The sequence below is a fragment of the Mesoplodon mirus genome (genome assembly GCF_964341445.2).
Source record: "Mesoplodon mirus genome assembly, chromosome: 2".
Classification (NCBI taxonomy): Eukaryota; Metazoa; Chordata; class Mammalia; order Artiodactyla; family Ziphiidae; genus Mesoplodon; species Mesoplodon mirus.
The window spans coordinates 214,114,028-214,216,055 of NC_138977.1; the positions used below are offsets into that span (position 1 = coordinate 214,114,028).

The following is a 102,028-nucleotide window of genomic DNA, read 5'->3' on the forward strand; positions in this document are numbered from 1 at the left end:
GAAACCAGCTCAATATGGAGTCGGGGATTTTTCTGGGGTGAAGAGGAAGACTCATGCTCTACTCATGTGAGTTTGGAAAGGAAGCAGAAAACGATGATATGGGCCAAGGCTGGAGAAACACAGGAAATACAATTAGAAGAGAATATCATTTGGGTCTAAAGGGTCAGTGCAATTATTATAGAGGGAAAGTTCAAAATTGTTTCTTCCCTTTCACATATCTACGATTTTATTTGTTGGTACAGTGATAATCCAGACTCGGAGAAATACATTTGGAGTTCCCATGCCAGTCTACACTATAGAACTGAAAAAAGAAAGTTTTCCTTCAAACTGTCTTTCTACCTGAGCCAGCAATGAATTCCTGTGTGCAACACATTTTAACAATTGCATGATATAATTTATGGTAGAACCTTCTTGTGGATGAAAAATTCGTTATTTTTCTAGGCAACCTGATCCTGGTTCTGCCACTAGAAAGCTTGTGATGTTGGCAACCTCTCTGAGCCTCAGATTCTTTATCTCTATGAGCAGAGGGATTGGTTGTTAAGGCTCCTCCACATCTAACACTGTTTCATCATATTTCAGGAATAACTTGCAAAAACAATTTTATAAATCAGATAAAGAGTAATTTATTTGCCTTACTAATAGGATTTTTCATTTCTCCCGTGATTCACAATTGAATTCCTTCAAAAAGTAAATTACCTTTGTGTCTAAAATAATTTAGTTTGCCTGATATTTTGCAAATATGGGTATTTTTTAAGTGTAAATTTATTATTTTTAAAATTTACTTATTTATTTATCTACGGCTGCATTGAGTCTTTGTTGTGGTGCACGGGCATCTCATTGCAGTGGCTTCTCTTGTTGCAGAGCACGGGCTCTAGGCACAAAGGCTTCAGTAGGGCTTAGTTGCTCCGTGGCATGTGGGATCTTCCTGGACCAGGGCTCGAACCCCTGTCCCCTGCATTGGCAGGCAGATTCTTAACCACTGCACTACCAGGGAAGTCCCGCAAATATGGGTATTAAAGATAGTGCAGCCTGTCTTAGTCTGTTTTGGCTGCTATGACAAAATACCACAGACTGAGTAGCTTATAAACAACAGAAATCTATTCTTCACAGTTCTGGAGGCTAGAAGGCCAAGATCAGGGTGCCAGCATGCCTGGGTTCTAGTCAAAGCCCTCTTTGGGTTGCAGTCTGCAATTTCTCTCTGTGGTGGAAAAGGCCAGGGAGCTGTCTTGCCTCCTTCACAAAGACACTAATCCCATTCACCAGGGCTCCACCCTCAAGATTTAAGCACCTCCCAAAGGCCTTACCTCCTAATGCCCTCACTTTAGGGATTAAGTTTCAACATATGAATTGGGAGGTGGGAATGGCACAAAAGGTCAGCCTATAGGGCAGCCATAGTGGAAATAGTGTAACTGCCTGTTTAAAATATTCAGGAATTCAGTATTCTAGCAGAAGTTAATAAATTATAATTACTCCCTTACCCTTGCCTGGGACCAGTTTTTCTTAAACCAAGAAAGTGTCCTTACCTGGTGAGATTTTACAGACAATATTGAAGTCTCAGTCCCAGAGAAGAGCAAATAAAAGACAAGATGTGGTTCTTGCCCGATGTCACACCACGAAGGTTCACTCCTTTCACTCAAGGCGTTGAGAGTTTCACAGTCAACATCTCTGGTGTGAAAACTGTAATTTCTCCTCAGCTATTTACACCTCAGTGCGGCTGTGTTCATTAGCTGGTCCCCTGAGGAGTCTCAGAGAGCAAGGCCTTGGAGGTCTCAGTTGGAGGCCGAAGGTTGAAAACGGGCAAATGTGGGAGGGTGCGTGGGTGTTGCGGGTGTGGGAGACGCCGGGGTGAAGTGGTGTTGGGGGGACTACACTGACTCTCCCATATTAGACCAAGTCACGGCCACGTACCCAGTGGCTGACACATGGGGGCGCTCAATAAATAGTCCATGAATGATTCTGGCGCTACATCCAGGCCAGCAGGCGGTGTTAGGCACTGGGGACGCGCTCTGCAGAAAACGGAGTTAGCGTCCTGCTGCCCAAGGGTGAGAAAGGCGCGCCAGGGACTGGAAGCAAGTTCTGGGAGGCAGGAGAACACGGCGGCTCCCAGCGCGGGCCCCTGGGCGACGGTAGCTCTTGCAGATGTGGGCGCCCAGTCCCCCGAGGGGCGCAACCCGCGCATACTGGGGTCAGGGTCTGGCGGGGGAGGCGCCTTCGGGCCTTGGGAACTGGATCCCGGAGCTGGTGTGGAGGCCGAAGTCCAGGTGTAGACGAGGGCAGGAGCGGGGGGCTCCGACGAGCGCCCCATCGTCCAGAGCCGCGAAGTCGGCAGGGCGCGCTCTTCAGTTCGCCTGGATGGGGAGGCCGCGTGCGGCGGGTTTGCGGAGCGCGCTCTCCGGGTCACTCGGAGAGCGGTCTTAGAGCTCTGCAAACTTTGCCCAGCACGCTCTCCGGTGCCTGCGGCCAGCTTTGACGAGGGCGCCCTGCGGCGATGGCGCGCGCTACGGTTGGCCGGCTGGGCTGGGCGCGCTCTCCCCGAAGGGGCGCGCGGTGGCCTGGTGGTCCTGCGCGCGGCCGACTTCGCGGAGCGCGGGGTCGCGAGCCGGAGGCGGCTTCCGCAGCCCCGCCTGCCCGGTCCGTTTCCAGCCCCGGGCGACTCCTCCCCTCGCCGCACAGGGGCTTTTACTTTCGCTTTCCTTCGAGCGGCCGCAGACTCTCTCCGCGGAGGGACGGAGACGGCCGCCAGCTCTGGCCTCCCGATCGTCGGGGGAACGGTAACTTTGACCCCCGCCGCCGCCTTCCTGCCCTGCCTTCCCCCGCCTCCTTCCTCCCTTCCCACCGAGCACGGTCGGTGGGGGCCTGGTCCCTTCGAGCTAAGCGGCCCCGACGGCCGGCGCTCAACTTCGGGGGAAAAGGCTCTCCGCCACCCCCAGCATCGCCTGCTTTGCTCAGCTTGTCCTCCTTTCCCTTCTGGTCCCCGGGCTTGGGACACCCGGTACTATTCGGGATTTGGAAAAGAAGGAGGGGTGGATTTAGGAGGGCGGGAGGGGTTCCTTCTCTCGCCTGGCTAACTGCGGGGGCTCCCGTGTTGACAGCCCAGGGTTCCGGTCCCAGCGTCCTTGCCCGTCAGCTGTGGGGCCTTGGCCCTCTCTGTGCGGCCTTGGCCCTCTCTGTGCTTGTCTGTGAAATGGGGAGAGCGGTGGGCCCGGGCTGACGGTTGCTGCGACGATGGAATGAGGTGATTGTGGTGCATAGCAGTGCATCTGTCAGGGCTTAGCAGACTACACGTAAGCCGCTGTCATCTTTGTTCAGGTACCCTTGTGCACAGCTCTTGAAGGTTCCTTCAGGAAGAGGAAGCAGGCAGGACTCAGGCTGCAGCCGTTCACCGTTGTATTCAACTTCGCTTTTTGGGGGGCAGTAAAATTACATGTGAGTGATTCTGAGTCATTCCCAGCCTTTTCCCTCGAACTCCTGGGCTGGCCAAGGACGTGGCCCTAACCACGACATCTTTGACTGGTTCCTGACCTTCATCCCAGGTAGCCAGTCACCACCTAGGTTCATAATCCGCTTCTGCTTCCTCTTAGCTCTGTGGCTTTGGGCAGGTTACTTAACCTCTCTGAGAAAACTGAAGTTTCTTCTGCAATACAGCCTCCTAGCAGCGCTGTGAGCATCAGGTGACAGTGGAGTACTTCAGTGCCCAGCAGAGCCCCCTCCCCCTCCAGGTGCTGGAGGTGAGCAGTGGAGGTCCCCTGGGCTGCTTCTCTTTGAGCCTTTTAGGAAGATTGTCTTCACTGGGGCAGGAGTGAGGCACAAGCTGTATTATGTCACTTTTCAGGGGAAGCAGCTGCAGTGAAATTCAGACAGTAGCTGGGAACTGATTTCCTACCGGATCTGTACCAGTCGCCTATTAAGCATGTATAGAAATAATCACTAGAGGAACTTTTTTTTCAGTCTCCACAAAAGCTGTTTAAAATATTAATGTGGGGCTTCCCTGGTGGCGCAGCGGTTGAGAGTCCTCCTGCCGATGCAGGGGACACGGGTTCGTGCCCCGGTCCAGGAAGATCCCACATGCCGCGGAGCGGCTGGGCCCGTGAGCCATGGCCGCTGAGCCTGCGCGTCCGGAGCCTGTGCTCCGCAACGGGAGAGGCCGCAACAGTGAGAGGCCCGCGTGCCGCAAAAAAAAAAAAATTAATGTGATTTTAAGATACCAGCGAGTGTTGACAGTTGAATGTTGTCCTAGTCTTGAGTTCTGTGGACAGTGGTGATAACAGGGAATACTTATTGAACATTTAGACACCATGCTTAGCATTTTACATGCATTGTTCCATTCATCCTCATAGCCATGTGTGACTTAGGCATCACCACTTTCCCATTTTACAGATGAGGAAACTCGGGCTTGGAGAGGTTGAGTACTTTGTTCAAGGTCCCATGGCTAATAGGTGGAGGCACTGATTTAAACCCCTGGTCTGTGGTTCACCATAACTGGGTTCTCAGCCACCCTCCTAGGTCCCTTTGGTTCTGTGGTCTGTCCCATATCAACAATTTATTTGGGGCCCTGAAGGATTAAAAATTTTGAAGTACATTTCAGTTGTGACATTTATAAAGAAATTTTGAGTGCCTGCCATGTACCTGGCACTTTTCTATAACTGGAATTATAAAAGAATGATTAAGATAATCTACAAATAAGAGTCCTAGTGGGTAATAGTAAGAGTAATAATAATAATTAGCAGAGTGCTTACAGAGAGTGCCTGACACTGTTAATGCTTCACGTGTATTATATATTCATTTATTTAAAGAGAAGATAGATGTTTTTAGCAACTGAAACAATTGAATAAGCAATATTCCCTTGAATGGCTGACTGCTCTTTGCAGCCTGAGCGTTACAGAGGGGACGAATGCAAGAAAATAACGCCAGGCAAGCCCTCTCCAAGTATAGCAGACTGAGATAGGCCTGGATTGTCTTGGGCTGTGAAGATAAGCAGAAATAAAAGGTCAACACCAAGTCTTGGCTTGACTGATATGATGTGACCAAGATCAGGTTCCCCACTCAGTCACCACTCTCGTTCTGGGTGAACTTAATTTCACCCAGAAATTAAGCCCAGTCTCATAGGAATAAGAAGGTCTGAATGTTTAGCCTTACAGATTTAAGAGTAAAGCCCTAGCATTGCCTCGTTTTAGACGCACACTCAGGCAACTTGTTAGAAGGGACTCTTGCTGCCCTCCTAGATGGTAAACAGCACCAACCCAGAAAGATGCTATAGGTTTCACACAGAAGACCCTTCTGGCCTAGTGTTTGCAGAGAAAGTTCTGGAGATCCTCCCACCACTGAGCCATAGAAATCAGCCTGTCGCTCAATCCAAAGCTCCCTCCAAAAATCTGGGAGGGATGCAGGATTCAAACTGAGCCCCTCCGTCAATGGAGCATGTCAGGTGTTTAATGGGTGTGCAGTTCCCTGTGCCTCCCTCACTTCCACCCTCTCTCCTTCCCCTTCTCAGACCTCAGGTCAAACATTTCCTCCCCTGAGAACCCTCCCTAATTCCTCTGGGGCTAGGTCAGGTCCCCTACTGTGGCCACAAGTTGTTCATCCTCATGGCACTGATCACGGTTGTCCGTCAACATTTGTGCTGTTTATCAGTGCCTGTCTCTCAACAAGGCAGGACCAGGTCAGGTGTATCCCCAGCTCCTAGCACAGACCTGGTGCCTTGGACTTCCAGGAAATTATATCTATATATAATGGTCACATTGTTATATCATCATACTTCCTAGATTCAGTCTTTAAGATTAGCCTTAGCAAAAGACTCAAGGCTTCAACACCACATGTCGAATTTAGTGTCTTTTTCTGGTGGATTTTGTATAACATTAACTTGTTAATTTTGAAAATACGTCTGTGCTTTGCTAATAACAATCCACATTGAAAAGTAACTAAGTCTGTATAAAGGAAATGGAATAAAAATGACTGAGTGTTTTCTGCATGCCTGGACTTACGCTCCTCTCCTCTGGGGGTGGCTTATCTCTGTTTTCAAGAAACATTTTGGGTCCTAATCAGAAAAATCTTACCGCCTCACAACTGGAAACAGGTTGGTGGCTATGATGGGGGCTTCACGATGAGTTGAGGAACAAGATAGCCATCGGACTTCTCATTGTCTTTGTAAAGATCCGACTACAGGATTCGCCCTTCCTCTCACTTCTCACTGCCCAGCTCACCCCTAAATAAGCTGCAAGGTGACATGATAATGCCTCTCGGAGCTCAAGGACACAAGGTTGGCGTTTTGCCATCTTGGATACCTCCCTGCAGTTGGATTCCTTCTGCCCACTTCCAAAAGTCATTGCTTGTGCTCTGGGGCACGGGTGTTCTGTGAGATAGATGCCATCTTGTTTTCCAGCGGCGTGAAAACATCCCTGGGTGAGCCTGACAGGAACACAGACCTGCAGCTGCCAACCTGGCCCACTGTGCAATTGCTCAGAGATTGAGATCGGCAGGAATTAGAGTCTGGAGAGGTTTCGCTTTGTTACTGAAGGCCAATCCCTTTACGGGAAAGGACACAGGACTTGGTTTAGGAGAAATGACTCAAGGCTCTGCTTCTGAGCAGCTGTGTCACTTAACTAATTCTTTTCCCTCAGGGCATTTGTTTCTTCCAGCTTCCACTCAATATTTATCTGGCAGATACTTTTTTTTTAATAAATTTATTTTATTTATTTTTACTTTTGGCTGTGTTGGGTCTTCGTTGCTGCGCACGGGCTTTTCTCTAGTTGCGGTGAGTGGGGACTGCTCTTCCTTGCGGTACGCGGGCTCGTCATTGCGGTGGCTTCTCTTGCTGCAGAGCACAGGCTCTAGGCGCGCGGGCTTCAGTAGATGTGGCACGCGGGCTCAGTAGTTGTGGCTCACGGGCTCTAGAGCGCAGGCTCAGTAGTTGTGGTGCACGGGCATAGTTGCTCCATGGCATGTGGGATCTTCCCGGACCAGGGCTCGAACCCCTGTCCCCTGCATTGGCAGGCAGATTCTTAACCACTGCGCCACCAGGGAAGCCGGATCTAGCAAATACTTTTTGTGTGCCAGAGGCCTATGCCATGATGAACTTGCATTGTCGTGTTTGAACCAAGCAATAAGTAGAGTGCAAGTAAACAAGATAAATAGAAGGGCTGTAGAGGGACTGGGGGAAGGGAGGGAGTTGGTGAGGTAGGTGTAATCCAGGAGGACCTCCTGCAAAGGTGCCATTAAACTGAATTCTGAAGATTGAGAAGTAGCCAGCTGGGCAAAGATGGCCTGTCAGCAAACATTTGGGTGGTGACTACCAGAAAGGGAGAACCAGAAGCCCTGATGGACCCTGAAATGAGCATAGTGGGCCCAAGGATGCTGGGAGGCTGGGAGGCTGAATGGTGTGGTGGTGAGTGGGTTCTGAGTGCTTGTTTGCCGGCTTCTGATCCAAGTCTAGTTTACTAGTTACTTAGCCTGGGACTAGTTACTAACCATTTCTAACTGTAGCTTTCTCATCTGTCAAAAGGCAGTGGTCATAGGGCTGATCTAACAGCATTTGGGAGAGTGTTAAATAAGATAATGCTTATGAAACAATTAGCACAGCAAATAATAAGTGTGAGTTTCTATTCTTATTATTGCTATTTTTACTACTTAAAGTAAGGGAAGTAGAAGGTGAGTAGGGGATCCTACTGGCTGGCAGTTGTCCTAGATCAGGGGTTGGCAAACGTTTTTTGTAAAAGGCCAGGTAGTAAATATTTTGGACTTTTTAGGCCACATGATCTCTGTCACAATTACTCAACTCTGGTTGTGGTGGGAAAGTAGCCACAGACAACATGTAAATGAATGGGCGTGGCTATGTTCCAACTTTATTTACAAAAACAGGTGGTGAGTACTTAGAGTGAAATTTTTAGCACTGAACACCTGTATGTAGGAAAGAAGTAAGATCACAAATCAGTGAATTCAGCTTCAACCTTATAAAATTAGAAAAAGGAAGAACAAATAAAACTCAAAGAAAAACCAAACAAATAAAAAAACAGGTGGTGGGCCATAGTTTGTCATCGACTCCAGTACTAGATAATGAAGACCCTTAAGATCCAAGGAGTTCAGTTTAAGATTTGAACTTTTAGACTGTAGGGATCTCGTGAAGATTCTTGAGCAGGAAATTAATTTGATGGAAATCTACTCTGGTAGAACCATGTAAAACCATCTGAAACAGGAAGAGAACTTTATACTCCAGGTCGCTGCTGTTTTTTAACTGGGTTTGAGTGATGTCAGGGAAAGGATGAGCATCTTATAACCTGTCAGGAATTTAGGGGGAGTTTCTTGTTGTTACAGACTTTGACGAACCTTCCACAGCTTCTCATAAGCAGGTGAACATTTAACAAAATCGTGAATGCTGGATCAGGAGCTCCCAGAGGGGCAAGGACTTCGCTTTCTTTGCCACGGTGTATCCAGTCTCTGGTATGAGGCCTGAAATGGAGCTGACACTCGAGCATTTGAATGAGTTGTTGGTGCAGCAGCCCTGGAGCCCAAATATGCAGTACTGGTCATCTCCATGCTTAAATAAAAGCTATGTCACTGAATGAGTGTTATTTAAAAATATCATGAGGCCACTGGGTACCAATTTTCTGGTTGGTTTTTTTCCTTCCAGATGGCAGACAGTCAAGGCCATATTGTGGAGCAGGGGGCTGGGGACTCAGCAAGCGATGACACAGTTGATGCGAAGCCAGACCGGTCCTCTTTTGTCCCATCGCTCTTCAGGTAAGTTTCCTTCCTTGCTGAGTTAAAGAGGGACCGTGGGCCACTTCAGCCTACCACGCCTCTGCCCTCGCCACGCACCCACATGGAAGCGGACCTTCAGGGAAGGAGGTCTATGCTGTGCGTGGGAGATTTGCACAGAATCCTGCCAGCTGTGTGTGACAGCATTGGGGTCCCCCTGTGCACTCCCCTGTCCCCAGGGCAAGCCCAGGTATGGGGGAGCCAGGCTCTGGGGGTCTCCTGCCTGGCGGCTGCGTGTCTGAGTGGCAGCTGCCCAGGAGTGAGGGGCTGTCCCTGTCACAGGTGATTTGTCGCTAGCCTCCTTCAGGGCAGAGCATGGGCTGCTGCTGCCAGTGGGACCAGGCTTGGCTGAAAGGCAGAACTGAGGGCCATGGGATGGGAAGTTGTAGGGTGGCACTCTGCTGATTCCTACCTTTTCCTTTTTGGAGTTCACTTTTGAAGTTCTAAACTTTGCATTTCATAATAACAGTGGCAACTTCATTTGTTAAGCTTCTGTGTGCCAGCTCAGTGTTGCATGTCGTCCTCACAGTCAATCCCAGGAGATGGTTCTGCTCTTACCATCGTTTAACAGGTAGCTAAACTGAGGCATTACGAGGGTTAGTAGCCTGCCTTTCTGGTGACAGTTAATACATGGCAGAGCTGAGATTAGAACCCAAACGGTACCAGCGCCACTCCCTTCACAGCTCTGCCGTGCTTTCTGTTTAGAAGTAGGGCTGCAGGGATGTGGGAGGAGCCCCTTCCCTCCCCTCCTTAACCTTGGTCATGTGAGTGGTATTCCCTGGCAAGAGGCAGGAGCGGTCTGTGCGTCAGAGCATCACACTTCTCCATAACGCCTACACCAAGCCCCACGGTGGAGGGACAGCGAGGGGGATGGAGGGTGAGGTTAGGGAGTGCTCCCAAGCAGTGTTCGGGGGGAGGGGGAGAGCTGGTGATGAGCGGCATCATGGCTCCCTACAACATCCCGCAGAGATCCTTCGGTCATATCATCCCAGACATGACTCGGAGAAGTGGGAAGGCCTCAGCATCCTGGATCCGAATTCCACTGGCGGTGGTCGCCATTGAGGGTCAAAGATATCTGACGAGATGACCAGAAAATACGGCTCCAACTACTGAAAACTTTTCAAAGCCATGAGTTCAAGTGGTCCAGGCTAAACCACTCCCCAGTGCAAACCCTTTAGAGCAGTGGCCTTCAAATGTTTTTGCTCACATACCCCCCAAATAATGTAAAACTACACACCCCCTCAGAATAGTTGCAAAGGATGTAGTAATATTTCAGTTTTCCCATCTCTCTGAGTATTCAGGTTAAGCAGGTTGCCTCTAAGTGAAAGAGAAACGGGAATCATATAATAGCCATTTCATAAGTCTTAGCTAGATGATGTGGCAGTTTCTATGTCATCTAAGATTTCAGGGTGGGTGAGAAGTCCACCCTTCTCCTCTCTAGTGGGAGATGGGAAACTGGGAAAGGGGAGGTGGTATCATATTCAGGCAGACCAGTTTTAGGAAAAATACAAATGGAAATTGAGGATCTGGTAATTCATTCAGTTAAAATTGTCTTGTCTGCACCCCTTGGAAAATCTCTGAGTACCCTAGTTGGAGACCACTGCCTTAAAGACCCATCATTTTGCAAAAATAGGTGGTCTGTGATGTGGGTTTTTTTTACTCCCTTAACTTATTTGGAAAGGTAAATAAGCCTGGGTAATCTTCTGTATCCACTATACCTTTTTTTATAGTGTGGCTGATATTGATGTCAAGCTACACATTATCAAAATAAACAGTGAATATTTAAATACTTGCAAAATATTTACATTAAATTCCATTTTATGAACTGCTTATTTTAGTTGTATGAATTGCAAGACATGATTGTTGAATAATTAAATGTATTTGAACTACAATAAATGTCAATGTCTTATAGGTTGTGAAATGTTAGTTGTTTATTTTCTTTGCCTTCTCTAGGCATCTGACTCATACCCACCTGTTAGATGGTACACAGGCTGTCTACCAAATAGGCAATCCATGCAAATAAAATTCAATCAGGATTTGCGACATACCCGTAAAATTTAGATTTTTCCTTCCTTTCTTTCTTTTTTTAACTTCAGCAGGATAGAAGGTCCTTTCATCTAGTAAAGTATCAGTGGCTTTAAAATTAATCACTTGAGATGCCATTTTTGGTCACATCCATTATTTCATTTATTCATTAAATACTTGTGGCGTGACAGAGAGAGCTTAAGTCCCTTGCACCAAATCCCATGGTTGATTAGTGGCAGAACCAGGATTTGAACCTGTATTCACCTGCCTCTCAAAACCAAGCTCTCAACCACCAGTCTCTGTTGCCACCTTTATGTACCTGGTTCTGTGTTTGGCCCTGGCGCTGCAACCAGGGGCAAGAGCAGCGAGGTCGATGTGGCCCTTGCCTCACTCACATTCTGGTGGGGAAGGCAGACATGGAACCAGTAACTGCGGAGTGATGACCCCCCGGAGGGAACAGAGCAGAGACAAGGGGAGGTGGGCTGAACCAGGTTTTAGCAGGACTTGTCTGCAGGTCATGTAAAGGATTTGGAATCAATCCTAAGGACGGCGAAGTCACTAAAGGGTTTAAGCTGTAGAGTGACTTGATCGATTACACCTACGGAAACCCACAAGACCACTGGAGCTGCAGCATGGAGGGGAGTGCACTGAGGAAGGGTTCGTGGTGAGGGGACGTGAGTTAGGAGGCCATTGCTGCTCCCCAGGCCAGAGTGGATGGTGTAGATGGAGTGGGACCGGGGCTTCCAGAGGTACCTGGGAGGTAGAAGCCACCAGACTTTGACCAAGTGGAAGGAGAGGGCCGAAGAAGGGAAGGACGAAGAGGCAAGTGGCACCTGCACCCCTGGGAATAGTTGAAGGCGGCTCGCGCCCACTGAGCCCCCTTGCTCAGCAAAGAGGTAAAGCCGTGTATATTTCTAGTGTCACAGTGACAGAACTGCACCAGCATTTGCTGCCTCTCAGTGTTCCCCTGACCGTGCCCGCTGCCTCAGCTTTGCTGACTGAGACCTCGTGAGAAACTTGGCTGGCGTCAGGGACCTTGTATATGATGGGGTGAGACTCTGAGTGTGATTAAAACAGGGTGATCTGAAGCTAAGAGGGAGTGGTCCTTATCACACCTGACCCATGGACGCCCCACACTTACCCTCTGTGCCTTAAGGATTCTAACTGGCATTGTTATCTGTGACTCACTGGGGTGACCTGAACACAGCACTAGATGCTGGTTGTTTCCTGCAAATCTGGCAGGTGTGCAGTAGCCCCTCCCATGGCCCCCGCTGTGGCGCGTGGGGAACTTTGCATCCCACGCTTGAGAGGTGTGGGTGCAGCCTGTGGGAACATCGCTGGCTGCTCCCTGCCGCTGACGGCAGGCACCTTCCCCCTCCCGTCCCATCCCGAGTTCCCTTCTCTAAGTGTCAGAATTGCAGGGAGGTAAGGCAGTGGAGGGGGCAGAAGCACCCCCATCCGTCTCTGATCGAGGACCCTCGCCCCCCTCTGGAAACCTCAAGGATTCTGGGAAACGAAAAGATGCCCCTTTTTCCCCCAAAAGCCTGGGCTGGACTCAGGTGGTCCCAAACCCTCACACTTGTCTTGGCTTTTTTGTGTCAGTGCCACTAGATGGCATGACAGCATCGTTTTATTTCCATTTCACTGGGCCCCGAATAAACCAGGCAGTTCCTTAATTCACTTTTCTTAAAAAAAAGAAAAAATTGATTGAAGTATCTTCTACTTATCTGATTATTGGAGAACATTTGGAAAACACAGAAAACCACAAAGGAAAAATATTTAGAATGTAAATTGTACATTAGTAAAGTGCTTGGACTTAAAAAAAAAATGACTTAGAAGAAATAAGTACTGTCTGCCCTCTGACCCGCATCTGTGGATCTAACCAACTGTGGATCAAAAATATTGGGAGTGGAAATTCCAGAAAGTTCCAAAAAGCAAAACTTGAATTTGCTGAGTGCCAGCAACTATTTACGTAGTATTTACATTGTTTTAGGGATTATAAGTAATCTAGAGATAATTTAAGGTATAAGGGAGGATGTTGCATAGGTTATATGCAAATACTATTCCATTTGAAATACGGGACTTGAGCATCTGAGGATTTTGGTATCCTCAGGGGTCCTGGAACCAATCTCCTCGGATACGAAGGGCCAACTGTGTGTGCACAGTCTATGTTCATTATGAGCCATAGTTGATGAATAAGGTGTCCTGTCATCTGCGAACTTGAAGAGGGATCCCTCTTGGTGTAAAGGTAACCCTAGATCCTAGACAGGGTTACCGGTCATGCAAGTCAACGACGTGGTCCCTGCCCTGGATATAGACTCAAGTCCTTAGTGAATATCTAGGCACGGGTATAGAAAATAGCTAATAACAGGTAGTAACTGATTGCAGAATTGTAGAGTATTGGGAGCTGTGGGAGGCTGGGAGAGGAAGGATGAGGGTGGGCCTGGAGGAGTTGGGACTTGTCAGAGAAAAGGCAGTGGGGTTATCAGGGGACTAGAAGAGCCTGCCTGCCGGGGCCAGAGCCACGGTGGCAATGATGGCCAGGCCCCACGGCACAGGTCTGGGAAAGTGGGTAGAGCCCATGGACGGGCTGAGTTTGATCCTGGTGGCACCACTGAGAGCCATTGCACATATAAGACCAAGCCCTGCCCAGTAGCCTGGAAGATGTCCCCCTCCCAGGAACACTTCAGCTGTGAAATCAGAGGCTCCTTTCTGAGTTCTGCTCAAGGTCACTGTTAAAGGAAATAAAAAACAAAGTAGCAAACAGATTGCACAGGCTCTCAAATTTCCCCAGGGCCTTGGTGGAGCCTTGAGGGGTGTATTTATCCTTCCAGTTCCCCGTTGAAGAGGGCAGGAGAAAAGGCTTGTTTTCAAAGCTTGATAAGCTCCCTACTTTTGAAGCACTGGCTCAGATCCCATGAGCTTTCTCCTGTGTGTCATCTTTGTGTTCTGACCTTTGTCCTCCTGGAGTGTGTTTCATAAATGCCACTTGGTTGTAATTCTTCTTTCTCCTGGGCTGCAACTTGAGTTGCTCCGCCAATTGTGTTATATGTAAACAGGTCCCTATTTAAAAAAAAAAAAAAAGTGTTATTGTGTAATTATAAGAAAGACCCAGGTGGCCTGCCTGTTCATTTGGAGGCGGGTAGGGGAAGTGTTTCAGAAGAAGCAATGCTTTGGAATTGGAGAAAAGAACAAAGAAAGCAGACCTTAACTCATCCCAAGGACTATGTCGTTAATTAAGCAAAAGCCATTCAGTCACACTGGTTTGATTGAAAGAGGCCAGGTCTGAGCCCCCTAAAAAGAAAAAGAACATTAAAACATACCCTGAAGCTGTGACAAAGCGAGAGAGAGTCATGGACATATATACACTACCAAACGTAAGGTAGATAGCTAGTGGGAAGCAGCCGCATAGCACAGGGAGATCAGCTCAGTGCTTTGTGACCACCTAGAGGGGTGGGATAGGGAGGGTGGGAGGGAGGGAGACGCAAGAGGGAAGAGATATGGGAACATGTGTATATGTATAACTGATTCACTTTGTTATAAAGCAGAAACTAACACACCATTGTAAAGCAATTATACTCCAATAAAGATGTGTAAAAAAAAAAAAAAAAAAATACCCAGGCAGTTTACTTTTCAATAAAGGAAGCCTTCAGATTCAGACTCCAGAATACTGGATGCCTGTCTCCCAACTTTTTATATAAAGAGTAATAAAGATTTAATGCTATATTTGAAGTAGTTATGATACCACTTAAAATGACAGCCGTGCTGGTACGGAGTTGGACAACCTAGGTTCAGATCCTGGCCCTGAGTCCCACTCTTTAGTTGAACAACTAGAGCAGGTGTTTTGGCCTTTTTGAGCCTCAGTTCCCTCATTTGCATGATAGGGATATGAATTCCTATCCACTGGGTTGTTTGTGAGAATTAAATTACCTGATAAGGGAGAAATCATAGAATCATAATTTCAAACCGGAAGACTCCTTGAAAGGTAATTTATCCAGTTCCCCTTCTGTGTAACGATCAAAGAAAGTGAAGGCCAGAGAGGTAAAGTCCTCTATCCATAGTCACCCAACAGGACCAAGACCCAGGTCTAATTTGGGGTCCATTGCTCCCCCGCCCCTTACGTCAAGTGCCACCCACAAGTGCAGTGGCATCTAGCTATTCAGCCATATTAATCCACCAGCGGGGTGTTTTTTTTCTTCCACCCAAGTGGGTCAGCAAATTTAATTCTTCATTGAAACTGCTCCCTTTCTGCTTCACTTCAGCTGAGAGATGGCATACAGACAGCATTTCAACAGGGCTAGCGATGGGGTTTCTGATAAAGAGGGCCACGTGCCCATTTCCGGAGCAGCGAGCCACACCTCTGAACCATGGTCACAGGGTCTAAATCTTTGAAGCCATGACTTCTACGTGTATAGAATACCTCTAGTTATTTTAGATTATTGCTTTTCTAGAGGGGAAAAAATAAGCTCTAAAGTTAACAGAAAAGTGAGGAAGGGAGGTAAATGTCAGGTTTCCATAGTGATAGAACTTTTAAAACACCGTTAGTGTAGAATTAAGTCCAGTAATAGAAGAGTACTATGAAAATAAGCCCCGTTGCTTCTCAAGGGAGCTCATAATCACAAATAAGAAATGTGCATTATGACCTTGCATATTCAAACCCCAAGCTTGCTGGTGCTTAGGGCTTTCTGTCTGGCCTGCATCTGGTAGGGTGAGTTTGTATACTGCCCAGCTGAAAGTGAAAAAGATAGATGAAGTGGTTGTGTAAGAATCAAGACTGAAGTGTGTGAGCTGTTCTCAGTTCTGGAGCTTGCAGCCACAGTACAGACACCATTGTGTCTCCCACTTCATTCTAGGCTATTTAAAGAGAATTCGGTCCTTTATTTCCCCTGAATGATTTTTTTCTTTGAGTCATTTGTCAATTTTTATTGCCAGAGTTCTCTGTTCTTTTTTTAAGGGGGAAGTTGGAAACATGGAGGCCGATAATTCTTCTCCTAAGCCTATTTTAAACTGACTTTGTTTCCCAGTGTAAGTGTACTTCTGCAAACTGAGTTTCAGAGAAGAATGTATGGAGCCAGTTTCTTCTCCTTCACAAACCTGAGGATGGCAAGTGATTAGGAGGTTTCCCAGGAGTGCAGGTGTTATAACTCCCCTTCATCAGCTTCTCACCTTTCACTGACTGTGACCTTGAACCAGGAAATTGAGAAAAGCATTGCTTAATAATTTTGGTTTTTATGCATCCACCTCTTCCTCATTGCACTTGGAGGGGTGAAATGGGAAAGTGTGGTAACTCCTGAGTCATTCGCTTTATCCAAGAACCTTGAAAAATGTTTATACGCTTCATTTGAAAATTAAACTATTTGGTATGCCTCTATGGTCTTTTATTCTTGTATTACTACCTTGAGGACCTTTAAAAGGAAAAAAATAACCTCATGAATTTGAACTCTCTGATTCAGCACAAACTCACTTCCTATTTTTGTTCACTCACATACAACTTTACATATTTTGCACTAACTGTGTGTGCTGTTTTGCCACCTTTTGTAGATTTGGCACTTCGGTGGGTTGCCCACATCTGCATGCTCATCACTTTAAATAGCTGTGGAGTATTTTATTCTCCTGATATCTGTCCCCTGCTTAGCCGTTTCCCCGTTGTTTCCAGTTTTTCACTCTCAGAGATGGTGCTACTGGCTGCATCTTTGTGGAAATGTGGGGTTTTTTCCATGGGACCCCAAGTTCCTAGAAAGTCGCTTTTTCTCTAGGGAGCTGTCCTGGAGTGGGGAGGATGCAGCCATGTGGAGCCTGGGCATTTCTGCCGGTCAGCAGAGAATGGGGGAGGCCAGTGTGACTTTCCCAGCCCCAGTGTGAATGGTCCTATGGAAAACTCCAGCGTGCAGTTCACTGCTGATTCAGTCACGGGCCTTCAGGGCCGGACGGACTGTGCCAATCTTCTGCCCCTGCTGTGCTCCGAGCATGTTGAGTTTTTATTATTTCAGAGAAGAAGGAAACTCGCTGCCGGTCATCGCAGGGCGAAGCCTAGTTCTGATGCAGAGGGGGTTGCTTTCAGATGGAGACATGAGGTACCACCTTCACTCTCTCCCTTCCTCTCGGTCTTGTTCTGTGCCTTGGTATGTCAGGACTGCTGGCAATGCCCTCTACTGAAATCCTGAAACCATGAATGAATCATCCCAAAAATATTTAGACAAAGCAGCTATGAAAACCAGAGCTCTAGTTCCGAATGAAGCAGCCCTGGGGAAATGTGTGCCTGGTGGTGTGTTTACTTTCATGCTGATGAATGTCTGCAAACAGACAGAGCTACTGGGAATCCTATTCACGGAGACACTTTAGAAAATAAATAGGAGGGGGTTTGCCTGCTTATAGTCCCTTCCAAATATAGAAAGGTGTAATTCACCTTTCGAGTAGCCTGGGGGATCTGTAAGAAGATAAAACCCGTATTTATTCACTCTGGTGATGGGGAAAATTATACTTGTACCCAGAGTGGATTGTAAAAATTTTTCGTGCACTTTCTGAGGCTTTTCACTTCTTTGTATAGTAGGTACAGTATTTTTATCCTATAATGTTTTCTGATATGTGTTACCGTAGACTCTTCAAGGAAGTCTTTCTATATAAATAACTATCAGAGCTCGGTGGTAATTCTTTGCCTCTTGATTTTGCTGAAATGACTGTGAAATCTGAGGTTCCAAAAAATGGCTCTCGACCTGAGAAGTTAGGATAATCTAGGTCCTTCCTGATAATCAATGCTGGCATTATCTGTGTCCCTAGCAGAGATCTGAGCTTACCAAAACCCATCTGGGAAATGAAGACAGTGGTGCTTGCACATGTGAGTGAGGAAATAGAACACCAGCAAACATGAAGGATGGTTAGGAAGCACCACAGTCAGCCAACCTGCTTGTGTAAATTAACTGCTCACTGTATTTGAGTGCACACTTGAATGCACTTCCTAAGTCAGTCTTTCTACCAGGCTTTTGTAGTTGTTGGGACCTTGCCTGTCCAGCCCTAACCAAGCACAGTGATTTCGTGGCCAGATTTGTTGTTTTAAAATCTGCAGCCAATTGTATATAACACATGAGCTTTTAAGAGGATTTGGACCTTTTAATTCACTGGTCTGGTTTATCATAGCCTTGCACTTAACAGCAGTTTCCAAAACCAGAATCCTGTGTTTCTCCTCAGTGTAGTAATCTTGGCCAATGTGTTCAGAATGTAAAAAGGTCGAGTTAAAGACTAAGTTTATCAGCACAAATTTAGCAAAGGGAGGGAACAAAATGGGGCCTGGCAAGGGTACAATGGGAAGTGATAGAATCTGGCTTTAAAAATACCCTGGCCAGCCTTTATTTGTTACATCTTTCCATACCTCTCGTTTGTACTTTGCAGAACAAATGGTGTAATGATTATTAACATACTTTGTAAAGCATAAAACCCTATTAAAAATATTAATGAAGGCTTCCCTGGTGGTGCAGTGGTTGAGAGTCCGCCTGCCGATGCAAGAGACACGGGTTCGTGCCCCGGTCCGGGAAGATCCCACATGCCGCAGAGCGGCTAGGCCCGTGAGCCATGGCCACTGAGCCTGAGCGTCCGGAGCCTGTTCTCCGCAACGGGAGAGGCTGCAACAGTGAGAGGCCCGCGTACCACAAAAAAAAAAAAAAAAAAAAAAAAAAAATATTAATGAAACAACAAGGTCCTACTATGTAGCACAGGGAACTATATTCAATATCCTTTGATGAAACCATAATGGAAAAGAATATGAAAAAGAATGTGTGTATATATATATATATATATGTGTGTGTGTGTGTGTGTGTGTGTGTGTGTAATTGAATCACTTTGCTGTACAGCAGAAATTAACACAACATTGTAAATCAACTATACTTCAATAAAATAAAATTTAAACATATATCCGTGCTACTTGTTCCTGGTGACTTAGGGACGATCTTAAGTGGTTCCTCCACCATTTGTACCGTTTGTCAGCTTCAGGAGAAAGGCTGGTTTCCATTGATCTGGACTTGAAAAAAGTGCGGGTGCCCCCCCGTTGGGGTCTGTGTATCGGCAGTTCTCACGTGTGCTAGCATCTTCTGCAGAAGAGGCCAAATGAACCCAGGATGACAAGAACAGCCACTTTTAGAAACTCTTGTCTTTGGGGGAGGATCGCCAGCTGAAGAAGTTTCTAATCTGGATCCTTGAAAGCTTCTTATCACCCTGTTCATTCCCACCCTGGTGCCCACCCCTGGAGAACCGGCAGTGCTGAGCTGTGGACCAGACCACTGCCATGTCTCTGCAGTTGGCTGATTAATGAGCACCATCTCTTTGGAGCCCTTGAGGGCCTTGCTTCCGTCCCACAGCAGTTGTTTATCTGACGATCTGCTTGGCTCTGACCATTGATCTCCAAACAAACAGTAACTGTTTATGAGCTGCTCCCCTGACTGTGCTGATAGTGAGTTACAGGGCCACCAAGGCTGTGCTGGGGACTCACCCAAACACTGTGCAAACAAGGGAGAATAAGGATGGCATTGCTTGCAAAGTGGCATTTCCTGGAAGCGTTTTGGTTGTGCTGTTAATTTCGGTTTAATGTTCAGCTCGGCTGTCACCTCTGGGAGACCTTGCAGGTTTCGTGGAGAGCCATAAATCCCACACATGAACCTAAATATAACCACACTGCTGCCCAGGGCCGCCTTCCACAGGCCGTGCTCCCCGAGGCATATCTCATGTGACTTTCTAGCCAAGAGCTAAGGGGCCCAAAGGCTGCAGCCATGCGGAGAGTGGTGGTTTTTTTTTTTTTATAGTGTTTTTATTTTTACTTGTTGACAGTTTGCTTTATTTATTTATTTATTTTTTTGGCTGTGCTGGGTCTTCGTTTCTGCGCGAGGGCTTTCTCTAGTTGTGGCGAGCGGGGGCCACTCTTCATCGCGATGCGCGGGCCTCTCACCATCGCGGCCTCTCTTGTTGCGGAGAACAGGCTCCAGACGCGCAGGCTCAGTAATTTTGGCTCACGGGCCCAGTTGCTCCGCGGCATGTGGGATCGTCCCAGACCGGGGCACGAACCCGTGTCCCCTGCATCGGCAGGCAGACTCTCAACCACTGCGCCACCAGGGAAGCCCGAGAGTGGTGTTTGATAGGGTGGGATGACCTGGTACTCTCTACCCTGCCCGGGAGGAAGAAGGACTAGCCCGCAGAGACCTCTGCTTCCATGGGCTCTGGAAGTAACGAAGGGGCTTGAAACAAGAGTGGAGACTGCAGTGAAAGGTGAGGGCCAAGCGGGCCCAGGCAGTGGGCACACAGGCTAGTGCTGAGGCCCTCAGGCTTCAGAGGATATGAGCGTCTCCAGGAAAATACCCAGGCCTGGCTCTGATCCCCTGGGTCTAGGGATCTAGGCCTGGGAATCTGAATTTTAACAGAGAAACCCTGGATTAAGGGACTTGGTGTCAGACCTCAGAATAAACCTGGACACTACCCCTGCCTAGCTTTGTCATCTTGGACAACCTAATGTAATCTTTTTCTCTGAGATATGGAGTTAATGTCTCACAGAGTTGTTGTAAAGATTACATGAGATAATATATGTAAAGCAGTAAGTGTTCAAAAAGTAGTACTTATTAGAACTTTATTTATTATTGTTGTTACTATTGACACGTAGAGGAAGAAGGCTAGGGAGAGGGGTAAAATCACACTGGAAAACAGAGAAATGGGGTGTCCAGGGATGCCTTTCAACAATTCACACAAAAAAGTATGAATCCAAAAAATCCAAAAAGTAATTTTCAAAACAGGTCTTGAAATCCATTTGCAGCAAGTGATTTTTAACTATTAAATAATAATTTTTATTTTAATCTTTTGAGTAGTTGACTTATCCATAGATAGAAAAAGAGATATACAGTCAAAATTCTTTCTCCTTGCTGCCGTCCTGCTCTCGGCTCCAGAACACAGGTAACCACATTTGATGCTATTTAATAAATAACATGAGTAATAATAATGATGTTTATTTATTCAGTACAACTTACTACATGCTGCACACTGTTCTGAGTGCTTTGTGAATATTAACTTGTTTACCAGGTCTGAGGCAGATGCTATAATTTTGTCCTTCTTACAAATGAGGAAACTGAAGCCCAGAGAGGTTAATACGTAACTTGCCCACGATCACTCAGCTATGTGGTGGAGCAGAAATCATCCCACATCAGGATAGGGAGAGCTTCCTCATTATTTTAACAATACTGTGTGGTTTAGATTCAAGACCCTGCCTTTTACAGTCCAGCCAGGAAGTAGAGGCCGAATTAGATCTTGATACTTGCCCTGCTGGTTATTATGGGAGTGAGTGGCTAACTGAATAAACTTAGGTCTGCCAACCAGGTCTTTTTTTTTTTTTTTTTTTTGCGGTACGAGGGCCTCTCATTGTTGCAGCCTCTCGCATTGCGGAGCACAGGCTCCGGACGCGCAGGCTCAGCGGCCATGGCTCACGGGCCCAGCCGCTCCGTGGCATGTGGCATCTTCCCGGACCGGGGCACGAACCCGTGTCCCCTGCATCAGCAGGCGGACTCTCAACCACTGCGCCACCAGGGAAGCCCCAACCAGGTCTTTTAATTGAGGCCTGCTATTAAGGTTCAAAACTGGACATGGGAACCCCAGGGGGGAAAAATGGAAGAGAACTTGTCAGTCCAAAAGTGTTTGCACATAGTATTAGGTGTCACACACAAAAGAAAGACTCAAGCAAAGTGATTGCCCTGTGTTCCTGCAGAATCAGCTACTGGGGCTCCCTAATGTAAGCCCCTCTCAGGAGTCAGCCCCCTTCCTATATGTGAGGCTGTACTTAATTCATGTCTCTGCAGCAGCCTGGCAACAGCAGCTGGCAAAGTGGAAGAGATGGCACTGCTCCCACAAGAGGGAAAATGGGGTGAAAGGGAGATAGATAATCCCCAGGAGAAGGGACCCCAAAACCTCACAACTAGTAGCTGGTAGACTCTAGTCTCTTGGACTCTTTTACTTGTGGAATCTATCCATAGGCAATAGATTTTAGTCCACCTGGTTTCTTCCTGGCTCCTTTCCCCTGGTGACTTCTCGACAATCATTTCTTCCTCTTATTTGTCTCTCGTTACATGCCTTAAACTAATCATCAGGGTTTGCTTCCCCAGACTTAAGCTACAGATGGAGTTTTTCCAAAGCCAGTGCCTCTTAGGAAGATGAGCTCAATGGGATCAAGTTGATAATCACTCTCTGATACACATCTTCGGTGTGGGAAGACCTGGGTTTAACAAAAAGCTATTTGAGTTAGAAGGAAAAATTAATATGGACTGACTCAAATCCAGAAAGAAGCAGCAGATATTAAGTTCATTTTGAAAAATGAGAATTCAGTTTAGGGGAAGGATAAGAAAGGGAAATTGTCCTTATCTCCCTTGAGATATTTACTGGGGATAAGAATCACATTTCATATTCATTTTTAAGGTACTTTTTATAACCATGGAAAGTGTTTTATTTAAAGTGTGTATATCTTTATATACACACTTTTGTGTTCCTTTTTTTTAAGCAGTTAGTTTTCCAAATTCTATTCTGATAGAAACAGAGTTCTTTTCTTTTTCATGTAACTTATATCTGAGCCTGTTTTTCTTATTAAAAATGCTCACTTGTGTAGTTTGGCTTATGGCAGCCTAAAAAAATCACAGCTTATTTATAATTTGGATATCGTTGTACAGTTTGTTTTAAAATAATCTGTATTGCAGAAGAGAGAAGTGAAATTTTCTCTCATAAAGGGCATAAACTTGACCTCCAGCCTGCCAGACGTAATGCTCCTCTTGTTAGGGTCTTCGAGTGGGCTTAAATTGGCTAAAGTCCTCTCAGGAGCCAATGAGAAAATGCAGGTGAGAATTTTGTCAAGATCCCAGCCCATAATAAGCCCTGACAAACGCTAATTGTTGTTATTATTACCTATAAAACGGGTGTGATTATGCCCCCTCCACCTACCTCAGAGATGTCAGTTGAAGACCAACATCTTTCTTACTTCACTCTGTATGACAGAGTGTTTTTCTCTTTTTGACTTACTTCACTCTGTATGACAGACTCTAGGTCCATCCACCTCACTACAAATAACTCAATATCGTTTCTTTTTATGGCTGAGTAATATTCCATTGTATATATATGCCACATCTTCTTTATCCATTCATCTGTCGATGGACACTTAGGTTGCTTCCATGTCCTGGCTATTGTAAATAGAGCTGCCATGAACATTGTGGTACATGACGTTTTTTGAATTATGGTTTTCTTAGGGTATATGCCCAGTAGTGGGATTGCTGGGTGGTAGGGTAGTTCTATTTTTAGTTTTTTAAGGAACTTCCATACTGTTCTCTATAGTGGCTGTATCAATTTACATTCCCACCAACAGTGCAAGAGGGTTCCCTTTTCTCCACACCCTCTCCAGCATTTATTTTTTCTAGATTTTTTGATGATGGCCATTCTGATTGGTGTGAGGTGATACCTCGTCGTAGTTTTGATTTGCATTTCTCTAATGATTAATGATGTTGAGCATTCTTTCATGTGTTTGTTGGCAATCTGTATATCTTCTTTGGAAAAATGTCTATTTAGGTCTTCTGCCCATTTTTGGATTGGGTTGTTTGTTTTTTTGACATTGAGCTGCATGAGCTGCTTGTAAATTTTGAGGTTAATCCTTTGTCAGTTGCTTCAGTTGCAAATATTTTCTCCCATTCTGAGGGTTGTCTTCTCATCTTGTTTATGGTTTCCTTTGCTGTGCAAAAGCTTTGAAGTTTCATTAGGTCCCATTTGTTTATTTTTGCTTTTATTTCCATTTCTCTAGGAGGTGGGTCAAAAAGGATCTTGCTGTGATTTATGTCATAGAGTGTTCCGCCTATGTTTTGAGAGGGGAGACTTTAGAAGGTAGGAGACCAGACTGAGGGCATTTCTCTGTTAGAAATAAAATGATACGACGGAAGAAATTTGGCCTTATAAAAGTGGAGGATAAAGTCATGTTGAGGTTGAAAACAACAATATGGAATCTGAAGTTTCGACTTAATATAGCTAACCTGTAATCTGGACCAAAGTAGGAGGAGAAAGGGGAAAGGCCACATCCTTTCAGAGATTCTGGGAAACTCAGATTAACATTCAATGAAAACTCAAAGTGAAATACCCTTGGACCCACATTCATCAGGGAACAAGCTCAGTTTTCACTTTCACTTTACTTCTTCCAACTTTTGATGGAGCTTTGGGAGGATGGCGGACAAATCATTCTAACAGATACTCAAGAGCGTAAGGCTCTGGAACACTGACATGAAGGAGGAGGCCTGGGTGGTGGTCCCACCTTGCTGATCACTAGCTGGGTGACCTTGGACAACCCCCTGCCTCTCTGTGGACCTCAGTTTCCATGTCTGCAAAATGAGCCAATAAAACCTGATTCGTTCATTCATATGACAGTTTTTAACTTCATTGCCCGACTAAAACCTCTCTCATACAGTATTTAGTAGAAGTGGCAAGAGTGGACATCTTTGACTGGTTCCTGATCTTAGGGCAGGAAGCATTCAGCCTTTCATCATTAAGTATGTCGATAAAAATTCAATTAACTATCAAGTCAAGAAGAAAACGGGAATGTTATTGGAGTCAAACCGAGGGTTATAACCCGGGAAGCGTATTCTCAGAAAGCTCTGAGAACTGTTCCACCTGTTAGAAGTCAAAGGCACAGTCATGTTTATTTTCGAGACATAGGATCGTCCATCAAAATGACATACTGATATTTCACATAAAGTTCACCAAAGTTACATAGTCCAGATAAGCACATACAAAGCCAGCAGCAAGTCACCATGACCCCCTACAGAACTGGGAAAGAATGCTATTTTAAGAAGTTACATTGCTAGCATCCGAAGAAAGAAGAAATATCGATCTTTACAGCTGAGCGGGCACTCCTGTCTTTGAGGAGTTCTGGTTAACACGTAGTGCAGAGGTAAACTGCACATGAGGGATGGAGGGAGGAGGCCCAAACAAACACAGAGAATTTTATGTTTCATTTTTTCTTGTCCCACCTTAAAATATAAATTTTATTTCATCAAGTATGATATTAGCAGTGGGTTTTTCGTAGATGCCCTTTGCAGGCTGAGTTAGTTCCATTGTAATCCTAGTTTAGTGAGTATTTTTATCATAGCTGGGTGTTGGATTTTGTCAAATGCTTTTTTGCACCAATTGAGTTGATCATGTGGTTTTTGTCCTTTATTCTATTCATACAATGGATTACATGGGTTGATTTTTGGATGTTAAACCAACCTTGTGTTCCTGGGATCAATCACACTTGGTCATGGTGTATTGCCCTATTTATAGATTGCTGGATTGGCTTGCTGATATTTCATCAAGGATTTTTGCATCTGTATTTATTAGGGCTATTGGTCGGTCGTTTATAACAAATATTTATTGACCAACTCATATGCCAGGCGTTGTTCTAGGTGTTGGGCATTCTGCAATTTTTCAAAAGAGATAAAAAATCTCTTCTCTCATGGAGCTTACATTCAGACGGTCGACTAGCAGTACAGCTCCCCACTGACATTTGACCTTTTTTTCCTCTACCCTGTCAACAGTGCCCCAGATTCCAATCTCAGTGCCTGTGTGTCTGACTCTTAGAAAACTGGACGGTCAGTGTCTGGAGACCGGAAGGGGCCTACTTTCTTGTTTAAGTTGCTGTTGCTTTTTTCCCCTTTTGATGTAAATGTTAATTAAATTATAACATCTACATAGAGAAGTGCACACACTTATGTACCCTTTTGTGTATGGGTTCCTTCACTCAGCGTTACGTGTCTAAGATGCATCCATGTGGCTCTGTGTTGTCATGGTTTCTTCACCCTCATTATTGTAGGCATATATTTTATTGCACTCACTTCACTGTGCATCACAGATAATGTGGGTTTTTTTACAAATTGAAGGCTTGTGGCAACCTTGTGTTGTCAGATGATGGTTAGCATTTTTTAGCAATAAAGTGTTTTTTAATAAAGATATACCTACATTGTTTTCTTAGACCTATTACACACTTCATAGACTACAGTATGGTTTAAACATAACTTTTATATGCACTGGGAAACCAAAAAGATCATCTGACTTGCTTTATTGGGATATTTGCTTGTTGCAGTGGTCTGGACCGAACCCACTGTATCTCTGAGGTCTGCCTGTCTATAGTATTGCATCGCATGAATATTCCACAATTTATCCATTCTACTGTAAATGGACATTTGGATTATTTCCTGTTTGGGGCTGTTTAAATAGTACTGCTGTGCACATGTGTAGCTCTGTCGTTAGGTAAACGTCTGCTCTCCTTTGAGCTATAGACCCAGGAGTGGAATAGCTCTGTCACAGGATATGTTTAAGTTCAGTTTTAGTAGGTTCTGCCAGTTTTCCACAGAGGGATGTACAAAGGGGGCTCCCCCAGTAACGTATTCCAGGTGCTGGACGTGGTCACCAAGACAATGAAGCCATTCTGAGGAATGTACTGGTATCGCATTAGGATTTCAGTTTGTATTTCTGTGGCATCCAGTGAAATTAAGCAGGAGATCCTGTTCATTTTAAACATGACAATTAAACAGAACCAACTGTCCACCCCAGCTCTTTTTCTTTTTCACAGACATTGCAGCATTCTTGGGCACCCCTTTTATGCTAGTAGTAAAAACAAGAGGTCATTCCTGTCCAGACGTCTTCCACTGCCCCTGACTGGCTTTGTATTTCCCCAGTAAGAAGAAGAAAAATGACTCAGAGAAATCGGCCAAGAACCCCCGGGCCCGAGTGCCTACGTATCAGTATAACATGAATTTTGAGAAGGTGGGCAAATGCATCATCATAAACAACAAGAACTTCGACAGAGTGACAGGTGGGTGCTGTGGGCATGGGCCAACCTCTCCTGTTCCCTTCCAGTTTCTTCAGCTTGCATTCAGACTTGTATCAGATGTTCATCAGGGAGACACTGTGCCCACCTCCTGTGGCAGACAGCCCCTCCACAGGTGGTACTCGAGTGTCCAGGAGAGAGGGATGCGGGGAAGCTGGGAACTTTGTCTGAGAGTCCCATCACGTGCATTAGCGGATGTAATATTTGGACCACAGGTGGGATTTGGCTGAGGATCAAGGCAGGCTGTTTGGGCTGACTGGGCCTTAGAGTCACCATGATGAGGCTCACCTTTTGTGGGTGGGCTGACTTACCCTGTCCTTTGAGTTTGCTTCTTATTTCAGTCGCTCATCTAAATTGTGACCTTGGCAGCATTTACACCGGAGCACCTGGCCTGATGGTGCCAGCACGTGGCACTCATCGTGGACTCGGTGCTTGATTCCCACAGGAATGGGTGTCCGCAACGGAACAGACAAAGATGCTGAGGCTCTTTTCAAGTGCTTCCGAAGCCTGGGTTTTGATGTGACCGTCTATAATGACTGCTCTTGTGCCAGGATGCAAGATCTGCTGAAAAAAGGTGCACTTCTGCCCTTCCTCCTTCAGTCTTCTTCCTTCTCCCCACCTGGTCCGGGGAAGACACCTGCACATGCAAGAGGGAAATGTCTCAGCGTGGGAAGCCTTTCCTTCCTCTGGGTGACTCCATACCTGTCTCTGGGGCACCTGTCTCTCTGGAAACTTAGATCTCCCCCTAAAAAGGTGAAAGCAGCTTACATCACAGCAAGAGAAATAGGTTCTGCATCTACAGAATGGTCTCAATTTCAAAACGCCAATTCCTAGGGAAGTAACAAATCTACCTTTCTGTCCAGAACAGAGTTTAAGTATAAACTTTTCCCTGGTGGCAGAGAGAGAATTATAACCCCAGACACTACACCTTATTTTTTATATGACATGTTCACAAAATTGTTTCTTTAGATCTTTAACACAACCCCTGCGTGTTGGCCAACAATATTATCATGCCCGTTTCATGAATATAGGGACGGAGCTTTAGAGAGGATAAAGGCCATACCAAAGGCATAGTTCGTAGGGGCAGAACCAAACCTCAAGCCTTGGTCTTCTGATTCCAGAACCATTACGTTTTCTATTACCCCACACCATCTAGTGGAAGCCACCTAGGATATTCTCGCATTTAGGGCAAATGATTGAAAGTCATGCCTTCCCAACTCCTTAGCTGGTGACCCATGGGCAGAGGGTAGGCACACAATTCCAATCAGTGCTGCTTTTCTTCGCTGTGCAGCTAAACAACAAAAAAAGACACCCCCCCCCCATAACACTCTCTCTTAAGTACCCTCTCTTATATTTTTAAAAACTAGGCATCTTTTCCTTATTTCTTCCAACAGGAATCTTAAGAGCCCACCTTCTGTACCCTAGTAGGCCACATGGTAGAGCAGACTGGAAGTCAAGAGTACAAATCTGGGGTCTAGTCCAAGTTCTAGCAGCTGGGCGAGCTAGGCGAGGCATCTGTGCCTTCTTGGTGTTTTACTTTCCTGAAATGCGGATCATGATACCATCTCCTCCTGCTCCTTGGGGCTGCAGTCAGCATCAGCTGAGGGAAAGTTTGTGAATGTGATTTGAGAAGGGTAATGGCCTCTACAGATGTAAGGGCTTGTCCCAATTGTAGTTTCTGTCCTTACGAAAAGTGGGTTATTCCACCCGTGTCCGGGGCATGTCAGGATCACAGAATTCTCATTTGTTGTCCTGTCACAATAGCAAAGTGGTGATTTTTCTTGACGCGACAAAGTTCTAGGACCTCTCCGAGATTCCATTTTTTTCTTATCAGTGAAATAAAGATAAACGAGGCCTACTTCAAGTGGCTCTTGTAGGGATTAAATAAGGTAACTCCAGCAAAGTACCTAGATCACTGTCTGCCCGCAGTAGGTGCTCAAGAAATTCTTTACTACTTTTTTTTTTTTTTGGCCACACCGCACAGCTTGTGGGATTTTAACTCCCCAACCAGGGATCGAACCCGGGCCCTCGGCAGTGAGAGCGTGGAGTCGTAACCACTGGGCCACCAGGGAATTAAGAAATTCTAAATCTTCTTCTTCCCTCATCCCTCATCATTGATGAAGAGAAGAGAAGAGGAAAGGATAGGTTATAGTAATTAGTTAGCTAGCTAGTTAGTTAGAACCACAGAACCTTAGATGAAATCAAACTGAGCCAACCCATGACATAATTTATGGTTCCTCTCCTCGGTGTCCTAAATTGACAGCCAACCTAGCATTTTCTTTCTTTCTTTCTTTTTTTTTTTTTTGTAATCTTATCTTTTACTTTTTAAATTGTGGTAAACGGGCTTCCCTGGTGGCGCAGTGGTTGAGAGTCCTCCTGCCGATGCAGGGGACGCAGGTTCGTGCCCCGGTCCGGGAAGATCCCACATGCCGCAGAGCGGCTGGGCCCGTGAGCCATGGCCGCTGAGCCTGCGCGTCTGGAGCCTGTGCTCCATGACGGGAGAGGCCACAACAGTGAGAGGCCCGTGTACCGCCAAAAAAAAAAAAAAAAAAAATTGTGGTAACATAACATAAAAGTTACCATCTTAACGACTTGTAAGTGTACAGTCCAGTGGCAGTGAGTACATTCACATTGCTTGGCAGCCATCACTGCCCATCTCCAGAAGAACTCTTTTCATCTTGCATAACTGAAACTCTGTCCCCATTACACACTAATGCCGCATTTCCCCATCCCTGCAACCCCTGGCAACCACCCTTCTGTTTTCTGCCTCTGTGAACCTGATTACTCTAGGCGCCTCCTATACATGAAATCGTAGAGTATTTTTCCTTTAGTAAGTGGCTTGTTTCACTTAGTATGTTTTATTTTCTTTAACAAATACTTGCCCGATACTCTTCTGCTTTACAAATATCAGCTCATTTAATGGGTACTGTTGTCTCCACTTTACAGACAAGGAAACCAAGGCACAACATGGTTAAGTGACTCACCCAGTGTCACAGATCTAACAAAGGCCACACCCTTCCGCAACCCCATATACTGTCTCCCAGCTGCTGCCTGAAACCCTCCTACCCTTGGGCTTCTCTTCCTCATGAGGCAGCCCCGTTCTGGTTTCGGACTGAGTGAGAATTCTAGAATTCTCCCTCTCTCTAACTTCTCTCCAGTGTCGTCCCAGGGTGCTTCTCCACCATCTGCCCGGCCCTCTCTGTCAGCAACAGCTGCCAGGCTGGAGGGGAATACTACCTCTGAGGTCCCACAGGACATATGTTTTAACTTTTCAATGTTTAAATCACTTGCAGCTTCTGAAGAGGACCACAGAAATTCAGCCTGCTTTGCCTGCATCTTATTAAGCCACGGAGAAGAAAATTTAATTTATGGAACAGATGGCAAGACAGCAATAAAGGACTTGACAGCCCATTTTAGGGGGGATCGATGCAAAACCCTGTTAGAGAAACCCAAACTCTTCTTCATTCAGGTAATCCCTTTCCAAAGTCCATAGAAATGGGAAAAGATTACACAGTGACTTGGATTGTATCATTTTTTACAAATCTACATGCTGTTTCTATTGGGGTATGCAAATTTGGGTTGTATATTTCTACCTCTAAATGCTTGCCATCTGCATTTAGATTGCACTGGATCACAAATTATGAGAGTTTAAGACATTACAATATTTTTATTTGCTCTGCTTACTGATGTGACACATTATCAAATTATCTTGAAGATTGTTGCGTTGCTAGTACATGCCAAGCGTAGACAACACTGGGACACAGCAGTGAACAGCACACGTGTTCCTGTTCCCAACTTCATGGAATGATCTCTGCTTTGATATTTAGGCTTGCCGGGGGACAGAGCTTGATGATGGGATCCAGGCCGACTCGGGGCCTATCAATGACACAGATGCTAATCCCCGATATAAGATCCCAGTTGAAGCCGACTTCCTCTTCGCCTATTCCACAGTTCCAGGTATCACGTCCATTGTCTGCTAACCAGACCATGCCATCCATCCCACCATCGAAATGAAGGCTTGCAGCTATGTCAGTTTCTTACTGCTGTAGTAATAAATTGCCACAAAGATAGTGGCTTAACACACACAAATGTATTACCTTACAGTTCGAGAGGACGGAATTCCAAAATGGGTTGGCAGGGCTACAGTTCCTTCTGGAGACTGTAGAGGGGAAAATCCACGTCCTTGCTTTCCCGGCATGTTAGAACCACCTGCATTCCTTGGCCCGTGGCCTCCTTCCTCCAGCTTCAAAACCAGCAACCTCCCATCTCTGACCCTCCCTCCACCCTTACACCGCTCTTTCTGACCACAGCTGGGAAGGGTTCCCCTCTTTTAAGGACTCCTGTGATTAGATTAGTCCCATCTGGATAATCCAGAATAATTTCCCCATCTTGTTTCCTTGACCTCAGTCACATCTGTGAAGCTCTTTTTTGCCGTGTCTGGTAACATATTCACAGGCCCTGGAGTTAGGGCATGCACATCTCTGGGGGCCATTATTCTGCCTACCACAGGGACATAGTCACTTTTCTCTCCAAAGAAGGCTGAATTCTCTCCTTTATGATTATTATTATCATTGTTGGGAATTATAAGAACAAACATTTCTATGGCACTTTACAATTTACCGAGTGTTGTTCATGTCTTTTACCTCAATCATCCCTGAAACAATTGTGTAGGTAGTTAGGAAAGGTGTTACATCTGTCCTAATTTTACCGATAGAAGAAAAAATTGAGCTTGGGTGAGTTTAGGTGACCTGCCCTAGGTTATATAGAGATTTTGGTACCTAATAGTGCTCAGAACAGGATTCTTTTATACGGCAGCCTGTTAAGAGACACCAGAAATGCCTGTAGCAAGCAAGCCACCTTATGATTAACCGAGCTCCGGGTCTGCCTGAGTGAGTTCAGTGAAGTTCCTTTGTTTGGGGTGAAAACCACCACTAAGTTAGAATTCTCCCAACTGTAGTAGTAGTTTGTCAAGTGCCTGATACAGAGGTTCTGGTTACAGTAAATAGGCCATTGTGTTTGGAAAACCAGTTCTGGCAGCATCTACAGATGGGGTTTTGTGAGAATGGTAACGTCACAAGTTTTAAGGATTGTGCGTGGAAGAAAGAAATCTGATCTCCTGCCCATGAGAGGGAGACGGAGTCACAGCAGCATGTGTCTGGGTGAACCAACCTGTTACTCAAGTTGGAGGTGCTCTGAGCCAGGTCTGGCAGAACTAAAGGAAGAAGGGTGAACTCTAGGGAGGCAGGTGAGAGAGGCCTCCGGAAAAAAGAGCTGCTGTAACTGGGTCTTGAAAACCCAAACAGCAGGAGAGAGGGCTCACCAGACAGAGTGCCCAGGGGCAGGTGGCCCAGTGCGTTGGTAAAACTCAAAACGCTGGACCACAGGGGCTGTCAGTCTGCTCCGGCTGCGCTAATATAAGACCACAGACTGGGGGGCAGAAATTCATTTCTCACAGTTCTGGAGGTTGAGATCAAGGTGCCGGGCATTGTGGCTTCTGATGAGAGCTCTCACCCTGGCTCTCACTCCCATGGCACAGAGAGGAGCAAGAGGCCATAGCACAGGGTGTGACCGGGCATTAGCAAGGGTCAAACCCGGACAGGTAGCCAGGGGACCACGTTGTCGTGGGCCCTGTGGGCTGTGCTAAGCAGCCTGAACTTCACCCTAATATAGGGGTGCGAGGGAACTGTTTTAGGTAGGAGAGGGACAGGATGAGATTTGTGTTTTATAGTGGTTACCTGTAGGACATATACCCTGCACGGATAGGCGGGGAGGACGGTCCCTTCAGAAAAGCACATGCAAAGGCCCCAAACACCGACAGCTCCTACTGGGTGGTGAGCGGAGCAGTGGCCAGGTCAGCTGATTTCCTCTCCTTTCTCTCCCGCTGAAGGCTATTACTCATGGAGGAGCCCAGGGCGTGGCTCCTGGTTTGTGCAGGCCCTCTGCTCCATGCTGAACGAGCACGGGAAAAGCCTGGAGATCTTGCAGATTCTCACCAGGGTGAATGACAGGGTGGCCAGGCACTTTGAATCTCAGTCTGATGACCCATGCTTCCATGAGAAGAAGCAGATCCCATGTGTGGTCTCCATGCTCACCAAGGAACTCTACTTCTGAAGATAACCATTCCAGGGGCGCACTCTAGCTGAGAAGCTACGGATCATTTGTTGATGAATCAGAATTTTTTTTTTTTGATGCTCTTGAAAGATCCAGAAATTCTAAAAGATTTTAACTTCAGGAAAATTGATTCAACAGGAAACTTCCTGGTGCTGTCTTATCGTCTCCGAAGTTTCAGAGACATTTTTTTTTTAACATTGTTATCCATTTGGCAACTTTCTCTTAAGATTAACTTTCTGTTTGTCTTTCTTTTTCCTTGTTGTCACACTTAGTACACACAACAAAAATGACCTCTGCAGATGAGTTTTGGCTGTGTCCACCGTAATTGGTGGTGACTTTGGTAGACCATCAGAGTCATATTTGTACCTGGCAAAGAGAATGCTTGACAAAAAACAGCCAAAGGGATATTCATTTGCCTGTATTGCAGAAAGTGGGTATTGAATGCGGTTTGAGTGATTATTTTCATTGGCTTACAGCGGATTCTCGTGCAGAAATTCCCAGATATGTTAGAGGGGGAAAAAATGTAATGATTCTAATATGTAGTAGTCAGGATCCAGTCAGGAAAACAGAAACCATTCTAAGTATTTCAGTAGAGGGAATTTAATAGAGGAAATTGACATACATAGATGATCAAAGAGAAGATAAATGAAAAGAAGCTGTTACCACCTAGGGCTATGAGGAGGTGTGGTTCCCTGAGTCCAGAAGCTGGGGTCATACACAGGAGCTGGAAACATGGTTGGGGGCTGGCTGGTAGGAGCTGGAACCACCTAGGAGTTGTGGGAAATGGAGCCGTGGCAGGAACAAAGCCATTGCCCGAGATGGGGCAACACCAGATGAGTCAGACATGGCAACATACCCGGGCTTCACTTCTCCTTCTGCCCTCTAGTCTTCCTCTAACACCTTACCCTTCCAGCCTTACCTGGAAGCAATCTGGCAAGGGCCCTGGGAAGTGTGATTTCCTGCAATACAGAGCATAACAAGGGATAGTGAGGCAAGGGAGGAACAGAAATAGATATGGGCCTGGATCACAATGTGAATAGAAGGAATCCTATTCCCTATGTTCAGTGAGTCATCCATTCAATCATTTATTCATTGAGTTGTCAGATAATCTTTGTATTACCTGTTATGTGCAAAATCATCTATTTAAGCTTTAAAATCTGCCTGGAATTTTTTAGGTTATTCCAAGCCTTATTCTGGGTAAATTTTTTGTTACCTCTAATTCTCTAAATGGGGGAAGGTTTATGGCGAAGATATTTGCACTGTGTTTTCAAGGTGGTGTCCTCTTTTGAATCCTTGATAATTACTATTTTACTCTGCCCGATAACTTGTTAACAAACAAATGTTTATATTTATTGATTAAAATGTGGTTGTTTAATTCCTAATCTGCTCAGTTTGTTTTCCTTTTGAAGTTTTTTTTATTTCAGTGGGAAAATGAGAAAACAGGATAAGAATTGACCCTACTGACTTGACCTCAACACAAAATGTAATTCATGTTTTCTTTTGAAGCTAGAACACTAATAAAACAACAAGTAAATAATCACTTAGGAAGCTGAAACTCTTCACATAAAGGGTTAATGAACTTGTAAAGCTGTTTGTGATGGGCTGGCCCTTTTTAATTTGGCAACAAAATCAGATGGTGTAAAAGTATCTTCTTTCAATAAGAAAACTAATTTAGGGCCAGTTTATTAGACTTGTCCCTGTTTCCTGCCATCTAAAATATACCAAATGTTCAAAATTTAAGTGGTGATCATGAATCAAGAGAATCAACAAGCACCTACCCCACTTTTCTCAGAATTCACAGGCTGTTCTTTGGGAAATAGACTACCCTGTTAAAGGTTCCTATCTTAGAAATAAATATGCCCAAGTGCATTGTAATTTAAAGTAAAAACCATAGCACTCTACTTACTGATATTTGCCTTGTAAGCTTCATTAAAGAGACAGAAGTGATTCCAAGTGTCAGCATTCATTTTTTTTTAATTCTCTGAGCAATCTTTAAGCTTATAAAATAATATTACCTCATGCCCCTTAGTCCAGAAATATAAATCGCTGTTAGGAAAGAGTCTTCATTTATCAAGATCAGAAATCCTGTTCCAAGTTGGGTATGTGTTCATACCCATCTCCATTCTTAAACTTCCCAATCTTTTTATAATCTGAAATTCTGATGACAAATTACACTAAAAGAGAACTCAATCCTGGTGAATACACGTTCCTGGTTATTGTTATTTAGAATCCAAGCTTCCCCCTTGCAAAAGTACCAGGCAGAGTGCTGCTGTCGGTGAGGAAGATGCCTCACTTGGCATGGTGGGCTCAAGTCTGGGTTTCTCTTTGTTTGCTTTTTCTCATGGTGCCACTAGCCTATTTTAAATGCCAGCTTTAGGCTCTGCCTTGAGCTTTTTCCTCTGAGCAAATTTCCATAAACCATCATAAGCCTATTATGTTTATAAATTGCCCAAAATAGGTCTCAAAGTGCTGGGATGCAGTGTATTCAACATGATTTAAAACCTCAAGAAAATCAAAGTTTCTCTGTGAGAAAGAAGATAATGTCCACTGAAAGGACATAGACACTGGTTGACAAATCCTTTCTTTTGTCCAGCCTTGCAGTGCGTCTCCTGAAATCTTTTGTCCAGATACTCTGGCCACCAAGGATTGCCTTTTGACTTCCTAGGAGCACACCTTTCCGTCTGGCTTTCCATCTGTCAGGCCTTTTCCAGCAGACATCAGGCCAGGTGAGAAGCTGCGGTGGTCACCAATTTAAAGCATCAGCAATGCATCTGTGTCCTTAGGCAGAGACACAAATAGCAGTAGCCCCGGGTACCATGAATTTCCAAAGGAATGTGATCCTTCAGAGTTCTTCAAAGATAAAGCAAGATCAAAAGGTTCTTTTATACTGTTTTGCCTTGTAAATGTTTTTGCCTTGTAAATATCAATACCAAGTGTGTGCTGGGCAACATCCACATCCCCTGGGAGCTTGTCAGAAATGCAGAATCCCAGGCCTCGCCCCACTCAACAAGAATCTGCATTTTAACCAGATCCCCAGGGGATCCACATGCACGGGACAGTTTGAGAAGCTCAGTTTTGAGGGCAAGGACCCCTTGTTTACACATTTTTGCTTCCCCTCTCCACTGAAACTGAAGCTGATAATATAGTATATACCTAAAAAGAATTCATGAAAAAACATATCTATTTTGGAGTTTTCACGGAAGACATGTTTCAAGCACGTCTTAACCTTCAGCAAAAATCTTCTTGTAAAACTCTGCCATGCCCTTAATTTCCATGGTATACTTTCTATGCCCTTCTCCATTTTAAATGAGCCTTCTGCTGAGTGATATAATAGGATTGTTTTCATGTTCTCAAAGTGCTTGAGAACATGAATTGCAGGCTTTAAGATGTCTTCCTAGACAGAATGGGATTAAGGGAGCCATTCTGCGTGTGTTTCTGCTGTGGGCAGGAGCTGCTGTGCATTGAAACCACAGAGCCTGTCTCTTCCCACCAGTCCTCCCAATAGAGAGAAGTATTGTCTGTCCCTGCCAGTGTGCCCTCGGGCCATAGATCACCCTTCCGATAGATTTCAGGACTTTGTTTTGGATCAGATGGCAAATAATTCTTTCTGACTCATAAATCATTAACACAAATACACCAAGAACACATGTGGAAGGCTCCAGCCACCACCGCAGTACTGGTGTGGATGTGGAAACTCCATTAGCTTGCAGGTTCATGCTTGAATAGCCTTCTAAAAGTACATGATCAACATCTGGAAACCCAAAAGCCGAAGATGATGAGTTGGCTTTGGCGTGAGCTTTGGTTTATATAAATATTTATGGCACTACAGTTTTCTGATAAGTTTGTTTTAAGCATTTAAAGCTAAACGATGTCAAAGGATTTAAATTTGGAAGGCACTTGGGGTTGATATAACTGCAGAAATACAAGGCCAGGCATTTCTTGAGCTTTGATGGTCTGACCCAGGTAGATGGCATGAGGTTTAGGAAGGATTTGGGAAAAAGAGGGAGGTAGAAACAGTCTGATAGGTTTGGTCTAAATTGCTAGTTCCAGGGAGTTCCCTGGTGCCTAGTGGTTAGGACTCCGCGCTTTCACTGCCATGATGGCCTGGGTTCAATCCCTGGTTGGGGAACTGAGATCCCGCAAGCTGTGCAGCATGCCAAAAAATGGAATGAAATGAAATGAAAAATTGCTAGTTCCAGCTTAAGTTGTTTAAGGCATATCTCAATCCTCACAGCATCAAACTTTTTTCTTAGGATCCAGGGTTAGCAGAGGTGATTTTAACCATCAGTATTTAGAAACTTGGCTCTGAATCCCATTAAAAGATAAACTGAGGCATATTAAAATTTTAGGAATTTATTTGCTCCAAAGGGGAAGTGGTTAGAAGTGCTCCCCCAAAGGGAGCTGGGGAAAATCTTTTACAGGGAAAAAGTGGAAGCAGAAAGGAAATTATTGGTTGGCTATAGCCTAAACCCTAGTTGGCTGTGATTGGTTGTACTTAGCTTTCACTCCCCTAAACTTGAGATGTTTATAGGCTTAGATTTTGATCTGCTTATGTCGGTGCAGCAACACTAGAGCTACCTTGAGTCTGATAGCCTCCTTGTTTGATTAACAGTCTGATCAAGTTCTAATCCCAGCTCTGACATTTGACTGTTTAATACCCATATAACTTTAGACAATCTTTCTGTTTCCCCATCAACCCATGAGGATAGTAATGTTGTGAAGATTAAATAAGATATGTATGTAAAGTGCTTAGCACAATGCCTGGCACAAAACACTCAATAAAAGGTAGGTATCAAGGGATGATGAAGAAGAAGATGATGTGAAGACAATGATTTTAACATGAAACATGGAAAAGGCAAGAATGGAAGATGCTCCACTGGACCCTCCACCCTTTCTGCCTCAAAGTGAGGTCTCCCAAAAGTGCAGGAATTACACCAAAGATTGATTTATACAGCAAACATTTTGAAAGCCCTACTAAATGCCAGATGTTGTATTAGAGGTGGGGCTAAAAAAGATGACCATGAAACGATACTTGATCCCCAGAGGAGGTAAACAAATCACTCCAGTAAAAATAGTAGCTTACTTTTGTTTATTTATTGAGCTGTGCATTCATTACTCTGGAGTACAGATGAGGAGGTCTCCCTCTGCCTAGGGATTCAGAGAGAGGGTTTCCCAGAGGACATATCTAATTCTCTTCCATTTAGCCTCCCAGCAAGGCTGAGAGGAGGCAGCAGAGACAGGAAATGAAGGTCAGCAGGTAGAAGGTGGTTCCTTTACTCTAGTGATTCTCACATTTTAGGGTGCCTGAGAACCCTGGAAGATCTGTGTATGAAGCAGATTCCTGCACCCCACTCTGCCCCCATTGTAATTCAGTATTTCCAGGTTGGAGACCAGGAATCTGCATGTTTGGCAAACCTGCCTGGAGATTCTGGTATCGGTGGTCCTAGGACAGTGTATTTTATATTGATAGTAAAAGCCTCCCTTGCAGATCAGTGTGAGTGGCAGCAAAACCTCAGTTAAATAGCTAGGAAAGGGACTTCCCTGGTGGTCCAGTGGTTAAGACTCCATGCTCCCAGGGCCCAGGTTCCATCTCTGGTCAGGGAACTAGATCCTGTATGCCACAACTAAGAGCCTGCATGCTGCAACTAAAGATCCCGTATGCCACAGCTAAAAAGATCCCACACACAGCAATGAAGATCCTGAGTGCCGCAACTAAGACCCGACACAGCCAAAGACAAATAAATATTAAAAAAAAAAAAAAAAACCCAGCTACGAAAGACCATCAAAGGGCCAGCCATGCATTGGCTACTCTCAGATCTGGTGACTTAGTCAGTTTGGACTGCTAACAAATTACTATAGAATGAGAAGCTTAAACAACATTTATCTCTCACAGTTCTGGAAGCTATAAAGTCCAGGATCAAGGCACAGCAGATTTGGTGTCTGGTGAGAGCTTGCTTCCTAGTTCGTAGATGGCCATCTTCTTACTGTATCCTCACGTGGCAGAAGGGACACGAGAACTCTCTGGGGTTTCTGTTATAAGGGCACTAATCCTATTCATGAGGCCTTCACCCTCATGACCTAATCACCTCCCAAAAGCCCCACTACCTAATACTGTCTCATGGCGGGGGTGGGGGGGTAGAATTTCAACATGTGAATTTGGGGGAGGGGCACAAACATTCAGTCCATAACATATAGCTAGCCACCCTATTAGCCACCCTTTCCCAATTCCAAATGTGCTAGAACTAGAGAACACTTGCCCAAGAACTTCCAGAGGCTGAACAGGAACTTCAAGCCCAGGGTGACTTTTGGAGGAAGCTTGGGAAGTGTGAGGGAGCTTGCAATGAATGGGTCCAGATGCACTGGCTTCTCCAGCTGGTATCTGCAGGCCCACCTCTTTCTTCTTCCTCTCAGATCACTTAGGCAATCATTTCTAGGCAAGATGGGCCACTCGTGTTTTCCCTCTCCTCCAGTGCCTCTTAGGTACCACAATGTAAAATACTTTCTTTAATAACATTACTGACATTTTTAAAGGAACTTTTCTCTACCGCACCTTTCATAATTAATATTAACTGGTTTAATGTTAAGTAAGGAAGGGAAAAGTTAATTCTCAAGTGTATGTTTTTTATACTAGGATATTTGCAGGACCAACTCTTAAAAGCTTAGGAAAATCAGCTTTTGCAAATTATCTTTTCTGAAGCTTCCAGCTGTATTAGGTGCTGACAGTTTTTAAGCACTGAGATGAAAGAGACAAATTCTTTTTCTTTTGTGCTGCTAATTACAATTTTTCTTGGCATTATGAAGCCTGCTTTTCTCTTGAGACGTTTGCCAGCATACATTAATTGCACAAATATTTACAGACTGCTAAAGCATAGGGGCAGCTTATACCAAAAAAGATACGGAACACTTGAAAAAAAGCCTCTCTGACACACTGTATTTGTGGTCTGTTACCCGGAATCAGCATAAACTATTTGCCCCTTAGCCTCAGCAAACGTGTTTGAAGAACGTTGTCCCTGGGTTGACTAAGTGTTTACTTTGCTGGCAATGGTTGCTGAAGTCTTCCTTCAAGAGACTTGTGGATGACACTTCTTTTTTTCAGGGTTAAAAATAAGATTTCCAAAAATATGTATGCATCTTATGGATTGCTACGCTGTCAACACTTTTCATCTCCTAGGCCTCCCACATGGCATGGAAGAGGTTTATCCAGTGGTTCTTCCAAATCCCAGGAGCTTCAGAAAGCTAAGTTGAACAAGCTGGAAAATTTGAATAGCAAAGCCACAAGGCTCTTTGTACCTTCTCATTTTCCTAGTATGCTAATTGAGAACAAAGGCTCTGGAGGAAGAGCCCTGTTCCCATCCCAGCTTTGGCACTTCCAAGTTAGATAACATTGAGGAATCTCTCAAGCTCTCTAAACCTCAGTTTCTCCATCTTAAAATGGAAATAGCCATATGTAGGTACCTAGGAAATTGCATCTACCTCTAAGTGTCTTGTGAGAAATAAATGAAATAATGAGTACAAAGCACTTAGCACAATGCCTGGCACACAGAAAGTACTCAATAAATGTTTGACTATGTTTTTTAAACCAGCCTGACCTTATTAATAATTTAGGACACAGGAAGGAGATTAGGAAGGAGGGACAAAAAGGAAGTGCAAGTGGATTCTAATCTACAGAAGAGGCTTTCTGAGGATTAAGGCTACCCATGCAGAGGAGAGGAAGAACGGGAGCAGGAAAGGAAGGCAAGAGAATTATAGGAAGGCCAAAGAATGGCATAGCCACCAGCCTGAGCTTCAGAAGAGGAATGGGCGCTGAGTGCAGAGATGTCCAGTAAAATACAAGGTGCCCAGTTATATTGGAATTTCAGGTAGAGCAACAAATTTTCTTAGTGTAAGTGTGTCCCAAATATTCCATGGAATATACTTATACTGAAAAATTATTCGTTGCTTATCTGGAATTCCAATTTAACTGGGTATCCTGTTTTTATGGGGTTATTGTTTATTGTGTGTGTGTGTTTGTCTATTTGCTTGTTTTGCTCAATCTGGCTGCCCCAGCCCTAACTCTGCAGATGATTGTTCCAGCTTCCATCAGCTCATCTTGGCCCTGAATGCCCACTTCACAGGGATGTTGGGAGGATTTAAAGAAAAATGTGTGGAAAGGGCTTTGCAAACTCCAAAGAACTATCAGATCAAATAAGGAGACATTTCCTTTGGTGGGTGTTGTTATGAGTCATCAAGCAAAAGCCAGGTCTTTGTGAATTTAAAGAGATAAATGGAAAATTCCAGGGAGTCTATGGAGTTTATTCAGAAGGGGTGATTCTAAAGACCCCTAAAGGGGACTTCCCTGGTGGCGCAGTGGTTAAGAATCTGCCTGCCAATGCAGGGGACCCAGGTTCGAGCCCAGGTCCAGGAAGATCCCACATGCCACAGAGCTACTGAGCCTGTGCTCTAGAGCCCACGAGCCACAACTACTGAAGCCCGCACGCCTAGAGCCCGTGCTCTGCAACAAGAGAAGCCTCTGCAACAAGAGAAGCCGCACGCACTGAAACGAAGAGTAGCCTCCACTTGCCGCAGCTAGAGAAAGCCATGCACAGCAACGAAGACCCAATGAGGCTAAAAATAAATAATAAAATAAATTTATTTTTTTTAAAAATTCTAAAAAAATAAATAAAGACCCTAAGGAGATTGACTAGATGTAATGGTTCTCAACTGTGGCTACACCCTAAAATCACCTGGAGATCTTTTCCAGCCCCGTGCCCAGGCAGTATCCCAGATCAACTAAGTCAGGATCTCTGAGGGTGGGACCAGGAATCAATGTTGTTAAACCTCTCCATGTGATTCCAGTTTGCAGCCAAGCTTTAAACTAGTGGTAGAATGCACCCCGGGAAGGGGTAAGTTGAACAGTTTAGAAACTTTGGAGCCTGAGGACGGTCCTACGGGATAGATACATTCTTCAGTGAGACTGAGTGTAAGAAGGAGAGGAGGAAAAATAATAAGAAAAACAAGAGAGGAAGCAATTGTAAAGATAGATATATTCCATCTGCTAAACTTTTAAAAATAATATAAGTACCAAGAGCAAATGAGTATGGCTAATTTAAAAACCAGGAGATTTGGGTGTGTGCTAGAAGCAGGGGTTAGATAAGAATACCAAGTAAGAATTTTCTATGATAAATTAACCAGCACCTAACAGTCCCATAGCTGATGTGAACAGTGGTCCCTCTCATTTCAGAGGCACGAGGATCCACTTGTGATTGAAGAGAGCTCTGTTGGAGGATTTGTACTTTCAGTGAAGTCACAGTTGGTTCACAATTTCTCTTCCAACTTAGGACTTGTGGGAGCTGAAGACGAATTTCTCTTTCAGGCATAAAGATCTAAAAGGTGTGGGTGGGTGGATATGTGAAATTGCACTAATTTGTGTTCTGGGTAAACCACGCCTACATAAGAAGCACCACTTGTCTTTGACTGATCATGATAGACACCAAAAAGGAAATAACCTTTTATATGTATTTTTTCTCAGTCAACAGATATTTATTGAGATCTGTGCTAAGCACTGTTCTTAGCATTGGGGAAAGAACAGGTAAAAAAGCAGTCTTTTCTCTCATAGAATTTATATTTTAGTGGAGAAGACAGATAGTTAATATGATTTCATGTAGTGAGAAGTATTATGAAGAAATAAAGCAGGATAAGAAGCTCAGGAATGGTGAGGTGGGTGAGAGGAAGGTTAAGTTAGGTAGAATGACTGGGAAAGGCCTCCTCAGAGCCACATCCGAGCAGAAACTTGAGCAGAGTGGAGTGGGCCACGTAGACATGCAAAGAAAGGGGTTTCTAGGCAGAGCAAGCAGTGAGTGCAAAGGCCCTGAGGCAGCTACCACCTGGGCCTATTTGAGAAACATCAAGAAAGCCAGTGCTGCAGAGCAGGATGCTGGGAAATAAGGGTGAAAAGCGGGCAGGACCAGATCGTGTAGGGCTCTCAACCATGGCGAGCACATTAGATTTCATTCTGATACAACGAACGGGAAGCCATTGGAGCGATTTGAGCGGGGAAGTGGTAGGATTTCATGAACTATTTATTGTCAAAGATACTCTGGAGAATGGACTAAAGAGAGAAAGTAGAAGCAGGGAGCCCAGGAGTTGCAGTAGTGGCCTAGGTGAGAGATGCAGGTTGACATGGTAGTGGATGTCATGGGAAGTGGTCAGATGTGGGCTTTGTCTTGAAGGCAGAGACAGCAGGATTGGCTGACAGATTTGGAGTAGGGATATGCGAAAACGCTGGAAATTAAGAATGATTCCGATTTATAGCCTAACAGGTAGATGAAATGGTACAGTTTCCTGAGACTGGGAAGAGGTTTGATGGGAAGGGTGAGGATGGTGAAAATCAAGGTTTCTGTTTTGCACAAGTTGTTTGAGCTACCTACTGAGCATCTATGGTAGACCCTGATGTTAGCCCATCCATTTGCTCTGCATTAATTTCCAATTGCTGTTCTAACAAATTACCACAAATTTCGTGGCTTAAAACAACACTAATTTATTCTCTCGGAGTTATGAAGTTCAGAAATATAAAATCAAGGTATCAGCAGGGCTCTGTTCCATCTGGAGGCTTCAGGGGAAAACCTATCAATCTTTCCTTGCTTTTTTCAACTTCTAGAGGCTTTACATTCCTTGGCCCCTGGCCCCTTCCTCATTTCTTCAAAGCCAGCAGTGTAGCATCTTCTCTCTCCTCTGACCTCCTGCCTCCTTCTTATAGGGACCCTTGTGATTCTAGCAGGTCCACACAAATAAGCCAAGATAATCTTCCCGTCTCAAGATCCTTAACTTACTCACATCTGCAATGACCATTTTGCCATGTGAGGTAACATATTCACAGGTTCCAGGGTTAGGATGTGGACATCTTTGGGGACCATTATTAACCTGCCACGTCTCCTTGTCCTCAAAACCCTGACTGAGGTGAAAATAGCAATGTGCCCAACTACAAAACTATATTTCACAGAGATATTTCCAGGTAAAAGTGACAAGAGCATCTTATCCAAGGGGGACTGTAGCAGATGCCGGTGGCAGCCACATTGGTCTACTCTCAAGTGTCAACACCCACATGTCCCTCTGGATCCCTCTGGCCTCCTGAGCCCACTTTGCTACATATATGACAGGTCAGCAGTGCCAGAAATTCATGTCCCCCTGATGATAGACAGGAGTTGGTCTATAAATACCCCAGCTCCCTCACCCCTGGGTGGAATAACTAAGGTGAGTGTTGTAGAATAGCTTCCAGAGTTTCCTAGTGGGATCCAGCTCCAGTTACCCTCAGTGGTAACTTACCAGATACCAAACATTTTTATCAGCTGGTTTCCCTTTTTGGTTGTAAAACAGGGAATATAATATCTGCCCTGCTTCCCTCACAAGATTTTTGTGCAAGCAGGAGACACTGTATAAGTGCCTTGTAACTGGCAAACTGCACAATCAATTAAGCTGGTACTATTATGATACCCATAGACTACTAGGCCTGTTAGGCACCAGGAAGTCATCTGGTCCCCCCTTCCCAGGGGGAAAAAGGGGACAAACCCAAGGTCTTCCAGTGAGCTGAAGCAGACCAGAAGCATAAACTTGGTATCTTGATTCTAGGCCTGGTGGGTTTCAACTCTGTCATGATGTTTATTACCAGGTGACTCTTAGATGATTTCTGAGCCTCGTGTAGCCTCTATTTACTCAAGTGAAACATGGAAAGAATGACTTCACACCCCCAATGCCACTATAAAGTACTTTGAAGAGTCTTTAAACTCAGAGAGGAGCCCGGCCCCTCCCATTAGAGGTATGGCTCCTACACAAACTCATTTATAAGTTAAATTACAGACACAACGTCCTTGATGTATTTGATAAACCCTTATAAAGTGCTTACTATGGGCCAAGCACTTTACAAATATATGCTCATTTCATCCTTGTAACAACTCAAGCAAGTTGGTACTATTATCGTTCTCATTTAAAGACAAGGAAACTGAGGCACGGAGAAGTTAAGTGATTTCTCCAAGAGCACAGAGCACAATAATGAGCTCTGGGAACTCTGTAAGTCTGACTCTATGCTTGAAAATACTATGCTATGCTGAGTCATCTTCTTTTTTTCCCCTTCCTTTTTTATCCTTTCTCTCCTATGAACTCTCTCCCCCATCTCTATCCCTGGCCCAATTCCTCATGTTCAAATCATACATCCGTCAATCAAAATGATTTCCGTTTGCACAAAACAAACAATTTAATACAAACTGATTTCAACAGTCAAGAGAATTTCAACTTCTCCTAACAGGAAAGTCCAGAGGAAGTATGGAATTCAAGCACAGTTTAATCCGAAGTTTACCAAGCCATCAAGACAGCGGCACTGTATCTCTGTGATTCTTTCAGCTCTGTTCTTTCCTTGCATCATCTTTATTATTAGGTTGGCTTCCCCGCACAGAAGCAAAATGCCTTCCCATCCACACGCTGTGCTGCCCAGAGGAAGAGAAGGAGCCTTTGACCCAGCATCCCACTCACTAGTCCTGAGATTCCCTCTGCTTCTGGACCAGTGGCTGAGGCCGACGCTGGAGTCCAGAGTGTGTCCACGGTCCAGGAGTCACGTGGTGACTGGTGTCTGGTGTCTGGAAGTGGCAGCAAGTGTTTCTGGCGGGGGAAGGGGGTCAGCCACATCAAATGCTGTCAGGAGGAGGAGTGAGATGAAGACTGAGAACTGACCACAGGATTTGGGCAACATGGAGGTCATCATGGTCTTGGCAAGAGCTATTTTGGGAGAGTGGTGTAGAGTGGCAAGTTGGATTGGGTCTTTGTTCTTTTTTTTATTCCTAGCAGTGACCATTATGCCATAGGTACCAATAAATGCCCAAATAGAATATCCTTTCTTATTAACTGCCTTCAACTTAAATAGGAAGTGAAAGGGATAAAAGCATTTAAAATGTTTACACTTCCCCCAGGACAAAAGGCAGAAGGATGAAATAATGCTAGTTGCTGATTTTATGGTCTTTGCCTGATTCCTCAAACTCATGCTTCATGCAAAATCCGTGTGGAGCACGCTCTTTCTTCTCCAGGTCCATAAATAAAAGACGGTTACTTCTATTACCATAGAAGTTGAAGTACAAATAAAGCGGGCAGCTGTGAAATCCAGAGTGGCAGGGAAGCCCCATGGGGGATCAACAAAGGGATCGAAGAAACATGGGGTATCAGTAATTGTGCCACATCCTATACATGTGATATGCTTTGGGAAAGTGGCTATTGCATGGGGTCCCCACTTTGGGGGGTCTCTTTTCTACTCTGCTTGTCCCTCCCTCTTCACTATTGTAAACTGCACTGCCATGCCTTCTCTACCAACTCTGTTCCCATTGCCCCAGTGCCAACCAGGTGGGCAAAATAAGGATTCAGGGCAATAAGGGGAAAAGAAGGGAAAGAAAAAGAAGCAGCCCCGTCATCCCTCCTTTGGACCCAGTGGTGGCCTTTTGGCTGTCTCCCCAGCCTACAACCTTTGGGCCATCTTCTATCGCCTATACACATTCCCTCACCCCCAGAAACTGGACCCAAGTGTTCTTTTGAAATAAAGAGGATTCTGGGGCCTCCCTGGTGGCGCAGTGGTTGAGAGTCCGCCTGCCGATGCAGGGGATACGGGTTCGTGCCCCGGTCTGGGAGGATCCCATATGCCGTGGAGCGGCTGGGCCCGTGAGCCATGGCCGCTGGGCCTGCGCATCCAGAGCCTGTGCTCCACAACGGGAGAGGCCACAACGGTGAGAGGCCCGCATACCGCAAAAAAAAAAAAAAAGAGGATTCTGACTTCAATCGTCTATAGATCCAAGGGTCCTCCTTTGACATCTGTGTCTACTTTTGCTTTTACAGATGAATTCAGCTATTAAAATAGACACTGTTGTATGTATGTGTTAGGGGAGGTGGGCAGAGATGATTAACTTTATTCTGTTTTTATTTCAAAAAAACTTCAGAGAACTTCAAAAGGATTTTGTTCCAGAAACTAGACATCCATTGGATGACCAAACATCTTAGCCCCTAAGTTCCTTGACCTCCTCATTGCCAATGACCTTCTTACACACTGTAGCTCAACCACCCGCTCCCTGCAACTGTTCTACTTTTAAGATCATCAATCAATCATGCTCTCTCCAAGCACCACTTCCTACCCTTCCAGCCAGCTTATTTCATCTATCTTCTGTCTCACCGGTACTTCCTCTCCAGGAGCCCCTCCTCTCATCTCTTCCCTCCTTATGCCCCTCTGATCCCATCCCATTCACCTATTTGGGCACCCTTTTGCAATTATCCTAAACTCCCTTGCTCTGTTGTCCTTCTGTGGCATCTCCCCAGCACAAATGCTAACCTGGAATGAACCTCACCACCTGGCTTCCCCACGTCTGCTCCTGAGCAGCTGGATGCTACTAGGGAAAATCACACATCAAGCAGATAGGAACCTTGCCAGATTTATGGTCACCAACCTCAATGGACTGTCAACACTTCCAGCATCAAGATATACTTGTAGAATGGGTAAATATCTATGGAAGGAACTCTGGGGATTCTGAAATGTAAGGGCTGCATGCAGGTAGAGGAGCGAGCAAAAGAGGCAAAGAAGATCAATCAGTGCAGAAGAGAACCAGCTGAAAAAGTAACTTGGAAGTAAAGGAAAGAGAATTTCAACAAGGCTTCACTAACTGCCATTGTCTCTTTTGAGAAAAACTCTGTGTCAGGCTACTCTGTGGACCAACAGCCAACCAGTGGAGGGCCAGCTCTAGGGTCACATGCTCGCCCTGATCCAAAGACCAGGCTGGCTCATTTCCTTCGACAGGGGGTTGAGGAGTGGCAGTTTCAGTTAGAAAAGGTCACTGATCACAACAGACATGTGAAAGTATGAGGAAGCATCAAGAATCCCGAGGGCGGGCTTCCCTGGTGGTGCAGTGGTTGAGAGTCCACCTGCCGATGCAGGGGACACGGGTTCGTGCCCCGGTCCGGGAGGATCCCACATGCCGTGGAGCGGCTGGGCCCGTGAGCGATGGCCGCTGAGCCTGTGCGTCCGGAGCCTGTGCTCCGCAACGGGAGAGGCCACAACAGTGAGAGGCCCGTGTACCAAAAAAAAAAAAAAAAAAAAAGAATCCCGAGGGCTTGACAAGGCTGAAGAACAGGTTTGGTTGAAATAAGGAAATAGAAAAGGTAGAAGGATGGGAAGTTGCAGTCAGAAGGTAGGATACCAGCATCAAAGGGGTCAAAGGCCAGACAGGGATGGGTAATTACAAGGTCCAAAGTGTGACCATGGGAGTGGGGTATGAAGTGAAGTAGAGGTATCACTGGAGTATTAGAGTTCGTTGTGTCTGATCTCGCTGGCCACGTCATGAGCTCTCAAAAGACATTCATCTTTTCATTTATCTTTTGACCCATAATATAACACCTTGCATATAGTAGGCACACAATAAAGAAAGAATGGGGGGCTTCCCTGGTGGCGCAGTGGTTGAGAGTCCGCCTGCCGATGCAGGGGACACGGGTTCGTGCCCCGGTCCGGGAAGATCCCACATGCCACGGAGCGGCTGGGCCCGTGAGCCATGGCTGCTGGGCCTGCGCGTCCAGAGCCTGTGCTCCACAACGGGAGAGGCCACAACAGTGAGAGGCCCGTGTACCACACACAAAAAAAAAAAATTAGAAAGAAAGAATGAGAGAGGCATTTAAGCTAGCTACTTGGGATGCAATGGTCAGCAGAAGCAGACACAATACTAATAATCCTTATGGATTTTGCAGTCTTGTGGGGGAAGAGACAGGCTTTAATCAAATAATCAGACAAATGAATATAAAATTATAAATGGGAAAATGTGTTCTGAAGTTAACACAGCACCATGATAATGTATCATGGGAGAATCTGACCTTGTCTGGGGGAGAGAGGGAATCACGGGTAAATGATAGTTGAGTGAGATCTGAAGGATGAGTGGAAGTTAACCAGGTGAAGAGATGGGAGAAGAATGAATCAGAGAGAGGGAACAGTACATACACAGGTCAAGATGCCTAGAGGGCAGACAGTACAAGTGAGATCTCTCAGAGGTGATCTTGGAGAGGGAGGCAGGGGCCAGGTGATGATGTCGGCAACAGATGTTCTCCATCTTGCTGATAACCGTACCTCAATTTTGTTCAGATGCTAAGGAAAAGAATCATGATTGGTCCAAGCCAGCCCAGGAAATCTCATTTCCTTTTGGCCAACAATGTCATTGACATTGCCTCAAGGGCATCATTATAATCAGGACTGAATGGGTACTTAGAGCTCCTTGACAAAGGGACAGCAATGGGGTCATGAGGCCCAGAAAGCTGGCAACCTCTGCCGTGTCACACAGTTGGTGGCAGAGCAGGCCAAGAGCCCAGACCAACTGATCCCAGCCCAGGATTCAACACACTAGAGGGTACGAAAGGGCACATGTAAGCTTATAGTCAAGACAAATTCGAGTTTTGATTTCTGGTGGTCACATACTAGCTGAATGACTTTGAGCAAGTTCTTTTTTCTCTCTAAATTTCAATTTCCTCTTTTGGAAATTAAGGAATCCCAACACTTATCCTGCAAAATTGTTGGGATTAACTAAGATAGTATATGTAAAAGGAAAATTCCCAACAACTGTTAGGTCATGTAACATAAACCATTCAGCTGTGTTTTGGTTAAGAGGCATCAGAGCTAAAGAGCTGTTTCATGATACAGAAGCACAATTGGCAAAATCATGAAATAACTTACTTGATATTTCAAATGAACAGATGATTGCTCTTTTGCAATAGGTATTTCACTGATACCTTGTTTACAGGTCACTGGAGATGATAAAGGAAACTATACTTGCATTTCATAGGTATGTTTACTTTTTACAAGCTTCGTATTTGGTGTCTGCTTGCCAATTTTTTATTTTCTAGGTGTCATCTACAGTACAAATAACTCTCATAAGCACTTGTAAGATATAGTAAGCTTCTTCTTCAAGGACCTTTGTAATACTATTAGGAAAATATGACCAAAAAAGCCTAAAACAAGGTGGACTGGGTGGGTAGATGGCTGGTTGGATGCATGGATGGATGGATGGATGGATGGATGGGAAGTCCCTCTGTCTGTCCAACTGGTTTATCGATAGCCTTTCCAAAGGAATACAGTCTTAAAGAAATTTTCTCTCTTCCCTTTTTTGGTTGGGTCCCTGGATTATTACATTGGGCTGTCTGTAGCTTTATAGTTCTGAGTAAGTGGAGATCAACACACGAACTTTTCACGAACTCCTTAGAGCAATAACTTGTAATATCTGCTTAAAGACCAAATGTAAAGATACTAAAAACGATTTCCAGAGTAGTCAAAAGCTGGCCTTAAAGAAACATCCAAAGAAATACATTCCAAGAAATTATTTCTCCTAAATCAAGCAAAACCCATCCTGTGCAGGAGGTGAACAATAAAATAATCATTTCTGCATATCTGAAGTCCATCTAAGTTTGCTGAATAAAGGAACCAATAATACTTGTACCCTCCATAAGGTGCCAAAGGGAAAAGCAGAGAAATAACCTTTGTTGAATGCTTACCATAGGCTTTTTATGGTGAAATCTTACTTACTCTTTAAACAGATCCTGTGAGGTCAGTGTTCCACCCCATTTTTCAGATGAGGAAGCAGACTCAGAAAATTTAAATAACTAGCTAAAACCACTCAGTGAATACCTGGCAGAGCTGATTCAAGTCCAGTTACACTAGTGAAAACAAAGGTTAAAATTATGTGCTTTCACTTCTAAAGGTGCTACAAGAAGTTTAATTCATTTGCCACTTCCTCTTTCTCCAAAGAACAATTTAATATAAATGAAAATATACCTAAGGCCCTTTGGTGGTTAGAGATCACTGAGAATGACCATTCATGGTAGCCTGCTTATTTCTAAGAGTTGTTGATGGCTCTGCAGGGTGTTCAGGAGAGCCTGCCCGGTGCTACCCTGTTGACCACTCCATCATGGATAAATAAGCAGATCTTCCAGAGACCCCTGGCATGTGCAAATGTGTTAGAGAAGTCAGGTTTTATTTCCTCACCTGGCCCAAAGAAACCCATCCTAACTTCCCCAGGAGGACATTGGGAGGATATGGATGGGTGGGATGCAAAGGAATTGTTTCAATGGCAGTCATTGCAGGAGGTCAAGACTGGGCTGGCACTGTTTTCAATAAGAGTCATTGTGTTCATGGTCCAGAGTCTGGCAGGAATTTTTTATTTGTTTGCTTTTGTTTTGTTATTAGACACCTGGAATGCCCTAGGGCAGTTCTGTGCCAAACCACAAGAAGAATGAAAACCCAGGACTTCCCTTGGGTCACCAGCTTCCTTCAGCTTGGAGCAAGAGTAAAATCTTCCTGAAGATAGAAGTTTGGGAATTTCCCATTGGCTCACATTTCAGAAAAAGCTTGTACTTAATCCTCAGAGATCAGAGTGAGCCGGGGTGAGTTCAGGAGACACAAGGACAGGACACTTCGCTGAGAACCGAACCAGTGACCACCTGGCTTCCAGTAAGTACTGCTTGACGTGACTGGTCGGGGTTCTCAAGACTGTGCTGATCTGGAAGCTTAACTGAACAAAATCACTGTTATGGACTCTCTCTTCCTAACCTTCTTGGGCTGCACAGAGGGAAATAGGACCTCTTGGTATCACACTCATCAGATTTCATTACAATGAACAGGTTAAGCAATGAGACTGGATGTTGTCTCCTGAACAAGATCAAAGAGTTAAATCCGAAAGGCTGTTTTGTTTGGGGGCAATGACAAGAAATGAAAGCTAAACTCTGAACAGACTTAATTCTTTTTTCTCAGGTGAAAGGAAGAGCAAAGTAGTTCAGACACCAGCTCTCAAGTTAGGACGCTCTCTCTGCTTCTTTTTAGTTATGTGATCAAAGGCAAATTACTTAATCTTTCTGGTAACAGTTTCTTATCTGTAAAATGGATACTGTAAGAATAATGTAAACGTTATAGTATTGTTATATCTCATTGCTATGTTGAATCTCACTAGATTTCATATATGTAATATAGAATATTAAAACTTTGCTTACATTATATAAGCAAAATTTATATAATAGATTTCATATGTATGAATATAGTAGATTTCATATATATGTATACATAAACTGAATTTCCTAAAAATAATTTGAAATTGATATAGATCATATGCAATATATATTATGTGAAATCCAGAATATGTATACATATATATGAAATCCATTATATACATATATATATCTGAAATCTATTATACAGATTTTGTTTAGAAGTGCTTGGAATGTATTAAGTACTCGATACATGCTAGTCATTATGAAACAATCATAGAATCATAGACTATCCGAACTGGACATGACCCAACAAGTAACAGTTGTCGAGCACCTATAAAATGCTCTTCGGGGCTTCCCTGGTGGCACAGTGGTTGAGAGTCCGCCTGCCGATGCAGGGGACACGGGTTCATGCCCGGGTCCGGGAAGATCCCACATGCCGCGGAGCGGCTGGGCCCGTGAGCCATGGCCTCTGAGCCTGTGCGTCCGGAGCCTGTGCTCCGCAACGGGAGAGGCCACAACAGTGAGAGGCCCGCGTATCGCAAAAAAAAAAAAAAAAAAAAGCTCTTCGCCAGATTATTTCAAGTGATGCTGACAGCAATCCTATGAGGGTAGTGCTGTTATCACTTCCATTTTATAGATGAAGGAACACAGGTGTAGAGAGGTGCTATAATGTACCCAAGATCACATGTCATAACTGATGGAGATGAATCCGGATTCCAGAGTTAATACTCTAAAACTGCCATCTCATTTTACAGTGGGTAAAAAAATACCAGCATAAAAAAAAGCAGGAACAGTGGTCCCTACACGAGACTTTGGGGCCCTTCACAGACATTGGAAGGCCAGAAACATCCTCCAGAGCTCTCCTTGCCGTCCACGGTGCGCAGGGAGCACGGATGTGGGTGGGAGCGTGGAGCGGTGTGGGGCTCTGCACAAGTCACCTCACTTGTCCTCTCGCAAACGCAGTTTTCTGTGCGTAAAACGGGCTGTCTCCCAGGACAGTTCTGCGACACCAAAGCAGTCACGTGAGCAAACACATTTTACAAACTGTAAAGGCTTAACAAAGAATTATTCTATCAAGAAAAAAGAATGATTTGGGGCTTTTAAACAAAGAGAGCTTGCAGTAAAAACACTGCTTTAAAATACGTTCCCCTCAAAGCGGTGGGGGTGGGGGTGGGATGAATTGGGCGATTGGGATTGACATGTATCCACTGATGTGTATAAAATGGATGACTAATAAGGACCTGCTGTATAAAAAAATAAATTAAATTAAATTCAAAAAAGAAATGTTCCCCTCAGCTAGTCTCTCCTGCACAGTCCTACAATCTCACCTTTGAACTCCATCACTCACTAGGCTAAATGCCCCGTGGGAAAGGTGGTCAAGTCCCACATGCAGGGATGAGGGGAAAGGCGATGGGCTGAGAACCACTGGCCCCCAATGCTGCTTCAGGCAGTGAAATCCCTACAATTGGAAAGAACTGCAGGGATCTGAAGCAAAACCTCAGGGGTAAATTTTTTTTTAATGTCCATGGTTGGCAAATTTTTAGGTAGGTTCCATTCCTTTTCCTTGTCCAGAAATGCTCTTCCAGGGAACAGAAGGCTTTGATCTCAGTGGCCTGGTGCCTTCACCAAGTATTACAGCCCATTGCACAGAGCTAAGCATGCTTCTTACGCCAGGGGAGGGCTGAGGGCACCAGAGATTCAACATATGCCTTAAGATCCCCCAGGGACCTGTTTGTTACTTCACTTGTTATCTGTTTGTTATTTGTTCAAATAATCACTATCGTTATTATACAGAGATACCTCAACAGAGAAAACCATTTTTTAGTTAGAGAATGTGTGAGTTCTAGGTCCAGGAAAACCCCACTTGTCTTCAGAGGGTTCCCATGTGCCTTTCACAAATCACCAAAAGTATGCTTTGAGATCTTGCGGTCTTAACTTTAAGACTTTCATCTCTGTTTACTATATATATGTATACAAATAGTGTATGTATACATGCATATAGTATACTGTATGCACATGTGTATATATATATACACACACACACACTATAGTATAGTATATGTATATTGTATACTATATACAATATACATATATATTTCAGGAATTGCCTTGAGTCATTTATGCATGACATCATGCCAATTGGATGGTAAAGAGCCCTTTGCCTCTTCCCATTTCCTGGGACTTCCCTGCCCTAGCACTGCCCTGTTCAGTGTTTCCTCCTATTTTGAGAGTCTGATTCAAGGTAAAACTTGGTCACCAATACATTCCCGTTTCAAGGATCTCACCTGCCCTGTGGTCTCTTACCCTGTGGGATTCCTCTCCTCGCAGGGCCCCGTGTCAATCATGGGATTGCCAGCAGATCTGTGCAGGAAAGGACTTGACCTCTAGAGTCAGTTTGACCATGCCAGCCTCAGCCCCCAGTGCTGGGCAGCCCTGGGAACGGGGCACACAGGCAGGGGAGACAGTTTACGGATAGGGGTATGCCCTGGTCCTTGCTCTAAGGTTTCCCTCTGGAGAAAATGAGTTCCTGGCATGGAGGAGGGCTTATCTTGGGCTTCTTTTTGGCCAGAAATGCTTTCTCAGCTGCAGTTGGTCCATAGCATGCTGCCCTCTGCCCTGTTCTTGTCTCTGTTCCTTGACGGTGTTGCTATCCCCAGGGGCTCTCTTGTCAGAGCCACTTAGGAAGCAGGAGCAGAGAAAGTCCAGGGAAGATGCTCCTTTGGTCATCCTAGCAATGCCTCCACAGAAGGGCACTTGGTGAACACAGGCTGCTTGGGTGGGTCCTCATTATCATGGCTGCTATCAGCCTCAAGGGCAGAATGGGGAGAGGGGAGCTGATAAGCCATCTGACCAACGTTTGGGAGCACCATCCTGATGCTTGGTGATTGAGTGGCTAAGCATATACCGTTGTCTGGGGACTAACGCTTAACCCTTCTTTTTGACAGGTGAGAACAGACAGCCATAATGGAACCCAAACCTCAGAAGAGTTCAGGTACCCAAGGGGCATATTCTCAGAAGGAAAAAAGTCTATTGAAAATAATGATCAATTCCCGTCAAACTAACCGGGACACAGAAGATGGTTTTAGTAAGGATAACGGGGGACACTTCTGCGACAATTATTCTTGGTGTGGAGAATGTAGTGGAGGCTTTTAGATTCAGCTGATTGTTTTGTAAGAGCTCACTTATCTAGAAATTAGGCATTTTCTGATTTTCATGGACCAAATGTTCCATTTGTTGCTGGGAGATGGTACTAACAGCAAACTATATCCCAGAAAAGACTGGAGAATATTTCCTTAATTTTATATGAAATTCTCACTTGGAGAAACTGCCAAAATTGTTATCAGGGCTTATGATGAGGATAGGTCAAGGGGTATTATTCAGATGTTCCTGCTTCATGCTCATATGCCTCACTGTAGATGATTGGTCAGAAGTTTAGGATGAACTAACTTAAAAATCAAACTATCTGATTCAATTCCAAGATGAGTATTTTTGAATATTTATTCAAAGCACCTATTATTAGTAAGTCACCATGCTTCGTATTGCAGAGGATGTACAGGTTAATTAGGAATAGTCATTCTCTCAATGAGTTTGTAATTTAATTGGGATATTCAGATAAACACATTCCAGTAGCTGTATTGGGAAGTTAAGATAGGCACATATGATCAGGCTATGATAGGTAAGTGCAAAATTTGGTAGAGTCTGAAGGGAAAAAAAGCACTCGCGTCATTGTGGGAATCCAGAGAGGTTTTATGGAGAAGGCATATGAGCTGGCCCCTAAAGACTGTATAGGGTTTTAAAAGAGATTGGGAAAGAGAGCACATCTCAGCAGAAAGGGATGGTGTGACCGAAAGCAATGAAGTGGGTTCGAGGCAGGTTGTGTTCAAGGAGAATGTGGCTGTAAAATAGGAAGGACGGGGGGAGAACAGGAAAGTGGTGCTATATGGTGCCAGATATTGACCTCATGTAACCAGCAACCCTTGAAGCATTTCAAGCACGGAAGTGGTGCCATCAGATTTGCTTTTTGGATTGCTCATATTTTTAGAAAAATAGCTTTATTGTGGTGTAATTGACATACAGTCAACTGCACATATTTAAAATGAACAACTTGATAAGGTGGTGTGTATGTGCCTGGGAAACGATCACCACAGCGGGATAGTAATCACATGCATCAATCCCAAAAGTCTTCTTGTGCCTGTTTATAATCCTTCCCTCCAGCACCCAATCCCACTCCCCGCTGTTCTGCTTTCTGTCACTCTAAGTTCGTTTGCATTTACTAGAGTTCATATAAATGGAATCATACTGTATGAACTCTTGTCTGGTTTCTTTCACTCAACATAATTCTTTTGAGATTCATCTATGTTGTTACATATATCAAGAGTTTTTGGTTTAGATAGTCATTTGAATTTTTTTTAAATTAATTTATTTATTTATTTATTTTTGCTGTGTTGGGTCTTCGTTTCTGTGCGAGGGCTTTCTCTAGTTGTGGCGAGCGGGGGCCACTCTTCATCGCGGTGCGCTGGCCTCTCACTATCGCGGCCTCACTCGTTGCGGAGCACAGGCTCCAGACGCGCAGGCTCAGTAGTTGTGGCTCATGGGCCCAGTTGCTCCGCGGCATGTGGGATCCTCCCAGACCAGGACTCGAACCCGTGTCCCCTGCATTAGCAGGCAGATTCTCAACCACTGTGCCACCAGGGAAGCCCCATCAATTGAATTTTTATGTCTTAAATAGTCAGATAAAAATTTCACGTATTTATCCTTGCAGTTACCACTTCAGCATTCTTCATTCATTTGTATAAATTCAGATTTCCATCTGGCGTCATTTTTTCCACCTGAAGGATTTCCTTTAACATTTCTTCTGATGCAGGCCTCCTGGTGCTGAATTCTTTCAGCTTTTGTATGTCTGAAAATGTCTTGAAACTGCCTTCGTTTTTGAAAGATATGTTTGCTGCCTATAGAATTCTAAAATGATACTATTTTGCTTTCAGTACTTTAAATATGTTGTTCCACTGGGTTTTGATGTTGTTGTTGTTTTGCTTGCGTTCTTTCTGATGAGAAATCTAATGTCATCCTTATTTTTTCTTCTGTATGCATTATCTCTTTTTTCCCTCTGACAGTTTTTAAGGTTTTTCTTTATCACTGATTTTGAGCAATTTGGCTATGATGTTCCTTGTTATAGTTTTCTTCCTATATTTTGTGTTTGGGGTTCCTGACCTGCTGAGATTTCTGAGATAGTTTTCTTTAAATTTGTAAAATTTTCAGCATTATTTCGTCGAATATTTTTTTCTGTCTCCCTCCCCCACTTCAGGGAATCCAGTTACCTGAAACTTGAAATTGTCCCACAATGCACCAGTGCTCTTTTGTGTTTGGGGTTCTTTTTCACTCTCCATCTGTTTTCGTCCCATTAATCTCATCTAGTATTGTTGTTGTTTTTCTGAGACATTGTGGTTTTCACCTCTAGAAGTTCACTTTGGATCTTTCTTATAGCTTCTATATCTCTAACTTCTTGAATGTATAAAATACAGTTGGTAATAACTGTTTTAAGGAACTTCTCTGTTAATTCTAACATCTGTGTCAGTTCTAGGCCAGTTTTGAAGGATTGATGATTATCCCCATTATGTGTCATGCTCTCCTGTCTCTTTGCATGCCAGGTAACTTTTGATTGGTTGCCAAACCTTGCAAATTTTACCTTGTTGGGTGCTGGATATTTTTGTATTTCTATAAATCTTGAGCTTTTTTTCTGGGATGCAGTAAACTTCCTTGGAAACAATTTGATCCTTTTAAGACTTGCTCTTATGATTTGTTAGGTCTGGAGCAGTCCTCAGCCCAGAGCTAATTATTCCTCACTACTGTGGCGAGACTTTCCTGAGTATTCTACCCAGTGCTCCATCAATGATCATTTTTGCCAGTTTGGCTGGACGGAACTGGCACTTTTTGTGGCCCAGTGGAGCACTGGGCACTCTTCCCTCTAATTTTTTCTGATGGTTCATTCTCTGGCCTTGGGTAGTTTCCCCACACACGTATACTGATCAGTATTCTTGAATACTTGAGGGGGACCCTGTGGCTGTCTCTGGGATTCTCCCTCTGTGCAGCTCTTCCCTCTGTCCTATGAGCTCTAGCTGCCTTGATCTCCCTGAACTCTCAGCTCTTTTTCCTCTGCTCAGGGGTCCACCTGTGCCCACCTCAGTTCCCCTTTCCTGTGCTGTGGACTGGAAACTCTGCCAAGGAAATTGTAGGGCTCACCAAGTTTGTTTCCTATCTCTTAGGGATCCATGACTTTGATTGCCTATGACCAGTGTCCTGAAAACAACTAATTTATATATTTTGTATTTTTTGTGTGTTTCAGACAGGAGAGTAAATCCAGTTCCTGTTATTTCATCTTTGCCCGAAGTACAAAATTGGCCAGATTTGGCATTTACTCTCAGGGCTATCTATGTTGAGGATGGTTTTGAAGATGCCAAGAACAGAATTAGAGAGTCAATCTAGACAGTTACCAAAGCAGTACAGTGAAAAACGTATGCAGGCCTTGAATTCATGTGAATTTAATGTATTGAAATGTATGAAGGTCTTGAAGGCGGTGGTGATAGAACAGAGAGATAGGGGTGGATCTGGGAAGTGAAATGGACATGACTTGATGACTGACTGGACAGAAGGGTGATGGAAGGGTGAAAGTTTAAGAGGACTCTACGTGTTCTAGGAGGGGAGGCTAGATAGATGTTGGTGCCACCAAGTGATCTAGGGCACCTGAGAGAAATGGATGAGAGAAAGAAGTTTTTGGGAAATTGAGGTGATGTTCAGGGCCAAAAAAATGATCTATCCAAGGGTGAAAACCCTGAGATTTTGTCCTAGAAGTTCCCCTAGAGACTGTATTTTGCTGATCACATCCCTGGTATGGTGTTTGGCATGTTTCTCTGTTTTCTGTATTTCCTACAAATTGGACCTAGAGGGTTGATGAGATTGTTTCAGTGTTTTTTGGTCAAGGCTAATCCATGGATGATGTTGTCCATTGCTTTTAAAATAAATGCAAACTCTACCATGGTCTAGTGTCTACCAGGTGCTGCAGGGTTCATCTGCAGCCTCATCTGATACCACTCTTCCTCTCTTACTCCACTCTGTCTCCTACTGGGGAGACAGCCGCTCAGTAGCTCTAGGGAACTGCTCTGAAGACATAGGGGGAAACCAGCTTATGTATGACTTTTGGCTAGAAAATACATTCAGTCAAGAATACATCTCAGTAAAAGATTGCTGTTAGTCACAAAGAACAGATACCTCAAGTTCATGATTTTCGTGCTCATGTATGTACAGGAAGATGCAAGGATTTGGATTCATTAAAATTCTTCCTGAAATACCTCTATCTATGGGGACTGTTTTTCTAGATCACAGAGTGCTGCATCCTGTTTTTCATCCTGAATTCCTCTCAGGGTGCACTGTCGGTCAGGGACTGCAGTGGCTACGATGCTCTTTGCTTTCCTTTATTTTTCACCTCCATTTTACAAACGAGGAAACTGAAGTTTAGTGATTCAAGGTGTTCTGTAAGTATTTGTTCAGTAAATAAATCTGTGAATTTGTCCAAAGCCACACAACCATTAAATAAAGGAGTTAAAACTTTTTGCTTTTGTTTCCTTCTGGTTTTCTCTTTCCTTTTTTCTTCCTTGGTGGGAAGAATGGGGGGCAGCAGGCAGAGCTGCTGCAGAAGGCGGAGAGGCAGGGAAGGTGAGGACGGCTGTCTGAGAATGACTGGATACGAGCATAATGTCTCCATCAACTGTAGTACCTAATCTTCATTCTATTTTCACTTCATAAAGAAGTGCTCATTCTTTAGTAAAGGCTGTCTTTTTTTTTTTTTTAAGAAGATGTTGGGGGTAGGAGTTTTTAATTAATTTATTATTTTTTTAAATTTATTTTTGCTGTGTTGGGTCTTCATTTCTGTGCGAGGGCTTTCTCTAGTGGTGGCAAGTGGGGACCACTCTTCATCGCGGTGCGCGGGCCTCCCACCATCGCGGCCTCTCCTGTTGCGGAGCACAGGCTCCAGACGCGCAGGCTCAGTAGTCGTGGCTCATGGGCCTAGTTGCTCCGCGGCATGTGGGATCCTCCCAGACCAGGGCTCGAACCCGTGTCCCCTGCATTGGCAGGCAGATTCTCAACCACTGTGCCACCAGGGAAGCCCGTAAAGGCTGTCTTTTACCAAACCATGGATGAACTGGAACTATAACCTGGATGTAAAAGCAAAACCAAGGTTTTCTTTTTAAAATAAATTTTATTTTAGCAACATTAATTTTCTCTAGATAAGGAAAGTAGTACATATTTCTTGCAGGCCTTTTCAAAAATATAGAAAAAATCAAAACTGCCTATACATGTCAGTCCTTACAGAGAAACAATTAACATTTTGGAAATCTCCTATTTAACCACTTGGCCACCTTATTTTCAATAGCAGGTGGTTTTGCTTTTGTTTGGTAAGTCAAAGGTCAAGGCAGAATTATCTTGCTGCTGCGGCTGGTGCTTCAACAGGAAGGGAGACAAATCTTTGCTCACATCTAGAGAGCCAAGGGCATCCTCCAGAGACGGAGAGCCAGACAGGTGTGAGCTGAATTGAAGAGCTTCCAAATGTCATCTGAACAAAGGTCCCGACAGTGGATGAATAAGAATCACACGCTTGGCCCTGGGTTTTTTGTTCTCCTGGCCTATTATAGATGTTTTTTTCCATAACTGAATAATGTGAAGACCTTTCCAGCGGTAAACAGTGTTCTCCAATTGAAGTTCTTCTCAGAAATTTATAGGGAACAGACTGAGTCCTGTTCACTTTCTTTTATTAGGGAAACAATTTACATTATATTATGAAAATGAAGTCTGCAAACAAGATTACTTTATTAAATCACCACCTCCTCAGCTTTTCTTCTCTGCAGTAAGTATTCACAAAGATTTAACAGGCCTCCCACCAGCCTCATGAGCATTTTTTAAATCCTTTCTCTTCCTTTGAGATTTAACTGAGATGCAAAATGTTTCCATTTTTCAGACCTCTTGGAAAAAGCGGCTTTTCATCCTGTCAAAGAGTGGGGAAAAGGGCTTTAGTCTTTCCTATTACAAAGACCATCATCACCGAGGTTCTATTGAAATTGATCGGTGCGTATCCAATCAAGAAAATGTTTATAACAACAAATACTAATGTGTTGCCTGCAAAATAGAAAAAAGATTAGAAAATGTTAATTTGTGGAACTAAGGGTCCAACTGAAATAGGAATTCTGAATTAAGTTTTAGGCTGAACAAAGTATTTTCAATCAGTGATAAACCAGATCTAAACTTATTTTCTAAAACTATTGGACAATTTTCAAAGTATTGATCAAACAGATCTAAAGTTTTATTCAATTTGAAACTTAATAAAAACCATTTGTCAATTTCTTCCTAATTCTGTATTTGCATCTGTTTAATACTTTATATCTAACAGAAATTCCAGTGTAGAAGTCGGCATCAGTAACCATGAAAAAATGCAATCTGTACAGAAGATGTTTAAATGCCATCCTGAAGAAGTGATGACCATCAGGGCCACCAATAGGGAATACTTCCTCATTGGCTATGACAGGTAAGTAGTAAGATAACACAGGGTGTCTCCTGTATGCAAGATAAAAAACAAACAAATAAACAAAAACATTTTAAACCAGTATACAATAAACATGCCTTGAATAGAAACCCATGGCCACAACCTTAAACACCATCTTGGCAGTCTTTATTATGTGTTAAAATACCTTGACAAATCACAGTATTCATTTCCTAGGGCTGCCATAGCAATGTACCACAAACTGGGTGGCTTAGAACAACAGAAATTTGTTGTCTCACTGTCCTGGAGAGTACGAGTCTGAAATCAAGGTGTTGCAGGCCATGGTTCCTCTGAAGGTTCTAGAGAAGATCTGTTCCAGGCCTGTCTCCTAACTTCTGGTAGTTCCTTGACTTGTGGCAGCAAACCTCCAGTCTTTACATGGCAATCTCCCTATGTGCACGTCTCTACGTCCAAATTTCTCCTTTTTATAAAGACACTAGTCATATTGGATTGGGACGCCCTTCTCCAATCTGACCTCATCTTAACTAATTACATCTGCAACAACCTGACCTGACTTCCAAATAAGGTCACATTCTGAGGTCCTGAGGATTGGGATTTCAACACGTGAATTTAGCGGGGGGACACAATTCAACCCATAACTGTCACCATCACCGCAGATACATTTTATGTACAAGAAACCAATACACTAACATCTACGCAAGGTACATATATTAGGGAGTGGCTATGCCCGTCCCTGAAGGAGTCTTCAGTTTTTAAGAGGGGCTCCTGGTGCTAGCGAAGATGGCAAATGGATTCTTTGCGGCTGATTATCTGCTTGACAGAGAGGCTAAAGATGGAGAAGGCAGCTGTACAGAGGAGGTGGCAAATGCTCAAGCCAAAGTATCAATATGACGAGATTTGATCTGCTGCAGATCAATCCCCAGGCGAAAAACCTTTCTTTTCAATTGTCTTGGGAGTCAATTGAAAAGAAGATGTGATTTATATACATTTGTTCAAATACATCCTTCTTAAATACATGCACTCCCTAAAGGGAGGCACACCTAAATAGCTACACCAAATGGCGCTGACAGGTTAAGGGGCCACTTAAGAACACAAAAGAAATCCGTTTCAAAGTCAAAAGCTCCAAACCCTGTGATTATCCTGTTACTTTCCACTTTTCTTCCCATTTCTCTGAGCTTTGCTCACAGAGGTGGCATGAGGGTTAATTCTGGTGTGTTAGCATGGAGGTGGTAAGGATCCAAAGGGGGGCATTTAAGCTACTCAAGAAAAAGACCCTTATTTCCCTGGTACCTACCCCATTGCCTGTTCCAGTCTTAATAAAAGGATCCTCCTCCGGTTCAAAATGAGTGCAGACGCTGTTGTTGCCACATGCCAGCTGAAAGTTTATTCCTATCAACAGGGAGAAGACTAAAGACTGGGTCTCCTTCTTGTCATCACTCTGCCGGAATATAAAAGCAGCACACCAGAATACAGAGGTAACTCTGTTTCACTAATAAAGTAACAGGGCACCTGAACAAAGCCCTCTTGCACAAGGAAACAGTGTGAGCTGTTTTTTTTTTTTCCTCCTTAGCAACTGGCATTAATACAAGGAATAGAAAAAAATTCTTTTGTGTTTTGCAAGAGAGCTAAAATACAGACACTTCAGATTTTCACTATTGAAGTAGGAGGAGTGAAAGTTAACTGTGGCATTTTTTAATAGTAGCTGAAACTACAGTATTTTCCATCATTGTTATTCAAGGTACATAACAGCTACCTTTGGAATGACTAAGTCCAGGGTGGTTTCTAAAAAAATGCTTTTTACCTATCTTGTATTTTCAATATAAGGTTTCTTTGATGTAAGTGCCAGAAATTTTAAGTTGTTTATTTACTTCATAAGAACCTTTGCTAATTTACCTAAGTCCTTTCTTAGGACAGACCTTTATAAATGAAACTTTGGCCTCTAGGTATCATTTTGACATGGTTTCTAGGTTGTTCTATGTTTACAACAAAAGCAGAGGCCAAGGAGAAGGGAAAGCAAAGTGTGTCTACAAGTACTCAAGTGATCAGAGTGAAGGGGTTGGGTACAGAGAGACACAGCGTTGAAAAGACAGGTTGAGGGAAACTTAGAGCGTCTCTGAAGGCCAGGCCGGGAGTCCTCAAGGGTTTTGGAACAGGAGAGACACAAAATCAGCTCTTGTCTAAACGGGAGAATGCTGGCCAGCAGTATACATGTAAGTGGTCAAAGATTGGAAGCAGAGAGCCCCATGACTGGGCTGTTGCTTCATTCTAGACAAGAGATCAATCATGCCCTGATTCCAATATTCCTTTTTGATAAGCAGGAGAGACTCTCACTGGGTGATAGAAGGCCCTCTTCAGAACCCATCCATCTCCTTGGTCCTTACTGCACATCAGAGGCTGTCAGCACAACCACAACAAGAAAAAGTCTTCCAGACATGGTAATCAGACTTACCTCTCTTAGGACGCCCTCCCTGGGAGCCAGCTGATGCTTCAAAAGTCAATGTATTTGACATCTTCCTCAAAGCCTAATCCACCAAAGAATAATTCTTAGTCCTATGATCTGTCCTATATTTAGCCTGTTTCCCCTACCATGATGAGCCTTACTGCTTGCCCGGCCTACATCTAAATGTATTCATTCATTTTGGATGCTTTTTGATATGCATCCAGGTACATCGGGTATGTTGGGTGGAGATCCCCCCAGCTAAACAAAAGCCTGGATGGTAGCCTTTTCCTTCCTTTCACCAACAGGGCAAAGATGACTTCTGTAAAAAAAATTCCCCGAACACCACTTGACCATCTGTACTCCTGAGGCAAAGTCAGAGTTCTTATTATTTCCTATATTTACCCAAATCAGTCTTGCTTCTCCGTGTGTGTCTTCATTTCTAATGAAGTCCATTTGAGGAAAAAAAAATATAATACATTTGCCCCTTGAAAACGATTTGTAATTGTGCTTTCAGCTCTCTTGGATTTGCAATCTTCCCAATTTTAGATATTATTAATGAACAGGCTGAGTGTTTTTTTCTTTTGCCATGGATGCTATTTTGTCCCTTAGAGAGGTAACCACTGACTTTGCCTTTTCCCTGGGTACCAGGCACATCTTAATAGGTCACAGCCTCCTGTTTTATCTAGCTGGAAGCTCTCCAACTATTTTAAAAGCTTTATGTAGCATATCAAATGCACCAGGCCAAACACTTCATTTGGTATTTGTAGGAAAGGTGGTAGGAAATGGGGTTGAGAAAGATAACTCTTTTCAATAAATGCCTCTTGCTTTTCACTCCTGTACCCCTTCTCCCTAAAGATCATATTATTGGTCATTTTGCCTTTTCATACTATGTATTCCAATCCAGTGATTTTCCAATCAGCTTCAGTTAAGAGAACCACCTACCTTGTTGGGAGCTGTTGCTGTTTCTAAAATAAAATGGGAACGCTTCCTCATCCCAGACTCAGCATGACCTGGCTTCGTGAACTTGGAGCTAGAAAAACGGACACAACTTAAATACATCTTTTTTTCTTTTTTAATCACTTTCTTTCAAGGACTTCCTAGAGAACATTCAGGGGTTTTTCAAACCACCCCGCCCTTGCTCTAAGGCATTGTACTTGGAAGAATTGAATTGTACTTATAACAATTTTCCTGCCAGGCAAAGCAGCTACTTTGTACTGTCCTGTATCTGTTAGAGAGGGAAGCAGTAGTTGGTTGAACCTAGATCACCTTGAAGCCTACAATTCATACTATCACATGATCGATGCTACAAAATTGCATTGCTATGGAAACAGTAGAATTATATAAGCAGAACACAAAAGAGGAACACTGAGCAGAAAGGGAGAAGATGCAGTGCCTTGACCCTGGGCTAATTAGCTTCTCAGATGGCACTGAGTGAAAACTAGAAAAAGATGAGGGTGGAGGATTCAGTGGCAGAGCTTAGTGACTTAGAACACCACCCACCGGAGAGAATTACTTGTTCTGAGTTACAGGACCCAATAATAGAGAAAAGCCTGAAAGATGGGCTTATATTTTTATATCAGTGGTGACCCAGACTCAAGAAGCAAATTCAAGTTGTGTGGGCTTCTGGATGTAACCTTGGAAGATCCTTGGATGTTCTCAACCCAACTAATCTATTATGCCTTTTCCAGAAAACATGTGGTTTAATTCTGTCTCTTGCAAAGACAAGGAAAAAGCATTAATTCTGTCTTCATCTCTTTATTCAGCATTCAATGGAAAAAAGTTCTTTTTTAACGGAAAAAATTTCTTCAGGACTCAGAGAAGCTCATCTACCGCATGCCTTCTTGTCAGACACCACTCAAGATACAGAAGAAGAGAGTCATTATATTAATCCTCGAAGTATTCTTTTAGAGGTAACCCCTTCTGTTTACTAATCATTTATTCCTTCTACAAATATTTACTGAGCCCCTGCCAGGCACTGTTTCTGAGGCACTAGGCTGGTTTCAGAATCAGACACAGGTGATGTGGTCACAGTGTTGACACTTTAATAGGAACCAACCATGATATGAGACAGAAAGGGCTCCATGCTGAAGAGAGATGCTTGTAAAATGCTCGGAGGACATGAGGGGTGGTAGGCGGGGAAGCTGATTTCCAGACAGAGGCCAGGGAAAGTTCCATGGAATGACATTTGACCTTACATGATAGGCAAAATTTGGACTTGAGGGATTGACCTGGGGAGTCTTTCTGCATTCTGGGAAGAGATAATAATGAGCAGAAACAACAATACCCTTGGGTGATAAATTGTGTGGCATATACCAACCAGTCTATTGATCATTTGGAATTCCCTACTGAGTGCCTTCTGTGTGCGAATCCTGTGCTGTGCTAGGCATGGTGGCTGCCAGAAAGTACCTGATATCACGCCTGCCCTCAGTGCTCACAGTCTTACCAGTTACCACCTGACGATGCTCCACCAGAGGCATGGTCAAAGAGCTCTGGAAGCAAACAACAAGGTCGTACTGTATAGCACAGGGAACCATATTCAATATCCTGTGATATACCAAAATGGAAAAGAATATGAAAAAGAATGTGTGTGTGTGCGTGTGTGTATATATATATATATATATATATATATGTATACGCGCACACACACACATATATACATATATATTGGGTTGGCCAAAAAGTTCATTTGGGTTTTTCCATAACAGCTTATGGAAAACCCAAATGAAATTTTTGGCCAACCCAATATATATACATATATATATATATATATATATATATATATATATATATATATAGCTGAATCACTTTGCTGTACAGTAGAAATTAACACAACATTGTAAATCAACTGCACTTCAATAAAACAATACTTTTTTTTTAAAATAAAAGAGCTCTGGAAGCAATAGAAAAAAAGACATTTTCTGTCTCCACTGGAGTCAGGGAGGGCTTCAAGACACAAAATGGCATTTGACACATATATGATGAATAGTTCAGTTGAGCTCTAACCCAGTGTGAGTGGCATATTAAGGGAAAAAACCCCACAGCAACCAGAAAAAAGAGCCAGACCATAATGGGTCTTGAATGCCAAGTTGACTTCATGCGTGAGTGGCATATTAGGGGAAAAAACCCCACAGCAACCAGAAAAAAGAGCCAGACCATAATGGGTCTTGAATGCCAAGTTGACTTCATGCTGCAGGCAGGACAAGGGGCAGTGGTGGCTTCTCAGTTAGGAAGGGGCAAAACCGAATTATCTTCTAGTACTATTAACCCAGCAGCTATATTCAAGGTGGACAGTAGAGAGAAGAGAATGGAAATGGGAAGTAGGAAGACAAAACTGGGGGGAGGGGAGCAGCATTTCCCAAACTGGGTTTTTCTACAAGATGGTGACGTGTTCATACATAAGAAGCATTCTGAGGTTAAATAATTTCTGTAAACACCAAATCAAAGTAAGCTACACAAGCTTCTTCACTGAAGAATTCTCAGAGCCTTTTTAGTATGCAGTGGTGCATTATAAATAGCCAAGCAGGATACAACACACAGCATTCCCCAAGCTCATGTGACCACAGGACCCTGCTTTTCATGCCAGTGCTCTCTGGGACATGGTGATGGTGACTACTCTTTCATGACAGTCCAACCAACCAGTCAGGTGGTACTGAGCACTAGCTGTATGCCCGGCATTTGCTAGGTACTTTACGAGATGCAAAGTCTAGTAAGGCAGATAAAACTAAGCTGGAAGACCATTACAAAAATTAAGTACAGGGCTTCCCTGGTGGCGCAGTGGTTAAGAGTCCGCCTGCCGATGCAGGGGACACGGGTTCGTGCCCCGGTCCGGGAAGATCCCACATGCCGCAGAGCGGCTAGGCCCGTGAGCCATGGCCGCTGAGCCTGCGCGTCCAGAGCCTGTGCTCCGCAACGGGAGAGGCCACAACAGTGAGAGGCCTGCGTACTGCAAAAAAAGAAAAAATTAAGTACAACACTGTGTCATAGAAGTTCAGAGAAGGGAGAGGTTGGCAGTGGCTGAGGTGATCGGAGGGGGCTATGGGACCTCAAGCCAGGCCTGAATACAGCTTCATTAGACAAAAGAGAAAAGGGGCACTCCAGGAGAAGAAAACAGCATGAAATGGGCACTAGAAGAACACTGTTTGTAGGGACATAGTGGGAAGGCTGGCTTGACTGGGAAGAAGTGTTCCAGTGATGGTTAATTGTTAATTTGTTAGGTAGGCAATCGAAAGCCCTTAGGGTTTTGGAGAAACCATTGCCCCAAATGACTTAGTTCCAACAGGCTAGTGGAGAATCCCCAGAGGACAGTATCTTCTAGAATCCTTACAGCCCCTTGAAGTAACTTGACTGCCTGTGAGCAGAGTAGACCGAGGCCAGCTCTGCACTATGTCGGAGCCTTTGACCCAGTCAGGTGTCGTGATTCTATAATAGTATCGGTTGGGCAAAAGAGTTCATGTCATTAAGTGCCTAGTGATGAAACAGAAAAATGAACAGCAATTTCATCCAATAGAATGCTTGTATCAGGAACGTGGGGAATCCTAGAGAAGAAAGCAGATTTGGAGTCTGCCAGAAGCTTTCCTGGTTCATTCCCCCAGAATGAGCACCACTGTTCATCCAATGGTAGGCATACTGTTTCAGGGACCAGAGCCATCAGGTAGTGGGTGACAAGGTCCCTGGCTTATTGACAGACTCACATCCTTACGTCTCTGCCTCTTGTCTATAGTTGGATAATATTCTTGCTGCCAGTGATTCTGGTGAATCCATTGAACCCATTGGACCTGGTAGTCCAGACCAGGTCTCCAAGGCAGTTGAGCATCATTACATGTCAATGAAATCCTGGTAAGTAAAACTGCCATACTTTAAAATTTGATCTTAGCTAATGTACTGTTCTAGAGTAATTGCTGCCAGATCATTTAAATAGTTGATATAATAATACAAAAGCATTACCATAGACCAAGTTCAACACATTATTCAGTCATCTCAAAACAAGTAAATGTGAGAATGGTTTCTCTACCCATAGAAAACCATTAGGGACATCCTCGGGACATTTTCTGTCTCCTGGGGCAGTTCTTTTCTGTTTTGCATTTACTTCTCTCACACGCTTACTTTGTCTCTCCAAACCCTCCCAATGTAAAGGGCTATTTTGGTTCCATGTCCATTTTTAGAAGGAAAGTTTATTGGATTTGGTTCTAACTGTAGCTGGGATTCTGATGGTTGGACATACTTCAAAACCTTGTTAGTTTTCACATGGCTGTTAGCTACTTAAATCTGATTCACACACCACAGCTGTAAATAGATAATGCTGAAAAAGGGTTTGTGTTAACTTCTTGTACTCTAGTTCCAGAGAGACGTCCCATAAGTCTGCTGATGGCAAAGAGGAATCCCAGACCCTGGCAGATATCCTGAATGGGGAGCTTCACCCACAAGAACAAGGCTCAGGAACAGGCTCTTGTCTTTCACCTGCCAATACGGAAGCACAGATCACGAATGACAAAAAGGGGTCGGCCTCACTAAGTGTTGTGCGATTGTCTATACTAATCAAGTAAAGTTCTCATTTCTAAAATTTTATGGGCCCGTAGAGCAAGGCAGGCTTCCATTTGTACTCAGAATTCACATTTTAATCTCCAACTCAGCCAAGAATCTGTCCAGCTTGCCCTTCTCACTGATGTGGTAACCAAGGACAGTGGGTACCAGAGTTGGAAGCACAGCGAGCAGTCCCCTGGGCTGTGAGTGGCATTTTCAAATACTTTAAAAAATTCTGTTCTTTCAGGTTCTGGAACCTTGGATCACCCTGACCTGGGTTGTATATCACCCAGATTTTACTATTAAAATGACAGGCATGCAAGTCACATGAGGTTTGGTTGTAGACTGGGCTGGAGAACTTTCAGGTTTTAAATGACGCCAAGAACATTTGATGAGATCGTTCTCAACTTTAACTCTTTTCAATGTCTCCTTCTATGGAGAAGTGTGCAAACTGACATGATATATAATGAACTTGGTCCATTTTTTACTCCTTTTCCATTGTCTACCATCGCTACCACATCCCAAGGGGGTGGAGGAGGGCATTAACGCATAACTTAAATTCTTATTCTTCTCCAAATGTCTTGGACAATCTTTAATGGCATAATACCGCCTCAGATGTCGGAAGCCAAAGTCCATTCAGAAGGTACAGTTCAGAGCCAGAGAGAGTTGCCTGACTTTTACAAATGTCTTGTAGTAACATCCCCGATGAAATCCAAGTGGAGAAACTGAACCTGTTCCTTTCTCCTCCTGACATCATAAACTATCTTGCTCTCAGAGAAGCTGCAGGACGGATATGGTAGGTAGGAGATTTGAGGGTTACTGATTATAAATGGGGTTGGATGATATGAAGACAGTAATTATATCTTGAAGCACTGTATGTGGCAAAACTGCCTGGAGAACACGACTCTCGTGCTGCTGTTGTCACAAAAGGTCTTTGATTGAGGCAGAAATAAGGATACTGCTGTGTAGGAGGGACAGCTGGGAGATAGGTGGGTATAGGAGGACCCAAAAGTCCAGGAGGCACTAAATTTCTGATTTTTTGAAAGTGAGGAAAAGTGGGCAGGAATACATATGGTCCAAGGAAATCATTGCCAAACAACGAGCAGTGAGTATTTGATGAATGAAGTCAGTGAGGTCAACAAGAATCTAAGGTCTAAAAGAAAATGGCATACCAGGGTCGAAGACTTCTAGACATCAGGTAAAGACCTGCTGGTCAGGGACTCAGACACAGAAGACTGTGTGGCAGAGAATTTTCTTAGAATGATCACTGTTTATTTGATTCTACATTCTTTTAAAGACCTTGTAATTCATTTTGATGGAAGATTACATTTTTAGAATAGAAGAAAGCTTGTTAATGGGAACGTCACACATCAATTATAAGTTCTATAAGAGGGCAGGAACCACAACCTGCCATTTTTCCAAACTTCTCACAATCTAAGGCTCAAAACATATTTGACGGAAACTATGGACTCCTCTACACCTGAGCTTGCTCATCTAATAATTCATCTATTTTTGCGTGACATATTCACTGTGTGCCCACTTTAAATACTGGGTTTTTCCGTACCGTCTTACAGAAAAACCGGAACGAACTTTTTGGCCAACCCAGTACTTAACATCTTCTGTTTATGGGGTTATAAAAAAACATTTTTTTAAGGTGGTTCCATACTTCTGGGGTCTCAAAGCCGGTTGAAAAAGACAGCTACATAAACAAGTAAATATAAAATGCATTTGATCTGAGTATACAATAAGCGAGGGGCTCAGACAATGCAGTAGAAGTCCAGAGGCAGGAGAGATTAATTGAGGTAAAGGAAGGGTAATGTAGGAGGGCTTTGTAGAGGCGGTGTCCTTGGAGCTGGAGTTTGGAGGAAGGCTCAGGCTCCAAGAGTAATGATGGAGGAAAGAATATTCCAAATAGAAAAAGGAGTTCGACTACTTCAGATGTAGTGCAATATAGCTAAAGAAACTAGTAATAGTAGCGGTAGGATAGAGTGAGGAGCCCCATCTGTATCTCCATCTGTGCCCCACACTCCCAGCAAGCACCATCTCACTTTTGTGTTGGATGCTGTACCCCCATTGCAGTGTGGCTCAGTGGGATGGCCCCCCGCACCTGGGATGCTTATTTTTTCACGGAGATCACCTTTTGGCCGTGAATGACCTGAAGCCCCAGAGCCTGGAGGAGGTTTCCTTGTTTCTCAGCCGGTCCATCCAGAAGGAGGTGAGTCCTGCTGATTGGCCCTGGTCAGGGCAAGAAGGAACAAGATCAAGGTCTTGGGTGGTGTCTGAACAGTACTACACTCTGAAGACAAATGAGACTCTTCAATCCTCAGCAACCATATGTAAATAAGAGAATAAGAAGTGCAAATAACACTTCATAAAATACTTCTAAATAACAAGAATGTTATTTTAGGGCCCTTTTAAAATTCTTTTGTATCAAGTAGTATTTGGAGTTGGAGGGAGCACTGGGCTAGGAGACTGAACAGCTGGGTTCAAGACCTCAGCCGTGGGCTTCCCTGGTGGCGCAGTGGTTGAGAGTCCGCCTGCCGATTAAGGGGACACGGGTTCGTGCCCCGGTCTGGGAAGATCCCACATGCCGCGGAGTGGCTGGGCCCGTGTGCCATGGCCACTGGGCCTGCGCGTCCGGAGCCTGTGCTCTGCAACGGGGGAGGCCACAACAGTGAGAGGCCCGCGTACTGCAAAAAAAAAAAAAAAAAAAAGACCTCAGACGCAGCATGACACGGCAAAAAAGAGCTTGCAGTGGAATCAGGCAGGCTCAGTGTTTACATCCAACCTCCTTTAACCAAATGGTGCCTCAATTTTCTCTTCTGTAAAATTAGGGATAGGGCTTCCCTGGTGGCGCAGTGGTGGAGAGTCCGCCTGCCGATGCAGGGGACACGGGTTCGTGTCCCGGTCCGGGAAGACCCCACATGCCGCAGAGCGGCTGGGCCCGTGAGCCATGGCCGCTGAGCCTGCGCGTCCGGAGCCTGTGCTCCGCAATGGGAGAGGCCACAACAGTGAAAGGCCCGCGTACCGCAAAAAAAAAAAAAAAAAAAAAAAAAATTAGGGATAATGATAATACTAGTTATTGGAGAATTAAATGAGATAATATATAACATGCTTACAATGGTGACGGGCACATATTAGGTGCTCAGTTTGGTTACTATTACTTCTTCTACTATCGGCTAGGGAATGCTGAACAGGTTTAGCTTTTTAAGCCTCCATTTCCTCATCTTAGAAATTGACATACGTTCCTTGCAGACTTACTGTAAGAATTATACTGAACACGTGACTATGTACCGAGTATGCATGTCGTTAAAAGGCTCGCCATGTTTCTGCCTATTAGTACAGTCTCCATATTGTTTACTCCTTTCCTGGTCCATTTTTATTTCTGATAAGCCACTTGACCTTGGGAAAGTCACTTCCTTCTCTGACAAGTCAGTTTCAGTTTCTTCTCTCTAAAGTGAGAGAGGGTTGGTTTTCAAACTGTACTTCTTGGACCCCTAAGACCAGGACAGGAGGAGTGGGGAGGAAGAGGACGGTGTTCTGGGCTTCGGCTAGTGAGAGCAGTGTATGTTTATCATGATTTTTTCATGTTGGAATTTCCTGTTACCTCACCTCGAGGAAACAGTAACTTGGCTTAGAATTTCTAAAAGCCACAGTACTGGAAGATCTCTCAAATTTCTTCCAGCTCTGAGAGTTTATGATTAAATATGTCTTATCTCTTCTGCATCACACAATAACTTGGTTGGTTAGACAAATTGTACTACCCCTACTATCTAAATGGGAAAACTTAGTAAGAATGAGGGAGTTGTCTAAGATACATAAAGAGTTAGTGTTAGAGCAAAAGGACTCATTCATTCCTTCACTCCTTCACTCACTCACCATTTATTGAACGTCTGTTGTATGCTGGATTCTCTGCTAGGTCCTAGAGCCACAAAAATGGCCTCGGCCTGAGCTCAAGGAGCTTACAGATCAGTGGATAAAACAGGTATATATTATGTGCCAGTTACAGGTGCAGTATGTGCCTTGAGATATGAACAGAGGACCATGAGATCACAGAGGAAGAATGAAGTTAATCTATTTGAGGGAGGCCAGAAAGGTGTCTCAGAGAAGGGGATGCTTGACTTGGGTTTTGAAGACTAGGGTAGGAGTTTGTGTGGTGGCAAAGGGGAGCTTTTGGGAGTCCAGCCCAACACTCTAGTAACTGTAATATATTTCCTCTGCCAAAGACCCATGCTGCGGCCAAGTGTTCACTATAATCTTCTGAAAGTTACCAAACAATACGCTTATCCAGAGACCTAGGCATCAGCTCTGAAGCCAAGAAAAGGGTTTTTGCCTGGGAGCAGATCCAGGAGGAACTCCACCTGGGTGTTGCTGACTGCAGTTTATCAAGACTGCCTTCTAGATTGTGGAGTCACTTGCATAAGAGGGACTGGCAGCATTTCTTTTGGATTCATTCTGCCTGCCCCCCTTTCTCCTGGATGCTATTGAGAAATACATGTGTTCACCAATATGATTATTTGACGATCAAAAAACTCCCCAACTTGCCCACCCCTACCATTCCTGATCTATTTCTTTATGTTAAAAAACAAATATCCAGTCCTTTTTAAAATTCAAATAGCTGGTCCCTGAAAGGAAAAAGGATATTGGAAGATGGGAAGATATGGAACCAAAGGAGGGGCCGTCAAAGACCCCTAATGTTTTACAGCAGCTGAACCAAGCAGATGTACTTTCCATCCTTGAGAATGAAGTTGACAGAAATGGGAATTTGGGGTGAGCGTAGGTAGGGACAGGAAGGGGAGAGAATGTGAGATTGTAAAAAGGAGGGGGAGGAGACACTAGATTGCAGGAGAAACACATAGAACTTCAGTTTCCTCCCAATGTTGTCAGGGGCTGGTCCTGTCTGGTGGTCTTATTTGGATTCTCTTGTTTCAAGAGGCTTTTTATTTCTTGGTACAAATGGGCCCATCTGGACAGGACTGATGTACTCCGGGACCTGCCCTAAGGGCTCAGACCTGTGGAGACCAGAGAATAAAAATCCATCTTCCGCATGAATATATCAATATAAGTCATCCTGGTTTCTTCCAGCCCAGATTTTCCTCAAAACCAGCTTCAAAGGGTATGAATGAGGACAGACTGACACTGAGAACCAACGGTCCTAAAGATAGTCTTCAGTCATTTAATGTTCTTCTTTCTTGTGTTTTAGAAAGTAAAACTCACCATCGCTCGGATCCCCAATTCAGAGAAATTCCACTCAATAGCCTGTACATGCCACGTACAAGACCAAGGTATTAAACCTTCTAAACTGGATACGTCTGTACTGGAGAGGACACTGGAGAGGAGTCTGGCCATTAAAAGGGGTCAGCAGAAAGGCTCTGGAGAGTAACGTGCTGGGGCCCACTGCCGACAAGCGAGGATGGGCCCCAGACCCTGTGCTAGGCTCTGCCCCTCACCGCTGGGTGACAGCAGGCAGTCAGCACAGCTCTCTGAATTTCTCCATCTGCATCTTAACAATGGGAATAACCATCCCATCTCTGGCTCTTGCGTCAGGGATGCTGAGAGGCCCAAGTGGGATGATAACTATGGAACACAGTGAAAATGTAAGGCCTTATGATCTCAGACTTTGTCCCAAACACCACAGACTGAGATTGGGTAAGTTTCTCATCTAAAATGTGCTGTGTGTTCTGTGAGGTCATGGTCCACACAGTCTCTTCTTTGTTAGGGGATGGACAGTTGGAAACACTCATTTCGGGAAGCCAAGATTCCCGAGAGAGATGCGATACCGTATCAGCCTTCCCAGACACCTCCTGCTATTCATCACATCCAGAATGCTAAGACACAGTGACTTCTTGGATTCAACGATCATCTTGTTTTCTTAAAGACCAAGGAACAATTTTAGAAGTCGAAGCAATTTTAAGGTTATATCCAGCAAAGTTTGCTTGCTCTACAAGTAACAAGAGAACTGTTTAGCACTTCTAAGTTTGAAAGTTCTTAACTAATTGATGCATTAACTCATTGATCCTAAAAGGCCGAAAGGATCAAGTCTTTTTTCATACATAAGAAAACAAATGCAAAGAACTAAAGGATGAGTCAAATGGGGGAATGGTAGAGCAAAAGAGGCCTTCGGAAAATAGATCTTACTGTGTTGCCATTTCACACGAGAAGAAATCAAGGCCTCAGACATTTAATGATATATTTTCTTCGTGGCTCCTGGTTTCATAGCTATTTAGTGGCAGAACCAAGAATCTAAAACCAGCTCTGAGAAACAGATGTCCTGATCTTCACTTTGTACTTGGATTTAGATTTGAAAAGACCTTCAACACGTAGATGAGATACTCAAATATGGTTCATTTTCTGTTATCTAGATTGTACACAAAAGTATTAAAAATTTTTCATTTGCATGCCCTATTGGACCTACTGTTTCTTTTTCTTTTTTTCTTTTTTTTTTTGGTAAAGCTAGATTGGAGTTAAGACTCTGCTTTTTTCCAGTTTTACTGAGATATAATTGACATATAACATTGTATTAGTTTAAGGTATACTGTATAATGATTTTATATGTGTATATTGACCTACTGTTTCTACTTCTAGAAATTTATCCTACAGAAATACTCACACAAATACACAAAGATATCCATAAAAAAATTGTTCACAGTAGCGTTGTTTGTAACAACAACAACAAAAATCCTTTGGGAATTGCTTAGTTATGATGACTTCATATAACTGGACATCCTGCAGATGTTCAAAGTTTTACATGAATGATTGGGAAAGATGTTCACAATATCTTAAGAATGAAAGAAGCAAGTTGCAGTGCAGTAGGTATAACATCATCCCACATTGACAAAAATAAATGACTGGTGTTGGTGCATATAAAATTTTCCCAACCCTGGGCTTCCCTGGTGGTGCAGTAGTTGAGAATCCACCTGCCAATGCAGGGGGCATGGGTTCGAGTCCTGGTCCGGGAAGATCCCACATGCCGCAGAGCAACTAAGCCCGTGCGCCACATCCACTGAGCCCATGTGCCACAACTACTGAAGCCCGCACACCTAGACCCGTGCTCCGCAGCAGGAGAGGCCACTGCAATGAGAGGCCTGTGCTCTGCGGCAAGGGGTAGCCCCCGCTCGCCGCAACTAAGAAAGCCCACCCGCAGTGACGAGGGCCCAACGCAGCCAAAAATAAATAAATAAAGTAAATAAATTAAAAAAAATTTTTTCCCAACCCTAACTGGGGAGAGAAATCCCTCCCTCACAGGGGTTGTTATGATGTTGAAATGGATGATGTACAAACAGCCCCTGACACATTGCCTGATACGGAGTAAGCACTCAATAAAGGTTAGTTATACTGCTGCTGCTCAGACAATACCTTTTTTTATCTAGAAGAACATACATCAAGTTGTCGATAAGAATCATCTCTGAGAAGTATGATCACAGTTGGCCATTGGGGGGAGGCATTTCTATAATGTTCGAATTTTTTCTCTCTCTTTTTCTTTTTACTATGAGCACATGTCACATTTTTAATGAAAAATAAATACAGGTGTGGTAAATAATATATACATTTAAACATATTTATATATTAAGGCTTCATAAGTAGAAACCAAGCCACCTTAGTGAAGGAAATTTTTAAAAATATCAAGGTAAAACGGAATCAACAATGGGGGGTGGGTACACTGCTTTGAAGCCCAGAGGTCCTTCTCCTGTTTTGCTCAGATGTCTAAGCTGAGATGGGTGGACAAGCACTAGCTCCCAGGCCCTTCAGTGCTGCATTGAGTGGAAGAAGAGCCTGAAGACTAAGGCACTGAAGTGTTTTCGTGGCTCACGGAAGTGCTGGGAGAACACAGGACTCCTGGCTCCTAGTCCGTGCTCTCCCCTGTGCAATGAGGGTAGAGAGGCTGCTCCTGGCCCTCTCTTCATCCCAGAACGTTCCCTGGCATTTGTCCCAGACCATTTGTCCCTGGGATACTTGTTACGAAGAGCCTGCCCTAGGGGCTTCTCCCACATGAGCGGTTTGTTCCCCAAAAGAAGTCTCAGGGCAGATTTCAAGATCTCCCCCAACCCAAAGGTTCTGATTTGGTAGTTCTGTTGTGGGGCCCTGGAACCTGCCTTCTAACAACCAGGTGACTGGACTGCAGGTGGACCAGGGAGCACTTCTGGGGAGCATCACCCCCCCACCCCCGGGTAATGGGGAGAGGCCGGTGTATCTTCTGAGAAGCTGCAGGACACAGACTATGCACGAGGATGAGTTTGAGAGGAAAAAGCCGCTCGTTTTCAACAGTTCTGGAAGAGGCTGATGACAACCACCCCTCCATTCCCCCTCCAGAAAGGAACCCTGTGCCTGAGCAGAGAAGCCTGGTGTCCACTCTGCTCTCTGCCACTGGGGAGTGTCCTAACCAGGGCTGGGAAGAAGCAACCTGTCCTGACTCTGTGCCCGCACGCCATTGGGCGGGTGAGGAGCAGAAGCATTAAGATGGAGAGGAACGTGGCGTGGGACTGCAGGCTGCTTCTCCTCATCCAGTTTCATTCCTCTGCATCTCCCCCTTACCAGAGCAGTCAGCCAGCAATTTTCCCGCGATTTATTTAAGCTAGGTCCAGCCCAATGACGGCTCTTCTTCAACCTAACAATGGTAGTGGCCCCAAGGAAAGCTGGTGACGGGCCCAGAAACCTGCTAACTGAGGCATTTGTCCCAGACCCAGCTTTTTGTTACTCAGCCAAGAGAACTGTAGGACAGCCTGCTGAGAGATGGGGGCAAGTCTCGAGGCCAAGGCGAAAAGGACATGTGCCTCACAGACGTGTAATTCATCAGAGCAGAGAGGGTAGGATAGACCCTCCTCCCACTGTGCACCCCCCACTGCATCCACACCCACCCTCGGTGCATAGAGTCATCTGTGACCTTCCCCTTCCAGAGCTGCCCTGTTGTTCAGTCCAGCCCGATTCCAGATGGACGAACATGAGTGAAGGTGGAGCTGGGGGCTGCAGAGTGATGAACCCACCTGTCCCTGCAAGAGGTAGCCCCGTTCTGGGTATATTTCTGGAAGAAAGGAGGTAACGAGAATGGATTATAAGCTAGTCTTGGCCATCATATAACCTAGGCCTGAATCTGGTGCACTTCAGTCTTGCTGGGGAAGAAACCAGAGCTGGCAATGTGAAGAGAGTTACCTGGGCTCCCCAGCTCCGCGTGGCACCTCCAGCTTCCAGGTTAACATCTTTTCTGCCCTTGCTCAACTTTCCAACAGGGCACTTGGAGCTGCCACCTCTCAGCCACTCCCTCTTCCTAATGGTTGCATCATGCCTCTAGGACAGGCCTCAGAAGGTGTCTGTATCTTTCCACTTTGTTCTTTCTGCTGAGGACACAAACTATTCGGAGTGAAATCTAAATAGCAGCTGGTAAGATATGCAATGGACATGCAAGGCCAAATATATCTATCCTGACTCAAAGCTGCTGACATATTAGCATGGATTCCAGAAAGGAGCTTACATACATGTGTGTGCGTTTGTGTGCATGTTGATGGGTGGGGGGGGGTGGAGAAGACAGGTGGGAGCAACAATAATTCTTTAATCAGCTGAGAAGTTGAAGCACTCAATCTCCCCACCCCTACCCCTTTCTCTTCAGGGCTTGGGCCAAGTACTTTCCCTTGGAATGAGAAGGAGGATTTAAACTATCATAAACAGGCCCAAACGGAGAGGGCTTTCAGATTCAGAAGCTGGAGTAACTTAGATTTTTATCCTGAAGTTGAATACACAGACATGCAGGAAATGTGTTTTATTGAAAAATCTCTTTAAAACATCTGAGTTGATGAAGGCTTTGTCTAATGATCAAGAATCTGGAAGGACCTCCGGAGCCATTCTCAATATCAACTCTGGCTAGATGGTTCTGGAAATCTAAGGGTTTAAGTGAACTTTGCACTCACAGGACTGGATGCTGGAGCTGGGCTGCCCAATTCAGTAGCCACTAGCCACATGTGACTTAAAATTTTAAACTAATTAAAATCAAGTAAAATTTAAAATCTGGTTTTTCAGTTGTACTAGCCACACTGGAATTGTTCGGTAGCCGTATGATGGTAACTGGCTACAGTACTGGACAGCACAGATGTAGAATATTTTCATCATTGCAGAAAGTTCTAGTGTACAGCCCTGCTCTAGAATGTTAAACCCCTCAGAGGGGAACAATTCACATCTGCCTTGCTCACTACCATATTCCTAGCACGTAAATACATTGCACTGCTCATGACAAGGGCTAATAAATACATGTTAAAAGAAGGAATCACTAAATGTGGGGCTAAATACCAATACACAAGCATTATTCTATTTTGTTAATGGTTTCAAATAAAATATTCATATCAATGATTTTTATAACTTTTTTTTCTTTTGATATGGGGTCAGATCCAATTAATTTAAAAGCCAAGCTGTGGGCCTTTTTTTTTTTTTTTTTTGAGGTAGGTGGGCCTCTCACTGTTGTGGGCCCTCCCGTTGCAGAGCATAGGCTCCGGACACGCAGGCCCAGTGGCCATGGCTCACGGGCCCAGCCACTCCGCGGCACGTGGGATCTTCCCGGACCAGGGCACGAACCCGTGTCTGCTGCATCGGCAGGCGGACTCTCAACCACTGTGCTACCAGGGAAGCCCCAAGGGCCTTTTTAATATAAGCTGTTTTCTCAACAATTAACAGGTTTTTTGGACTAGTCACTATTGACTTGGGAGCTCTCCTGGGGACACAAAAGATATACAAGATCTAAAACTCTTTAACAAGAGCTTATGATATAGTAAAAAAAGAGGAAAATGACCAAACTGTGATCTCTTGTTTACCTGATGTCATTTGAGAAGTCACCCTCCTATAGTTTAAATTTTAAATTATGTTCATCATAATCTTTCTGAAATATGTTAACCCTCTCTTGCCTTCTTAAACTCTTCTTACTCAGGGTCATGGTGATGGGCATTATATTACCATACTCTAAGTATTTTCTAAGAAGTACTGGGACAAGGAAGACATTTACATATATATACACACACACACACACACACACACACATCTGGTCTAATGTGTCATTTAAGGCCAGTGTTTCTTTACCAATTTTCTGTCTGGGTGACCTGTCCATTGTTACAAGTGGGGTTTTATTTTTTAATTTTTTTAATTTAATTTTTTAAATTGAAGTATAGTTGATTTACAGTGTTGTGCCAATCTCTTATTTTTTCTTATACCAAATGATCCTGGACTGCTTTTGTTTATGCCATGGGCTGGGGAGGCAGAGGGTGCCTCCTGTACTCACTGTACATACATTAAGGGTTAATACTCTATGAGTGTGTGTATAAGAGGTTTTAGGAGGAGAGCCCATTAGTTTCTAGTACAGGGGTTCTGTGACATTAATTTGGGGTGCTCCGTTATCTTGATGGTGGTAGTGGAGTTATTGTTATTTACCTGCCTCTTGGTTCTCAAGTGTGTCCTGGAAAAATGAATGGGGAACAAAGTAAAATTACTCTATAAGAAAAACTAGAGGACAATTAATTACCAAACTGTATGGTGACAGAAGGAAGAGATGGTGATGGAATGGAGTACAGTCATGGCTAACATTCAGTGAGCTGAGCGTACACACGCTAGTGAATCCTACAACAGCCTTGTAAAACCAGGACTGTCACTACCCCCCATTTTGTATGGGAAGCCAAAGCACAGTGAAGCTAAATAACTTGCTCAAGGCTATGGCTGATACATGACAGAGCCAGAATTTAAACCAGACTGGTTGGCTTTGGAGGCCACAAGTCTAACTCTACATCACACTGAAAGCTTCTCAGAGGAGGAAGGAACTTGAGCTCTGCAAGAGGATAATCCACAGGCGACAGTGACACAGGCAGCAACGAGCATGGAGCATACTGTCCAAGTGCAGACAAGGAATGTGTGGAATGACTCAGATTTTTTGTACATCTCTGATTTCAATAATATCCACTCCTTGACTGGGCCTCTTGCCCAGGAGAACCATAAAAGTCGACACCTTCTGTTCCAGGAACCAGGGGAACTCTATGGAGGCTCCTACTATGACTGGTTAGCATGTTTCATACCCCTCCTTTTAGATGGCCATCTGGCTCCATATAACATTCAAGTTAACAAGCAATGCACAGCTCCAATGACAAAGGCATTAAGCTAGAACTCTGGACAGGAGATGAGTAATAAAGCATCTTTGACTTTGCAAACCTTTTCCTCAAGTAGGAATAATAGGAACACATGCATAGATAACTACAAGGCAAATCTGATAGCCCTAAATCCTTTGTTAAAATACAAACTCAGTGTTAAATGAGTAAAAGGCTTAAAGATGAATCCTATTTGGTTGGTTTGGGGAGAGCCTCACAGGAAGGGTGATTATTCATTTATTTATTTACTTAGTTAGTTAGTTATTGTGTGGTGTGAGGGGTGAAATTTTACCTATGGAAGAATGAATAAAATTTACTTGATTCTCTAGAACAGGCCAAATCACCAGTGCACAGACATCAGAATGTAACTGGCAAGACCAAAGAAATTCTCGAGGCCCTATAGCACTCCTTCCTTAATTCTTACACCATCTAAGCCCTTTGAATTGTCACCAACGGCACTTCTTAAGCACATCGTGGGTTCAGAGAACTGTGCCAAGCACTAGTGATATCAACAGAAATAAAATACCTTCCTTCAGGGAATTAATAATCCCTAATTAAGGGCGAGAGGGTAAAAATTGCTTAGGGGTAAAATTTTCCCAAATAGAATGGATATATTGTCACACAAAAATTTGTACGTGGATGTTCACAGCAGCATTACTCATAATAGTCAAAAAGTGGAAATGATCATCAATTGTTGTACAAATAAATTAAATGTGATATATCCATACAATAGAACATTATCTAGCCATAAAAAGGAAGTATTGATATTTACTATGACGTAGATGATCCTTGAAAAAGTGATAAGTGAAGAACGGCAGGGACAAAAGGCCACATATTATATGATTATGTTTATATGAAGTTTCCACAATATACAAATCCATAAAGACAGAAAATAGATTAATGGTTGCCAAGAGATGGGGGGAGGGGAGAATGGGGAGTGACTGCTAATGGTCTGAGGTGAAAACGTTGTGAAATTAGATAGTGGTGATTGTTGTACAACTCTACATATACTAAAAACCACTGAACTGTACACTTTAAAAAGGCGAATTTACGGTGTGTAAATTATATCTCCATTTTAAAAATATAAAAGAAAAATGTCCCTCATAGACTCTAAACTGGGGTAAGGAAATTGGATATCAAGGCATTCCCCCCATCCTTGAAGATAGGGTTCATTTATAGTTGATGAAGAATAAAGGCAGGAGCAGCCTTTCCCATGACTGACTAAGCAGTCTTTTCTAAAACATGGCTTCATGTGAAGATGATAAGAGGATCCTGTTGTAAGAAACAGTTGATTAACAGCTGATTAACATCTTTAATTCCTTTATAGGTGTTAATTCTTGTTAACATCAAATCTTAAGATAAAAGTACCTCAAGGACCAGGGATCCCATTTAAAGTCTCATTTATACTAAGGTGCAAATGACTATATGAGCCTTAGAGCAGAAGGATGGTAAGAAAGGACAAGAATGCACTCAGTGCCTAGAAGGGCAGGATGTGCAGAGCTAGACTACAGAAAATGAGGAAAGATACCAATAAATCATCCAAAACAAATAACATAATTAACTTATCAATGTAGCTATTGATACTGGCGAAAGTGGCCAGAAATTATAGTCCCTCCTCTAAAGCCTTCTTCTAGGGACTGCTGAGAAAACATAATTGCTATTTTTGTTCAGAGTCATATATGTAGGACTGGCAGGATTTTCTTGTGCTCCAAGGAAAGGTAACTCCTTGATCAAATTGTTTTTTGCCTTATATGCTAATCCAATCCTGCTGTCTCGAAAATTGTTTTGCAATCCCATTATCTTGCCACGAAAAAAATCGCACGAAATTTAACACTGTAACAAAAAGGTCTTCCCAAAGCCTAAACAATGCCCAAATCAAGAGGATCCAGCTGGGAGACCAGAAGCTCTAGCAATGAGCTATGTGGAAGAGGAGTAGGACTTGAACTCAAGAAGAGGGAAATCTAGGAAGAAATTGGTCTTAACCAATTACAGCTGGCTAGCAAGATGCTGAGAGCTCAAATCAGCCTGGATGCTGTGATCCAACTTTTATTTAATTAATATTCTCACACTTCCAAACAAAGTGGGTGAAATCATAAAAGCTCTGCCAACATTCCTCTCAGCTTACATAAGCCAAACTTGAGCTGCGTTGTGGATTTATTAGGCAGTGCTGTGGACATTTTAATGCAGTATTTATTTACTAAGCTGTATAAATAGACTTGATACTAATGACACCATCATTTTAGGAAAGATGCTCCTCTTCATATGTTGGCTGTTAGACATTTGCACATTATTCATTATCTTCAAAGCATTTTCCACCATCCCCTCCCCCTTGCACTCCTTCCCTCCCAATTTTTTGAATCTGAGAGTATAGATGACAGTCCAGATCATGTAAACCATACAAGAATTGCCTGGTTAACTCTCTACGATGCAGGAATTAAATGAAAAATAAGAGTAAAGCTAATCACACCGCTGTGAGTATTTTTAATATAGTATTTGCTTACTTGGCAAACACTTGACCCCCAAGGTCCAGCTCAAATGTCACCCTTCTCTATCTCTTCGCCTCCCTTTCTCAAGTAGAATTGATTGCCCCATCCATGTTTCCACATCAATTTGTATCCATTTCCTCTGTAGCATGTAAATCTATTATTTCTCTTGTCAATATATCTGTTATTCCATACAAGTCTGTGGATTCTTTGAAAGCTAAGCCATATCTTGGTCACCTTTATATTGTTAGGATCTGTAAGAGTGCTCAGAATAATAAGTGCACGTCGAATTAAAGTGAAATATGAGGTTACAGTCTCACAATATGGGGCCTTCCCCAAAGTGCAGCTACACATGCCCACAGCACACCAAGTCTCCACTTGGTTTCGGTTAAGAAGATGAGTTCTTAGGGCTGGGTACTTCAGAGATGCTGGGGTGATAGAGTTCTAACGTTTGTCATCAGCAAAAACCCTCCACTTTTCTCTTGAGTCAATAAAAGAGTATTTACTCAGTGCTGCTTAATAAGGCTTGGCGCTTAGAAGTTGTAGAAGATACCTACTTTATTCTTTAAGATGTAGAAAGGAATGGAAAGGGGTCTGGATTTTTGAGGCTCTCTTCAATAACACTAGGCACTGCTTTCTGAACATTATTCCATTTAACCTTCTCAACAACTCTTCAAGGTAAGTACTACCAACCTCATTTTAAAGATGAGGAAAATAAAGCTCAGTGAAGTTAAGTAATTGTCCCAAGGTCACAGATTCAAATCCAGGTGACCTGGCTCCAAAACCCATGCACCTACCTTATGAGGCACAGTCTTCGGGGTCCCACTGATCTGTCATCTAGCTTCTGTTTGACCTTTGGTCTGGAACATTCACTTCACCTCCTGGGCCTCAATTACTACATCTGTAAAATGGAAATGATACTACCTCTTTTGGACAAGTGATAGCCTAAGTTTTTAAGGAACCCTTGTAACCCTATCAAGCCTGTCATTCTAAATCTACTCGGGGAGATGTGACTATCATGAAACTAGTATTGTGTAACATAAGAAAGAATGAATCTAAGTGTTAAAATCTACCATGTAAACAAAAAGTAATGCAGGAATTCAGAGGAAGATAACATGAATGTAAGCTAATGTTCTCAGAGAAGCCCCCCCTTGCAACAGAAGAGGGATAAATTGGGACTAAAAGAATGAATGAGATTTGGAAAGCCAAAGGAAGAGCAGATTGAACAAAAGAAGAAAAATGTTTGAAATGAGCATGATAGTGAAAAGAGCACTGCACACTACGATGAAGAAAACTACCATTTATTGTGTGTTTATTATATAGCAGGAAGAGTGCCAAGCACTTTGTAAGCATTACTTCATTTAATCCTTGCACTAATCTTATGAGGTTAGCTATTTGAGTATCCCCATTTTACTGATGGGAAAACTAAGGATCAGAGAGGTGAAGTGATTTGCCCAGGGTCACAGAGTTATTAAATGGTAGAACTAGGAATCTGACTCCATGCTCTTGACTAACCAGGAAAGATGGCACATGTCAAAGAAATTATTCAGAGGACTATGGAAAACCAGATGGCCTCTGTAGTCACTGAGATTATCAGTCTATGTGAATTAATTTTCCCATAAAGTGTTAAGAAATGCAACACCTTAAAGATAAATTCCCCTAAGTTCCTATAATTTGTCCTACCCTTTGAGGGAACAAAGGGTAGGACAAACCCACTTATTTGATTTGACCTTTTCTGGGTATTCACTGCATCATTGTATTTTTGCCAATGTCAATAGATTTCATTTTTGTTTGTTATATATCCTGACGTCATCATAAAGTCAAGGTGGTTTCCTGTATCTACTATTCTTCCCTTTTGAAAATTATCCTTTCTTCCTCTTTTCAAAGTTAATAACTAATAACTTTTTTACTTAATAACTTGTCTATTATTCCATGTTGAAAAAACAACAGTGAGGAGGTTGGTAATGAATAAACAGATTCATTTCTTTAATTCCATCTGATAGATGGCAGCCAGATGAAGTACTTTACAGAGACACATTTCCCAAGGATTCTTTAGAGGAAATAGTTCTTTGAGATCTTTGTAGTCCAAATTTCTTTTAATTTCATTTAACAAAGAGTGCCAAGTTTTATTATTATTGTTATAATTTCTAAATTAATTCCTCATGTGCCTATTGATATTTTTTTTCTTTCTGTCTCTTTCTCCCAGGCTTTTAACTCTCAGCTCTTCTCTATGAGCTCTTTAACTAATACAACTCTTTCTATATGTTAGTGTATCAGAGAATCTGGTTCTCTAGAGGCTTTGGTTCTATCATATATTTAGTCCTTGTATTCTAAACAATTCAAGAATTTAAAGCTAGACCTCTAACATAGAAATGACATGATATAAGAAGCCCCTTTTCACTGCACTGCACAAAATGGAAAAATGAAATGCTATGACTATGCGGATCAGGGGTCAAGAAGTGATCTGGCTTCAAATTAAGCCACCTTTGACCACTGGCCCCTTTGGGTTCAGAGAGAACTACTCTTTAGAAGATGACCACACTCTGAAGCATCCACATCTGCTTTCTTTCATCTGCAGTGACAAAAACTCAGTCAACCTATCACCCAATTTCAGGGCATAAATGTTGTGCCTTCAAGGATGGGGCCCCCTACACTTGGTGGGAGTTTGTGCCCAGAGTGTGTGGCAGTCTCTTGAAGATTCAGTGACCATCAGGTGAAGCTGCTTTTACACATTGTATTGACTTTCTCAGGATGCCAATTATTAAAGACCAAAATGAATACCCAGCAAAGGGTAAGTCTTTCCAGACAGGAAAATTCTGGATCCCATGGTTTTAGATGCGAAGATTACCATTTGGAAAGGAAGTAAAGTGTGTTGAAAGTCAGCATTTGATAAATAGTTACTGTTCTAGCTCTGAGGAATATAAATGGACAGAGGAAGGTATGGGGAGGTGGTGGGGAGTCCACTCCCCATCCCCTCTCCTTGAGTGCCCAACTCTCCCTGGTGCCCTCATGTGAAAATTCTGCCATGCAACCCCCCAACTGTGAGTCCTGATTAGGCAGGGGCACCATTGTGCATAGCCATTTCCTGTCAACTTACCTGGCCCCGGAGGGGGCCTCATACTGAAATACATAACCGAAGTATCTTAATAGGACATAAATCCATTGGAAAATGACATGGAGAATTATGCAGAGAGCACTTTCTTTAAAAATGACTGGCAGGTGGAGAGGAATTGGGCAGCAGTTTCCCATATGCGAACTGCTTTTCATTTCAGGTCAGAAATAAAATCAAACTTAATCATCGCAGCAGGACTGAGTAAGAGTATGCCTACGTGTTCAGTCCTTATGTCGATTCTTTCCCAGATTAACATTCACCAAGAAAAATAGAAAGCTACACTTAAAACTGAAGTTGCATAGTTCAATGCAAATCTGTAAATGTGTATTGAAAACCTACTATGTGCAAGACATCCTGAAGATACAAAAGTGGATGAAATATAACCCTTCTTTCTATTGCCACCTCAGGCATTGCAAATTGTCAAGGTGAACACCTGGCTGCAAACACATGGGCTGAAGATTTGAAAAATAAAAATCAATGTCCAGGCCCAAATCCTGTCCTTATTCTCAAATTGATGACCAACCTCAACCCGAAAGTGGGAATAAGATCTAAGTGTTAAATGCTCTTTGGCCTTAGTAAATCCTCCCAATTTCCAGTCCTGGCTACTTGCTGGCCAATTTGTATTTGTTTAAGAAAAACCATTGGTTCAACAAATATTTCCAGCATCTATTACGTTCCAGGGACTATTTAAGGCACCAGAGCTGTAGCAATAAACAAAAAAAACAAAAATAGTTGCTTTCATAGAGATTACATTTTGGTAAAGTCATCACCTCCAGCACAGAAATTATAATAGTAGATGTGTCTTCCATACAAAGTTGACAGAGAGTATGTATTTTCTGCCAATACTTTCTAGGCAGAATTTTTATTGATTGACTGCTGAACTGAAAATAAACTCTTCTGATTTTCCCTCGGTGTGTCCCATGGATACCTGAAGTAGACAAGTTAATAAACTTCTGTTTGTTTTTCTCTTGTTAAAAACAATAAAACAAACTCTTCTAAATAATACTGTTGATGAAAAATTAATCTGACTCTCTAAGAAAGAAATGGAAAATTTTATTCAAGCCAAATTTGAGGATTTTAACCCGAGAAAAGCAACTCAGGAAGCTTTGAGAATTGTTCCACCTGTTAGAAGTCAAGGCATAGTTACATAAATTTTTGAGACAGAGGGCTATACATTAAATGACGTACTATTGACAGTTTACACAATCCAGATCTAAGCACCATCATGGCCCCTTACAAGATTAAGAAGGAATGTTATCTTTTAAGGAGTTGTCTTATTGATGCTAAGAGAATGTTGCTTTTTATGGTTGAGCGGGTATTTCTGCCGATGGAGAAGTTTGGTCGATGTATAATGCAGATACACAATGCACAGTAGCGGGGAGAGAGGAGGCCAAAGGGCAGAGAAAATTTTTTATGTCTGAATTATTCTTGTCTTGCCATAAAATATGAATTTTATTTCATTGTGCATACTGGTTACTATTTAATTAAACCCTTATTTAAAAAAATTATGTACTTAACCCTAAAATTAAGTATAACTATGCTATTGATTAAATACATATATTTTAATTAACCATTTAAAAATTTAAATACACTTAACATGCTGACAATATCAAAACACTTTCATGAATTTGCTGTGATCTTAGGTCTTGCTGGATTGCGGTTTCTTGGCTTTCCCCTCCCAGCAAACGTAATCTCTTGAATAACTTGGTTTTGTCCTGAAAAGTAACAATCCCATTTGTGTACCCTCATAAAGGCCTCAAATTTTTCACTTCATAATTTTGCTGCATTTGCAAAGTAGTTGGAATGGATCAGACATTTCCTAGCAACAACTTTTGTATATAAAAAGTCTGGAATTTAACATTCCAATGATAAAGTACACCATTTGGACAAAGCAAGAAATTAAGAACTTGCAGAGGTTTGCATTTATCAAAAGAACTAAAAAGAGAGTAATGTTGCCAATGCATTTAACAGTGGGGTTCCCAAGGCAGTGGGGTGCTGGTGGATAGCAAAACATCTGGATGTAGTCTGACTTTCACCATGACTCACTGTGCAACCTTAGATGAATGACAAGTTCTCTGGGTCCCCATCCCTCTCCAGTTTAAACCCACATCTGGCCTCCAAATAAAGAGCCTTCCCTCCCAAACAATTTGATGAAGTAGATTGGATCTCTGTGAGTACTCCCGTTTAGTTTTAAATAGAACCAGGTGGAACAATCCATATTAGTGATAACATTTTGACTGATGTTGACACTAATCTCAGGAATTTAAAACGGCCCATGTCCTTTTCAGTACCAAAGGTCACTGAAATGATTTCCTTCCATGTACAAAATGATTTTAATAGAAATTTAAAAATCACTTTACCTCCCCTAGATCTATTCTGGAGATCAGAATGATCAGAATTGGAATCTTGGCTAAATCCAAATTGATAATGCTGGGAAATTCACGGGACTATAATCCCCTAGATAAAACAAGGGTGAGAGACTGGGTTGGTGGGTTGTTTTCAAATGGTTTTAAGACCACATCTCCCTAGTTTTGTAACTCATTTCTTCAGCCATGAAAATAAATAATTGCACAATATTTTCAGAACTTAAATCAGGCTGAAATCAGGCAATAAGACTAAAAACAAATGAATTTATTCTGCTTCTCTTTCATGTGCCCTTATGTTTTTAAGGCCATATTTATTGGAAATCTTTTAAGTTCAGTGAAATTTTCAGAATCATCTTGTTAAGTAATGGCTTGTATTCCATTACATAATTTTTTTCCCATAAAAATTGCCCTTGAGGCTAACACTGGCAATTCTCCCCCATCAGACTGAGAAAACACTCCTTAACAAACTGTAAATTTTTTGTGTGTTTAAAAAAAAAAATTTAAGCTAAGGGAAGGCCTAACGGCCGAAAGATACCAGGTGAGTTTTTTTTGGTTGGTTTGGTTTTGGATTTTGTTCTTTTTCCAGAAAGCTCACGCAGTTAAAGTAAAAATGCCACAGCTGTAGTTTCCCGAATGCTAGGAAGTCCAGCCGGTCAAAGTGTCAAGGCCTCACAGGTATAGGTGATGATAGATTCTGACATTCTGCCCTGACAAGATATAAAGCCTCCCAGAAATAATGAGGATCTAAAGGATAAATATGCCATGTTTTCCTTTGGGCTACTTGAGATTGGGATTGGCTAGGGTGTGGAAATTCTTCCCGACCTGCAGGCCTATGGAATACCTCCTGGGAATAAACATTTATTTATTCTAATAGATGTTCTTTGGATCATCTGTTAAGTTCACTTCCAAGAAAATCAAATCCCTTTTGCCATTCATTTGTACTTTGTGAAAATATATAAGATCTGTACATGATGTGTGTGTGGGGTGTGTGTGTGTGTGTGTGTGTGCGTGTGTGTAAAGCTTATATTAATTTCTCTTTCTGAAATTTTCAGTTTTCCTCATGACTGGACAGAAATTCAATCTCAAATAAATTGTGTTTTCAATCTGCCTGCTTATAATAGTAAGAAAGCCTCTGACTTAGTCTAACATGGACTCACGTGACAAAGGAATGCTAAGCTTACAGGAACATTAATATGAAATGCAAGCCACCTCTTTCTGAATTATACATTTTTCATAACTCATTTTATTTTTAGTATTCATTTATATCATAGCTTATAATATGAAATGCAGTAAAATAATAAAGCTAACTTATTTTAGGCTGGATTCCTGTTTAGTCATGAGGAAAATCCTGAAAGTTTGCAGAGAAAATAATTGATTTCAAGTTTTTTTAATCCATAAAAATTACTTAGAGCTGAAATGAGTTGTACCAGCGCTAAGAAATAAATTGGGGTACTGGTCTAGATATGACAAAATCGAATGCATATTTTTCACAGTTATATTAACCTTCCTATTATCTGTACTAGGGAGATTTAATTGATTTAGCTCAGTGTTTCTCAATCTTGGCTACAATTTAGAATTCTCTGGTGAGCTTTTCAAGATATACCAATGCATGAGCCCCTCCCCAGACCAAATTGAATCAGAATCTCTAGGGGTGAGACTTGGGCATCAGTACTCTTGAAAACATCCCATGTTGTTCTAATAAGCAGCTGAAGTTGAGGATCACTGATTTACAGAGAATCTGACCCTAGAAACATGAATGATCACATGGTCTATGGTCTAGAAGATGCCATTGCAGATCCACTACCAGCAGGTAGCAGTAGAGGAAAATAAAAAGCCAGGCCAGATGCCAGCCCTGGTTAAGAAGCCTGGCCAATGTGTTACCAAACCCAGGTCCGGCTACTCGCTGCTCGAAAGCCAGTTCTCGAGAGACAAGTGTTGGTAGGACAGGAAAGTTGTTTTATTTCGGAGGCTGGCAATTCAGGGGGTGGGGAGAGGGTGGACGCCTGTCCAAAGGCCGACTCCCCCCTCCCCCAACAATCAGGGGGCAAGAGCTTTTATAGACAGAAGGAGGGGGCTACATGCAGAAACAATACAGTCAGCTCTGATAGTCATCTTGAAATTGGTCATTGGTGGTCTGACCAGTGTCATCTCAATTGTTTCGGGCATAGTTAATCTTCAGTTCCAGGGTCAGTTTGTTTCCATTTCTTTGAGGCCAATTCTTGGAATTGTGGCAGCTTGTATCATGGCTACAGTCTTGTCATCATGTAGTTCACTTCTTCCACCTGGCGGGGCTTTCAGTATCTATAAGACAGCTCACAGGATATGGCTCAGAATATTATCTATAGCCCTTAAGGAGGACCTAAAGGTCCTTGACTATGCTTAATGACTAAACTATTATTATTTGGTGTCCTTTGACTGTTTTCCTCTGTTTCTGCATTTCTCACTTGTCTGATTAAAATTATTCTTTGGCTAAAGTTTTTCCACGGACAAAAGGTGGGCTGAGGACATGGCGGGGGCAAGGACCATATAGGGTCCTACTCCACTTCAAATGTACATTGGGCACCAAAAAGAATCTTTAAAGACTGGAGGACTTCTTAAAAATCATTCTCAAGGTTGTGTTTTTTTACTTTTTCTGAAACTTATCTTTGGGTCTGATATTTGGGAAGTTCAACACATTAAAGCAAGGCAAGATATATGAAAGCCTGGAAAACAGAATGGGAAGGAAAAGAAATCACAGTTTAAAAGATGTTTCTTTCTCAAGGACTTCTTTGCTTCCAAAAAATGCAAAGTTATTGAGAGAAATATCTGTATCTATCTATGTCTGTAGTTATGTTCTAAACATTCAAGACTTTGGAAAGAACCATGGAATTTAAAATTAAAGGTGAAGGGGCTTCCCTGGTGGCACAGTGGTTGAGAGTCCGCCTGCCGATGCAGGGGACATGGGTTCGTGCCCCAGTCCGGGAAGATCCCACATGCCACGGAGTGGCTGGGCCCGTGAGCCATGGCCGCTGAGCCTGTGCGTCCAGAGCCTGTGCTCCGCAATGGGAGAGGCCACAACAGTGAGAGGCCCATGTACCACAAAAAAAATAAAAATAATAAAATTAAATTAAAGGTGAAGGAATCTTGATGCCATGGCAGTGTAATCTTGAGCAAGTTAATCTCTATGACCCCCAGTTTCCTCATTTGAAAAATATGGCTTAGATGGAAAAACAATTGAAATGCAAACCACATAAAAATTTTCAAATGTGCAACTGCTAATTATTTTCTTTAAAGTTGGCTTTCGGGTATATTGGAATTTCAAGGTCAATCCCTCAGCTACCATTTTTTGAGTGTCTCCCATGTACAGAGCCCTATACTAGGGGCTTTGATCTAATGAAGGCCCTGACTTGTTACCAAGAATGTTTAAGAATACTCATCACAAAAGTAGCCATTGTTCTAAATACTTATACATGCCTTGACTTTTTCTTAGTCTCAAACTAGCTAATAAGGAGTTAATAGTTCAATTAAAGTTACTTAAATGTGACTAAAATAGGACATTCTCTTCTCAGCAACTGGAAAGAGTGCTGGCTTCTGGAGAATAGCCGAGTTTTAAAATGTTTATATCCCCATGTCCTCCTGCCCCAAAAGGCTTAATAAAGATTCTGGTTGGAATTAAATTTACAATACGGTGACTAGACATTTCATTTTTACTTAGATGCAGTCTAATCCCCTTAGAGTATTGCATTTCATCTATGTAAATATCTACAATTCGCAGATGCCTGTCCCTACTCCAATAAATTGAAAAAGACTGTTGATGATATTTGGCCTCCCAAGAGCTCACAGATTTTTTTACAAACTGTATTCAGTATTATTTTCAAGCTCTGCAATCAGAACTGTGAGTCTCGGCAGTCAGCTGCTTGGGCATTTCATAACACATAGCCTTGTACTGATAACTTGACTCTTGTTTGAAAGCTTTAACCCCTCAACTGCACTGTAATTACTGAAGGGCAGGTACCAGGACTTCTGTTTCCTGTCTGTCCTTACAGTCTCCTATATGTCTCATTCACAGCAGAGAGTCAAAGATTCTCCATAATACAGAAAGTACTGGAATTGGATGGAGTATGGGAGGCCATTTGATCTAACAGTCTCATCTTCAGAGTAAGGTTGAAAGACTCCAGAAAGTCAAAAGACATGCCCATGGTAACTCAGTAGCAAAATGAGAACTTGAACCTAGCACTCCTAACCCCCAGATCCATTGGATGAATTGGTAAGAAGCATTAAACATCTCATAGAAGATCTGATGGCTGGAAAGTCTGCCAGGAACAAAAAAGGAATAAAAAGTGTGGTGTCATTCTATTCCCCCAGCTCCCTACATGTTCCCTAAGATGGAATGACACTAGGTTACCAGTCTGAGTAGAACACATGAAAGCAGAAGTAGTGGCATTTGGAGGGATATAAAGATGTGGAACAAAAGTGGGAGGGGTCTTCTATTCCAACCTACATCCAGGAACTTTCCCAGCTTGTGTAAACCTGGTTCTTTTTTTTTTTTTTTTTTTTTGCGGTGTGTGGGCCTCTCACTGTTGTGGCCTCTCCCGCTGCGGAGCACAGGCTCCGGACGCGCAGGCTCAGCGGCCATGGCTCACGGGCCCAGCCGCTCCGCGGCACGTGGGATCCTCCCGGACCGGGGCACGAACCCGTGTCCCCTGCATCGGCAGGTGGACTCCCAACCACTGCGCCACCAGGGAAGCCCCTAGACCTGGTTCTTGAAAGAGAACAAACTTATAACCAAAGCTCTAAGTAAGGACTTTTAGGACATGTGCGTATATTGGTCTGGATTTGGATAAGTGAGATGAGTGGGACAGGGATTTGTAAATAATAAAACACTAGACAAGCAAAAAGGAGATTATTGTCTATCACTTATTTTAATCCAAAAAAGGCATGGCTTTCATTTGTACTTTCAAAATTTGGAGTCAAAAGAAAATAGTACCAAGAACGTTACAAAATTCAATCTCATGCTCAACATCACTAATCATTAGAGAAATGCAAACCAAAACTACAAAGGTATCACCTCACACCAGTCAGAATGGCCATCATCCAAAAATCTACAAACAATAAATGCTGGAGAGGGTGGGGAGAAAAGGGAACCCTCTTGCACTGTTGGTGGGAATGTAAATGGATATAGCCACTATGGAGAACAGTGTGGAGGTTCCTTAAAAAACTACAAATAGAATTACCATACGACCCAGCAATCCCACTACTGGGCATATACCCTGAGAAAACCATAATTCAAAAAGAGTCATGTACCACAATATTCACTGCAGCTCTATTTACAATAGCCAGGATATGGAAGCAACCTAAATGTCCATCAACAGATGAATAGATAAAGAGGATGTGGCATATATATATATATATATATATATACACACATATATATATATATATATATACATATATATATAATGGAATATTACTCAGCCATAAAAAGAAACAAAATCGAGTTATTTGTAGTGAGGTGGATGGACCTAGAGTCTGTCATACAGAGTAAAGTAAGTCAGAAAGAGAAAAACAAATACCATTTGCTAACACACATATATATGGAATCTAAAAAAAAAAAAAATGGTTCTTTAGAACCTAGGGTCAGGACAGGAATAAAGACACAGACGTAGAGAATGGACTTGAGGACACGGGGAGTGGGAAGGGTAAGCTGGGACGAAGTGAGAGAGTGGCATGGACATATATACACTACCAAATGGAAAATAGATAGCTAGTGGGAAGCAGCAACATAGCACAGGGAGATCAGCTCGGTGCTTTGTGACCACCTAGAGGGGTGGGACAGGGAGGGTGGGAGGGAGATGCAAGAGGGAGGAGATATGGGGATATATGTATATGTATAGCTGATTCACTTTGTTATAAAGCAGAAACTAACACACCATTGTAAAGCAATTATACTCCAATAAAGATGTTTAAAAAACAAAAAACAACAACAAAACCAAACCAAAACAACAACAAAATTCAGTCTCAGCTTTTACAATGCAGAATGGCCATATTTCTTCCCTTCATCACAGGAAAGCCCCAACTTACTACAAGTGAAGTTCTCTCACTATTTTCTCATTCTAAGGTACATAGAAAGTACATATCTTTTATTGGATTCAAATCCACACATGCTAAGTATTTCAAAGGCTGACAAAACACAAGAACAGAAGGACAGCTTTTCCAGTAATCCTTGTGTAATGTAATGATTTCAGGAATTCCAGCTCTTGAAGTTTACAAAGTCAAATGTCAGTTTCAGCTCTGTTACTTGATTCATGACAAGAAATCAATGACACACAGTTACAATTCAGCCAATAAAAAGCTACTATATTTAGAAATCCCAGTTTCTTCCAATGGACTTTTTGTTTATTAACAGTCCCTCCCAACTTCCCCTTCTCCTCTATAAAAGTTTCCTCTCTTTTGTTTTACTAGACTTGCATGTGGTTCACCATAATTGCATGCCCTGAACTGCAATTCTTTGCTGCTCCTGAATAAACTTGTGTTGCTGATAAAATAACTAGCTGTTTTATTGTTTGAGGTTAATAATAGTCAGTAGGTAAGCAGTCTTTGTCAAAACCTATAAGGATTGTATAAAAATGAAAAACTCCCTAATTTAGCAACATAAACCTTTATAAATAAAAAACAGAACAGTTTTCTATCCAATTCATCGTTCCACAAAATGTTCACTTAATCCACTCAGTGGATTACTGACCACCAAAAAACTTTACTTATTTTCTTCTTGGAATGTTCCATTCTTCAATCCCATTGTTTATTTAAAATGATCCTATTTTTGATAGAGTTAATTTGGTTTAAGTTTAAGTACATATAAGAATTTCTTTCTTCTACTCCTAGCCATGGAAAAAAAAAAAGTTTAAGAGATGGGTCATTACAGAATACAAAATGGAAAGCATAAGGGCTTTTTTGGTTGTTGTTTGTTTGCTTGTGTCTTGAGTTATTCTCAGATACCAGGTTTTCAGGTGTACCTGATGTTTTATCTAACACCATGAGGTGGGTTGTCCTTCGACCTTTCTGTGGGTCATTTCTGATTATCTTCTGGAAGCCCCTGCACATTGAGTCCCCAGGAGAGAAAACGCAGAAACATGGTCTTGCATTTTGGGGATAAGCCAGCTACCTGGCCAGGCATTAGATCTCAATGTTTTTCCACCTCAAATTTATAGTACTATTCAAAGTCAGCTTGCATTTCCTGGACCCATAACATGCAAACTGTGGGTAATGAGCTGTTGTGTCCACCACGAGGCAGGGAAGAATGCCTCCATCATGGAGAGGAGGCAGCCTGTGCTAGAAATTCACTGCAGTAAAGTCTGCTGAGAGATCCCTAACAAAGCCACTTCCTCATTCAAGCTTTGCTTTCAGGTGTGTCATCTTCTTCCTTGTACATAGTACTTATATTCTTAAGCCACCAGTAGATGAGCTTCCTAATTTACTTCCTTTTTGTACTTACGATGCTGGTATCTTTCATGATATCTGACTATGTATCATAGCAATGAAGCAACTGTTTTCTCTTTCAATATTTGTACACACATATTTCTTTAATGTTTCAGGATGCTTAGAACTAAGCAACACCCACATTTCTTGGCTAATGATGCAAGTGCTACAATACTGTTAAATTTTATCCTTTACAGGGAGAAAAACAGAGCTCCGAGTCCTATGGATTAAAGCAGTGATTCACGAATTTTGGGGGGCATTAAGAATAATCTGCATCCTTCCTCCTTAAATACAAAAGCAAAAAACCCCCTGCAGATTGTAAATCCCCAGATTCCCCCTCCACCCATTGGAGATACTGATTGAGGTCCAGGAATTTGTCTTTTTTTTTTTTTTTTTAAACTAGGGCCCCAGGTAATTCTGAGAAATGCCCACAGATCATACTCTGAGAAACCCTGGAATGAAGGAGAGCTGTTTTAGCTATACTCACCCCTTTATTAAGCTGTCATCCGAGCGATCTCTAAGCTCAGAAAGAAACCCATGAGGAGTTAGAAAGCCCTTCTGTGAGTGAACTGAACAGTCCACATTGGGAGGTTTCTGGATACCTCGGAAGAGATAAAGGCAAATGCTTTGTTTCAAAAAATGGCCTCATTTCATCATCTGGTTGCCTTCTTCTTCCTGTTCTCCCCCTCCCCCCTCGTGCTGCTTTTCCTCCTCCCCCTCCTGTTCTTCCTCTTCTCTCTCACCATCCTCCTCCTCCTCTTCCCTTTCCCCTTCCCCTGTCTCTTCTCTCCCTCCTCCTCTTCTTCTTCCTTCTTTTTTGGCTCACTTAGGCACTGTATTCTTTTCTCCTTTCACTATCCAACCTCCTTTTCCACCAGCTGTTGCCAAGTCTGTCAGGTGACTATTTTTAAGAAGACGGAGTTGGTAGAAAGTATCATCTGCAAGCAGAACTTACAGGTGAGACTCAGAACTTCTGAAAAGCTGAGAGGCTTCTCTCTGCAGTCTTGGCATAATTACCTTTCTTATTTTTAGAAATAAAGCTGGGAATAAAGACACCTTTCTTATTTTTAGGACGAATCTGATAGGTGTGTATAAAGTGGTGGCGAAATTCAGCAGCACCCCATTGCTCAGATCCTAGCAGGGGAGCCTTCCTCCCCCACCCCTCTCCACACAAACACTCCCATTACCAGGAGCAGGCAAACAAAGAACACAGATTCACCGTATCCCACCAGATTCAAAGCCATCACACACAGGCGCTAAGACTCTGCCACAATGAAAACCTCCAGGAACTGATTACCAAGGTTAGTCACCAGGGTGACTCAGCCTAAGAAGGAGCATAGCTTTTGAAGTAGTCGTTGGGGAATGCAAGGGTAGCAAGGCTAATTTAAGAGGTTGCTAACACAGACAAAGCTATTTACAAGCAAGGACTTTCATTCTTTTATCGGTGAAGCAAACCAGCTGCCCTGTTAGTCTTGACACTGTAATCTGACCTGTAAAATGGCAGTTGATTAACAACATCCTCTCTCACCAAGCCAAGAAATGGTGAAAAAATTGTCTCCAGGGACCCCTTTAGGGATTAAACAGAGGGTAAAGCTTATTATCTTTTGATCCTTTAGCTGTTAGGAAGATAGGTGTTGTCAAAATGGGTGAACAATTACCAGTGGAGTTTGAATCTGGTGTGTTTGTATCCATCTTACTTGTGGTTGAAAAGCTGGCTCTGGAGACTGAGAGAAAAAGAGAAAGAGAGAGAGAAAGAATGGAACTTTAAAAAGCCACTCTTTTATCCAAAAGCAGAATAGCTCTGTCCTCTTGTGCTCCCACTAGGGGCCAGGCCTCTGTCTTGCCTTGCCTTATAGGGAATTAAGCTATTTTCCATCTGAGAATCTGGCTATCTTAAGCCTATAGAGGGAATCCTGAGTATATGGAAGGGAATGGGATGCAAAATTCCCTCCTATGAGTAGGCAATGAAGGAGCAGTTCTTACTCAGGGTCACTCAGCTTCTCTTCTCCCCAAAGCCACCCCAAACCTTCAAATATATCCTTCTTGTTGATGCCTCTTGGATCATCAATTTATTCCAAGTTCAGGGGAAGAGCAGATACTGCAGTATATTATTAACCAACAAAATCACCAAAGAGGTTCCATAGATCTGCCAGAACCTGTTAATGTACTGCATCACTAGGCTGAATCCGGACCCTGCAGCTCTAAACTATGTCATTATTTGGCAATTGAGGTAATATATAGGTCTTACCAGCTGCTTGTATAACACCTTGTTCATCAAAATGAATAATCTGCATTTGTGGATTTGTTCTGCTCCTGTGTGCCCACTGTCCCCTGGGAATGCAGAAGAATGAATGCGCTCTGCTTACTCATTCTTTCATTCACTCACTGAAGGGCAGGTCTATTGCTATTGGGTTCTGGTCCTATTTTAGAGTTAATACAACCATTTTAGTTAATACCACTATAAGGGATCAATTCTTCCATTACGTTACCTTCAAGGCCCCAAAGCTAAACTGAAAGAAGTTCTGCCATTTATATATTTATATATATGTATAGATATGTATATATATATATACACATACATATATATTTAAATTAAATGATAAAATTAATTGATTTAAAACATTTTCTCATCTAACATATTTTAATATTATAGAATATATATATTGTGATAAGTAGCTTGAGCAAAACCATCATGTCCAAGTCCTGGAAAAGCATGAAACACTGTGAACAAAATAGCAACTGAGCTAACAGACTCATAGAATTACATAGCCATGACCTAGAGATCTATCAGCTTTCTCATTCTAGTGGAGGAAACAGACCCCATTTCAGTAATTCAGGGAAGTGAATTCATCTGCCCAAGGTCACAAATTAGTGGCAGAATCAGGCTTAAATGATAGTCTCTGGACACTAAGCCAAAATTTTTCATTACGACACCTCCCGTGTCAACAATATCTCTTCTCAGAGAGTCATAAACTAATTACAAGTTGTATGATGATGATACCAATGGCCTTTTTGCAGAGCTAACACCTGACTCCTTTGAGCATCATGTAATGATGTTAGTATTCCCAGCTCATTTGGCTAATTTCACCATGTTTAATTGGAGCTAGAAAAATTTCCCTCTTCCTTTGGTTGGTGGCCATTCCAACCAAAAAGTTTTCATCATCAAAGAACCATGGGGAGTGAGGGTGCTTTACCCATTCATGTTCATCTCTAAAAGGTACTCAAGACCTGCCATCCATCACTTTATCTGCTCCTGTTTGGGCTGCTGTGGTAGGGACCACCATTGCTGTCATGGCTTTATCTACAGGGTTTTCCAAGTGTGACGTCTAATCTCATTTCGTACTCTCCCCACAAACTCCTGTCTGTATCAGTGACTACCTGAGGTTTCTCATTCATTCACAAAATTATTGAATAGCTTCTCAGGCCTGTATTTGCTATTGAAATTTATAGCACATATGTGGTACTTGCCACCGAGAAGGTGCTGAGTAGTTTTGAGTAAATGTTTTGATGACAAAACAGGTGGCATACAATTAGAGACATTTTGTTTGAATACAGTACAAGCTACCGCAAAATAATCATGCCTTTAATATTCTTATGTAATTTGCCAAATCACTTATTGCTTACAAGAGTTATTATAAAGAGAAAATCATGAAATACAAGATGAGAAAGAGAGATTCCGTGTTGTTTAAGTAGAAGCAAGAAACATGGCTGGTTAATTACAAAGGAAAAGTAATAATATTATGGAGGTGTGCTAAAAGAGAAATAATGGCTTGAGGGAAAAAAGGAAAAGGTGGGGGAATGCTGTATTCCGGAAATATTCATGTGGGAATTCCCTGATGGTCCAGTGGTTAGGACTCCTCACTTTCACCACAAGGGGCACAGTTTCGACCCCTGGTTGGAGAACTAAAATCCCATATGCCGCCTGGTGAGGCCAAAAAAAAAAAAAAGAAAAATATTCATGTGCTGAGAATATCCTTAGTCAAGAAAGTTTGGATAAATACACAATCCAATTGTCAATCAATAATCAAACATATAACAGCAGCATAATTTGTACAGTTACAAAATCTATTATTTTTTCTGGATCTTGAGTGTGTGTGTGTGTGCATGTGTGTGTGTGCACCGTTATTCTAGGAAAGGCGAAAAAGACACATGGGAACCATGGATGTAATCATAGGGCAGGAAAAGCCAAGCGTTTGGAGGACTGGTTTTGTAGGGCCACATTCTGAACCAGCACAAACAAAGATGCCGTCAGCTCACTGATAGTGCACTGATTACAAATGTGACCAAGTGGAAAAACCTTCCTGCTGCCAAATTAGTCACTGGAAACTTGATAAGAAAGCGACAGTGTAGTCGTGGTTACAAGTTCAGAGAAGCATTAAAATTAAAAGGGGAAAACCCTAAAAAGGAGGAGAAGGTGGTAGCTCACTCCGTCAGTCTCCTTAATACAATAAGATGGTCCCCAGTCCCTATTTCCTCATATAGTCTAAGCTCCCCAAGTGATCATCACTCATGATCTCTTTGCTCTAAATACTACGGGCGTTTTTCAGAACTGATCTTAATGTTCTATTGGCAGCATTCCTCATTTAATGCTGGTGACTCTCAAACCTATTTCTAGCCAAGATCTTCTAGCCCTGGAGATCCAAATGTTCCCCAACTGCCTTTGTGTCAACAGGCACCAGGAATCTGTAAGCCAACAAGTTCAAGCTACTCACTGGTCTCCCTCTCTCCACGCTGCCCCTCATGTCACTGCTCAGCGAACAGCCCATCAGTCACCCAGGTAACCTAGTCAGACTTCTGAGCTCACCCTTGATTCTTTCCTCTTCTTTAGATCACACATATTCACTGAGTATCCACATGTACCAGCAACCATTCTAGGCTGGCCCCGGGATAGAGTAGTAAAAACGGAGCTTATAGGTGTGAACATGCCTCACTCTCACCCATCCTGCTAACACTGTCCTGTTGTTCTTGAGGCAGCCCTCCTCTCTCTAACCCAGCCGCTGCTTTCCCACTTTAGGAATCCATCATTTCTTGTCTTGATTACGTCAACTGCTTCCTAAATCATTTCTCTGATTCTAGGCTTGGCTTTCCAAACCATTTCCACAATTCAGGGAGAGAAAACTGCCTGCAGCCAATCTTATCACGCCATCTCTGCTTAACACGCTCCAGTGTCTCCTCACCGCTCTTAGATTAGGGTAAAACTCCTCAAGGAATGGCTCATTAAGTGGCCTCTAAGACACCTAGGAAGGA

General features: G+C 43.2%; 2 protein-coding genes across 7 annotated transcripts; both read left to right on the forward strand.

Moving 5' to 3' along the window:
* Positions 1-1,995: 1,995 nt before the first annotated feature.
* On the forward strand, positions 1,996-34,369 carry CASP7 (caspase 7). 3 transcript variants are annotated; one of them, XM_082633760.1, is made up of 7 exons: positions 1,996-2,042; positions 8,624-8,733; positions 26,475-26,611; positions 27,072-27,200; positions 29,920-30,095; positions 30,454-30,583; positions 32,514-34,369. In XM_082633760.1, exons 2-7 carry the CDS (start codon positions 8,624-8,626, stop codon positions 32,735-32,737), a joined length of 906 nt encoding a protein of 301 aa, XP_082489886.1. In that variant the 5' UTR covers positions 1,996-2,042; the 3' UTR covers positions 32,738-34,369. The 3 variants fall into 3 exon arrangements, with proteins under 3 accessions (XP_082489886.1, XP_082489887.1, XP_082489885.1); XM_082633761.1 differs by lacking the exon at positions 1,996-2,042 and adding an exon at positions 2,047-2,126; XM_082633759.1 differs by lacking the exon at positions 1,996-2,042 and adding an exon at positions 2,700-2,771.
* PLEKHS1 (pleckstrin homology domain containing S1) lies at positions 34,191-75,663 on the forward strand. 4 transcript variants are annotated; one of them, XM_082633716.1, is made up of 15 exons: positions 34,191-34,220; positions 35,331-35,463; positions 50,952-51,215; positions 54,694-54,740; positions 60,559-60,647; positions 60,759-60,865; positions 61,188-61,322; positions 62,698-62,773; positions 63,617-63,733; positions 65,502-65,648; positions 68,459-68,574; positions 69,074-69,277; positions 69,953-70,054; positions 71,338-71,473; positions 74,462-75,663. In XM_082633716.1, exons 4-15 carry the CDS (start codon positions 54,713-54,715, stop codon positions 74,639-74,641), a joined length of 1,437 nt encoding a protein of 478 aa, XP_082489842.1. In that variant the 5' UTR covers positions 34,191-34,220; positions 35,331-35,463; positions 50,952-51,215; positions 54,694-54,712; the 3' UTR covers positions 74,642-75,663. The 4 variants fall into 4 exon arrangements, with proteins under 4 accessions (XP_082489842.1, XP_082489844.1, XP_082489845.1 ...); XM_082633718.1 differs by having other exon boundaries at positions 69,074-69,235; XM_082633719.1 differs by having other exon boundaries at positions 69,074-69,235; positions 70,034-70,054.
* Positions 75,664-102,028: the final 26,365 nt, after the last annotated feature.

Excerpts from the sequence above, each read along its gene's own strand:
- CASP7 (XM_082633760.1), top strand. The coding sequence starts at position 8,624 with ATGGCAGACAGTCAAGGCCATATTGTGGAGCAGGGGGCTGGGGACTCA. Across the intron at positions 26,612-27,071 it reads GAACTTCGACAGAGTGACAG|GAATGGGTGTCCGCAACGGA; the intron begins GTGGGTGCTGTG and ends TGATTCCCACAG. Across the intron at positions 27,201-29,919 it reads GCAAGATCTGCTGAAAAAAG|CTTCTGAAGAGGACCACAGA; the intron begins GTGCACTTCTGC and ends AATCACTTGCAG.
- PLEKHS1 (XM_082633716.1), top strand. The coding sequence starts at position 54,713 with ATGGAACCCAAACCTCAGAAGAGTTCAG. Across the intron at positions 65,649-68,458 it reads CTCGAAGTATTCTTTTAGAG|TTGGATAATATTCTTGCTGC; the intron begins GTAACCCCTTCT and ends TCTTGTCTATAG. Across the intron at positions 68,575-69,073 it reads TACATGTCAATGAAATCCTG|TTCCAGAGAGACGTCCCATA; the intron begins GTAAGTAAAACT and ends CTTGTACTCTAG.